Source organism: Eretmochelys imbricata, chromosome 25 (assembly GCF_965152235.1).
Source record: "Eretmochelys imbricata isolate rEreImb1 chromosome 25, rEreImb1.hap1, whole genome shotgun sequence".
Lineage (NCBI taxonomy): Eukaryota > Metazoa > Chordata > Testudines > Cheloniidae > Eretmochelys > Eretmochelys imbricata.
In genome coordinates, this window is record NC_135596.1 from 13,477,401 (window position 1) to 13,590,909 (window position 113,509).

The following is a 113,509-nucleotide window of genomic DNA, read 5'->3' on the forward strand; positions in this document are numbered from 1 at the left end:
TAGCGCAGCACAGTCCGAGCCGTGACTGGGGCTCCTGGCTGCTACCACAGGATAAATAATTAATCATAATAAATTATGACTGAAAGAAACATTCGCTCAGCTCTTGGTTTGACTGGCACATTGGACAGCAACACCTTGCCGTAGTCGGTCCCCGATCGAAGAGAGAGTGAGTGTGTGTGTCGATGTGTGTGTGTGTTGTATTTTAGGGTTCCATTTTTGTTCCGTTCAGTTCGGGGGTACCAGAGCAGCTCCCGGCTGCTCACATCTGTGATTCTGGTTCCAATCTAGGCTGTGCGAGAACCATCTGGGGGCTCATTGGTGGCACCGGGGTGAATGAGTCCTGATCTCGGTTGAGTTTCCAACGGATACGTCACAAAGACCCAGTAGTGCCATTATCAATAAGGGCCAGATTTCCCTCAGTGCGGGAGGGGGATGCCCATTGTTCTCAGTGCGGGAGGGGAGAGATGGCCCATTGTTCTCAGTGTGGGAGGGAGGGATGCCCTTATTCTCAGTGAGGGAAGGGAATGCCCTATTGTTCTCAGTGGGGGAGGGGGGATACCGCATTGGTCTCAGGAGGGGAGGGAGGGATGCCCCATTGTTCTTGGTGGGGGAGGGGAGAGATTCCCTATTGTTCTCAGTGGGGGAGAGGGGTACCCCATTGTTCTCAGTGGGAGCTGCTAACTGCTGAGCTCTTTTGAAAACCTGGCCCTAAGGGTCCCCTTTGGTGGCCCCCTCAGCAGAGCGCCAAAGGGCTGAATGGGGCAGCAGGAACCCAAACTTCCCCTTGGGCCCTGTCGGGGCCCCCTGGGGTTAGGATTGAGGCCCATTGGACTGAAGTGGGGGTAGCTCACCTGCAACTCCTCCCCGCTGAGGGCTCCAGCCTTCCCCCGGGGCACCCCGTGCGGTGCCGAACCCCAGGCAGAGGGAGGGGGTTGCACCCTCAAAGGCAGCAGCAAAAAGTATCCTGTGAGAGAATTTTAACCCATGCTCCAGTTGGGGAGGGAGGGGGGCTGCTTTCCTAGCCCCCGGGCAGCGTGTGAAGGAATGAGCACGCACAGCGCTCGCACGTGGTAAACAAAGCCCAGCCGCCGACTCCGGTCAGATTGTGGCGATGCCGGGGCGGGCGGGGGGGGGCTGCTAGGAAATTAGCTGAACACGGAAGCCACCCCCGGTGAACGAATGTCGATGCGGCACCTGGGATGGGGCCGAACATGCAGCGTTCACCAGGACATCGGACGCCCCCCAGCCTGCCAGGCAGGCCCTCGGGGTAACGAGTGGAAAGAGGGGCCGTCCAGGACGCCCTGGCCTGGAACACGGAGCCAGCGGGCCAGGAGAAGGAGGTGGGGGCAGCCCTGAGAGCTGGAGGTTAGAGGGGAGGGGGGGAAGCTGGGGGGTGGGATATGGGGTGAGCAGAGGAGGGAGGGTGCAGGGGACTGCAGGAAGCTGGGACTGGATGACGGGGGGATAATTGCCCTATTCTGGTCATTCCCTCCGAAGCACCTGGCCCCGGCCGCTGTCGGAAGACTGGAGACTGGGTCAGCCGGACCATTGGTCTGCTCCAGTACGGCCTGCAGTGAGGGGGGTCTCTGGTGAGACAGAGGGGGCTCAGCAAGATGGGCTGGGGGAAAAGGATCCTTTGTTGTTCCCTTCCAAAGAAAAAGAAAGAGAAAGGAATGAGAGGGACAGAGACCCAGGAGAAGACAGACGGACAAAGGGGAAGGCTAGTGGAGGAGAGATAGCACCTCTGGGGGGCTTGTGCAGGGTGATCAAGGGTGAAGGAAGGAGGGGGATGGGGGACGCTTAGGAGTCAGCAGGGCCAGGGGTTGTAAGGGCCTGTCACTTGGAGGGCAGGTGGCTGGGCCTGGCTGATGAATTGCCAGCTCGGATTTAACCCTTTGAGTTCCCCTGGGTGTGCCGTTCTCTCTCTGGCTGGGGTCGGCTGTTCTTTGTGAACCTGGTCGGGGCATCTCACAGAAAATCAGGGTTGGAAGGGACCTCAGGAGTTCATCTAGTCCAACCCCCTGCTCAAAGCAGGACCAGGACCAATCCCCAAGTTTTACCCCAGATCCCTAAATGGCCCCCTCAAGGATTGAACTCACAACCCTGGGTTTAGCAGGCCAATGCTCAAACCACTGAGCTATCCCTCCCCCGCCCCCAATCTGGGCGGGGCGATCTGGGGGTGTCTTTTTGCTGTGTGTAGCAACTGGGGTGTGGGGGAGAGGAAATAAACACCAGGGTGTGGTTCAGAAATGGCCCCAAGGCTACAGGCTGAACCCGCTGCAGGGTTGGACTGTTACTCCTGGGTACTCCAGGGTTTTTCCTGAGCCTTCCCCTGCCAGATGGCAACTGTGTTGGCTGCGGGGTTGGGCTGGTGCCGCTGCCATGTCTAAAGGCCCCTTTACCCTCACGGAGCAGCCCTGCGGTGCTGTGCAAACCACCCCCCAAAGAGGCGATGCCAGGAGATGCCCAGCCCCTGCTTTGGGCATCACGAAGCCAGTGCGAGCGCCTGGCTAATGCATCATACAGCAAGTGATTGGCACTGGTGCCCCTCCCCGGTTTCCCAGCTTGGGGTCACGCTGCCAGCTCCTCCCCCTTGGGTGCCACGTGCCAGGCTTTGCCAGCGCAGCACTGCCTGGGAACAGGACGATTGCCTGGCACATTGCAGGGCCAGCTGACTCCTGCAAACCTGCGTCTCCTTGCATTAGCTTTTTGAGTGTGCTCAGCTCAGCTAATAGCAAATCCCCTCCCTAATAAGGGAAACTGGCTGGGCTAATGCTGCCTTGCAAATGCTTCTTTATGGCGCTAATGTTGTAATCCAGGGTGGGATTAGCTCCCCCACGCTGGCGCGGTTTTGGGAGCTCCTTTATCTGGGGTGAGAGCCACGCCGGCTGCCCCACCAGCCCCGACAGGCCCGGGAATGTCTGCCAGGGCAGCGGCAGGTTGGTGATGTGGGACGGGGGCCTCTGCTGCCGAGCTCTGAGCTGCCACATCCCGTGCCGGGAGACGGGGAGGGAAGAGCGAGAGGGGCCCTGCAGAGCAGAGAGGGCGCATGGGAATAACAGCACAGGCTAGGCCTGCGAAGCCAGCTGCTGTGAGAGCTGTTTCCATACCCCTCTGTCCTCGCCCCTGCGGCCTGTCTGCCAGCCCCCTGCTATCCCGGCCCTGGGCTCCCCTCCCCAACCACTGCTGGCACCCCTCAGTCCTGACCCACAGCCCCCTCTATCCCAGCCCTGGGCTCCCCTCCCCAACCACTGCTGGCACCCCTCAGTCCTGACCCACAGCCCTCTGCTATCCCAGCCCTGGGCTCTCCACAGCTCTGTCAATGTCCCTCAGTCCAACCTGACCCACAGCCTCTCTACTATCTCAGCCCTGGGCTTTGCCCCCTCATCCCCCACAATGCTACTGACCCTCAATCCCAACGTGAGCACCGCCTGGAGGGCCGAGTCCTACAAGCACCTCCCCATGCAGAGCTCTCCCTGACTTCAAAGGGAGCCGCGCTGCGGGATCAGAGGTGTGAAGCACCCTGAGGAAATAGAATCGAATTGGGTGTGTGGGTTTACACCCAACCGGCCCTTTCCAGCTGCAGTGTCCAAGTCCCGTACCCCTTAACCCTCCTTGCAGCTGCAAACTCTTGGATTTGATCATCTATATGCGGCCAGGAGATTCTAGGAGCCCCTCTGGGGCCTGTGCTGTTTTTCAGTCAGCCACTAGGAGGTGCTGGAAAGTTTTCATCCCATCAAAGGGAAGCCCTTGGGATCCAGCCGCCCTGCTCCCACCCAACCACACCGAGTGTCCCCCGTTGGAGCCTCCAGCCAGGGCGGGTGTTTCTGGTTGAGCGGGTGGGTGTGGGGTGCGGGGAGTGGGTGCTGGTCACTGCAGCAGGTGCACTGTCCGAGGCCAAGGGGAATCCCAGGAGCCGAGCGCGTCCTTCCAGGGGGAAAGGCAGGAGAGACCCAAAGGAGCCATGACCTGATCTGAGGATCCCCTTGGCTGGGGCCTGCTGCTCTCTGACCCCCGGCAGCTCCCTCACCCCCCGGCAGGATCCTTGCCCAGGAGCTTCGTCCAGCAAATGCTGCGGAGAACAAAGTGGACGGGCGGGCAGGCTGCGGGCGCATGGACAGAGATACTGGTGGGGGAGATGGGCAGAGAGCTGCAGCAGATGGGGAGAAGGTCGGCTGGTGAGATAGGAGTGAGAGAAGAGATGGTCCCTAGAAGGATGCAGGGTAACGTGAGCTCACTGCGCAGGTCCTAAGGGCAGCGTGGCTCAGTGGGTCGGGTGCTGCCGTTTCCAGCTCTGCTCCTGGCTGGCAGGGTGACCCTGGGCAAATCACCCCCCACCCCTGTTCCCCTCCGCCTGTGGCACTGAGCACACCGGCCTGGGCTGCAGGTCTGGGGCCAGTTCTCAGCCCTGCGGCCGACTCCCTGGGTGACCTCGGACAAGTCGCTGACTCTCTTTGGGCCTGAGATCCCCAATTGACAGGTAGCACTAATAACCCTGCCTTGGTCTGTCTTAGACCGGGTTAGGGACTGGCTCTCCGGACAGCACCCTGGGGCCCCCATTTCTTGCTATGGTACTTCTCTGGCCCCCCCCTTACCTAGGATCCCTGCCCATCTGCAATGGATTTCTCCCGTTAGCCAGCACTGAATCAGGACCTGCAAACCCCCCACCCCCCGTGCACAAGCCTCCGGTGCTTCCGCTGAACGGGGATCAAGCTGGATACTGCTAGAACACACCTGCTAACAGGGCACTCCAGGGCGCAGGGGGTCCCTGCCGGGGACGGCGCACCCACGTCTCTCTCTTTCCCCAGGCGCTGGAGGAGCTGAAGATGTCGGGCTCCATAGCATCCTATGACCAGCTGGTGCGGCAGGTGGAGGCCTTGAAGAAGGAGAACACCCATCTGCGCAGGGAGCTGGAGGACAACTCCAGCCACCTCTCCAAGCTAGAGAATGAGACCTCGGACATGAAGGTGAAGGCGCTGCCGGCCCCAGGGCCCAGCCCTCTCTCCCGGCCCTTGCTGAGCAAATCACCCAACGCCCTGCAGCAGGGTGGGGTGGCGAGTTTTCATCTGGGTTTCCTGGAGAGGGAGGGAGGCCTAGTGGGCGGAGCGCAAGGCAGGAAGCTGGGAGGTCCAGTGTTCTGACCCTCTGCTCTGCTTTTGGTCACGTTCTGCTCGGATTTACACCCTGGCTAGGCAGTGAATTTGTCCTTTCCATGCCTCAGTTTCCCCACCTGGAGCTACTACTCTTTTTCCCTTCTCCCCCCTCCCCCCAAAAGGGTTAATCAGGTCCTCTCAGTACTAGAGCTCATTGGGGCATGTATTTAATGGTCTCCCACTCCCCCCCCCCCCCGGCAGCTTGTGCTTCAGTCAGAACATAGGGAGAGCAGTAGGAGCTGAGTGCATTCGCGATCCCCCCCGTTGTGTCCCCCCCCTCCGCTGGCCTGGCTGGAGTGATACCAGCTGAGATGTTGACTTTGCCTCTCGTTCCCCTGCAGCTGGGAAGAGCTGGTGAAAGGGGCTGAGCTAGGAGCCCTGGAAATGGATGTTCTTGGCCCATCCCCTGGGCCCGTACGTGTAACCCACACGCTTGTGGTGGTGTGTTCCTCACTGCTGGTGCCTAGGCCAGGCGTAGCAGCCGGTGGGCCTGTGCCGGCCATGGCTAGTGCAGGCGGGGGTTTGATCCCTGCTGTTGACAATCCCCCCAGGAGCGCAGCCAGCCTGCCCTGCGGGGATCCCCCTTGGGAGTGAGAGGGGAGCCCCGTCTCTGTGGCCCATCTGCATCTTGGCTTCTCTGCAGGGGCCTGGCTGGCTTGACTCATTCACACTGTGTTCCTCTGTTTGTTAGGAAGTCCTGAAGCACCTTCAGGGCAAACTGGAGCAAGAGGCCCGGGTCATGGTGTCCTCCGGGCAGACGGAGGTCCTGGACCAGCTGAAAGGTGAGTGAGCCCAAAGAAGTGACCCGTCCAGTGAGGTGAGGGCAGGTGGGGTTCTTTTCTGCACAAGGGGAGTCCTGCAGAGCTTATGGTGGCCGGTGGGGTGATGCAGCAAGAAGCCCAGAACCTGGGGGCTGGGGGCAACATGGAAAGTAAATTGTCCTTGATCCAAGAAACAAAAAGGCCAGTGTTCTGCATGGCGGGGAGGACTGGGGCCAGGACTCCGGGGTTCTAGTCCCAGCTCAGATGGGGGAGTTGGGCTTAGTGGTTAGAGCAGGGTCCTGGGGGTTATCAGTCCTGGATTCTGTTGCTAGCAGTGGGAGGGGAGTAGGGTCTAGCGGATGGGCTGCTGGGTTGGGACTCGGGAGATCTGGGTTCTTTTCCCAGCTCTTCCACTGACTCCCTGTGTGACCTTGGAGAAGGTCGTGATCCTTACTATGCATCAGGCTCTATTTAACTTTACACACATGGAAGTCGCATGCTGAAAGGGTGGGAGGGAGAAAGGATTTCTAACCCTAGACTGCTCATTTAATAATAGGAATCTAGGGCCAATGATCCATTGACTCCTTCGATGCACCTATCGGCCCTGATCCTGCAAACACCTACCTGTGTGCTTGAAACACATGAGCAGTTTCATTTGCTTCAATGGAGCTACCCTGCTTTGCACTATCTGAGGAACTGCCCCCAGGACTGGCCCTAGACCAAATGGCGAACCCCGCCTTCGGCGGACCCCATTTGAATACCTTCTTTCTTATTGCATTTGAAGCCCATTTCGCAACTTTGATGCACGATTTACATGCATGATTCATCCCTGTCTTATAAGACGATAAATTTGTCTGATAGCATGAATAATTACAGATTTACAGATCCTAACAACAAAAACAGCACCCCCCGAGTCCGGCACCCCCCAAGCCTGGCACCTCAGCTGCCCTTTAATCCAGCCCTGTTCCTCCCCCATCCCCGGTGCCAAGGGAGTCCCTGGCAGAGCCAGCCAGAATCCTGTTCAGACACAGCTGTGCGGTTCCCCTCCCAGCGTGAGCAGAGCATGAGGAGGTGCTGACCCACTTAACTCCCCTTAACTCTGCCCACTTCCATCTGATCCATGAGCAGCCTTCACTTTGCTGGGAAATGCATGTGGCGTATCGGGGCAGCATATTATAATAAGCTAGCGCTCCCCACTCCCACCATGCTGAGTTTGCTGGTGTGGCCGGGACCAGACTGTGCGATAAGCTGGGTATGGAACCATGTAACAACCAGAGGCTTGATTCACTGCCCCACCTATGACCCGGTGTGTGGGATTCACCCCAGGGGGAAAGGAGGGGCAGAGACTGTGTGAGCTGTCACCAGGCCCTGGGGCTTCTGATGGAGCTGAGGATGCAGCTTGAAGTGGCTGCTGGCTGGGACAGCGTAGCCTGGGTTCACCACCCTCTCCTGAGGCTGGCCTGGCCGGCTGCTGGATGCTGGCAGAGGTTGTTTTGAGGGTGCCTTGCAATGCTACAACCGTCCTCTTGGGGAGCAGCGATCCAGGGCCGGGTCAAGACCTGGGGGCCTCTGGCAAGGCTCAGTCCCGCTGTTCCTCTGACCACCGTCCACACGAGGTTCTTGCTGCCTCCCCAGCTCTGCAGATGGACATCACCAGCCTCTACAACCTGAAGTTCCAGCCTCCCGCCCTGGTGCCTGAGCTCGCCTGCCCCGAGGGCAGCCCCCTGCACTCAGCTGCTCCCCAGAAGAAGGACAGCATGGGGGAGCTGAGTCGGGCCACCATCAGGCTGCTGGAGGAGCTGGACAGAGAGAGGTAAACTTACACACCCGCCTGCCTGTCTCCGTATGCCCATATACCTCTGTCTGCCTGCCTCTTCCCCTGCACACCTGTCTGCCTGCCTGGCCTCTTACACACTCATCTGTCTGTCCCCCTACACATCCCTCTGTCTGTCTGCCTGCCTGCCTCTCCCCCTGTGCGCCCATCTGTCTGTCTGTCCCCATACACATCCCTCTGTCTGTCTCCGTATACCCATATACCTCCGTCTGTCTGCCTCTCCCCTGGCACACCTGTCTGCCTGCCTGGCCTCTTACACATCCATCTGTCTGTCCCCCTACACATCCCTCTGTCTGTCTGTCTGCCTTTCCCCCTGTGCACCCACCTGTCTGTCTGTCCCCCTGCGCACCCCTGTGTCTGTCTGTCTGTCTCTCTCCATCTTGCCCCCATCCCCACAGTGTCTGAGCCCTAGCTCACCAGGTGGCTAAGGGACCCCTTTGCTGCTCCCATTACCCAGCGTTCTGCCCATCACCTTGCTGTGTGCCCCGGCCTGGGACGCTCCCAGGGCCCTTAGCCAGCCCTTGAGTTTGGCTCAGTGTGGGGAGAGCCTGGTGAAGAGGCTCCTAGAGGATTTATCCCTCTCCTGTCGCTCTTCCCCCTCCTCACGAGGGTTTTGGCTGGGCCTGGGGTTGGGTTGGTGTCAGCACTGGGGGTGGGGTCCATGGAGTGGGGCGTCCATGACTGCCCGCCCTCTACCCCGTCCCCTTCTCCAGGTGTTTCCTGCTGAGCGAGATTGAGAAGGAGGAGAAGGAGAAGCTCTGGTACTACACACAGCTGCAGAGCCTCTCCACGCGCCTGGACGAGCTACCGCACGTGGAGACGGTGAGTTCCTGGTCCCAGGGACCAGCCCGAGACCTGAGCCGACCGGGATCCCTCCTCTGCCAGGCGTACCTGGGTGCTGGGAGGTCCCAGGGGCTCAAGGGGTGTTGAGGACTCAGCCCAAGACCTGAGCGAATCCCCTGTCCCGAAGGATGCGCTTTGCCCTGTGGGATGCGCCTCCCGTAGAGAATATCCTGTGCTGGGGGGGAGCGGGGCCAGGCGGGCTGCTGGGATCCCGCCCCTCACGCCCTGCCTTTCCTCCTGGCTCCCAGTTCTCTATGCAGATGGATCTGATCCGACAGCAGCTAGAGTTCGAGGCCCAGCACATCCGCTCGCTCATGGAGGAGCGCTTCGGGACGACCGACGAGATGGTGCAGAGGGCTCAGGTCAGGGCAGGGGAGCTGCTCCCTTCCTGCGGGTTATTTCCCTTCAGCCTCCCCCTCTTCCCCCAGTAATGCAGCCCCCCCCTTTGCAAAACCAAGTAATGGGAGGGATCAGACTGCAAAGCCCTCCCCCCAAAGCTGGGCAGTGTGTGTCTTGGGGGGCAGGGGGAGAGTAGTGGATCAGGAAGCAACAACCCTCCCAAAAATATGGGCAATGGGAGGCATTGGGGGAGATCAGGCTGTCCCCCATCACCCCAGAAATATGGGTAGTTAGTGCAACCTCCCTACCCACACAGCCGGACAATAGGGGGTGGGTAGGAATCAGGATCATGTTCTACCATGGGGGGAGAGGGGGAGTAGCTCATCTGGGAAAAGGCTGCCCGCCCTTCCCTTTGTCCCCCTTTCCCACCTAGTGGCCGAGCCTGCCTCTCTTTTAGGCCCCGTGCTGCCTGATCCCGTCCCCTCACGGGACACGGCTGAGAGGCATTGGGTCGGGGGGGCTGGTGCTTGCTGATTCTGTGGTTAAATCCCCGCAGATCCGAGCGTCCCGCCTGGAGCAGATCGACAAGGAGCTGATGGAGGCTCAGGACCAGGTGCAGATGTCGGAGCCGCAGGTAACGGGGCAGGAGTCCGCTGGGCCTCGGGCTGCAGCCCCCGCGGGAGGGGGGCATGGTGCTAACCTCGCAAGGTCGGGGGGGATGGTGCAGTTAGGGCCGCCTGTTCCACAGACAGCTGCAGAGTCCCTGTCCTGTGTGTGCAACGCCACTGTGCACCCCCCCACGGTGTCACACCCAGCCGTCTACACCGCGAGTGTCGCTCATTCGCCGGCATGCACAGCATCACCCACAGGCGTGCACACCTGCACCTTCACCCCTGCGCTCCAGACTCATGTGCACACTTACGTGTGGGCTCGCACACTTGCATCTGCCATTTGTAGTCACCCACAAACTCCCCTCCACTGACCCATTGCACGTGCACCCAATGGGGGCGTGTGCTTGCAAACACAGGCATGCACTCCCCCGCCCCACAATTGTCCCGTTCTCCGCCTGCACACCCCCCTCATTGCACCAAGGCGGGGGAGACCTCCCCTTGCACACACACCCCAGGCCCAGGTCGCTCTCTCTCTCAGGGTGGGAATGCTGGAGGAGGCTGCTTGGCATGGGGGTGAGAATGGCGCTAGAGGTAGGCGGGTTGCCGAGGCCTCCCCGCCCCACTGAGCGGGAGGCCTTTGTGTGTCTCGGGCACCATGAAATGGGCAGTTGCCATGGCGACGAGAAGTAGGCCATGAGGGGAGATGCTGGATTCTGCAGAGCTGTCGCAGGGTCATCTGCTCCGAGTGGCTGAGCCTGCCCCCATGCTGGGAGTCAGGAGCGGGTGGGGGCGGGGCAGATGCGTCCCAGGCCCCGGCATTAGTCCCACTGCTCCCCAGGCTGGATGTGTGTCACTGACCCCACGGATCTAACGCAGTCCTCAGCAAAGGCCACTGACTGCGAATATCCTGCCCGAACTGCACAAAACTACCACGGCATTCTGTGAAAAAACCCTGTCTCTGAACACTCCAGTCATACGAAAGTACAAGAGTATTATTTAAAACCCACATTAATGTTCAAATCATAATGGTTCACTATTATGGAAGTAGTAACGGTGCTAACACCGTATTTTAAAAGCTGCTGTAAGATTAAAATGCTGCAGTGTTGTTTCTAAAATCCTGCAGCAGAACTGAAATGCGGCAGCATTATTCTCCCAAAGATACTAAACAATACTGAATTAAAAATGCGACAGCATGATAAGGAAAATACCGTGATTGTAGGAATAAAATTAACTACATACATTTTTAAATGTACAGTATTATCAAAAATACTATCCTGTTAAAAAGGGGAAAACATTTCAGTTTTTATGAAAAATACTAAATGATAAGAAAAATACTTCAAAATTGTTCAAGAAAAATACTTGCAGCATTTAAAAAAATACTACAGTATTATCAAAAACACTATCCTATTAAAAGGGGGAAAACATTTCAGGTTTTATGAAAAATACTAAACGATAAGAAAAATACCCGCAGCATTTAAAAAAATACTACAGTATTATCAAAAACACTATCCTATTAAAAGGGGGAAAACATTTCAGGTTTTATGAAAAATACTAAACGACAAGAAAAATACCTGCAGCATTTTAAAAAATACTACAGTATTATCAAAAATACTATCCTATTAAAAGGGGGAAAACATTTCAGGTTTTATTAGAAATATTAAACAATAAGAAAAATACTAAATGATAAGAAAAATACTGCAGCATTTAAACAAAATACTACAGTATTATTAAATAGTACAGCCCTTTAAAAATACTTCAGCATTATAAGGGGAAATGCCATGGTTTTATTAACTATATTACGTAATAAGAAAAATACTCTATCATTGGTAAAGAAAAAATACCTGCCGCTGTACAATAAAAGCTTTGGCTTTTGTATTAAAAATACTAGAGGGTTATAAAGAAAAATACTGTCGTGATAGGAAATAATACTACCATATTGTTTCAAAGATACTGCAGTATTATTTAACACCCCACACAGGTTTATAATAAAAATAGTATTTTTAAACAAAAATACTACAAGATAAGAACCCTACAATGTTATTAAAAATACTGAGGTATTCTACAGTGAGACTCCTGAATCCTAAATCCTTCAGTAATACGGCAGGAAGCTGTAGTGTTTTGGGTAATTACTGCATAATACTGTAGCATTTTTCTAAGGGTTAAGTGCCCAGGGTTTAAACCCAGAGGCCATATATGAAATCCGGGCCCTATTAAAATGAATAGGAGTTTTGCCATTGACTTCAGGGGGATCAGAATTCCGCCCTAGGGTTTCATTAACATCTGAACTGGGTTTAAAAAGCCAGAGGTCATGGGATTCCTACTCTGGGCTCCCAACAGGCACTGGTGAGCTCTCTTCTGCCTTCTGGGATGGAGATTAAATAAGTACAGAGACAAATTATTTTGCCCCGAGCCTTTCTCTGCCCCAAGAAATCGATAGCAGAACTGGCTGTGAATTTTTCCCTTAACCCCATGCAAAGCCGAAGCGCAGCAGGGCTTGGAACTAAGCCCTGGGAAGATGGAGAGGTTTAGAGTCAGTAAGACAATTATCGTACTGTTGGCTAAAAAGGGGATTTGTCCTGGAAAGAGAAATAAGCCAAAGCGCTCAGTCCTGAGGCCTTGAATCCCTGGGCAATACATATTTTATTACATATATCTGCAATAAGGCCGGTCGGTAGTGAGGAAGGATAGTCCCGTGCTTAGGCTGTTTGCCCTACGACTCAGGAAAGCTGGGTTTAATTCCTGCCTCTGCTACAGACTGTGTGTGTGACCTTGGGCAAGACACTTAGCATCTTTCTGCCTCAGTTTCCCATCTGTGCAATGGAGATAGTATTGCTGCCCTGTCTCACAGGGTGGCTTTGAGGTGCTCAGATACTATGGGATTGGGGCTGTCTAAGTACTTTGAGAGAGAGGGTTTAAAATAATTTAATATGGGCTGATTGGGGACCAAGGACGGAGTGGGAGATGTGTCACTCAGGATGGTGGTAGAAAGATGAACTGGCCCTTCTACATGTAGTCAGAGGCCATTTCCTCCACTATGCAAAGAGGGTTGCCGGCCCTCCAGGACTGCCCTGGAGTCTCCAGGCATTAAAGAGTAATCTTTCATTTAAGAGGTCATGTGATGAAACCTCCAGGAATATGTCCAACCAAAACTGGCCACCCTAATTGCAAGGCCTAGCAAAACACTGTGCGGCGAAGATGCTGGAGCTTGCATTGGCCTCATAGGAAAATCCATGTGGCATATTAACACAGTCACCTGGCATCCCTGCAACCCGGCACCCCGTTCACTGACACCTTCAGTTCAGTATCCCTCCTTTTAGCACCGGCTCTGGAGGCTGGAAGTCTCTGTTCCACCCCGGGACTGAGCTGGAGGGGCGCAATCCTGCTCCCATTGAAGTCAACGGGACTTCTGCCCTTGCTGAGTGCTGCCCCAGGGCTAGAACAGGGGCTGCAGGCCCCAGTTCAGAAAGCACCAAGTCCCATGAAAGCCAAAGGGATTTTAAGTGAGTGCTTAAGTGTTTTGCTGAATCGAGGTCTCAGTGAGCACAGCCTGCTCCCAAACGTCTCTCCATTGCTGAGCCCAGTTATGTGACGCTGAGGGGGTCCCATGTACGCCTCCTCCCATCCCAGCCTCTGCTGCTTTGGGGCCTATCTGTGGCCCCTCTGCCCCCTGGAAGGCGACTGGAACTTTGCTGGGTGTCTTTCTGGAGCACCCTTGGAGCTGAGAGCAGGTCTGGACAGAGCCAGCGTCTGGTAGCAATTCCCAGAGAGTCTGCTTGCCTGGAATGAGCCGCTGATGGGGCGGTATTATTGAGGCGGGTAGATTGGCCTCCTCAGAAGAAATGGGTTTTGCTGCCAGCCTCACACGGAGCAGAACTGGGTCTCATGTGTATCTAAGGGTGTGAAAACTGGTGTGACACATGCCTCCAGCGTACAAGTCCCTGTCACGCCCTATGCTGACCTTTAAGGTGTGGAACCCACTGATCGGTGTGTCCCGGGTCCCCCTCCATGTCCGATCCACAGGGGATGTGAGTCTGTCACTGCCCCAGCTACAGACACTGGGTCTTCAGTTCCAGCTGCAGAGACTCCTGTAGTTAGCTCTGGTTGTCATCCACCTTACGCTCCCTCTGCGTCTGGCCCACTGAGTAGAGTTAACTGGGGTGTAATTTACACTCTGAGAGGGCAAATTGCACCAAGACTCGCCCCTGATTTGGGCTCTGTGTGTGCCTGATGCAGGAGACAGACAGAGAGACAGGGACAAGCAGACCGGGAGAGGAGGATAAAATCACACCACCCTGCAGGGGCTAGTCAGAGCCAGCCAGCTCAACACTGCAGCTGCAGGGGTGTGCTCTGTACAGGTCACAAGTTCTTAGACGTCCCCCTGCTCTGTTCTTGTAGCTGTGTGGGAAGCTGACTGGCATGGAAGGGGATGGGAGCCTGGACATCCCGACACATCCCGAGGAGGGAGGGAGCCACCTCAGCAACAATAAGGTAACGAGAATCCCCATCCCTTGGGCATTTGACGGAGGAAACACAGACGCTCGCTGGAGATGAGCAAATCGAGTTCTTCCCCGGGTCCGAATGGCGCCAGTCAGTGTTGTGTAGCAGATAGGGCATTGGGCCCGGAGCTTCTGTTGCCAGCTCTGCTGCTTACCTGCTGGGTGACCATGGACGAGTCACTGCCCCGCTCCGTGCCTCAGTTTCCCCTCCTGCCCTTGGTCTATTGTTGCATCTTTGGCTATTTACACAAGAAATGTGAAATGAAGGAACCCCACAGGCGCAACGGGGTCCAGATAACCACAGGCGCTGACTAGGTACAACTTGCCAGACTTAGCTGCATTCACAGCTCACTGCTCTGACAGGGTTCTGGTGGCTTCAGGAACACAGAAGACAGTGAGTGCCAGCAGCAGGCATGCGACCTATTTAAAGGGATGCTACCCAGTTCCTACACACGTCTATTCAGATCATGCATTCTGACCCCAGTATTTGATTCGACATTTCCCCCAGCACCGTTCGGGGGGGGGAGGGGGTCTCATGTTGCTTCTTGGTTTAATTGCACTAGGAAAGGGCTTGAGATTTAGATCCCCAAGCAAGCAGGGAGCCTGATTCTGTTCCTGCGTTACTTGTACACCAGTGTAAACCCACCGACTTCAGTGGGGTCAAGCGTGATTTCCACCGAGGTGAGTTAGAGGAGAATCAGGCCCAAGGTGCTGAGAAGGTTAGAGGACATTCGTTGTGTGATCTGGGGCGAGTCAGGTAGCCTCCCCTCTCTGTGCCCCAGTTCCTCACACCTAAAGGATTAACCCCTGCCCTAGGCTTGTCCCCAGGCGACCAGAGGTGGCTGGCAGCTGCTGAGTAAAATTGAACTGTCTCTTGTCTGTTTCACTTTGCCCACCATTGAATGGACCCCAGTGGTCCCCAAACTTTTTACCTTGTGCCCCACCCTTACCACTGTCCGCACACCCCCTCCCTGGAGCTGAGTAAGGGGGCTGGGGGCGGGGGCAGGGCCAGGAGCGGAGCTGGGTGGTGCTCCCTCCTCGCCCCCTGAACATTCCTCCATGCCCGCCTAGGGGGGCACACCCCACAGTTTGGGGACCTCTGCACTTGAGGGAACGGTGCAGCAGGATTTGTGCCGGGGGGGGGCTGGCCAGGGTGGGGTGCAGTGTAACCCACTGAGTGCTTGTGCTCTGCAGGTGGAAGTGGTCTTCTGGCTCCTGTCCATGCTGGCCACCCGGGACAAGGACGACATGTCCCGCACCCTGCTGGCCATGTCCAGCTCGCAGGAGAGCTGCCTGGCCATGCGCAAGTCCGGCTGCCTCCCACTCCTCATCCAGATCCTGCACGACGCGGACAGGGCGCCGGGAGGCCCCCAGAGCCCCGGCAGCGGCAAGGACTCCCGCATGCGGGCCAACGCCGCCCTGCACAACATCGTCTTCTCGCAGCCCGACGAGGGCCAGGCCAAGAAGGAGATGCGGGCTCTGCATGTGCTGGAGCAGATCCGCTCCTACTCGGAGACCTGCTGGGACTGGCTGCAGATGCAGAGCAAAGACGGGGGCCAGGGCGCCGAGGGCAGCGCCGGTAGGGAAGGGTGACGCTGTCTCCAGCCGGGGCGCCAGGGCCTGCTGCTCCCAGCGGAGTGACGGGGGGGACACAGGGAGCAGGGTCACCTGACCTTGATGCTTCTGCCTGGAGAGAGCATGTGTATGCGGGGGTGGGGAGGGGGCGGGTTGCAAGCATGTCTGTGCACGCACAGATGGGTGCATGTGTGACTGCCTGCTGGTGTGCCGCTGAGTGTGTGTCTGTGTGTGCACGTGCGGTGTGTCTCGGGGTGTAGGTGTGTGTCGGTGTGCCGCTGAGTGTGTGTCTGTGTGTGTGCACGCGCGGTGTGTCTCGGGGTGTAGGTGTGTGTCGGTGTGCAACTGAGTGTGTGCGTGCACATGGTGTGTGTTGGGGCGTGTGTGTCGGTGTGGGCACTTGGGGTGTGTCAGGGTGTGTGTGCACAGGTGTGTTGGGGGGTGTGTGTATGAACACGGTGTGAATGTGTGTGTGTGTGCACGGTGTGCGTCAGGGTGTGTGTGTGTGTGCACACAGTGTGTGTTGGGTGTGTGTGTCGGTGTGCAGCTGAGTGTGTGGGTGGATGTGTGCACGGTGTGTGTGCGTCGGGGTGTGTGTGCACATGGTGTGTGTTGGGTGTCTGTGTGTGTTGGTGTGCAGCTGAGTGTGTGTACACATGGTGTGTGTCGCTGTGCAGCTGAGTGTGTGGGTGGATGTGTGCACGGTGTGTGTCAGGGTGTGTGTGTCGGTGTGCGTCGGGGGGTGTGTGTGCACATGGTGTGTGTTGGGTGTCTGTGTGTGTTGGTGTGCAGCTGAGTGTGTGTACACATGGTGTGTGTCGCTGTGCAGCTGAGTGTGTGGGTGGATGTGTGCACGGTGTGTGTCAGGGTGTGTGTGTCGGTGTGCGTCGGGGGGTGTGTGTGCACATGGTGTGTGTTGGGTGTCTGTGTGTGTTGGTGTGCAGCTGAGTGTGTGTACACATGGTGTGTGTTGCTGTGCAGCTCAGTGTGCGGGGGTGGGTGTGTGCACAGTGTGCAGCTGAGTGTGTGTGTGTGCGTGCATGGTGTGTGTTGGGGTGCATGTGTGTGTCTGCACGTGGTGTGCATCGGGGGTGTCGGTGTGCAGCTGAGTGTGTGCACCTACAGGTGTGTGCGTGCGGGGGTCAGTGCACGTGTGTGATTGTGAGTGAAGGCGTGTGTGCAGGCGTGGCTACACACAGGTGTGTGAGGTGCACACGCATGGTGGAGGGGTGCCGGGAGCACGCGCAGGGCCTGGTTAAGCACAGGTGTCTCTCCCCTGGTTCTGATCCCCGGGCGGACTGGCCATACGGAGTCTGTTGGTCCAGTTAGCAAAACAGATCCTCTCTGATGGGAAAACAGCCCCGTCCCCTCCTGCCTGGCTGGGATTTGGGGATCCCGACGGCTAATGGATCCGGGCATCTCTGATCCATGGCTGGGCTGGGATCTTGCGTGGCCCGTTGCTCACCTCCGCTCTCCTTGCAGTGCCAGTGCCCATCGAGCCCCAGATCTGCCAGGCCACCTGTGCCATCATGAAGCTCTCCTTCGACGAGGAGTACAGGCGGGCCATGAACGAGCTGGGTAAGCCCCGCGCGGCCCCGGGAGGGGGGAAAGCTTGCAAGAGGGATCTGGGCTCTGCTCCCCCATCCCCAGGTGGACGGGGAGTGCAGAGGACACTACTCAATGGGTTAGGGTCCCTGGGGGCTGCTGTGCCCCATGCCATGGGCAGAGCAAGCCCCTCCTGCATGGCACGGCCTGGCAGTGGGGTGGGTGCCTGAGGGGAACACATGGGAGGGGGCTGGGAATACAGCACCCTGGCTCCTTTTCAGTGGGACCCCCCAGCTCCACCCCCTTGCTGACAAACTAGCGGAGTCCAGGCATGAGGTACTGGCACAAAGAGGAGCGTGGGGCGGGGGGGGGGGGGGGGGCGTTGTCCCCCCGCAGTGCCTGGCTGGGCCCGTCCATCTCTGTAACCCCCCCACCCACACCCGGATTGTCCCCCAGGTGGTCTCCAGGCCGTGGCTGAGCTGCTGCAGGTGGATTATGAGATGCACAAAATGACCAGCGACCCCCTCAACCTGGTGCTGAGGAGATACGCGGGCATGGCGCTGACCAACCTCACCTTCGGGGACGTGGTGAACAAGGTGCGGGGGGTGGGGGGAATGGAGGCCCAGGAGCTGGGGGACTTGGGAAGGTGATGGGAGGAGGGAGGGAGGTCAGGGGAAGATGGGGCAGGGACCCCAGGGTTGGGGTGTGGGGGGAGGGGATATAAAGGCTCAGGGGAGCAGAGGGAGGGGAGTGAGGACCCAGGGGCAGGGACTGGGAAGCAGAGACCTGGGGGTGAGGGCGGGACAGGGGGGTTAGGGGAATGCAGCCAGAGCAGGGGTCCTGGTACGGATGCGACTGATGAAGGGGCCTGGAGAGTAGAGGGAGAAGTCAGGGAAGGGGATCAGATGGGGTGGGGTTTCGGAAGGGGCCTGGGAGCAGTGATCTCAGCTGGCTCTAAGCTGCAGGGAGTTGGGTGACCCAGCTGTGGTCCCTTCCAGCGCTGGCAGGGGCTCTGGGGCCCCCGTGGGCTGCACTGGAGGGTGAGAGTGTGCAGGATCTGACCCCCCCACATCTCTTCCCCTTGGCAGGCGACTCTGTCCTCCCGCCGGGGCTGCATGCAGGCCATTGTGGCCCAGCTGGCCTCCGAGAGCGAGGAGCTGCACCAGGTAGGCGGACACTGGCTCCCGCAGGGCTGTTGCAGACGCCTGAGGGGTCGTGCCCATGTGCACTGAGCCATGGCATACACCTGGGCTGGCTACTGACTGCTGCACAGGGCCTGGGTTATTCCAGGCCCCCACGTGCCTTGGGGGCACTCACACACAGTGGGGTGCCTGGCTAGGGGAGATAACTCTGGATACCCCATGCTTGGCACCCAGCGATGCATGGTGAGGCTGCCTGGTATTGCAGGGCAAAGCCCGGCCCGGTCCCTGACTTGGTGCCTTTCACCAGGACCAGCGTGTGCTGTTGGGTGCAGGATTCGCTGGCTCCTGTTCCTGCTGGAGCAGGCTGGCTGAGTCCTTGCTGCTCATCCCGCCTGGCTGCTCCACGGCAGGCCCTGGGATCATCCGAAGGGGCCCAGGAGCTGCCCTTAAATCCCCTCTGCTGAGGGCAGCCAAGCGAGGAGCTGGTGCTGGAACAGGACGGGGGGCTGGGAGACTTTGGGGGTGGCAGGGTGGATGGGGTGAAAGAGGGTCATGACGCTGCCCTCTGCTGGGCTGTGACCAAACTGCTCCAGTCCTGTATTGACAGCTCTGCCTGGAGCAGGTGGGCTGATCACGGGACGCTGGCCATGTCCCGCCCTGTGTGTGAACATCCTCATCTCTTCCCCCCAGGTGGTCTCCAGCATCCTGCGGAACCTCTCCTGGAGGGCCGACATCAACAGCAAGAAGATCTTGCGCGAGGTGGGCAGCGTGACCGGCCTGATGCAGTGCGCCCTGCGGGCCACCAAGGTAAGAGGCGTGAGCCCTGCTCTCTGGGCTGCGTGTGCACACACAAAACGGGGGGCAGTTTACGTGCTCACAATGAGCTGCATGTGCAAACGCTGCCCTTGCACGCACAGAACAGGTGATGGCTTGCACGCTCGCTATAAGCGTGTACGTAGGAGATGGCATGTGTACAGTGAGCTGGATCTGCAAACGTGGCCATGGCATGCACGGAGTGAGCATGCTTACGGTGAGTGTGCAAACGGCGGCAGGGTGTGTGTACAAAGCAGATGCACTCACAGATATGCTGCCGGTGCAGTTAAAGAGGCCCTGCACTAGAGGGACGCTGATGGTGATTTTATCCTGGCTAGGAATCCACCCTGAAGAGTGTCCTCAGCGCCCTCTGGAACCTGTCCGCTCACAGCACCGAGAACAAAGTCGCCATCTGCTTGGTGCAGGGCGCCCTGGGCTTCCTGGTGAGCACCCTCACCTACAAGTGCCAGAGCAACTCGCTGGCCATCATCGAGAGCGGAGGAGGCATCCTGAGAAACGTGTCCAGCCTGATCGCCACCCGGGAGGATTACAGGTCAGCCTCGCCCTGAGGGCAGCTGCCACCCCTGGCTCTGATCCTAGGGTGACCAGACAGCAAGTGTGAAAAATCGTACAGGGGGTGGGGGATAATAGGAGCCTATACAAGAAAAAGACCCAAAAATCAAGACTGTCCCTATAAAATCGGGACATCTGGTCACCCTATCCGATCCTCTCGCTGCTCCCAAGTTCCCCCAACCCCAAAGTGCTGTTCTGATCGGTGGGCGGGATCTGGAGGGGCTGTGGGTCATTCCCAGCTGCCTTGGATCCATTCTGGCCCCTGAGTATAAGGGCAGCAAGATGTGCTGTCACTGTTGGCTGTCCCTGATGAGATGCCAATATTATTCACGGTAGCTCAGAGTACCCCCTTCAGGGTGCGTGCCTCCCCCATAGAACAGACTCACGGTGCCTCAGGGAACCTTACCGTCCCGGGAGCGTTACATTGATTATTCGGGTTTTGTAAATACTGTGCGCTCTTCATCAGGTCTTTCGCCAGAAGATCCCGAAGCACTTTGCAAAGCTCATTGTGCCCATTTTACGATGGGGAAACAGAGGCACAAAGTGGGGAAGTGACTGGGAGTCAGGACTCCTGGGTTCTGTTCTCAGCTCTGAGCGGGGAGTGGGGTCCAGTGGGTTTGGGCAAGGGGGAAGCTGGGAGTCAGGACTCCTGGGTTCTATTCCCAGCTCTGGGAGGGGAACGGGGTCCAGTGGGTTGTGGGGGGAGCTAGGAGTCAGGACTTCTGGGTTGCTCTGCTGGTGACTCATTATGTGACCTCGGGCAAGTCATTTCCCCTCTTTATGCCTCAGCTGCCCTCCCTATAGAATCGGGCTGCTGTGGGGATGGATCAATTGGAGGATTTTGAGGCGCTTTGAGATCCTCTGACGGGGGGCAGCCGAGAAGGGCCAAGTGTTGTTGTTTGTTAACTCTCTGATGGTTGAAGCGGGGTGATTCCAATGCAGGGTCCATCCATGTCTTGCAGGCAAGTGCTCCGGGACCACAACTGCCTGCAGACCCTGCTGCAGCACCTCAAATCCCACAGCCTCACCATCGTCAGCAACGCCTGCGGGACCCTCTGGAACCTCTCCGCCCGGAGCCCCAGAGACCAGGAGCTGCTGTGGGATCTGGGGGCGGTAAGCATGCTGCGCAACCTCATCCACTCCAAGCACAAGATGATCGCCATGGGCAGCGCCGCTGCGCTCCGGAACCTGCTCACCAACCGACCCCTCAAGTACAAGGACGCCACCGTCATCTCCCCAGGCTCCTGCATGCCCTCGCTCTACGTGAGGAAGCAGAAGGCGCTGGAGGCCGAGCTGGATGCCAAGCACCTGGCGGAGGCCTTCGACACCATGGAGAAGCAGAGTCTGAAGAGCCAGAGCCTCAAGAAGCCCCCGAGGCACATGGACAGCCTGGCGAAGGACTACACTTCCGACTCCGGCTGCTTCGACGACGATGAGGTGCCCAACGTCTCGGCGGGGGCGGAGACCGGGAACGCCTCCATCCTCTCCATGTTCCTCAACTCCTCCTTCCTCCAGGGCCAGGCCTTGCCCAGGGCCATCACCCAGAGGAGGGGCCCGGAGCCTGAGAAGGACGAGAGCAGCAAGCCGGCCGAGCCCAAGAAGCTGCCGGCGCCCGAGGATGAGGTGTCGCTGGCAGCCGAGAAGCTGGCCAACAAGATCTCCACCACGGTGGCCAAGATTGACAAGCTGGTGGAGGACATCGCCACCCTCCACACCTCCTCGGACGACAGCTTCAGCCTGAGCTCGGAGGACCACTGCCTTGACTGGCAGTACGGCTCCGATGAGGTCCACGAGGCCCGGGCCCAGTCCTGCTCCCCGTGCCGCCTCTCGGATGCCAGCAGCTTCGTGAAGCGGGAGAACCTGAGCCGGGCCCACACCCTCCTGAGGCTGAAGAAGGCTTACACCAGCTTGTCCAACGACAGCCTGAACAGCGGCAGCACTAGTGATGGCTACTGCACCAAGGAGCACATGAAGCCCTGCACCAGGGCCTCCTTCCTAGATTACAAGGAGGAGCTGCAGAGGTACCAGAAGCGGCCCAGCAGGCTGGATCTGAAGAACATCCTTGCCCACAGGCCTGAGAGGATGGAGCAGCCGGGGGTCAAGGCCAAAGAATCCGGCGAGCCGGAGAAACTGGAGCCGAGAGACATGCACGACAGAGTCAAGAAAGCAGTGACGTTCCCCAGCCCCAACGCCCCTGAGAAGGAGCCTGAGTGGAAGAAGGAGCCAGGCAATGAGCTTTCTCCTGACCCTCAGGTCCACACCATCAAACTCTCCCCTTCTTACCAGCATGTCCCCCTGCTGGAGAATCTGGCCAAGAGCAGCCCGGCCCCTGGCGCTGTGGGGCTCTCGGGTGCTAGTTACCACCCAACTCTCCCAGGCCGGAAGCAAGCCTGGCTCCCCACGGGGCTTCTCCAGACGGCCGAGAACTTGAGCAGGATCCCAGAGAAGCTGGCTGCCCACACGCCAGCCCCAGTGGAGCAGGAGTCAGTCCAGAAGTACGCGGTGGAGGACACCCCCATTTGTTTCTCCCGGTGCAGCTCCCTCTCTTCCCTCTCCTCTGCTGACAATGTGCTGGATGGGCAGAGCCACAGCGAGAATGAGGTGGACAGCGACTCCTCCCTGGAGATCATCGAGGTGGAGGAGAGCGCCGAGACTGAAGGTGACGTGGAGCAGGCTGAGGCCTGCGATAGGAGACAGGAGAAGGTGAAGGCGGCGGATCTGGGCCCAGCCACTCCAGGAGGGATCTCCCAACCCATCGCCATCCCCTTCCAGAAGCGCGACAAGATCTTCCTGAGGGAATCCTCCCCGTCCCGGCACGAGGACCTGACCCCGTCCAGCTCCTCCGAGAACTACATTCAGGAGACCCCTCTGGTGATGAGTCGGTGTAGCTCGGTCAGCTCCCTGGGCAGCTTTGAAAGCCCATCCATTGCCAGCTCCATCCAGAGCGACCCCTGTAGTGAGATGATCAGTGGCACCATCAGCCCGAGCGAGCTGCCGGACAGCCCCGGTCAGACCATGCCCCCAAGCCGCAGCAAGACGCCCCTGTTTGAACTGGGATCCCAGCCGGAGAAGGAGACCAGCCAGTTCAACATCCAGTGGGAAAACAACGTCAAGAAGTTCATGGAGATTACGGATTTCAAGGAGCGTTTCCAGCTGCCCCAAGATCTGGATTCCATGATCTACTTCACTGTGGAGAAACCCAACGAGAACTTCTCCTGCGCCTCCAGCCTGAGTGCCCTGCCCCTTCACGAGCACTACATCCAGAAGGACGTGGAGCTAAAGCTTATGCCGCCTTTCCCCGAGAGGAACAGCCTGAATTTTGTGGCACATGAGAAGCAGGAGGACAGGCGGGAAGAGAGATTCGGGGAGGGCAAGAGGAGGCTGGAGCGTCCAGAGCTCAATTCAGACGATGATATTGAGATCCTGAAGGAATGCATCAACTCGGCCATGCCTTCCCGCTTCAGGAAGGTCAAGACCTCCCTTGTCTCTGGCCTGCCCAGCCAGGTCTTGAATCCTCAGACCAAAAAGGCTCTTCACATGCCGGTCTACATGCTGGTGCCCACTCATTCGCACCGGGCCGTCCCCAAACACCTGCGACCTGCCGCCCGGGACCTCTTCAAGGATGACGACTCCTTCACCGACTCCGCAGAAGGCACCCCCATCAACTTCTCCAGCGCCGCTTCCCTGAGTGACGAGACCCTCCAGTACCCCCTGAAGGAGGAGGCTGACCACAAGCGCGGCCCTGGGAAGATGCTGGAGAGGAAGGAAGTGTCGGGGTCCCCGGTGGGGCGCAATTTGGAAGCACCCCATGAGCAAGGGAGCTTGAGTCCTGCGCCAGGCAGGAAAGCAGCTTCCAACTCCTCAACGCCCACCAAGATGAGTGCAGCCTACCAGCAGAAGAGTGGGTCGAGACATGGCAGCCCTGTCCAGACAGGCAGGGGCCAAGCGGCTGAGGTGAAGAGAGGGCTACCTCCCCTGAAGAATGGACCCAACCTGGAGCTGGACTTTGGCAGGGCAGGGGCCCACCCGGAAGGCGTGCCCCCGAGGAAGGGTGCTCCCTGTGAGGACAGTGCCCCCGGGGGCATGGCCTTTCAGTCCCTGTGCCACACCACGCCGACCGAGGAGGCCGTCTACTGCTTCTATGAGAATGACTCCGACGACCTGCTGGAGGTGCGGAGAGACTCGCCTAAGAGGAAGGCCAGCCCTGCCCGGGCTCAGAAGAAGGAACGCTGGAGCAGCACCGCCCCTAAGAAGGAGCCGGAGAAAAGCTCCAGGCAGCTGCTACAGGCCAAAACCAAGATGGCTGCCAAACTCCACAACAATCTCATCGTGGACGAGACGCCGCCCTGCTATTCCCTCAGCTCCTCCATGAGCTCCCTGAGCGACATTGACCTCTGTGACCACGAGGAGCGGACAACTCTGTACAAGGCCAACAGGCAGCTGACCCTTGGCCGGATGCAAGAAAGCGCGGCCTCCAGGGCCTTAGCCAAAGAGAGGGACAGCTCCCCCAGCTCCCTGAGCTTCACCTCGGACGACGACCTGCTGCAGAAGTGCATCGGCTCTGCCTTGCCCAGGAGGAGGCGGCACCCTGCTCGGCGCAGGAACGCCGAGCACAAGCAGAAGCTGAAAGGTGCCAACCCCAAGAGCACCACGGGCAAGGAGAGGAAGCCGGAGCCAAGGCACAATCCAGCGGATGAGATGGTGTCGGACAAAGGCTCGGACCTGGACAGCGTCGAGTGGAAGGCCATCCAGGAAGGCGCCAACTCCATCGTCACGTGGCTGCATCAAGCCGCAGCTTCCCTCTCCAGGGAGCCTTCCTCGGAGTCTGACTCCATCCTCTCCTTCGTGTCAGGGCTGTCTGTCGGCCCCACCCTGCAGCTGTCCCTGGACAGGAAGGATAAGAAGCGGGCTAGGAGTGGGGTAGGCCGCGAGGTGGAGAAGAGAGACCATGTGATGGCCTTTCAGGAGAGCAAGAAAGTGATGGACGTTGGGGGCAGAAACGCCAGGGCCGGGAAAAACGTAAGCCAGCAGAAGCCAGTGTCAAACTTGCCAGTGGTCTTCCGAGGCAGGACAGTGATCTACATGCCCAGCGCGGTGAAGGACTCCCCAAGCCCCAGGTCCACCCCACAGAAAACAGCCACAACTAAGCCCGAAGCCACCATCCAAAACCTCACCCTGAGCCAGCAGAGGTCACGGAGTCTTCACAGGCTGGGGAAGGCCTCGGAGATGGCCGACCTCACCTTGCCCAAGAGGAGCGCCACCCCTCCTGCCAGGATCACCAAGCCCCCCTCCTCGGGCTCCTCCAGGACCTCCACCCCCTCCCAGCCCACCCAGAAGAAGTTAACGTCGCCCTCCCAGCTCAACAAGCAGCTGCCATCTCAGGGGGTGAAAGTGGGCAGGAGCTCCCCAACAGGCTCCACCCCCAAAGCGCCCCCCCAGAAACCCCCAGCCACCAAGCAGCACAAGACCCAGAAATCCCCCGTCCGCATCCCCTTCATGCAGAAGCCGAACAAGAAGATGCTGCCGGCCAGGAGCTCCATGCCGGTGCTGGAGGAGCACGTGGGCAGCCCTAAGCTGAAAGGCAATGGGAAGGGCATCCTGCCGACCGCCCGGCTCAATCTGGTGCGGATGTCCTCGGCCAGGTCCAGCGGCAGTGAGTCGGACCGGTCCGGCTTCCTGAGGCAGCTCACCTTCATCAAGGAATCCTCCAGTCTCATCATGAGGCACCGCTCCGAGCTCTCCTCCTGCGAATCCGTGTCCTCGCTGTCTCAGAGCGCTTCCCCCAAGAGGAGCAGGCCAGGCCTCCCAGCTGTGTTCCTGTGCTCCTCCAGGTGCGAAGAGCTCAAGGTGGCCAAGCCGGTGGTGACCAGCCAGAGGCCAGTCATCTCAAGGACCCCGGCCAACAACAAAACTTCTCCCAGTGAGAGGCCTCCTCGGAGGACCAGCTCTGAGAGCCCTTCCCGGCTGCCTGTGAAGACCAACACCCCCTCGCCTGAGCCATTCAAGAGGTATTCCTCCTCCCCCAACATCAGCATCATCAAGAGGACCAGCAGCCCCTCCTCCGTCCTGTCCTCTTGCTCCGAGTCATCAGCCAGGAGAAGGAAGAGCCAAGAGGCCTCCAAGCTGACCCCGAATCCTGCAGTGGGGAATCCGGGGCAGCAGGACAAGCAGCAGATGGCGATGATGAAGGGTACTTGGAGAAGGATCCGAGACGAAGACATCCCACACATCCTCAAAAGCACCCTGCCTTCCTCAGCCCTGCCTCTGGTCAGCACCCTGGAGGAGGAGACCCCCAATGCCCAGATCCCCATCCAGAGGAAAACCAGTGATGCTGTGGTGCAGACTGAGGACTACCCCACCACCAAGACCAACTCCAGCACCTCTCCAACGCTGGAGACCCGGGAGATGCCCAAGAGCGAGACAGAGTGCCTGACTTCGATCAAGGGCACCGTGCCCATCTCCTTCAGCCATGAAGGGCCAACTGGTTCTGTTGGGAGCTTCCCCTCCAGCAGGCACAGCTCCCCCAGTAGATCCGCCCGGGTGACTCCCTTCAACTACGTTCCCAGCCCCATGGTAGCACCAATGATCAACAACAAATCGCTTGAAAAAATGCCAGCTTAAGCCGCTATTGCAAATGTAAAGAACACCTCAACTGTGGTGATAGTGTATTAAAAAACGAACAAAGCCCCAGGCACTCTCATTACTGCACCTCCGTGAGGACAAAACTCTCGTTCATGAAGAGACAGAAGCTGCAGCGTTTTTGTTTTCTCGAGCTTAACAAACCAATGAGGAACTTTTGCGTTGATGTAACTGTTGGCCAGGAGGGTTGGGACAGTTTTGATTGAGACACACATGAAACACCTGGAGAAAAGCAAGTATTTGTTCCATTATTCTCTCCGCCTTTTCTTTTTTGTTTAATGGAGCTTTGGAACCTTTACCGTCGGGCGCTGGGAAAGAACCAGGTAATCGCCCACCCCTATTCCCCTGACATCTGTGTTCTGTTGATGGCTGTGCCAATGTCTTTACTGCAATGTCTGATCACCATACACTCTAGTTTAAGGAGAGGGATTTTCATCCTTGGAGCCTAGATGGCCACAGGTGTCCTGCGTGAAGGGATGAACTTTAGCAGTGAGCCTGTGGGACGTCTTGAGGGCCTCACAGTTCACAGTTTTTGAAGAACTTTGAAGCAGCAATTAGCCAACTTCCCCCCATGACCTGCTGTCTCCTAGACAGTCCAATGCCAGGAGGGGCTGTAGGCCCATTGTCTCCACGCTTTCATTGAAGCACAGTTGGGATTTTCGATCCGAGGACAACCAACAGGGGTCATTGATTCACTGGGGTCCCTCTAAATTCTCCCAGGAGGTTGAAATTTCAAAGGGAACTGGGACTGCTGCTCTTTCTATTTAAAAAAACAAACAAACCCAACCACCAAGAATGCTTCAAGCAAAAGCCTTAATCTTAGGTCTCAGCTGCATGCTTTGTCTCACATGTCGGCACTAATATCCACATATCTAAATAATCTCAGCTGATTTATAGAAACACCTTCGGAAACCCACCCATGGACCAAAGGCAGAGAGGCAGAGGGGTGGGGTGAGGGGATCTGGGGAGGATTCTATAATGGGGAACAGAAGAAGGGCAGAACCTCTCCATTACGGAACCAGCCATTTGCGCAGCGCGAGGCCTGTAATTATGGTGACTGGTTAATCTGCTAATGACTAACTTGCCAGGATTGTGTTTGCGTTGGGTGTCACCCAGTGTCTGGGGGGAGCAGAGCAGCACCTTATTATCGCCAAGGGAGGAGGGTTGTTATGGAAACGCTTCTTGTAGCGCATGGGGCAACGCCAAGGAGCCGGGGAAAGGAAAGGCCATTTTTGTTTTTTCGGCGCGCCAGGGGGACAGGTCTGGGTAGGGGAGGCTGATTTATGCCATTCATCCTCTTTGTAAACTCAGCCCCACTATGCAGGCTTTGCGCTAATGGTGGGGCCCGAGGCGACTCCTCATGAGCTTCGGGGCCCCCCTTCAGTAGTTAGTCCAGTTCGCTCTCCAGTGCCGCCCAGGCAAAGGGTGAGAGGGAGTCACAGGCTGCGGCGGGATGTGAGGAAGGGAGCGAGGTCTGCACCAGTGCCCCTTGAGCCTGGCCTCTGAGGGAGAGTCGCTCATCGGGTGGCTAATTCCCATGGAGCGGGAGGCATGGAGTGAAAATCGCCTCTTAAAAATATGGTCCTGATTCTCGTTGTTTGACACCATTGTCGCACCATTGAGGTCAGTGGCATGGGAGTGACTTCCTGATTTGCAAGCGGGAAACAGGAGACAGAGAGAAAGAGGCGTGTCTCTCTCTCCATCCCCATTCCTGCCCCCAAAGATACTGTGCTTTATAGGTACACTGGGACTTGGGACTCCTTCTTTGTTTCAGGGCCTTGCCCGATCACAAGCAGGGAGCAGAGGGGGTTGCCTACCACACGTTTGGGCTTTGTTGTTACAGGTTCTGTCCAGCATGGTCAGATTTGGCTTTGATTAACAGTACAAAGCTCGGAGGGAAGCTGCTGACGTGACTTCCTATGATCAGGAAGGCAGATTTTAGGGGTGAAGTGGTATTTTTTAAAAAAAGGAGGCATTCAGAAGGTGTCAATTTGGCCAGAACCTGCTCTCTTTCAAGAGTGTTATAAATTAATCAGAATGCCAGATTTTTTTTAAAATCTGCTGACTTATAATTGTATGGTAGGTTCCAAAGGACTAGACGTTTGCAGGCCTCCCAGATCCCTTTGCATTAGCGATGACTAAGTGCAGGGTCTTTATGACGGAGGCAGGTGTTCTTACCAGGTCATGATGGCTCGATTCCAAGGTGGGCTATTCCATTCCACCTCCCTCGAATTATCCGGGCTTTCCAGCTGGATGCAGGGCACAGCTTGATTTCCACAGCTGGCAGCATTGCTGTGTGCGCTGTTGAAAGGAGCCACCCCGTTCAGCCCCAGAGGTGGCTTTATTTCAGTGGCCAATGAAGATACTTGCATATAAAGGTGCCATTGAACAGGGTAAAATGCTGGTCTCATTGAAGCCTATGTAAGTTTTGTCACTGACTTCCCAGGGGCCACTATTCAGTCTGTGCTGTGCAAAATGCTTTGGGACTCTTTTGAATGAAAGATAAGGATGGCTATTTCGTACCTGTAATACAGTAGCAGCCCCAGTCCCTGCCCCGCCCCACTGGGCCGGGTGCTGAACAAACCTAGCTGGGGAAACATGCCCCCCTACCCCAAGATACGCTGTAGAAACAGGAGATGATGGGCAGGAAGGGGATAGTGGGGTAGGCTGGTGCAGGTCGGAACAAGGACAGAGCAGAGCTATCAGGGCTGTTGCAGCCTTAGGGGGAAAGGCCAGCAGAGTGGCTCTAGCTTAGGACTCTGGACAGCTGGCATCAAGGATTGTTTTGCCACAAACTCCCTGGGTGACCTTGGCCCTCATTGTGCCTCACTTCTCCTCCTGTAAAATATGGACATAGCCCTGCCTCCCAGGGAGGTTATGAGGATTGAAGGTGGCAAGGTGCCCGGGTGATATGGTAATGGGGGGTCAGATACGTACCAGCTCCAGTGGAGAGTCCGAGTCTCACAAGATCCTCACTGAAAGTACTAAACCCTTGGCGGGGTGGGGAACATTTTCGAAAGTGTCTAAGTGGCTAGGCGCATAAGGGCTTGTCTACACCTGGAGCATCTCAGGAAGAGCTATTCAGGAAGGCCGCCACGGGTGGACGCTCGTACTCACTTTGGCAGTGCGGCAAGTTCAACAGCGCCACCATATTTCTAGTCCGGAATAAGAGGCTGGCGTTCACAAAGGGGACTTGTGCATCCAACTGCCCCATTTTGGAGCTGCATGGAAGGCCCTTGGCGCCGACATTTTAAGTCCTCAAGGTGCCAAAATTGTCAGTTTTTCAACAGAAACCCCCTCCCACAACAAAATTCCAGTTTTGGATTAAAACCACCTCTCAGAACAGAAAAACGTGATGGAAACCTGACAATGCATCACCAATAAGGGCTGCAAAATATTGTTTCTTTAGAATTTTTTCATGGGAAAAACCCTTCCCAAGCCGCTCTACTAAGCCCCTGACTTTGCTTTCGGGAGCTAGGCACGCCGTTCAGATGCGTCATATTTTTGAGTGACTCGAAGCCTGGTGAAAGGACAGCCCTGCAGGTGAAAGGCTCCAGTCGATCACAGAGCAGGGCAGTGGTTGGGCATCGACCGCCCCATGTGCCTGGAGTGGACAGGCAGCCTGGCAGATGGGCCCCATTCTGCCCTGGTGGGGGTGGTGCCATTCAGTGCCACGGATGGTTTTTATGAGGTGGAGATGGGTCCACTAAGAACTGGACGAAACCCACCAAGTCACAGGCCCTCCCCCAACAGCCCTTGGATGGGCTGTGTGAGGTAAGGAGGGTTCAGGAGGGCCAGCCTGGACTCCTTCTCCCCCAGCAGCTGCTTAATGCATCCTGCAGCAGGAAGTTCCCTCACAAGGTTTTTTCCTCCTTTATCTGGGCATTTTGAAGCAGTGCTAAAAGCAGAGGCCTGGCCTGGTGCTGTGCTCTTCATGGTGTCTGCATTCAGTGTGCGAGCAGGGGAAGTGTAGGGGTTGGGGTCCTGGCCCCCTATAGCCAGCGTCCCCAGCTTGGGTCCTGCCTGCTAGCCTTGTCAGCCAGGCCCTGCTCGGCAAAGCTGCACAGCGAAAACCACCTCACTCAGGTTTGGGGTTGGCTGGCTCTGGGGCTGCTGTGGTGATTTGCACCCATGCACACTGGGTGTGAAATGCCACAAAGTTGGAACTGCAGCGGTTTCCCCCTGGGCTTTACAGTTTTGAGTGATGACCCAGGGTGCCAAAAAGAGCCAACTGGGGCCTGCCTCTTGCCCTGAACGAGGCCACTTGCTTTGCCCCTGCCTGCCTCACTATCTGTACACGGGCTAATGCTCCTGCTTCCCTCTCCCTGGGGAGCAGTGAGTTAATTTGCATTGGAAGAGGCTTGAGTCACGTGTTACAATTATTGTTACAAAAATGAAGCAGGGGCAGAATGGGGCTGCTGGGGGGGAACCTTACCCTTGTGGGGCCTGGCATGCAGCTGACAGGGGAAACCCCGAGGGGCCGTCATAGGCGCAGGCTGGAGAGGGCCCTACTGGTTGCAGCTAGAAGAGTTTCTGGTTGGAGCAGCGAGGCACTGTGCTGTCATCCACCCTAGGGACCAATTGCTGCACTGCCTAGAGGTGGGATTTTAGCTTGTGATGGGTCTTTTTCAGGTCTCTGATGGCCCCAGGGGCTTGTGATCTCAAGGGAAGGGTGCTGGGGCAGGTGGGTGTTCCAGCCTCAGCACCCGGGTCATGGCTTGAACTTTCCTACCCTTCATCCACCCGCCTCGTGCTGGCCTAAGGCCTCAAACAGCAGCTGCTGGACCCAGCCAGCCGCCGAGATGCTGCATCCGTAGGACCCAACGTGCCCACACCAACCCCAGCTGTGGCAGTCAACAGCCTTGATCCCCTTGCAGAGAGGCTGGCTCCCCATCAATTCCAGCACTTCTCTCCTCCCACCAGGGATGATTGCTGCATGGCCTCGCACAGCCCCTACATCATGCCAGAAAGGGTTGGGCTGTAACATGGGGGCAAACCAGCCCCTCTGAGCCCCCGCTCCCATCCCATCCTGCTGTGTGGGATACACACCATCTCGCTCTCTGGGACATCGCCACTGACACAAACCCGGCAGGGGATGAGGAAGCAGGGGGCAAACTCAGTGCTGTGGGAGTCAGCTCCACACGAAGATTCAGCCTTGGCGCGGTGGCAAATTCCCAGCCAGCTCAGGGGCTGCAGTGCTGCAGTTAAACAAGCAAAGGTCTCGTCTCTCCTCCCCCAGGAAAAGAAAGAGTCTGAAAGCTCCCCCCTCAGGAGCAACACACACCATCCAGTCTGAATGCTGTAATTAATTCAGGGTACAACCCACCTGTAGTAACAGGGGAAGCCTGCATTACCTCACCATTTTTGCAGTAATCATTTGTTTAACTTTAAAACACAACCCCCCCCCCCCCAGCTGTGCTTTCTGTTCGCCTAGCATCCCCTCACTGTAACCCTCGGCTTCCATGCTCGGCGGTCGAGCAGTGCGCTGGGTGTTGAGCCGTCTTGTTTTCTGCTACTGGTTTCTTCCCCCACCCCCTACCTGCTGTATGTACGTATTAAGGATGTTATTTTACTGGGGCACTGGACAGTATTAAAATTAAAGCTGTGTAAATAGGAAGCAGGTCTCTTTATTTTTCCACCCTGCTAAAAAGGACTGCGTGGCCAGTTGGAAGTGGTGGCCAGGGGTGGAGGGGGGAGGAGAGAGCCAGCAGAGGATAGGGAGGGGTTTTCATTTAATATACAGAGCTGGTTGGTTCCCCAGCTGGCTTGAGTTGGCGGCGATTCACAGGCACAGCGTCCTGCTCACCCGGGAAAGGGTGGACTTAGAGTTAAGGCACAGGCTTGAAGATCTGGGTTTAATTTCCAACTTTAACACAGACCTGCCCCCGCTTTCCATGCCTCAGTTTCCCCAGCCATAAAACAGGGATAATACTAACCTCTCACACCATGGCTGTGGTCAGGCACTCGGATACTCTGGCCAGAGAGACCAGGCACGGAGCTGGGAAAACCTCAGCTTTGAACCCAGCTCTAGTCCCACATACAGTACACCGGGGTGGTGCAGCACCTCTCGAGGGCTAGCTGGGCTTCCCAGGGAGCGCAGATGCTCCCCCCCAGCGGGGAGGTGATGTGGGGAATGTTTAGAGGCTCCTTCCTCTCTGTAATCACTACAGGAGACAGCAAGTGCCGCTCAGGGCAGGGAAGCTGCTCACCACCCAGCTGTCCCTTACCCCAGTTCCAATTTCCAAGAGCGAGTTGGTCTGGCCAAGGCTTTAGCTTAGTTACAAGACACGGTTGTGGTATCAGCTGGAGCCAGTGCACCCACAGCGTGATGCCCCCAAGGCGTGCGCACACAAACACCGGACCGGACCGGACGAGGTTTCACTTTTATTTGAAATCAGCAGCAGGAAGCGTGATGTAGGGACGCAGGCAGACAGTTTGCATGCCAGGCCCGAGAGGGAGAAGGACAGAGCTGAAGCCTCTATAAGAGAACAAGGATGCGGGGGGGGGCTTGCGGGGGTTTGAACCAGCAGTGCCCAGACGGATGGCTGAGGCACATGCGGCTGGGTGAGTGAGCTGATCTCTAACCTGGGCAGCCACTAGTGGTCAATACAGGGAAGGGGAGATGGACAGGCAAGCTTACAGATGATGCAGTCACAGGGCTTGGCCCTAACGTAGATATTTTTTGATCCACCTCTTGTATTTAAAGACCGCTGTTGCGACGGGCGGTTTGAACACGTCGATACAGCTTTTGCCCGCGAAGGAGAGCACGCCGGCCACCTCTGCTTTCTTGCCACACACCACAGGGCCCCCGGAATCACCCTGCAACAGCACAGAGTACACGGCGTCCGTTAGCCTGGGAGGGCCCCTCGCAGCACTGGGAGTGAGGGGCAGGAGCATGGAAGGGCCCAGGGGTGGGCACAGAGGCGGTGGCACCAATCAACAGAGAGGATAGAGGCAGCGGGGCACATTGCACCGGGCAAGCACGAGGGTTATTCTAGGACTGGAGCAAACCAACAACTTGCTGTGCTGGTAAAAGGGGCTTGACTGACAGCCCCAGAGACCGGAGTCCTCTCTCCACAGAGCGGGTGCAAAGTAGGGTGAGCGTCCCACACACATGCCCCAGCGGAGCTTGGCCCTGACCTAGGGGCAAATCTCCATGGCCCATTCAGTCTTTGGCCTCTCTGCCAAGCCTGCTACCAAGGGCTTCAAAGACCTGGGGAGACCCTGGCCAGCAGCTCCCTGCACCTCACTTATCCTCACCTGCCAAAAAGGATCAAAGCCTCCGGGATGGAAAATTGGACAGGATTCCCAGGGAGAACACGTGGCCAGACCCCCGAGCATCCCTGTCAGCAAAGGGCTGGAGCACCCACGGAAAAGATCGGGGTGCTGAGCACCCCTAGGTGGGCCCTGCCCATCAGCTCCTCTCCCTCCCCACCCAGAGCCTCCTGCCCACCGCTGATCAGCCGTTCAGCAGCAGGCAGGAGGCATTGGGGGGGAGGGGGGAGCAGGAAGAGGCGGAGCGAGGGCAGGCATACTCAGGGGAGGGGCAGGGCAGGTTCTTTAGTATCTTAGCTCTGTCTGGAGCCCCCTCATCAGGCACTGCCATCTCCACACATGCTCGAGAACAGGCAGCTAAGCACGCAGGCCTGGCAACGAGGCCATCCCCCTTGCACACAGCCAGCTGGGGACTCTTCCCCATCAGCCCCTTCTAGGCCAGCATTGCTGTTAAGCCATCACCTTGCAGGGGGCAGAGCCCTTCTCGACCCCTTCGATGCACATCATGTCACCAGTGACCTCGCCATGCCAGTACCGGCTGTTGTTGCACATCTTGCTGTCCATCACCTTCACATTGAGTTCGCGCAGGACGGGGGAATACTCGCTGTTTTGTCTGAAAATCCCCCAGCCAGCCACGCTGCACAGCGTCCCCAGGGCCGGCTTCTTCTTGGACAGTGGGAGAAGGCTCGTCTCCTTGTTCCAAGCCACCTTCCTGTCCAGCTGCAGGCAGGAGCAAAAGCCAAGGTCAGACCTTGGGGACAGACTCCGCCAGCCTGCAGAAAGGTTCCCAGCCCTAGCACCACTGCGGTCCCCAAGCTGCTTCCATCTCAGTGGAGATGCCTCCAGCTTCTCCTGCAGGCTGCGGCCCAGTCCCGGGCTCGCTGGGGGTCGGGGGGGAGGAGGCGGTGACTTTGTGCCATTGATACAAAGAGCCCAAATGTGACTCTTTTCATCACCAAGTTCTATAGTGACCTAGGTAGGGGGGATGGGGAGATGGTCTGTCTTAAGCAGGGGAGTCCACAACCCCAAGGAGGTCTGAGAAACACACGGAGACTGACCCCCACTGTCCAAGCCTGGCCAGTCTCAAACAGCCAGGGGCCTGGCTCCAGCCCTCTCCTAATGCCCCTTTGTGCCACAGGGCTCCTGGGAGAATTCCCCCAAACAGGGGCAGCGTGCACCGCCCCCCTTGGCAGACGCTGGTGTGGGGAGTGCAGAGCAGCCCCTAGGCGGCCAGATGCCTCGGTGACTGCTCTAACTCCCACGAAAGGCTGCACCAGCCCCACCTCGAGCAGCCCAGAATCTAGGACTCACCGAAGTCCATGTCCGCCCCCCACCACCCAGGCTGCAACTTCTAGGCTGAGAGGCCAAGCCCCCAATCCAGCCCTAGAGGAAACTGTGCAGGCCAAGAAGCTGAGGGATAGTGGGAAGGGGGAGGAGGAATGAGAATTCCTAGCTGTTGGGAAGCAGCTGAGGGACAGAAGGAAGCATCCTTAGCTCTGTTAGAGGCCAGACTCTGGGAAAAACTTTACCCCTCAGCAAAAGCAAGGCCAGGCTGCACACCTACCAGCACCTCAGAGGCAAGGGTGTGAGCTGAGAATGACTCAAGACTGGCTAGAGAGCCCTGCTAGCATTAAAGATTTCCTGTACGGGTTAGGCAGTTTGTCACTTCTGAATCTCACCTTTCTAGCCACAGCAGAAGAGGGCTCCAAAGAGACCCCTCCCATCCCCCCTTCACCCCACTCAACCTTCCACCTACCGTGAGATGGAGGAACAAAGGAAGGAGTAAATCGCATGCAGTGCTGAATGCCCCAGCTTGCCCCTGAAGGTCCTAACACAGCGCTTTCCATCCGCAAAAGAAATACTGATATCATTAGCAGCATGGCCTAGTGGCTAGAGCACAGGCTGGGACTCAGGACACCTGCGCTCTTGTCTTGCCTCTGCCACTGACCTGCTGGGTGACCTTGGGCAAGTCCACTTTTAACCTCTGTGTGCCTCAGTTTCCCCATCTGTAAAAGGAGCTTGACAACTCTGCTCTCCTTTGTAAAGTGCTTTGAGATCCACTGATGATAAGAGCTAGGGACTATTACTACCTCCATTTTACAGATGGGGGAAACTGAGGCAGGCAGAGGCAACATGATCTGTCCAAGATCACACAACAGGAAGAGCCAGGATTTGAACCCACTCCACTGCCCTAGCCTCATGGTCAGATGCTGCCGCCTCATAGGACTGGCCCCCTGCAGCAGAAGCTAGAATAACTGGAGCCCATGGCTCTCTAGCAAATCCACGTACCTTGAGCAGCATGATATCATGTACCATGGTCTTGCTGTTGTAGGAAGGATGCGGGACAAACTTCACGACAGTGAAGACCTGCACTTGGGCATTTCTCACAGTCTGCCGATGGAGACCCACCACCACCCTGATGGGACCCTTACACCTGAGACACAAAAAGAAAGCCTCTCTAGCTTTAGCACCCTGACTGCGGACACCCGGCTATGCCAATGGAAACACCCCATCGGGGAGGCACAAAGCTAAGCCTGCAGTCAGAGGAGCACGTCGTCTTTTTGGTGGAGCACGTTCCCCCAGCTCTTGACTCATGACCCCAGTGATGCCAGCCCAACCATTGATCCTCCTGTCATGCCCCTGGTGTGCTGAGGGCAGACGGGCTCTGCATGCAGATGCCTCCTATGAGCTAAGCAAGTATCATCTGGGAATGCAGAAGCAGGCACGTTGGCCCAGATTCTTCAAAAGTATTTAGGTGTCTAATTTGCATTAGAAGTTAGGTGCCCAAATACCTTTGAGGGTCAGGGCCATTCAGGCCACTTTGGGTGCTTTGGTTTTGGGGTGCCCACCCCGCGATGCACCCTTGGGCCAGATTCTTCTGAGAGAGGCTGAGCGCCCACAACTCCACTGGGTGTCGGGGGAGCTGGAGGCTCTCAACCGCCTCTGAAAATCAGGCCCCACAGACCCCAAATCAGAGGTCCCCTTTGAAAAATGTGGCCTGTCTGGTTCACCCAAGACCACGGAGGAGCTGGAGAAAGAACTCGAGTCCTGGCTCCCTGTCCTGCCCTTGATCCACAAGACCTTCCCTTCCTCTCTAGGGCCCCAGTCTGCCTCCTGCAGAAGGCAATGGAAAGATTTCAGTTGCATTCAGTCCCCCCATTTACGCCTCACGACCCTGACCCTTTGCGCCTGCCACGCTGAATGACCTTCAGGGTTCTTAGTTTGCTGCTCTGCTGGTTTGGTGAGATTCCGACAGGCGTTCGGCAAGTAATGGCCCTTTTCCTCCCGGGCTGGCACCAAGGCTTTTCCTCTGGCATTTCTTAAACCCGGGTTTCACTATTTGTCCCTGCAGGAGCAGAGCAACCCCTGCAGAAGGCTGAGCTCACCTAGCAAATCACCAGAACAGCCTGCTCCCCCGTCCGAGCCAGGAGCCTGCTCCTCCGGCCCTAATCTGCGGGAACCCACCAGCCTGGGGTGGGTTCTGTACTCACGGGTCGACGTAGCAGTGCGCAGCCGTCAGCACCCAGCGCGCGTGGACTAGGGTTCCCCCGCAGGAGGGAATGCCTTTCAGCTGGATAGACACCATGTAGGGCCTGGAGTGAGGCAATGCGACACGTCCCCCAATGATCAAAGACTGGAGCTGGCCTGCTGCAAAGAGAGAAGCAAGACGTGCCCCAGTGCACGGGAACCGGGGAGCAAGGCAGATGCAGGGGACAATTTTCACCCCAAACCCTGGAAAGGGAGGTGTTTTCGAATCCCAGCACTACCATGTTGGAACCGATCCATGTCCCAGCTGCTCCAACTATGCCCTTGGGTATATAAGCCCTGAAGCCGAGAGGTAGCTAGCTCCAGTCCAATGGGCAGGGCATCGGAGTATGAATCAGGAGCCCCGGATTCCCCCCCAGCCATGTTAAACCATCAGTCTATTGACCCATCATGTCCAGAGGCCTGGCTCCAGCAGCTGCTGATACTGGATGTTTCAGAGAAAGGCAAACTCCTTCACCAATGGGGGAATTGAGGCAGAGAGAGAGAGAGAGAAATGGCTCAGCTGAGCCCACTCAAATTAGGGGCAGTCAGGAATAGAATCCAGCCCTCCGGATTCCCAGCCCGGTGCTCCTATCCACTGGGCCACCCTGCCACTCCCTGGCACCACGTGACCACCCACTCACCAGCCTTCCCAATGGGGAGGAACAGCAGCACCAGGAAGAGCAATTTCCGATCTGCCTTCATGCTGCTGCCACGCTGAGTCGTCTGCAGACGTCGTCGCCCCACTGCTTCTGTCAGGGGGCATTTCCGCTCTTACTTATATACCCCGCTCCTTCCCTGAGCGCATTCGCGTCTCCTCTGCGGCAGTGGGAGAAAGTGCTCTCGGGGGGCGAGTGGTGCAGAGGTGTGAGGTTTGCAGAGCAAAGGACGTGCAGCCAACGTTGTTGCTGTCACACCCACAGCAAGTCTTTCTTCACCGCTTGTGAAAACTTGACGGCGCTGAAAGCAAAGTGTTTCTGCGCCGGGGCTGGGAGATGTTTCAGAGGGAGGAAGACGCTGAGTGCCAACAGCTGAAACATGCCAAGGCTACCGGCAGGGAGAGGAGACGGGCTCACCTTGCTACTGCCACGAAAACAGGAACTCAGTGGTCTAAAGTGAGAGGGTAAAAAGCAAGTCGAATACATTACATGCTTCCTGAACACTCTGGGGCCAGATTCCAATCTTTGTTTGCTCTGTGACATTCTACCCCTCAACACCCCCCCGGCCCCGCACCACATGGCCGAATCCCCCAGCCCACGTGCCCTGACAGAAGAGATGTAAACTGCTCCCTTGCAGTTTCCAGCCACTTTTAACTCCCTTTCTATTGCACTCCTCGATCAGGATCACATCTTTAGGCACAAACAGCTGCTGAAACAGGTCCTGGGGCTGGACTAGATTACAAATCTGGAACCATTCCCCTGATCCAGCTAGGGTTGTAGCGTAGCATCCGATTGCCCAACCCCTGTCCCCTTGTCACACCCATGCACCAACTCTCAGCCACTGCACAGCTCTGGACCTTGTCAAGACCAAGAGATACGCCACTACTTTCATTTTCGCAACACTTACCTGATCGACTGCAACATGCACCTTTGACCTCCTCCCCGGCACCCAGCCCGGGCAAGAAGCTGTGTCAGTGATCGTAGCATGTGATAAGACAGGGTCTCTCTCCGAGACGTAAACCAAGGTCGTAACCATCCAATGCTCACTGAGGAGTCTAACTGCAGGGAGCACGACACCCCAATGATCACACTGGGATGGAGCCAACGCCCAGGTGCGAGCAGAGATCTGAAGGAAAGTGCTCAGGCTTTTCAGGTCCACGGTACTTTGCAATTCTGCCACACTCTGCACCATTAGCTAGTGGACAGAACAAGGGGCTGGGTCTCCAGAGACCTAAATTCTATTCCCAGCTCTTCCACTAGCATGCTAGTTGTGTCCTCGGGCAAGTCACTCCCCCTCCCTGTGCCTCAGTTTCCCCATCTACAAGATGGGGATAATGAGACTGGCCTCCTTTGTAAAGTGCTTTGAGATCTGGTGCTGAAAAGCACTAAATAAGGGCTAGGGGTTATTACGACTTCCAATGAAATCACAAACAACTCTTTCCCGCCCCTTCAAAACAGGCAAGCATTGTTGCACCCATTTCACAGACGGAAAGAAATTGAGGCACAGGCCTACTTTACACCAGCATTTTAGGGACATCGCCATCTGTTGCTATCCGCACCAGGAACGGCTAGTGCAGACAGGGCTCCAAGGGGCCTGGTGTGAGCTGCATCAGCGTAGCAAAGCATTGGGAGAGGACCAGTTAGTTACCAGGGCAGATACAGACAACGAAAAGCTTGGTGGGGTTGGGGGTGCCAGAGTCAGAGCTGAGAATAAAGCTCATTATTGGCTCCCAGCAGGACCTTATCTTATCCCTACCCAGCCCCTCTCCATTAAAGAGCTTGTAACAAAGACTCAGCCGTTCAGTTTTCTGAGGAATGAATTTTAATAAGAGCTTATTAAATAATGAGATTTAGGAAACCTGGAGCCGTGGCTCACATTCCATATCGACTCCCACTGCATTTTAATAGCAAACTCCCACTAGCAACCATTTTATTTTCTAAGTATTCTCACGGGGGGTCGAGTCTAGGCGCAAAGCCAAGCAGATTAGTTCACCGCCAGCACCGCACCGGGGCCCACAGAAAACCCCGGATGCCAAATGGACAGGGCAAGACACAGCGCCTCACTCCTGGCAGGAATCAACCAAAGCCAAGTCCACCGGGCTCAGTTTCTCCCAGTTGCTATCGGCTGACTCTGCTTTTGGTGCTGGCCGCTTTGGAGGGGCGCACAGCCCTCGCTCGGCCAGCTGCAGGCCTGATACTCTTCAAGCTCTCCAGCAGCCTCCGCTCGAAGAATTTGTTTCTGTAGTCGAGTTCGTTAAGATGCCTTAAAACCAGAGGCACCTGCTCTTTCTCCACGTCCACGTAAACTGGGATCATCTTCGTCCCCTCCCGCTCCATCACATGATGCAGGTTCCACTCCACGACGCGCTGACACCAGGGGTCGTCCAGCGAGCTGGCCGACAAGATGACGATAGCGACCCTGCTGGCCTGGATGACCTCAGTGGCCGTCATAAGAATGGACGTCCCTGCCACCTGGTCCTGGTGCTCGGCATAGCCCTGGAGGCCTTGCTTTTTCAGCATCATGGAGATGCAGGAAGCAATATTGTCGTCATGGAGGCAATACCAGATGGAGAAGTCGTAGGTAAACCTGGAGGGCGAGGGGGACGTCATGCCAAGTCACCATGGGCACCTGAGACGGTGACACGCAGCTTACGAAAAGTCAACGGCTGCCTGGAGCCCACGCTTACCCCAGCCAGATCAGGTTCAAGCTTGCCATTTGGAAACTGGTATCAGGTTCTCCTAATGGCTCAACAAGACGCCTGGTCCAAGAGTCCCTTCCGAACATGAGCAACAAGATCACGGCCGCCCACTGGGAAAAGGCTACGGAGGCAGATCCTGTAGCATTTTTAGCTTTAAAGATGAAACCCACCCTCACATACCCCCTAGCGTTTCCAGTGAGCACGAGGGGCAACTCTTGTGAAGCTGCATTCATGAGGCTTGGCTGGTTCTTGGCGATTCCAGGCAACATGCAGCAGTGACAGATCTTCCATTAAATCAAAGCACACACCGGGGTTATCTGGCTGGGTGGCTTTCTGGCCCTATGATTTGGATACAGAAACAAGAAGCCACACTGGGGATGTCTGTGAAAGTCTAACACACACTGAGAAGTTTGTCAGGACTAGGAGGCGGGGCTTTTTTACAGTCGAGAGCAGACCCTCCTGGGCCAGCTTTTTGTCTCTGCTCCCAATCTCTCGGCATTCCAGAGAGGCCAGACAACCTCACAAGGCCTTTTCCTTAATTTCCACGACATTCTGTTCCAAAGTCGCACCCGCCTGCTTCAGCTCTATGCACTTCTCCTTCAGCACACTGCAGGCCTTCTGCAGCCGCTGGTTCATCTCTACATAAGAATGACTCTGCTGGTACAGTCGCTCAGTCTTCACTTCAGAATCCTCCTTCTTCCTAGGGGCTGGCAAGTCTGGGGAGGGGAAATGTGGGAGGAAAAGACAGAGAATAACATGCATTCAAAAGGGGTAGTCGCTTCATGTAAAGCTAAGTTACATTTCAGATCAGATACACCTTCAGGTCTCGATAGAAAACTAGGCATCCCCTATCTATCAAGTGGAATGGAGGAAGCACCACTCTGCATATTTGTTACCTACAACAAGAGCGATACTTGTTCCAGTGCTCCGAGCAGAGGATTAGAAGCCAGGACTCCCTGGATCTATACCCAGCTCTTGCCACTAACACCACGTGAATGCAGACAAGTTGCTTCACCCTCTCGAAGGGGGATATAATACTCATCCTAGATCAATGCAGCCATAAAGCTTCCCCCTTTTACAGTCTCTTCCCTGTGGCCCATAATCTCCCACTGATGGTCCACCCCAAACCCCAGTAAGCAGAACCCACCTCCCAGTGCTACTGCCCCAGCAACAATTTCCCAAAGGAAGAGAGTTTGCTGATAAGGTACAATAATGAAAACGGAATTAAGATCGTTCATTTTGAAGCTTGGGTTTAGTTTTCTGGGCTCCTCTGATCAAAACTATTGTGATTTGTGTTGCCTTGTTCCACTACACGCTCATTCACATTAGGTCTCCTTAAACATGTCTCACACAAGCCTTTTACACTTCTGCACCTGGAATACATCAGTTTTCTCTGAGTGTGTTTAGTTCTGATGAAACTAACAGTCATACAGGCCAAAGACCTATTTATAGCCTCTAAACTGCACAGGTAGCGCCAGGGGATGTTTCCCTGCCGTGCTCTGACCAACGCGCCTTACTTACAAACAGGGGAGGACACCTGTAAAGGTGAAAGGGAACGTCAGTCTCCAGGCCCCATGAAGTCTGTGGCTTCCCTGAAGAAATTGTCAACAAGAGCACCAATCACAGCTGTGGATTTTGGGCTATAAAGAGGTGTCCTCCAAGAACAGGACTGAGACCAGCAACTCATATCACCCAAGCCAACAAACTGGCAAGATGGCAGCAACTTTCAGGGCCAATCTGTGCAATGCTCGCTGATGAAGATTTTATAATTGATAGGTAGGATTGGAGTGAACAGAGACAGGCTCCCATCGTTTGGAAGATTTCATACAGAATGGATCATGGAGATTCCCGGGGCAAAGAGCTGGGATGCATTCTCCTACCTTTATTGGACTCTGCTATAAGGACAAACATGGGATCGGATGGCTGGGAGTTCCTGACGTCCTCGAGGATCTGTTCCACGGTGGGTGGTTCAGGCCGAGTCGGCAGAACCACCCGCTTCTTGCCTTTCGAGCTCATAACTCTCCCGCCTCATAAACGGGCATCCTGGAATGGGCATGAAGAGACTAAGGAGTCAGTGACTTTCCTGCCTGCTGAGATAATGCTGCTGCTGCCCCCCCCGACTGGATATACACCCTTTATCCCTTCCCCCCAACTCACACTGTATATCCCATACCCCTATTCCTATATCCCCGCGCGTACCACATACCCCTCTCCCCCACGCCCACCCCCATACCATATATCCCCCTCCCCATGTCCATCCCCCCATTCCGTATGCCCCCCCATTCCATATACCCCCTCCCCACACCCACCCCCCCATACCGTATACACCCCCTCTCCATACCCCACCGTTCCCCATGCCCACCCCCCATTCCATATACCCCCTCCCCACACCGCCCCGCTCCCCACGCCCACCCCATTCTATATACCTCCCTCCCCATGTCCATCCCCCCATACTGTATACCCCCCATTCCATATACCCCCTCCCCACACCCACCCCCCCATACCGTATACACCCCCTCTCCATACCGCACCTCTCCCCACACCCACCCCATTCTGTATACCTCTCTCCCCACCCCCACCCCCCCATACCGTATACCCCCCCATTCCGTATACCTCTCTCCCCACCCCCACCCCCCCATACCGTATACCCCCCCATTCCGTATACCTCTCTCCCCACCCCCCCATACCGTATACCCCCCCATTCCGTATACCTCTCTCCCCACCCCCACCCCCCATACCGTATACCCCCCCATTCCGTATACCCCCTCCCCACCCCCACCCCCCCATACCGTATACCCCCCCATTCCATATACCCCCTCCCCACCCCCACCCCCCCATACCGTATACCCCCCATTCCATATACCCCCTCCCCACCCCCACCCCCCCATACCGTATACCCCCATTCCATATACCCCCTCCCCACACCCACCCCCCCATACCGTATACACCCCCTCTCCCCACCCCCACCCCCCCATACCGTATACCCCCCCATTCCGTATACCCCTCTCCCCACCCCCACCCCCCCATACCGTATACCCCCCCATTCCGTATACCCCTCTCCCCACCCCCACCCCCCCATACCGTATACCCCCCCATTCCGTATACCCCCTCCCCACCCCCACCCCCCCATACCGTATACCCCCCCATTCCGTATACCCCCTCCCCACCCCCACCCCCCCATACCGTATACCCCCCCATTCCGTATACCCCCTCCCCACCCCCACCCCCCCATACCGTATACCCCCCCATTCCGTATACCCCCTCCCCACCCCCACCCCCCCATACCGTATACCCCCATTCCATATACCCCCTCCCCACCCCCCCATACCGTATACACCCCCTCTCCATACCCCACCGCTCCCCACGCCCACCCCCCATTCCATATACCCCCCTCCCCCCGAACTGACGCACCCACCCAGACGTTCACCTGATCGCGGCTCCCGGACTCCGTCCCCACCGTAACGCCCAGCCCCACTCAGCGGCAGGCCCCACTTCCGGTTCCGCCCCCGCCACGTCATTGGCGTCCCGCGCTGCGTGCTCCGCCCCGCCCCGCCCCTCCCTTAAGGGGGCCGCGCGCGCGCCTGTTGCTGACGCCCGGGGCAACCGTGACCGTGACCCCGGGGCTGCGGGGGGGGGGGGGGGGGGGGAGAAGATCCGAGGGGGGCGGGGCGAAGCGTGACTCAGCCCCAGCCCCTGAGACCCCGCCCCCCCTCCACATCTGGAGCGGGAGGCCACCCCACCCTGAGATCCCCACATCCCCGGGGCCGCGCCCCACATCCCCGGGGCCTCTCCCTCGGCCCCAGGGCGAGCAGTGCCCAGGCGGAGATGAGCACAGCTGCCCTTGGCGGCGCGGGGCCACAGGGGTGTGAGATTTGGGACCCCAGCCGGAGCGGGTCGAACAAGGCGAGGGGCCGGCGGGGCTGGGCCCAGCCGCCGTGGGCCGGCCTTGGGGCACCGTGTTTACCCTGGGGGGGCCCAGAGGACTAAGGGGGGGGGGGATAGGTGCCGTCCCGAACTCCTGAGGGGGTCAGCTCCTGTGAAAGGCATCCAGTGCAGGGGTAGGGAGGACGGGGGGCCACTGACGGCCCCTGGCCTGCAGGCGAGGTAGCTTTCAGCCTCGGGCGACCAGGTGTCCGCTTTTGACCCACCGTTTAGGGCAGCTGGCGGAGAGGCGCGGCAAGCGGAGAGGGCCAGAGCAGAGGCCCACAGGGGCACGGCCAGCGGGGCAGTGAGCGAGTACCCAGCAGTGCGTGTAAGGTGCCTCCTTAGCCTCCCACCCACACCCACACCCACGGAGGTGAACGCTGTCGCTTAACCTCTGAACTCTGGGGCTGCACTGGCCAAGGACAGCAACTGTGAGGGGGGTGCAGAGAAGGGTCGGGCACGTTAAAGGGACTTCTGGGTTGCTGGACTTAAGACCCAGAGGGGGAAAAGGACACTGCCCAACTTACTTGGGGGTGGGTCTTTGGCTCACCGTTTGTGTTTATGAACCCTAGTCGTGGTGTTTTCCCAAATTAATGCTGGGTTACTTCCCTCCTTTTATTAAAAGCTTTTGCTACACTCAGAGGCACCCAGAGGGTGGTGTGTAATTAGCCCTGGGGGTGGGCTTGAACTGGTTTTATGTTGTATTGTTGAAAAGGAGCCACTAGATACTGAACCCGGCCCTTGGTGCTGCTGGCTCCACCTGGCAGAAGGGTTACGTTTTTTGCAAGCAATCCCATCATGCCGAGCACCTAGGCGGGGGGGGGGGGAGAGGTGTCTATGCAAACGAGATCAGCTTCTGACGTCTTTTTCCACAGCTCACCACTAGATATCAGGGGGAGAGCTCATTCAGCCCCTGCTTGCACAAATAGGCCTGTAGCTCATTCAATATCACCCCCTGAGGGTTGGGGTAGGGATACCCACTTGCAGATTTCCTATAGGGGCTCTCGGTTTATGGGGCCACCTTTACTGTGCAGCGAAAAGGTTGTTTATCTCAAGTGCTTGAGATTCAGTCACTCATGAAATCCTCTCACCTGTCCCAACCTCAGCATATACAGCACAGCAAAATCTCTAGTAGCACCTGCAGCGGCCCTATGAACTGGGTGACTGCTGGGCAGGTGGGTAAGACTGGTAGCTCGTTGATACAAGAAGTGGCATGTCCTGTTATGTCGAAACGGCAAGTCCTCAGCTGGCACCCAGGAAGCAGCAGCAGCAAGAGCTGCCAAGGTTGAAGTAGCAGTAACTCCCATATGGGGTCACTTATGCCTCTGGTTGAATCAGCAGTAACTCACTGACTTTAAGGGGAGTTACATCCACATTGATCTGAATTTGCTCCATTCCTAAATTGTTACCCTCAAATTACTTTTGCTGCCCAGGTGAAGCAAGCAGATGGCACTCCAGGGACGGAATACCAGTGTCCAATCTCCCTTCTCTGTCTCATACAGGAGGACCCCCAGGGTAGGATTGAGGTGCAGTGGCAGAATGGGGCATCAGTGGTGCTCTGTAGCTCTTCCTCTAAATTGGGGAGAGGGGGACTTTCATTGGTCCTCTGCTTCCCTTCCCCAGGATTCAGAGAGTCTGCGTCAGGAATAAAGCCAAGCATGAAGAGAACAAGCAATGCAAATAAAACCCGTGAACAGAACCGAGTTTGAGTCACATTTATTCGGTTTCAAACAAAATAAATGAATACAAATGGGGGCGGGGGAGAGAATCCCGTTATGAGCAATTTTTTTTTTTTAAATAAAAAAGCAGCCAGTACATGAACTGCTGTACCTTGATGGAGTTACCACTGAGAACAAACGGAAGCCTGTTGCTCCCTACAGAATTCACAGCTTGTTGAGATTGCCCCCTGCCAGGATCTGATGAAGTAAATTAGAGACATTAACATTTTATTTTCTAAAGAGGAGGGAGATGGTGAATTGCAAGCAGAACGCAGACATGCTAGAGTTCAGGGTCTGAAGTGTGGAGGGAGCAAGGGGCAGCCTAAAATCAGGGTTTTCCAAGCTCAAACAGGATTAAGATTTGGTCCAAGTTAAGTTACAGCTTGTTGGCTTAGTGAAAGATGTCAAAGCTAGCAAAAGCCGGATGCCAAAGCACTGGAAAGCAAACATGCCCTGAAAGCATCTTGCCCACAGCACGCACCCTACTGGAAGACCCTGCCTTGTCCAGTTCTGGAAGTGAACTGCAGAGCCAACACCTAACCAGACTGCCAGGACACGTATGATTGCCAAAGCAGCCTGCTAGGATGGAAGCACAGCTGCAGGCCTACAGGCTATGGAGTGCGTGCTGCTCACAGGTTGGTGCTAACTTCCCCCTCCCCGCAAAGGCCACCTGTCCCCTATTGCACTGCTGTTGCCTGGGTGAGACCAAAAAACTCCCTAGGGACCCCTTCCTGGAGCTGCACTCAGTGCTGGGATTCGGGCAGAGGCAGACTCTGAACTGGTATGGACGTTCGGTCAGCTGCGTAACCGCTAGCAGGGAAGTGCCAGCAGAGGGTTAAAAAAACGTGAGTCAGCATTTCCAAAGTCACACAGTAGTGCTGCCTTTTTCCTCCTTCAAAAGGATTAAAGATCTGAACGTTTCTGTGGATCGCAGGATCTCCCTGGAGGTAACAGCTTCATATGCATGTTAATTCCCCACCTCCGCTGCCCCCGTACAGCTCCCTGCAGCCCCCACAGGACACACCGCTGTGGTTCGTTTTATGATCACAAAGCAGAGCAGCAACTTCTGTGGTGTTGCTATTGCTAGCGATTGCAGAAGAGTGAATAGTCTGGAACTCCCTCCCCTTGAAGCCAGGCATGAACATCCTTCTGTGTCAGCCAGCATTGTTCGCAAACCCGCCCCTCTCCCAGCTTTGTTGTTTACCAGAAGCTTGGCCCGTCTTCAGAGAGGGGCAGCACAAGGCCGGGGTGTGCGACGGGAAGAGAAGAGCTGCCTGCTCTAGGGCTGGACCCGAGCCTGCTGAAGTGAAAACTGAACAAGCCAGAGACAGAAAAACAACCTGTGGGATTGACAGCTGAAGAGCCAGTGGCTACAGAACCCACTTCCTTCTCCCTTTTGTGCTGTGGTTTATTGCAAAGTATCCTGCGTTAGGATGACTGTGTAGCCTGGGGGTGGGGGAAACAGGATGGGGGCTTGAAGGCTTTATAGCCGGGAGTTATACTGCATCATGATTCTACACCTAAGCTCAGGCCACAAAAATACTAGAAGGGCGGGTCTCAGGCTAGCTCCAGGGGCCTGCCTCCCCCTCCAATCTGTGCTCTACCTCATAAAACACGATTGGGGAAAATGCACCAGCAGCCCCTGTGATCTAGTGCAGAGCTGACAGCCTTCCTGCAGAATAAAGGCTGCCTGCAAAACAGGAACTATCAAATTGTGTCTCTATTTGAGATCAGAAGGTCCCACAGTGCCTAGGTGCTGACTCCCAGCAAGTGCCTGGCCGTAATTTTAGATCTGCTGGAGCTCTTTAGGTTTGGGGAGATCTGGAAGGTGTACTTCTTAGACAGCTTAGAGCCAGTTGCTTGCTGTTGCTACTGGCCAGTGTGGTTTCAGAGTGGGAAGGGGAATCACTGGTTTATTGACGGGTGCCCGTGGGTTACTTCAAGCCTTTGGTTTAGGGAGTTGCAGTGGGAAACTCAGAACAGCCGGCGCCTTGGAGCTCCGTCCTCACTTGGTCTTGTCAGATTCTAGACCAAGGTGCACTGCTGCTTTGGATGCTACAAGGAGGAAAATAAAGGCAATTAGCACATTGGTCACCTGTCACTGGACCTCTGAGTGATCGAATGATCCCTATAACCTCTGCCCCCACCCTCCTAGAGTAAGGGAAGTATTGAATCCATTTTACAGACCGGTCAGTGGAGGCACAGAGAAGTGACTTGCCCACGGTCATGGAGGACATCCATGGCAGAGCCAGCAATAGAGAGAGTCGAGGAGCGCTGCCTCCGGCTTGTGCTCGAATCACCAGACAACATTCCTTCCCTGAGCCAGGAATAAAACCCAGCTTGTTGAGCATTGCTCTAACCACTGGACTCCCCTTTATCCTACACCCTATTCCCTGGGTATTAGACCCCCCAAAACCTCTGCTATTCCAGTGAAGCAAAGAGAAGAGAAGACATTGCCAATGTCCTGTCTCTGGTTAAGAAGTCTGCTGCTATCACGCTTAGGCAAAACACTCGGCCTGAACAGGAGGCAGACAAAAGCCTTGCCCGGGCACAGAGGTACCCTTGTGTGCAAGCTTGTGAACTTCTTGGCAGAGCTCCTACCTAATCCACTTTAGGAGCAGCTAGAGCCCTAGTAATCCAGCTATAACACCACAAACCACTGCATCAGCTTTCCAGGGTGTTAAAGCTAGGTACTCCAGACCAGACAGCCCATAGCCAGATTCTCCTCTTTCGGAGCACTTAAGACCCTGAGGGGGAAAAAGGACACTGCCCAGCTTACTTGGGCGGGGGGGGGGGGGGCCGCGGGAGGCTTGGCATGCAGCCAGGGGCCCAGGGGCTGGTTAGGCAGAGGTACAGTAGAACCTCAGAGTTACAAACACCTCGGGAACGGAGGTTTGTAACTGAGCAAAACGTTACGGTTGTTCTTTCAAAAATTTACAACTGAACATTGATTTACTACAGCTTTGACACTTTACACTGCAGAAGAAAAATACAGCCCCGCCCCGCCCCCGCCCCTTTTCCCCAGTAGCTTACATTTAAACACAGTAGGGAATCATAGAATATCAGAGTTGGAAGGGACCTCAGGAGATCATCTAGTCCAACCCCCTGCTCAAAGCAGGCACAATCCCCAATTTTTTTTTTTTTTTTTTGCCCCAGATCCCTAAATGGCCCCCTCAGGGATTGAACTCACAACTGTGGGTTTAGCAGGCCAATGCTCAAACCACTGAGCTAAAAAATAAATACTGTATTTGCTTTTTTGTGTGTCTTTGCTGCTGCCTGATTGTGTACTTCCGGTTCCAAACGAGGTGTGGGGTTAACTGGTCAGTTCATAACTCTGGTGTTTGTAACTCTGAGGTTCTACTGTACCTGCAGCAGGGGCCTGGAAACCTGAGCTGTGAAGAATTTGTACCCCACCCCGGCCAACAGCTGCAGGGGTGGAGCCGTGCCCCTCCCAAAGGGAACTGGAGTGGCAATCTAAAGCACCAGCTAGGTCCCATTGTCACCTGAGGCTTTACACACTCCATTCCTCCTGCTTTCAAAGTTAACCCTCTGTCTGTCCCTGGGTAGGTTCCTATCCAGGCATCCATACCTACCACACACACTATAGTAACTGGGCACCTCTCAGGGGTGTCTACACTGCAGTTAAAGACCAGCACCTGGCCTGTGTCAGCTGACTCGGGCTATGGGGCTGTTTAAATGCAAAGTAGACATTCAGGCTAGAGCCTGGGCTCTGGTAGCCTGCAAAGGGGGAAGGTCCCAGAGACCGGGCTCCAGCCCAAGCCAGCTGACACAGCCCAGCCGCAGTTGTTTAACTGCAGTGTAACGAACCCCAAGTGATTTTCCCCTGTGGTCTCTGAAGGGGACCAAGGGGGCTTCCCAGCCAGGAACTGCACCCTTCAGCTGGAAGGTGAAACAGGGGCTGGGACTGATGCCCCCTGAGAACGCTCACACTAGGGAGTGCTACGTTAGCAGAGCTATTTGCGTCGCTGGAACGGAGTATGCCATGTAATCCACTTCTGGCTAATGCGATTGATGGGTTTAATGTGTCAAGAGGGGCAGCTGGGAACTCCCGGCCCTGTAATTCCACACACAGGCAGCTGGGGTCAGTTCAAGGGATGAGGGGTAGGGGATGCTCCCTCTTGGGCGAGTTTCTGTGGCTCAGCCGTCCAAGGGGTGGTTTTTCCTTTGCCCCATCCTCAGGTCAGATAGGAAATTGCAGAGCCTCCACTCTCCCTCCCCCACAGGGTCACCCCATGATGCAGCCACTGTCTTGGACTTCAGTACCCATCATATGATGCCTGTTGGGAGTTGGGAGTGGGGAAGCCCCTGTTCCCCATAAGCAGCAGGGCACTGCAGACACAGCGCCCCAAGTGCTGGCGGGCTCAGGGAGAAACAGCCAGACCTTTCTGAGCAACCCACTCCCACCAGGGGAGAAACCACGTCAGCACTGTTCCCTCCAGCTGGCCTGCTGCGGTCATCCCTACCCCAGGCCATTGGATTTCACCTCCCACACCGACAAGTCTCTTGTGGGGCCCTGGAATGTAACCCCACCCCCAAAATGGGGGTCTCCTACTTGGCACTGCTCCGCCAGCCAAGACACCGGACTGGGTCTGAGCTGTATTGAAATAGCACTCTGAGGAGTTAACCAAATTACCCTGGGATCTGGGGCAGGTGCTACCCAGGAGAAAAAGAGACACCAAACCCCACCCACAAGTATCTACCACCAAGGCATGTATGTATCGAACACCACAGTAATAAGCAAAGGGAAGACAGACTACAGTGCACCTTCTAGACGGGGGAGAGTTGGGGGGTGGGGGGGTTAAGCTACTGGAGGCCAGGGGGTGCTGGCATTTAGAGGACAGAGACTGTTCTCCACAAGGGAAGGAAGAGAAAGGAGAGTTTAGCATGACCCCCCAGTGAGGAGATTTTTCCTCCAGCATCACCAGCTTCCTCAAGAAACCACAGGGGTTTTCCATCCAAGTAGGTTTATAAAGGACCAGCAGGACAGCCCCATCACTGACTCCTGTTGGAAAAATAAGATCTCCACGGTCATGCAAATCTGCATAAGTTACCCATAATGCTCTGGGCTGCAATTGCATGTCACAAGGTTGCTGCTTTCTGGAGCGAAGCATACTCAAGTTACGTTTTTAGGGTTAGCAACACCTGCGGTGTTTGTATAGCGGCAACCTGTCAATCCACGTGCTTTCTAATTACAGGACCTTTAAGAGCGGCCAGTGAGAAGAGAGCACAAGTTTGACCCAGCACCTTCCTCCAGATGTTTTGCACAAACTCAGCACCGCCTTGACAGCTGCAAAGACTGTTGCCACCTCCACTGGCCCCCAGAGCAGATGGAGCCCTGGCAGAACTTGGCTTCCTGACCCTGCTACCACCAGTGTACCTCAACCCCGCTCCTGAGCGACCCTAGTTTGGGGTCAAAAGGGGAGGTTCCTTTCCCAGTGCTCATTTAATCCTTGGCATGTCTGCCAAGGCTGCCAGCCGGAGGGCCAATACAGTGGGCGGTGTTTGTAATGAGCACAATGCAGGAATCACTGGGTGACACTCTAGGGCCTGTGTTATGCTGGGGATCAGATTAGTTTGGCAACAGCCCCTCTGACTTTAAAAATCTAGGTGGGGGCAGGGGGAGGGAAATCCACTGGCAACTAGATAGCGGCCACCAAAATAAAAAGGCCCCTGAAGACACATGTTTTGGTCCTTGCTAATCTTCGGCTGGATTTGAACCAGCCATTGGAGGGGCTCGAGAGCCAACTAACAAGTCCCTGAACCATCACTGCCACTGCACCCCTCCCCGACCCCCAAATTCTAGCAGCCATTGGGACAGGAGATAAAGCAGCATCTTCAACCAAGAACATGCTCAGGGGCTTTGCTCCAAACAGCACCAAGATTTGAACTGGCTGCCTTTAAAACCCAAGAGCAAGTGTCCTGGTCCAGCCCATACTGACGTGTGGGGGGAAGTCGTGCTAAACTGGCCTTTGCCCTACGGATGACCGACATGAGTTATTACATACAGACAAGCTGAGCTGTGGCCCCCTCGGACACCAGACGGGCTCTGCTGTTGGCCAGCGCATGGAGGACTGTGCAGAGAGGCACAAGGGAAGAGAGAGAAAACAGAGAAGAGGCAAGAGATTACGAGCCGATTCGTATCGCTGCGGAGAGGAGACAGGGCTCTGTGTGGACACAAAGTTACGGAACGAGAGAAGGGTGGAGAGAGAGCACATGTTCCTGCAGCGATGCCGACGGGATGGTCTAGTCTTGAACGAGGGCCTGTGCTGCTCTAGCAGGGGGCAAACAGCCCTCTGAAAATACTCCCAGCTCAGGGGGTCTCCCTGGCCGGGGTAAGGGCCCCGCTCCCAGTCCAGGGGCAGATTAGAGGTATGGCTAGAGTACCTTGTATGACAGCTAATCTCTGCTTCCCAGGACACACACGAGGCCATGGGAAGCAATGCCAAAATTAGAGCAGCCCTGAGACAGCTCTAACTTACACCCCGACCTGGGAGGGCCCTGCCCTGGACTACAAGGAGAACAAAAGGTGGTTTAACGCCCCTCCCCGCATTGCTGCCCCAAGCACAGGAACGGGGTAACTGAGAACATAGGCCAGAACAGAGAGAGGGAACAGGACACGGTACCTTCTCTGGTGACTGTCGAAGCAGTGTCGAGCGCCTTGCCACTCAGGTCACTGAGCACGTGGTCTACTGTCTGGTGGTGCTTCAGGAAGCAGGGCCGGATGACATTTTGGTACAACACCTGGGAGCCATTCCAGGAGATGGGTGCCATGCACCAGACCAGGAACAGGCACTGCAGGGAAGGAGACACCTCACTCCAGGTTTGGAAGAGACCCAGAGGTCAGATGGCAAGACACAAACCATCCCAATGCATCAGCTATAAAGGACAGAATTGGCCACGGGTGACGTCAGCAGGACAAACCCTCAGTGAGGAGCATTCAGCTGGACGAGGAGGGGAAAGCAGCCAAGAGGCTCCAGGTAGACCTGAACAAACTATTTGGTCTGTTTTGGTTCACACATGCGTCAGTTCAAGTTTTAGGCAGGCTCAGGCCCAATTAGGTGAAGAATCACCTCCAAGAGGAGCCAGCGAGTTTTATCCGAGCCTGGCTCTGCTCAGCGACAACTGGTACCATGGTGGGCTTCCACGGCTATTGTCTAAAACCCATTGAACTTGATGGGAGTCTCTGCCAACTTCAATGAGCTTTGGGCTGGACTCTCTGCCTAGAAACAGCAACCCTCTAGACACCCACGACGGATAGAAATGCCAGGCTAGAGTCATCCCTGGTATTGACTTCCAGTTACACCAAAGAGAGATTGGCCCCAAGCCTGTAGTGCTACTAATTGGTCAACTTCACATTAACCCAAGGTTTTTATCTCCAGAAGATGGCTCATGGAGGGAGAAATAGGACAGAGCCGACCTCTGTCATCCCCCCAGTCCCGTCCCCCCCGGTTACCTTTCCAGCATAGTAAAACGGGAACCAGTAGAGGAAGGTGTCTGAAAAAAACTCTGCCACACTGAAGACTCCATATACCACCCAGTACGTGAGCCACATGGTGTCATCGTCCTTGTTGGTGCTTTCAATGGCTTTGATGCTACGGGCAGAAAGGGGACAGGTCAGTTCTACCTTCTACACTGCTTAGGTGCGTTAAAGACGGGCATGTTAAGGCTGAGATTTTCAGAGCTTACTAAACGAGTCGGGAGGGTCAGTTTTGGGTGCCTCCCAGAGGCTTTGCTGAGCATCCACTGTCTGAAGAACATACCCCTTTAAGGGAGCCTCAAGTTGAGCACACCCCAAAAAAAACCACAGTAATTTTTTTTTTTATCATCTTGGTCAAAAAACCCAATGGAGACTAAACTTGGGACTCAAAGAACATCGTGGGACGTTCTCCCTGGTCGAGGAGTATTTAGCATTTCATACGCAACGGGCAGATACTGATCGTTTTAGCATTTTTGTGGGGCCCAGCTGCAGCTTAATACTAATTCCTATAGCCACTCAGAGGGCTCCGCACGGCGACGTTGGAGATGAACGCAACATGGTGCGTTCTACCGGGTGCCTCCCCCCAGAGAGAAGTTCTCAGGGGTGAAACGAACACCCCTGCCCTCCACCCCCATGTAAAGCCAGGGAAGTGCAGTGCTAAGCAGAGTGCAGACTGCTGGCACTTACGAGACGTAGGCTGGGTAGACAAAGCCAATGAGGTTACACAGCAGCGAGGCGCCATATCCAAACAGGAGGTACAGCCCCAGGAACGCGATGGTACCTGGCCAGGAAAGGAGACAGGAAAAGAGTCACATTCCCCAGGGCTGAGATTCGTGCTAGCGTGCGACTGCCATTAGCCAGCTATGTCCCAAACAAAGTTGTAATTGGAGAAACTCCCTCAGCATGGTGGTGTCAGATCTATTTTGTTGGTAGTCAGATGGCCAGTCTGGGTGTGTGGCCACCGGACAAGCTCACTCCTAGGTTGGGTTAACTCCCGTCTGCCGATACCATCTTCCTTATTTCCTTTAACCTGTCGTTTGCACAGGGCCAGCCCGGAGGCTCCCCTTTGATTCAATCCTGCCTCCAATGGCAGAAATCAGGCAGGGTCACTTGCTTGAAGGCATTTAACAGGCGTTTTGCCACGTAGGACTCTGGGAGCTCGTGATGCCAAGGGTCAGAGGGCACAGGGGGTAAACAGAGTTTTACAGGAATGCCCGGGGCAATTCTAGGCATATCAAGTCACTGAAGGAGCGGATGTGAGGTCTCAGAGGCAAGCCAGTAGCACACTGGTCAGCATAACCATGCCACGTTGTAGGCGAGGATATTTATGAAGTTTTGTACCCAGACTGGAAATTATATTCTTAAGGTCAGAGTTAAAGACGGCCGCCAGGAGGTGACGAACATGGCCCTATCAGACAGGCAGAAAACCCATATCTACTCGTCTGGTTATATGCAAAGGATTATATACTTCACCACAGACCCTTGTGTGTGCGCTGAGCCCCCAGCAAAAGTGAACAAGAGCCTGCAAAATCTCCAGCAAGGAATACACAGCAGGAGGGTGACTAAAGACCAAAGGACTCTTGATATACCTGTGGGCTATAAAGGGACTCTTCTGTTCACTTCATGAACAGAAGAGCACCGCCAGGCTTGGCTGTGCTGCACAGAGAATTTGGGGCAAGCTTTGGCTCTCATGACACCATAGTGGCCTGTTAAGTTGACGCTCTAGGACCTGGGTTATGATTTTATTTGATGTGTACCTTCTCTTTCCAGGTTTCACAGTAGCAGCCGTGTTAGTCTGTATTCGCAAAAAGAAAAGGAGGACTTGTGGTACCTTAGAGACTAACCAATTTATTTGAGCATAAGCTTTTGTGAGCTACAGCTCACTTCATCGGATGCATTCAGTGGAAAATACAACGGGGAGATTTATATACATAGAGAACATGAAACAATGGGTGTTACCATGCAGACTGTAACGAGAGTGATCACTTAAGGGGAACTATTACCAGCAGGATGTGGGAAACCTTTTGTAGTGATAATCAAAGAGGGCCATTTCCAGCAGTTGACAAGAACGTCTGAGGAACGGTGGGGGGGGAAATAAACATGGGGAAATAGTTTACTTTGTGTAATGACCCATCCACTCCCAGTCTCTATTCAAGCCTAAGTTAATTGTATCCAGTTTGCAAATTAATTCCAATTCAACGGTCTCTCCTCGGAGTCTGTTTCTGAAGTTTTTTTTGGTTGAAGAATTGCAACTTTTAGGTCTGTAATCGAGTGACCAAAGAGATTGAAGTGTTCTCCAACTGGTTTTTGGATGTTACAATTCTTGACGTCTGATTCGTGTCCATTTATTCTTTTAATGTAGAGACTGTCCAGTTTGACCAATGTACATGGCAGAGGGGCATTGCTGGCACATGAGGCATAGATCACATTGGTGGATGTGCAGGTGAACGAGCCTCTGATAGTGTGGCTGATGTGATTAGGTCCTATGATGGTGTCCCCTGAATAGATATGTGGGCACAGTTGGCAACGGGCTTTGTTGCAAGGATAGGTTCCTGGGTTAGTGGTTCTGTTGTGTGGTTGCCAGTGAGTATTTGCTTCAGGTTGGGGGGCTGTCTGTAGGCACCATTGGAATCTCTGTGCTTTGTAGAAGAAACACACTCGCTTGCTCCATAAACAAATCTAAGTGCTGTGTGTTAAGCGGCGCTGTGCTGGTAAGCTGGGGCGGGGTACTGCTCCTTTGGGAGCAGAGGATCTGGAAATGCCAGTGGATCAGTGGCCGGTTGCTCCAGGGAGATGCTCGGAGGTTGGAACATGCCTATTTTGAAGCTGTACAGAGAGAGCAGGGCCGGCAGAAGCCTGTATGGCAGTGCTTGTATTCCCAGAGGTGATGGGGAGCCAACCCATGGTGGGCACCGATGGGGTAGGTGGTAGCAAGGAGCCTCACAACCCTGGGGAAGCGTCACACCATGGCAGAAACATTGAGGATACATCTGTGCTGGAGCAGGAAGGTAGCTTCCAGCTGGGGTAGATGTACCCCTGCTAGCTCTGATCAAGCCAGGGAACCAAAAAGAGCAGCGTAGCCATGGCAACGCAAGTAGCAGGATGGGGGTAGCCGCCCCAGATATGACCCATCAGAAACCAGAGGGATGTACTCGGGCAGCCACCCTGTCCTGCTGCCGCGGCTACACTGCTATTTTTAGATGTGGGGGGGATGTCTGGAAGTTACCCTCAAAGTCTCACTCATTTAAACAGTCACGGCCTAAGACGACTCCCTGCCAACAAGGGGTGGGGGAGGTACAGACTCTGCATGTGACCTTAGGCCAGTCACTTTATGCCTCAGTTTCCCCATATGTAAAAAAAAATGTGGGGAGGTTTGATACCGACCCACTCCATAGAGCAGTCATAAGGCATCAATAGTCAAGGTGCTTTAAGATCCTTTGATGGAAGACACTAGCAAGTGACACAGTGTTATTTACTCCAGCTTGGCTTATTGTGGTTCTCCCAGGAAAGTAAAGCACATCTGTGCAGGAGTCGGAGCTCTCTCAGAGACCACAGAACAAACTCCTCCAGGAACAAGGGGCCATCACAGACCTCTTGATCTTCTGCTCCAAGTGCAAGGCACATTTCTCCATCCTGCCTTCGCCAATACAAGCGAAGCAGCATGAGCATTGGAAAGAGACACTAAACCTTAACACTGCACACCACACACAATTCTCCCCCAGCCAAGAGAACAAGCCACACGTGATGGATGCCAGCTCTATCGCTTAACGCACAAATGGAAGACGCTCAGATACCATGGTGATGAAGGCAAGATACGAACCATCGTATAACAAAGATTTGGTCAGCCCAGCGAGAGAACGTCCAAAGGTTCCTTTAACGATCCTCAGGAGCTGTGGTACGTTGCCATTTTCCTTCGCTGAAATTCCTGTTGCGCAAGATACTATTGGCATTTGGAAATAAAACCTTCACAGACCTGGCAAGAACCTTTGATCCCATGGGAGCCTCACGTTCCCGCCTTTCCCCTGGGCTTTGCAAATATTGCTGCAACCTTTGAGCGACAAGCAGGAGTACAGCTGAAACTGGGCAGTGGGGTGTGGGTGGTAGTTCTTCCCATTCCTCAGCAAGGCTCCTGAGGACTCATGGGAGCCAGGGTGGCTTTAAAAAAAAGTTTTGGATAAAATGCTTTGAGGAAAAAAACCACACCTATCTAAAGATCGTTTTAATTCAGATATATTCGAGCTATAATGTATCTCATCATGGAATAGAGATTATAAATTCTAGTTCTACAGTATGAGACAAAATATTCATTTAATGTTTAAGAAAAGTTTTGTAAAGGAGTTCCAATAATTCATGGATTAGGGACCCAATCTTATGGGGTTCCAGGGGCTTCTGTATAGACTTAGATTAATCTATCTACCCAGTGGGGACTCGGTATCTTCCAGACTGAGCACTATCAGAAATGCTTAGTTTTGCAGTTCTCAAACTGTGGATTTGTGTCTCCAGAGATAACATGCTTGTTAACAGCAAAAAAATGGTTGGTTGGTTGTAAATAAATATCTACCTATAGGTGAGAAATAACAGACCTCAACTCTATTGTCCCTCTGCACATTTGTGTACACAGAGTCAATCCCTTACCTCTCTCTCTCTCTCAAAGTGCAAAGTTTCAAAAAGTTCAGTGAACAGAAGATTGTTGGGGGTGGAATAAATCTGGACAAGGAGAAGAAGCCTGGAGATAAATGTGAGAAGGGAGGGACAGGCAGTAGAAACAAAAGAGAAATCGTTTGAGCAGCATATTCCAGAAGTCCTGAGGTCTTTCCGAGCGTAGCCTTCATTGCTTTGAGATCAACCCGACCATTCTCTCACTAGAAGGGAAAGCCTAGAATGGCAGCAGGCTGTAAAAGAGACCCAGTTTAGGAATAAGAACCATTCAAGAAATATATGTTTGCTAATGTTTTAAAGAAAGTCACACCAGTGACCTGGAGGAAGTCACTTAAACACTTGGATTCAGAGACTGTTGAAGTGATAATCTCACTTTTAACAGCAGTAGCTTCTGCCGGTGTAGAAAGAATATTTTCTTCCTTTGGACTAATTCATTCCAAACTGAGAAATCGTTTGGGACCTGAAGAAGCAGGCAAGCTTGGTTTTCTTTTCCAGATTATGAACAAACAGGAAAATGAAAGTGAAGACGACTGAGTTAGCTGCAGACACCAATATTTTAAGTTTCTCATGTTGACTGGGCTGACAGTTGATTTAAATTTTTGTTTTTTAAATATTTCATTTAACTATTTTAGTTAAACAGTTTTAACAAAAACAAACCTGATTTTAAAAAACTTGAATATTTAAAATAAAAAATTCATATGCTTGTTTTGTTAAAATATTATGTGTTTGCTGTTGAAGAAAAAATCCAGAACACATAACATTGTTGTTTTAGTTAAATAAAACAAATATAAATGTCCGGTGATGTTCTCCTCCTAATACAGCATGGCAAGAAAATCCTCCAAATATTAATGATTAATCTGTTGAATTGGAGATATTTATGAAGTCATTGGGAGGTGAACTATCTGCTTCAATTACCTTTGGTAAATGAAATAACCAAACAATCATTCATTTTCTGATACAGCTGTAACACTAATCTGAAAAGTTTTCCAAATAAGTCACTGTTTAAAAATGAAACCTACATCTCTCCTCTGAGTTGTGAAGAATATGTATTAAGGTTATAACAACAAGAATGCACTTTTATTTAGAAATCCATGATTAAACCGAGTCTTCCTGACTAGTGATTTAAATCAAATCCACCCTGATGGGAGCAGTGGAGAAGTCCAACATCAAGCAAAGCAGAGTCCCAGAAGGGCAAGAGAGGCATCTCCCGACACCACTAAGAGCTAGTCCCCTCCATTCCATCAGCTGGTTCTTTGCAGCTAGTGGAAAAATCTCTCATTAGCTCTTTCTTCGGCCTTTACCACGAGAAGTGACCCACAGCAAAGTGAGCAGCCATAGGCACAAGTGGTCTGCACGGCACCCAGCTGTGAGTTAGCAACTCAGGGGCCAGCCCAGTCTCCCACCTTCACGGCAAGACCAAAAGGGAAGGAGAGCATAAGAACAGCCACACAGGATCAGACCAATGGTCCACCTTGCCCAGCTTCCTGTTAATGCAGCCAGTTAGCAGGGGCTGTGCTGGTCTTTTTATTTTTATATATATTAGATGAGGACTGGACTGAAGCCAACACATTTCACTTCAGCAGCAGCCTTCGCCCCCCAACAGATGGGGTCAGTAGCACCTGCCAGGGCTGGATTTGAACCGACTACTTCAAGGTGGAGGGCCCCATAGGCCACGCCCACTCCTCTGAGCTCCTCCCCCTCCTCATTTCTATTGCTTCCTTAACTTTGGGGAACTATTTGCCAGGGTTAGGAACAACCTGTTATCCGCAGAGCACATCAGATTCTGTGCAAGGGCTGGTCTTCCCATCGGTTCCGAGAGTTGAGACAGGAGCCCCGTCGGGAGAATGGGGCTGTTCGGGAACACGCTGCATTCCCTGTCGTGGTGGTGAAGCAAAAATTGCTACTAAGTGGCAAGATGTTTGCAAGGAGACATTAATAAGCTCTGGAAGAAAGGAAAACAGAGTGGAGAGGCATCCATCATTGCTAATGGATCTGAAAGCTTACAAGTCATTTTAATGGAAGGAGGGTCTCTTGCTGGCCTTCAGGCTAATGCTAGGGGGTGTCTGTACTGTTTTTAAAACCAGGTGCATGTAAGAGAGCAGCAGCACTGAGGAAAACAGGATGTGATAGGCAGAGAGCAATTCAGAGACCCCTGGATTCTTGCTCCTCAGTCAGGTCCTTCTGGGGCAAACAAAGGAGACAACCAGCTCAGATGACTGGAGATGCAGTGTAGTCTAGTGGTTAAGGGCGTGGGATTCAAAAGACCTGCATTCAATTCCCAGCTCTGCCCTTGACCTGCTGTGTGACCACAGGCATGTCCCCTCTACGTGCCTCTTTCCCCTCCCATGCTTTGTCTCGCCTATTTAGCTTGAGAGCTCCTGGGGGTAGAATGTCAGTTAGATATATGTACAGCGCCTGGCACAATGGGGTCCAAATCTTAGCTGGGACTTCTAGGTGCTATTGCAATACAGATATGCGCAACAGAAGAACTGCCCCCCAAACTCTTCCTCCACAAGTTTTGGGGGATAAGTCCTCTTCTTCTGCACGCTGATCAGGGCGTCAGCCAGGATCAGCAGCATCCACAGCGACCTTGCAGCACGTCTGATCCAGCTTGACCCAAAAACTACCGGAGGTCACATGAGCAAGCCAGCAGGGAGGCGGTAGGATGTGTTTGCTATGCTTGACACAAAGACTATGATGGGTATGGATGTTACTAGAGGACAAAACAACCCCATTTGCTCCCCTACATCAGCTTTAGATTCGATGGGGGGCCCACAGCTGGTGGACAGGGAGGAGCACGGGGACAGCTCATCAGGTGCATAGTGGGATAGGAGGAGCAGGAGAATTATGGTGGGGAGCAGCCAAAATGTAGCCTCTCTGCTCCAGGATCTGAGCTCTCCTGCAGTGCGAGTGGTTCACCTGGGCATTCAGTGGCATGGGGCTGTGTTTCTTCTCCCCACTCTTGCCTGAGCATCGGCAGTAGAGCTGGGGAGCTTGATACTCCGCATCCTCCCTGGGCGACAGAGGTCCCATGAGCTCAGGGAACCTGTCTGGGAGTTTCCCAGTTGCTGGGACCCGCTACGTACACACCTTTGCTGCTGTCTTTGAGTGTTCTTAATAAACTACAAATATTTAGTACAAGTTTGTGCAGAGACTTAAACCCTCCCAGTCCCAGTAGTTAAAACCTATCTTGGTTTTGATTTAATCGATTGAGAGGGGAATGCTGCCTAGCCTAGAAGAGGAGAAAGTCCCTAAGTTCCGCACTGCGTGTTCCTGAAGGATGCACATTTGGAGAGAGTTCAGTAGATCAGCCTAGCAGCTGTGTGTTATCCAGGGACGGCACAAAGGTTGAGACACAAAGTTCAGGAAGAACACTCACTGCCGACAAGCACAAGCAAAGCAGTAAGTGCAGCACCCCACATGCCCCCCGGCATTGCAATTAACAGGCCAGGCCTATCTCCCAATCGAGGAGGGGTGGCAGCTAATTACCCTATTCCACACACCCATCCTCTAGCAATGCCAGTCTTACAGACGTGGCACTTCACCAGCACAGACAGATTACTGGGGACTGCAGGGACGCTCACCGATACACGTCCGAAGGGATCTGGATTGGTTCACGCTGATTTGCAAACAGTTACTAAATTCTGCAAGAGCACCAGAACACAGGCCTCTAGAGGAGAAACTCTATTAACTAGTAGTGGCAATAGGCTCTTACATTCAGTGGATAAGTTACCAAAGAGGGACATGACACTCTGCTCATGTTACGTATGCTATAACATGACCCTCCTGCCCTGCAGAGCACAGATGGGCCCCAAAAGGGGCATAAAAAGCCTCAAGCTTTAAGCCACTTTCTAATTATTAGGGGTGAGGAGGAGGCCTTCACAGGGGGCAGATTATCCCGCGCTTGCCTGCTTTCTTGCGCCTTCCTCTGAAGAATCAGATGTTGGCCAGCCGGAGGCAGGATACTGACCAGCTTGACTCTGGGTCTGGTTTAGGGCAGCAAGTCCGGTGTAAAAGCCCCTGGGTCAGACTGGCAGGAGTAATTTCAGCCCTGCACAGGGTTTGCAGCGTGGCATTTGCCATCCTTCCCTTTAAAATAAAGCAACATCACACCACGGTGGGCCCAGATGAGAGTGCCTTAAAATTGGTTTTATGGGCGGCATGAAGTCTACCCACAGGAACTTTTTGAAATACCAGCGTGCTTAAGCCCTACAACAGGACACATATCAAAAGATAGCATGGGGGGGGGAGGGGAGAAAGACAACAACCACATTCATTCGGTGGGATTAAGGCCTTTGCTTATGTGTTTGGATTTCTCTTTTCCTTACAGATCATAAAAGGACTATCTACGACTGGCTGTGGAAGCTGGCCACACAGCTCTGCCAGTGCAGATCGGTTCTGACATGCAGCACTCCCTGTTCTCCCTCACAGACAGCTTGGCCAATGCCCCTTTGTGACAGTGGGAATTTTCTAGAATAGTTTTATGCGGCCGATGTGTGCCTCAGTTTCCCCCCTGTCCTTTCATTGCTACCCAGTGGTTGCAAAAGGGTTAAATCTGCTCTGGAGGCAGAGCAGAAGACATAAGGTGTTGGCTCACATACCTGTCTGGGGTGGTACGAATGGGTTCCGAATGGGTCGTAAAATGGGTTGGCTGACATCCACCCATATCAGTGGAGGATCCAGAAAGACAATGGGACTGAACAATCGACACCCAAAGACCTTGGGCAGGCAGAGCGTGTGACCACCTGGCCATGTCTCTGCAGGACAATGGGCCGAGAGTCAGGTGGCTCAGCAGGAGCTCTCACCTGGGACTGACAAAGATACAGAAGGAGAGCCAAAAATGGATCCAACAGCAGTTTGGCTGTGCGGAGCACAGGCTTGGCCAGGATAGACCATGTCCTAAGCCTTGCTTCCCTATGGTAATCTAAGGACACTCCAATGCCGTGTTACAGTCGACTAATAAATCCTACGCCGCTTGGGGTCACTGCAAATACTCTCTAAAGCGCATTGTCCCTGAAGAGCATAATGGCTCTGCCCAAAAGCGAGCATCTCAGCTGGACTCGCTGGGCAGAGCTCCTGGGGTGAAACCGAGTGCTGGAGCCCTAGGACTCTGCCTCTGTGGCACGGAGGGTGCATGATGTACAATTAAGGAAGAGAGTGACCCACTGCGGGACTGGGTTTCTCCAAGGGACCGTTTAAAAACTGGGGCAGAGCGCAGCTCTTGTGGCTCCATGACAACCTTCAACCTGACCTTCTGCGCTAGCTGCTATTCCACGCAGCCCTGCCCAGTGCAGAACGCTGCCAGTGCGCCCCAGTCCTCATCAGTGAGGCCCCTGCTAATCTAGTCCGTTACAGAGACAGGGTGTATTGCATGGATCTCCCCAATACCTGACACCGCCAAAGCATTTTGCAAACGTTAATTAAAAAGTGCAACCCCCCCCCCAAAGTAGGCAGTGGGTATAATGCATGCAGATCTTGCATGACAACCATACTCCTTTCAAATCATGTTCTAGAACAGGAGTAGATCCCTGGTCTTCGGAGGCCAAAGACTAATGGCTACATTTAACATCCCACGGGGGGGGGGGGGCGGGTGTGAGAGAATCAATTTTAAAGAGCTCTAAAAGGGAACAAGAACAATGATGTTTAAAAGGCAAAGTAAGTTTTGCAGGGGCGTCCCCTTTCAATGCATACAGAAGCTAGGAATGGTAGGCCAGCAACAGAAGCAGACGGCAGGCTTACACTTCCGATCAGCTACAAGGGAGCTGCTTTTTTAATATTCCTTTGTTCTCAAGCTGTCCACTACCCAGCTTAACCCATCACGTGGCTGAACTGCAGGCAGGCACTGACAAAGACAGCTTGTCAAGGACTCCATGCCAGCATCTCTCCATAGTACAGGAACCCAGATTGCAATTCAAATAAAATCAGAGTAAAATACAGTTGGACTAAAACAAAAGTTTGCATTAAAGCTTGGCAGAGTGGGGTGGGGGAGGGGGAGAGGGAGAGAAGCCCTGCTGCCTGGGAGACAGACTCTCCTTTCACAGGAGTTAATCATTAGGCCACAGAGAGTAGCTATCTTGGCGTAGACTGGTTTCTAGCTGAAGTCTGATTAATAACAATTCACACGTCCCTCTACTAAGGAAAGCGTATTAAATCCTAAATATCCCAGTGCCACACAGACTCCCTTGGATCTTCGGCAGCAAGGATGTCAGCGGGCTAAGTACTGTTTGCAAATATTGCCTGCTTGAAAAAACACATGACAACACATCTCTTTATGCAGATGTTTCCAGCATTTAAAGCCAGGAAAGTCCCAGGTAAAGGTGAAATGAGGAAAGTGTACTCCAGCGCGCAGGCGCCTGTGTGATGCACCATCACAGCAGCACCCAAAGGTTGCAATCAGGAACAGGGCCCCCTGTTATAAAATAACCCCGTCTCCGCCCCAAAGAGTCTAAGCCCAATCTTGCTAGTTGTCCCATGAGCTAAACACAGGGGTCCGGACACACAGAGCACAATCCTGCAGGTTGGTCCAAGAAGAACCAAGACAGGTGAGAATATGCCATAGAGGAATGAAACAAAATAGGATTTCCAATGAGCAATTTCCTATTTATTCCTTTAGGATCAGACTTTGACTTTGAAGTTGGCAGAGGATGCTTACAGTTATAAATGAATGAGTAGCTTCATGCCAGTCCCAGCCTACAGCAGTCAGCTACCTCAAACCTACTGTTGCACTTGCTGCAGAAGAAAGGAAAAAACAGGAGGACTTGTGGCACCTTACAGACGAACCAATTTATTTGAGCATCCGCTTTCATGAGCTACAGCTCACTTCATCCGGTGCATGCAGTGGAATGCATCCGATGAAGTGAGCTGTAGCTCACGAAAGCGGATGCTCAAATAAATGGGTTCGTCTGTAAGGTGCCACAAGTCCTCCTGTTCTTTCTGTGGATACAGACTAACACAGCAGCTACTCTGAAAGAACAACGAACAAACGCCCGGAGTCAGCCAAGCAAAGATTGGATGTGACCTCGGGGAGCACAAAGAAGAGGGTTTTTGAGAAAGGGGGAAGAAGATCTTCATTTGGCCCATTAATGCCAAAGGTCAAAGTGCTCGTGAGCTGGGAATTTTGATTCCTACCACCAGCTTGCAGCAAATGTTTAAGAATGGTCTCATGTAAAACCAATGCAGATATGGAGTCCTGCGGCACCTTATAGACTAACAGACATATTTGATTATGAGCTTTTGTCGGTGAATACCCACGAAAGCTCATGCTCCAATACGTCTGTTAGTCTATAAGGTGCCACAGGACTCTTTGCCGCTTTTACAGATCCAGACTAACACGGCTACCCCTCTGAAGCTTGACACAATGCAGATAGAGAGGTTTGGCTAGAGGGGAATGGGGGACTCCAGCTTCTGTTCCTGGCTCTACCACAAGCTTCCTGTTGGGCCAATTATTTGACCTCTCTGTGGTTCCCTCTGCTACACAAAGATACTTCCTTCCTCCCGAGCAGTGCTGGGGTGAGTTTATGACCGTCACTGAACTTTCCAAATAGTCGCTAAAGTACTGTATAGCTGGGCATTTAGCTTGGAAGCACCGACTGGCCATTCAGCCAAAACAGTCAGCTACACTAACAATGCGTCTTGTGCCATTACTGGATGCAAACACAGGATCTATAGGAATTGCTGGACTGGATCAGACCCAAGGACCATCTAACCCAATACCTACCAGTTGCTCAGAGGAAGCTGCAAGAAATCCCACAGGAGGCAGATGATCTCCCCCCATCCCAAGCAGAGTTTGGTTTAAACCCTGCAGCATGATACACTTTGACTTCTTCTATTAGCCCCTTAAATAGCTGGTCTGAAAAAGTATCGCATCCTCCAGCCAGGTGTTTCTCAAGAGCAGGTCTACCAGGCGGTGCCAGTTCGCAGTGCTCACCCCCCCGCCCAGTCACACCCAGCAGCAAGGAGATCCAGAAACAACTGGGCTTTGGGCAGTGGAGGAGAGAGCTCCTAGAGACCTGTACATTGCAAGCCAAACAGGCCACATGTGGTCAGAGACCAGGAGAGGCTCTCAGAGTTCAGCCACAGGCAAGAGGCAAAAAGAAAAGGAGTACTTATGGCACCTTAGAGACTAACCAATTCATTTGAGCATGAGCTTTCGTGAGCTACTGCTCACTTCATCGGATGCATACTGTGGAAACTGCAGAAGACATTAATGTATGTCTTCTGCAGTATGCATCCGATGAAGTGAGCTGTAGCTCACGAAAGCTCATGCTCAAATAAATTGGTTAGTCTCTAAGGTGCCACAAGTACTCCTTTTCTTTTTGCGAATACAGACTAACACGGCTGTTACTCTGAAACCAGGCAAGAGGCAGAGTTTCAAAGAGCTCAGGCTCTTTCTTCTTGTGAAGGTCTCCCCCCCTTTCCCTTCCCCCTCCCTTGAAACTGACTCAGTCAAGCAAAGCCCTTTAATGGGACGGGCCTGCAGCACATTTGCAAGACTCTCCCTTTCCAGGCAAAGATCAACAGGCAACTGCACCTCCAGTCCTGGGGGAAGGGGGCACCAAGGGAGGGGGCATTGGGAAAGGAGATCCCAGGGGGAAAGGGGGTCTCTTGATGGGAGGAATGTGGCAGGGATATATTGAGAAAGGGTGTCCCTGGGAAGAGAGCTGTAGTGAGGTCCCCTTAGAAAGGGGGGTGCCCCAAGGGGTTCCCCAAGAGTGGGAGGACACGCAGAGCAAAGGGGGGCCCCTGCCAGATAAAGTGTCCCTCCCCGGGGAAGGTGTGGGCAAGGAAATAGCACTCCTGGTTTGCAGGAGCGGGAGGACCCCTTGGAAGGGGTGTCCTTGGGGAGCAAGGGGAATCTCTGTGGCGAGGTCCCGTTAGGAAGGGGGGTGCCCCGAGGGGTTCCCCGAGAGTGGGAGGACGCGCAGGGCAAAGGGGGGCCCCTGCCAGATAAAGTGTCCCTCCCCGGGGAAGGTGGAGGGGAGGAAATCGCACGCCTGGCTCCGCAGGAAGGGGGGGTTCGCTGGAGCGGGAGGTCCCCTAGGACGGGGTGTCCTTGGGGAGCGCCCCGGCTCCGAGGGCGGTTCCCGGGCTCCCACCTGTGGCCAGATAGTAGCGCTTGACGCCGGTCTTGGCCTCCAGCCGGCCCAGCAGGTCGGTGAGCAGGCTGGGCTGGTGGAGGAAGCTCTCGAAGCGCTGCTGCAGGGAGCCCATAGCTGCTGCGACGGGGCGAGCCGCGCTCCGGCTCCCACGGCGGCTGCTCGCTCTCTGTCCGCGTCGGGGTCGGGCCGGGCCGGGCCAGGCCCGCCTCCCCGCGCCGGGCCAATGCGGGAGCGGGGCGGGGCGCAGCCAGGTGGGAGCCGGGGCAGGGGACGTCACAGGGGACAGGTGCGGGCGCACGTGGGACGCAACAGGAGCGGAGAAGGGAGGGCGCAGGGGAGGAGATGGGGCAGGGGAGCAGGGGGGCAGAGAGGGCAGGGGCCGGGTCCTCTTTGGGGGGCAGAGTTGGGGTCCTCTTGGGGGGCAGGCCACACGTGGAATGCCAGGAGGGCTCAGGAGAGCAGCGGGGAGGCCCCAGACGAATATACAGAACTAGAGGAGGGTGAGACCAAGCCTGAGCAGCGGCAGCGCCCTGCAAATAAGGATCATCCCTAGCAAACCAGCTCCCCGGCTGCTCCCCTTGCACGGGAAGCAAGCCTGGGGCATCCTCTGGACAGGGGCTGCCTGCCTGTGAGATCAGGGCAGGTGGGAACCAAGGTAACAGGCGGAGGGAAAAGCCTGATAAAGCGGATGGGGTGCACACAGTGATTGAAATGGTAAGCTCCTGGGGGCAGGGACTGTCTATGCATCCGGTGAAGCGGGCTGTAGCCCACGAAAGCTTATGCTCTAATAAATGTGTTCGTTTCTGAGGTGCCACAAGTCTACCTGTTCTTTTTCTGGATACAGACTAAGACGGCTGCTGCTCTGAAACCTGTCGTTTAGTTCTGTATTTATACAGCGCCTAGCACAGGGCGGTCCTGGATCATGACCCCAGCTCCCTAGGCGCTATCTTGAGGCAAATAAATGATACTAATAAAGTATATTTACAACAATATTTATGACAAAAAGAAAGCCCCCGCCCGCCACAACTCTTTGTCATCTTTCAATCAAAGACGAGGCTCCAGCCCGGCAAACATCATTACGGGAAGGAAAAAACACACCCTCGCCCAATGCTTTAAGAAAACTACAACCCCCATAAGGCTTCGCAGCCAATGAACCACCGCCTCTCCTCGCAAAGCCCACTGGGAGTTGTAGTTTGTTGGGAGGCGAGGTTGTCGAGCCCTGCTGCCTTGGCTTGCGGTTGCTATGGCGACCCCGGCCGGGCCGGGGTGTGAACACGTGGGGTGGGGAAGCCCGAGCAACCCTTCCCCGGCCCGGGAGAGAGGCAAAATCGAGGCCCCGGCTCCAGGCGTAGCGCTAGGCCGCAGATCCCGGGCAGGGCGGGTATTTAAGGGCCCCTTGGCAGGGGTGGCCCCGCGTTCCCCCCCCGGGCAGGGGAGACCCGGTCCGCGCTCTGGGCGGAGCCATGTCGGCGGCGGCTGCCTGGCTCCGGCTCTTGTTGCTGCTGCTGCTGCTGCTGCTGCTGGCCGGCGCCTCCTGCTGCTTGGGCGGGCTCCGCATCTACCTGAGCAGCTGGGCCGTGAGGGTGCCCGCGGGGGCCCGGGAGGCCGAGCGCCTGGCCCGCAAGCACGGGCTGCTCTGTCTGGGGCAGGTGAGGGGCAGGCCGCGGGGGGAGGGGTAAATAGGGGAGTGGGGCAGGGAGGCGGAAGAGGGGCAGTCTGCCAATGCTACCCCTAGCCCCAGCAACCTGGTCCTGGAGCAGCTGGTGGAACTTTCTCTCTGCTGCCCCACACCCTGCTTTTCCTGCCCCACACCCTGTTCCTTCCCCCCAGACCACCTGCTTCCCAAGAGGGGCTGCTCCCAAGCTCTTCCAGTCCTTCCCCACGAATTCAGTCCATTTCCTGTTCCAAACCCCCTTTCCAAGAAATGGGGGGGTGGGAAGAGATGTGTTTATGAGAGGGGGGCTGGGGGCAGCAAAGCATACCCTCCTCCCTCTAACAACACCCCAACATTTGTTCCCCAGATGGAAAAGCTCCTGTTGAGAGCCAGGGGGCCAGGTCACTCCTCCACCTGACTGTCTGCAGGGGGAGCTGATGAAAGGCTGACCTGCTGCAGAAGTTCACACTTCTGCCCTCACATGGCCTGCCATTACAGATGACTCTTCCAGAAGTTACACTGCACCTAGGACTAAGTAGGCGGCTTCCGGCCAGCCCTGCATAGGTGCCATTTGATGTTGCAATCTTTTTCTCCTGCAAACATTGCCTCTTGTTTATCTATTTTCCTCCCCTTACTCTCCCTCTTCTCTGTCATATCTGTGTCTGAGATGCTTTTATCAGGCTCTATTTCTATTTTTAGATGATGACACTCTAGCATCATTACCAAGTCCTCCTCATGCGGCAGCTTAAGCTAAAAGCATACACGATGCATATGGCATTGACAACAGATGCAAATGAATCTTTAAAGAGAGGACCTATTATACAGCAAGGTTGTATAGAATACCACTGGTGTTCAGCCTGTTATCTGGCAATTTAAGGGGAAAAAAGTTTAGTGCAGAGCAGGGTCTCTTTCATTCTAGTTGGCCCATAATTAAGTTTTGGTAAAAAAAAGACGCTTTTACCAAAAAATCCCAGATTAATTAAAACATTTCCATGAACTTTTTAATAATGTAATGGTAATACTAGAAGGGAATGCTTGCTTTTCCAAATGCTGCAGCCCATAACTCTGTTCAGCATTCCCTAGTCTCTCTGGATGCATTCTCTGCACCTTTTTATTTATATTTATTTAGAGTGTTTTAGAACCTAGAGGCCCCAGTTGAGATTTGGGGCCCTGTTTCTGCTAGGTTCTGTACAAACGTTTTGTAAAAGACAGCTACTGTCCTGAAAAGCTTACAGTCTAAATAGACCAGACTGATAAAGGGTGAGAGGGAGGCAGAGGAAGTGACTTGCCCAAAGTTATGCACCAGGTTAATGGCCGAGCTGGGAATAGAACCCAGGTGTCCGGAGTCCCAGGCTGGTGCTCTATTCACTAGATCATGCTGCCTCGCTAGCTTACAGTACCTTACCTAACACAAAGCCAGCCCGCCAGTTGACACTCTTATCTGAAAGAGAGCTTTATCTCCTTTTAGTTCTAAAAGGCTGGCAGCCATCATCCTGCCATGTATCCCCGTAAATCAATAAGAGATCAAATTCACCTTCTCTTCTCTTCTCTTCTACAATTCTCCTATACAACCAGTTTTAGGCCTCAAGAACTCCACTGGAGCAGCTGTTTGGTTACAAACAACGTCTTCTCCCCAGCTTTTAATCTGATCTTCTGTTATACCAAAAACAAGCCACCAACTGACTTTCCACCTTGATTTTTCAGATATTGACCTACCCATCTTCCGTGGTGCTTTCTTTGATCATACAATGGCTTGCCCTCTTCATAAAATCCTGGCAGGAGGAATGCTGGTGCTTCATGCAGCCAGGTGTCCCACTAATTCAATGTCCCCTCATTCAGACCTCGTTCCAAAATCCATTATCTTCTTAGTCCTTTTTCTTTGATTCCTCTCCCAGTCACTCTCTGAATTTACTCTAGGATTCCTACTTATCCTTTATTCTGGGTGCTCAACATTGCACTATTTCAGAAGTCTCAGCAACCATTCCCCACCTTCCATTCAGCGTGAGTCTGGGTGTTTTGAACATCTGTTTGCTCCTTTTCCACCCTCCGTTGTTTCCTTGGCAGTATGTTTCCTACAAGGTAACGTTTCAATTTCCGAACCAACCTTTATCCGAGTGGTGCTTTGCTAAGTAACAACTACTTATCTTTACCATTGTATAGGCCTGTTTTCAGGGTAACTCAGCCACATGAATAACCTGAGCCAAAACTTGCCACAGAATGTTTTTATCTCTTAAGCAGAGGATCTGTGCTTGCAATTGGATATTACAAGGATTTCCTCTTTATCAGCTCCACCTCTGTGTCCTTCCCTAGCTTTCTGCTGTAGCATCCAAATGGCCTCATAGAATATTTAAAAGGCTGTGCAGATCTTTGTCATGTTTTTCCCCTGTCTTTTGCTTTAAAAGACGTCTTTTGCTAACCGATTGTGGAACTAGCTCTCTACACTTGGTGTGTTCATGGCTGGGGATCTTCAGTGGATGCCTGTCCTTTGGGGAAAACAAAATTCCATTCAAACTGCCATGTACTGTGGTTTTATCTAGTGCCCCATGACTGAGTAAAATGGAAACGTGGAGAGACCCACCCCAGTTAGCCAGCAGTTGGGAGGCTGATCAGAAACATTAACTCTCCATTACTCTGAAGGGAATTCTAAAATGACAAAGGCAAACGCAGAAGGGAAATTCCTAATGCAACAGGCCAGTTAAAAAAAAAAAAATCCACCCCACACAACTCTCTCCTGTTTTTAATATATTAGAATATGGCCAGGGAAAGTGCTTATAAGGGGGAAGAGATCTAGCTTGTATACTCAGAATGCCAGATGTTGCATTTTATTAGACATACATGGTTAATGTTTCTGGTGGCTTCTGGTTGTCACCTGTGTCCTAGCCTTATACATAACTCTTCTTTCTGCAGATAATTGAAGGGGAACACTATTACCATTTCAAACACCGAGGCATGGTGCAGGAATCCCTGAACAGACACTGGGGCTGGCATGTGCATCTGAAAAGAGAGCCCAAGGTGAATAGAGTGTAATTTCCGGTAGAAGCTCAAAAGAACTTCAGCTTGCTAGAAAATGTTTGTGAATTTTAAGGCTAGACGGGACCATTGTGAGCATCTAGTTTGGCCTCCTGCATAGCACAGGGCAGAGAATATCACCGAGTTACTCCTGCATGGAGCACCTAACTTCTGGTTGAAACATAGCATGGCCTCTTTCCTCCTGTCAGAGCTAAGGTGGAAAGGGATCGGCCAAGGCATTGGCTTCCATGGTTGTCTATAAATACTGCAGATCAGGCAACGATTGAATGGAGTTGCTGTGCTATCAAACCAGCATGTGTAGCCTTGAATGCAGGGTCCCACCTACTTTGATAGCCCGTCCCTGACAGTGACCAGTTCTTCAGAGGATGGCAGAAGAACTAATAGTATGTTACTATCCACGGTTTGTTTGGTGGAGGGACTTTCTTCTTGAGTCCCAGCTTGTGATCAGATCCAAAGCATAAGGACCTTTTATCTTATCATGAGCGACTGCCAATGTTGTTTTTCCTAGACGTAGTCTGCTAGAGGCAAACCTTGAATGCATTTGCCAAAGATCTCCTCGTTCATTTGATGCCCTGTCAGTTAAAATGTCTGTAACAGACTTTGGAACTGATTTGGTTAGGAATTGATAGAGGGTCTTTTCTGTTAGTGCTTTACAACCACAGACGAAAGCTTCAGGGAATGAGATCTACTTCGGTGGCTATGGCAAATCTCCAGGTGTCTGGTTAAAATGGCCACTCCACCAAGCCAGTAGAGCATGGAGGTGTAAATGGTATGGGAAATGTACGAGAGGTGACATCTGTCACTGGGAGTAGACCGGCAAAGAGGAACTTGCCGCTTTCCCTGGCATTAAGAAGGGTGACTCCCCTCCATCTAGGTTCACTGGTTCGAGCAGCAAACGCTGAAGAGGCGTACGAAAAGAACCATTGCTGTCGTGCCAACAGATCCTTGGTTCCATAAACAGTGGTACATGGTAAGAGTTTATATTCTGTTACCTCCTCCTGTCTGATCCTCCTCTAACTCTGCTACTGTATCCTCGTGGTTTAGTGGTCCATGCGTTCTAGCATTTAGAGCAGCCAACTGGGTGCCAGGACTCCTGGCTTTTATTCTTCAGTTCTGACTTGCTTGAGGAAGTCACCATTGCATGTCTCATTTTCCTTAGCTGTAAAGTAGGAATAATACTGGTAATAAATCAGAACAATCTCTGTCATTGGAGGTTTTCAAGAGCAGGTTAGACAGTTACCTGTCAGGGATAGTCTAGATAATACTTAGTCCTGCCTTGAGTGCAGGAGACTGGACTAGAAGACCTCTCAAGGTCCCTTCCAGTCCTACGATTCTATGATTCGTAAAGGAGATTCATAGATCACAGGCCAGAATGGATCTTTGTGCTCAAACCTGGTCTGGCTTTTGTTTCAGAACAATGACATCCACCCAGACCTGAATATCCTCACGGCTTGGAGCAAGGGGTACTCCGGCTTAGGCGTGGTGCTGTCCATCCTGGATGACGGACTGGAGAGAGACCACCCCGATCTGTCTGCTAACTACGTAAGATCAATCTGAAACTATCCAGGTGTCCCAAGGTTGTGACCTCCACAGCTGAGTCGTTTGGGATCGATCAGCTACAACCAGTTGCTTCTTTACAGCATATTCCCTGCAAGGAAGAGGAGAAGCTGTGAAAGAACCTTTGTCCTGGTGTGGTGGGGCTCAGCCCTGGGGAGCCCAGCCTCTGGACGGCTGGATCAAGAGGCTTAGGGAAACTTCAGAAGTTTGAAATGGCTTCTATAAAAGAAATATCAAAGACCAAAGAAACATGACAAGATGTAATTAGAGGAAGCTGCGTCCGAGCACATGTTTAGAAAACAAATGGAGAAATCTCCTTAAGTGATCACTTATAGTGCATCTCATAAGTCCTCTAAATAGCGCAGAAGTTGGGTTGACTCCTCCCTCCCAGCCATATCCTCCCAGAGTGACAGCATGCAACAGCTCTCAACCTTTCCAGATGACTGTCCCCCTTTCAGGAGTCTGATTTGTCTTGCGTACCCCCAAGTTTCACCTCACTTAAAAACTACTTGCTTATAAAATCGGACATAAAAATACTGTACAAAAGTGTCACCGCCACGCTAATACTGACAAATTGCTTCCTTTCTCATTTTGATCATATCATTATAAAATAAATCAATTGCAATATAAATAGTGTCTTGACATTTCAGCGTATAGTACATAGAGCAGCATAACCAAGTCATTGTCTGTATGAAATTTTTAGTTTGTACTGACTTTGCTAGTGCTTTTTCTGTAGCCTATTGTAAAACTAGGCAAATATCTAGATGAGTTGATGTACCCCTCTGGAAGACCTCTGTGTACCCCCAGGGGTACGTGTACCCCTTGAGAAGCACTTGGCTAATGGACAAAGCACTGGGATGGGATTCAGGAGACTTGGCTTCTATTCCTGGCTTTGCCACAGACCTGCTGGGTTATTTTAGCAAGTGACTTTTTAGCTCCTTGTGCCTCCATTTCCCCATTTAAAATGGGGATAAATGCTTTGTAAAGTGTTAGGTTTCCTAATGCTCTTGTCAAAACGCAGAGTAGCACCAGTTTAACCAAAGGTGTGATTATAAGTAGACCTTGTCAAACCAGTGAAAGTTGTGTGTAGGACCCTATATTGATTTAAACCTGTTTTCTATTAGTTTAATTTGCATCTAAGTTAAAACTGGTGTAACTGGGTTTAAACCAGAAGAGTGATCTACAAAGTTGCGCTGGTTTAATTAAATCCTGTTTATTAAATAACTTTAAAATTAATCCCAGTGCTCTTTGTGTGTGTAGATAAAATCTTCTTTCTTGATGGCTGGACTGTAAGAGACAAGTGGTTGCTGTGTTTGAATATAATTGAGACAGTAACCCAGTGGACTGAGCATAGGGCTAGGAGCCAGGAAGTCCTGTTCTAATTCTGGCTCTGCTACTGAATTGCTTTAGGTAATCTCTGTTTTCCTATTGTTAAATTATTAGGCCAGAAGCAACCACTCTGATCATCTAGTTTGCCCTCCTGTGTAACACAGGCCATAGGATTTCCCTGGATTAACCCCTGGGATATTATCAATACCCCATAGGAGCACATGGTAACACTTGTGAAGAACACTCACAATGTGGAGTGCTACATAGATGCTGATTTACCTGGTTGTTGGCTTTGTTTCAGGGGTTAAAGAGAATGTATAATGTCATTGTAACAAAGATATGCTTTCTAAAGCAGGGTCTTCTCACCTTTGTGTTTCCTTTTGCTTTAGGATCCCCTTGCGAGTTATGACTTCAACAGTAATGATCCCGACCCACAGCCTCGTTACAATGTCTGGGATGAGAATCGGTGAGTTTCTGCAGCAAACGGGGGTGCTGCTGCTTGGGGTGTCCAGATCTAAATCCCCTGCCTTGGGGATTTTGTCTCTCTGGTAGTAGAGCTAATCTCCTGGGTCGTCGTCCTGGTGCATCATGAGATTCACTATTACAATGCATTGAGGTGAAGAAGGTGGAAGCTAATTCTGTCCCTGTACAATGAAGGACTGGGGTTACAAAGCATGCATGTTCCTGTGGGGGGACATTCGGGCACTTGGATTGGAGTCAGAGGGATTTGCCTCAGGATTTCCCCTACCTAAGCAATGACACTAAGCTGCGTCTCAGCTGTAGTGAATGTTACCAAGCGCTCTTGATCTGGCAGGCTCACCAGTGCATGTGTGCAGGGTGCAATGTACCCCAGAGTGTCCAGTACCTTGAATTCCCAGCTGACTCAAACAGGAGGATCCTAACCTTGCATCTGGCCCCTCCTTCTCTTACGGTGACCAAATGTAATGCTATCTGGGCCATCAGGCAGGCTGGGTATTTTCAGTTGTTCTCTCTCTCATCCCACCTGCCAGCACTTATTGCACCACTTACCACAACTTGCACTGACTGAGTTGTGCCCAAATGGAAAGCGACCCCCAAGGTGATTTAAGGAGGGACCATCCTAATGGAATATTCCAGGGAGAGGAACAGCATGCGCTGTCCATCGTGGCAAGGCAGAGTATATGGGGGAATCTGGCTGTTTGGCTGGCAGATATGGCTGTGGTGACTTTTGCTTCCTGCCTCTGTCCCTCAGGCACGGGACACGCTGCGCAGGAGAGGTGGCAGCTACAGCCAACAACAGACTCTGTGGAGTCGGCGTCGCCTACAATGCAAAAATTGGAGGTAAGCGACCTGCTTTCCTGGAGTGATACCTTCCAGATCTCCTGGGAAGGGAAGGCCCGAGCTTGCCCACACCTCTGAGGGAGTGCTTGGCCCCAGAACAGGGACTAGGCTGTACAGCATAAGGGCAGTTCTGCAGGCATCTCAAACCAAACTCTTGGTTAAAACTGGCTGCGACTATCCAAAGAGGCAGCACGGTCTAGTGGATTCAGCACAGGGCATGAGGGCAGGAGCTCCCGAGCTCTGCCTATTACATACTGCACGGTTTTGGACAGTCCGTGAGGACCCGACGGATTGGGTTTTTATTTTGCAGCAGGAGCAAGTAGCTACAAATCCATTTGAAGCCAATGGGAATTACAGATGCTCAGCACCTCTGTACATCTGGTCCCTTAACCTCTGTGTGTCCATCTGTAGAACAGCAAAAACCTCATCCCTGCCTCACCACGCTCTGTGGCTACGGAGATTGACTGGTTAATGCCTGGGCGTTGTGCTGAACATATACAAAGTGCTCAAGGTTAGGCTGACCTGGCTGAAGCTGGAGCCTTGCGTGATACTAGAGGGAGCTCTTGCCTAGCTGCTGCAAATACATTAGAAGAGCTGTTGGCTAATTTATGATTCAGGCCCTACCAAATTCACAGGCTATTTTGGTCAATATCAGTCATAGGATTTTAAAAATTGTACATTTCATGATTTCGGCTAATTAAATCTGAAATTTCACAGTGTTGTGATTGTAGGGGTCCTGACCCAAAAAGGAGTTGGGGGGGGGGGAGGGGTCCACAACATTATTGTAGGGGGGGTTGCGGTTCTGCTACCCTTCCTTCTGCGCTGCTGCTGACCGCGGCGCTGCCTTCGGAGCTGGGCAGCTGGAGAGCAGCGGCTGCTGGCCGGGAGCCCAGCTCTGAAGGCAGCAGCACAGAAGCAAGGGTGACAACTCAGCAACCCCCCCTAAAATAACCTTGTGAACCCCCTGCAACTCGTTTGTGTCAGGCCCCCTAATTTGAGAAATGCTGGTCTCCCCTGTGAAATCTGTATAGTATGGGGTAAAAGCACCCAAAAGACCAGATTTCACTGGGTGGGGACCAGATTTCATGGTCTGTGATGCGTTTTTCGTGGCTGTGAATTTAGTAGGGCCCTAGGTATGAGGCTACCGTGGAGGCTTGCATGCTCATGTCAGCAACTGGAGACGCCTGCTTGACCTGGAGTGGGAGAGGGCTCACTGGCCCATCGAGGGCAGCGCTGGCTCAGAGACCTCTGACCTAGCTGCCCTCTCTTCCCTGGCCCCACAGGTGTGAGGATGCTCGACGGTCCCATCACGGACCTCGTGGAGGCTCAATCCTTGAGTTTCCACCCCCAGCACATCCACGTCTACAGCGCTAGCTGGGGCCCGGAGGATGATGGTAAAACTGTGGAGGGGCCTGGAATGCTGGCCCTGGAAGCTTTCTACAAGGGGACAGCAAGTGTAAGCACCGGCTCTGGGCATGGCTCCTCTGCCAGCTTGTTACCTCTGAAAAGAGCCTTGGCCTCTGGTCGTCAAGGGGGTTTGTGGCTTCTGAAGGGGAGGGATAACATAGGCTAGCCCCCCAGCAGGCCAGCTCTGGGCCAGGCACCTGGGGCCAGTTCAGGGAGGAATTCTGCTCCCCCCTGCACGACACAGCCCTGGGTGCTGGGTGTTTTTTTGCCCTCCACTGAACTGTCCGAGCCAGCCTGCTGCGAAAGGCTTGGCTAGCTAGAGCCTTGGTTTAATCCACTACGAACAATTGTTGGGTATAATTTTACATGGAACTAGCCCCGCCCTTCCTGTTTATTCCCATCTCCCTCCGAAATAGCACCCTGTACGCATGCTGCGGCAGGTGGGGATTGGTCAGCTTAACTACAGCGTATTGTTTCCATGGAAACTAGGTCAGCTGTACCCAGGACCCTGGAATATCAGTGTCTGAGGGTCCGCACTGCGAACTGACCAGGGAGCCGGGAGGAGCCCTGTGTCACATTAGCAGCATATTAACGCCACTGCAACAGCACGGGACTCCGTCCCGACACCTCCCCCTCCCCCCCGCCCCACGCAGTGTAACACTAGTCCCAGCTTGCTCCCCTCCCCACAGGGGCGCGGCGGCCTGGGATCTCTCTTCGTCTGGGCCTCTGGCAACGGCGGCATCCACTCCGACAACTGTAACTGCGACGGGTACACCAACAGCATCTACACCCTGTCGGTGGGCAGCGCGACGGAGAGCGGCCGGGTGCCCTGGTACAGCGAGGCCTGCGCCTCCACCCTCACCACCACCTACAGCAGCGGCACCAAGAGCGAGAAGCAGATCGTGAGTCCCCCCCGCCCATTCCTCTCTCCCCTAGGTTAAGGCTGCACTCGAGGGCCCACCGCAGCGGGGCCCCAGCCAAGAGGCGGCTCAGTGGTGACCCCTTCTGGCCGACTGGGGAGCCGACTGATGGCTCGAGAGTTCTGCCCTTCATTTCACTCCTTTACCCGCACAGGCCAGCTCAAACCCAGCAGAGGATTCGGCCCAGAACGTATCTTGGCATCTCTCTGAGAAGCCAATCCCACGGCTTCCTTACCTACCCTCTCTCCCCAGGTGACCACTGATCTGCGGCATCGCTGCACCGACAAGCACACGGGCACCTCCGCCTCTGCCCCCCTGGCTGCAGGGATGATCGCACTCGCTCTGGAGGCCAAGTAGGTAGAACGTGCGTTCACGCTGCACTCCTACCCGCTAAGGCTGTTCCTGCCTTGGCAACGCAGCCACTACCCCCAGGGAATCTGCTAGGGCCTCTTTCCAGCGTCACTTAGAATGTCTGTAGGGATTATGGTCAAAATATCTCCCCATCGCTCCGACAAAAGCAAACACAGTATCTAGTCATGTGGAGTCAAAATCGCTCATGACCAGGGTCGCGCAGTCTCCTCTCCAGGGATACAGTTCGGGAAACCAAAGCTAGCGCCCCCTCCCAGCTGTTCAGCTTCCTGCAGGAAACCCAGTTGGTGGGTCTCCATCCAGTCCAAGTGGCTGGGTGTCCACCCCACTGTCTGCCCTAATTGGCAGAGAAGCCAAGGATGGAATGAGCCAAAGATGCTCATCTATTAACCCTGTAACGCAGCCTCTCCAAAGCACTGGAGACCAAGCTGGGACTGCCTGGAGAAAGCTTGCCCGTGCTCTATCTGCTGTGTGGATGAGCAGAAGCCACCTGCCCTCTCACCAGCCCCAGAGTCACCTCAACCTTTTGATACAGGAGACCTTTCCCAAAGTCCTCCTTGTCTCTAGCCCAGCACTGACCTGGCGCGACATGCAGCATCTCGTGGTGAGAGCCTCCAAACCAGCCCATCTGCAGGCAGAAGACTGGGCCCTGAACGGAGTTGGACGCAAAGGTGAGGCTGCTCGTTAAATCTTTACTCAGTGCAGATTGCTACCGGGACCCAGGGATCCTAGTTACATCCGCCATGGTATTTAAAAGAACAAGAGGCTTGCAGCCCTTAACAGTCTTTGTTGGCTGTTGATGGTCTCCACTAATGCTGCAGCATCTAGACCAAGTGCACCTTCCATGCTTGCTGTGAAAGAAAATGCTGGTTCTTTGGGTATCTAAGAGCTGATTTTTCTCCAGCAAATCTGGAAGCAATAAGCTACCACGAGTCACGTCTTAGCAGTCCGTTGTTGAGGCTCGCTGATACTTCCCTGGGCTGGGTGTCTCTGTTTTTCAGTGAGCCACCATTACGGCTATGGACTCCTGGATGCTGGTGACCTGGTGGACCTGGCCAAGAAGTGGACTACAACCAGGCCCCAGAGGAAGTGTTCAGTCAAGGTTGTCTATGCACCCCTGTAAGAGAAGAAATTCTGTTGGAATCTGACCCCTTGTGTTGCGCGGGGAATCCTGGCAGAAAAGCCTTTCTGTGCACAAAGCAGGAGCTTCCCGTAGACACTTTCTCAGGGAAATGAGACCTTGGGATGGGGATCAGATTTTCAAGTATGGGTTGGATACATACAAACACCACAGCACTTCAGGAGGTCCTGCTGTTGCAGTTCTGTGTGGGTGTTAAAGGGGGTGGCAGCAAAGATTAGTGACTGCCTGTCCCTCATATTCATGGAGGCAAGAGCTGGGTCACTGGGGGCCCTCCCCCAGAAAAAGAATAACCCTGCCTGCAAAGCATGATCCCCATCCTCTGCTTGGACCCTATGAACTTACACCCCAAAGCTCTGCTCTGCTTTAGCTCTGGTTTGCTGGATGCACCAAACCTGATGCTGTTCCTTTGTGGTTTCATTAAAAAATGTGTGCTGAAGCAAGAGGCTTTAGTAGCAGGCTCTCCTGTACCTGATCTCATTGGGTTTCTGGGCCCCAAGCCGAGGGAGAGGGGCAGACGCCTTCACCTCCTCTTCTTGTCTCCTTGCAGGGAGATAGGCTCAAAACTCACAGTCAGCAAAAAAGTCTCCACCTGCATCGGGAGGACCAGGTATATCCGCTCCCTGGAGCATGTCCAGGTCCGCATCTCTCTAAGCTACAGCAGGAGAGGGGATCTGGCCATCTCTCTGACCAGCCCAATGGGAACCAAGTCCACCCTGGTGGCCATCAGGTAAGGTACCAGTAGGAAGTGTTTAGCTCACACTTCCATGGGAGAAGGTGCAGCCTCCAATGATCAAATGGGAATTTCATGGATATAGAGATTTAAAACCCAAGTCTTAGGGAATATGATTGCTCTAAAACAAGTTGTGGCACTAGGATAGGAGTTCTCAACTTGCGGGTCACGACCCTCCAGAGAGTCACAAACAGGTGTCAGGGTTACAGCCGCCCTGCCCTTCCCATATTGCTAAAGGTGAGTGTGCAGGGGGCAGGGGGGTCCTAGCTAGATGAGAGGTAGGTCATTTCTCTATATGGATCCATTGCACTGGGGACATCAGAACTGCTGCACTGGAATGGATCCATGGATTGTCTGGTGTGGTATCCAGTCTCCAACAGTGGCCAGTGCTGACTTCTTGAGGGGAAGCCACCAGCCTCCACAATGTACTAGATTACAGGGGCACAGGTTCCTTCCTGACCCAAGCTGGGGAGCAGCATATGCCCAGAAGAGTTACCCCAGCAGGGCTGTGAGGTGACGGCTGCTTCGAGAAGTCTTCCTGCTAGAAAGGCAAATGGTTGAGGCAGCCAGTTCTCCTGGCTCTGGTACGTTTGAAGCTGCCATTGTAAGAACCTGGACACTTGTCTGAAGCTCACCTCTGGGTTTCTGAAGTGCATCCTCTGATCTTCTCGTGTCCAAATTCTGAAGGGTTTGAGCATTTCCCTTTCCTCACCCCCGCTAGGCCATACGACACCAGCAACCAGGGCTACAGGGATTGGTCCTTCATGTCCACGCACTTCTGGGACGAGGACCCACAAGGCACCTGGACGCTCTTCCTAGAGAACAAGGGAGATGCCTACAACACAGGTGAGCGTCCCCGCCATGCAGGAGACATATGCAAGAGCCCATTTGCTATCGCTACAGCTGCTTTTCCTCTGGTTAGCTGAGGCTGAGCAGAGTTCAGGACAGGCTGCTGAATGGCTCAGCAAGTGGGGATGTGCCTAAAGAACTGGAGCGATGATCCCCTGTAGGCCAGCGAGGAGTTCTAGGCAGCAAGGTCTCTTCCTGGGTTAGTTGTTACTTACGTTGCCATCTCCCAGTGGGAGTGAACTGTTCCCAAAGACACTGGTGTCTCCCAGATGGCCGTTCACAACTCTTCCCCTGAATGCTTGTGCAAGGGGAAGCTGAGCCAGAGTTAATCCCTATGCACCAGGAACCAGGTGGTGCCCCTGAGCCCTGTTACATTTCCTCCCCTGTGCACCCCTCCTTTGCTGTCCTCTTTATCCCATCCTCCTGCACCCCTCAGTGTACACAGGGCCTGGACTAAATTCCCTCTTCTGATAGGGATTTTGGAGCTAGTGAGGTTGCACCGCTTGGGATCCTTTAAAGCTCCCTTGCTAGGGGCACTCTCATGTATCACGGCCTTTAGCACTGGGATGGGGTGGAGTGGGCTCCGGCTGTGAATGGCCATGGCGTTCGTTTACTAACCTGTCCAACACCCGGTGTCCCAGTGCTCATCCATAGCACCTGGGGTTAACCCTTTGGGCCCAGAGCTCCATGAAGCACCCGTGCAGGTGTCTTGTAGGGAACTCGTGGCATTTGGGATCATGGGCTCCCCAGCATCGAGTCTGAAGCCCCTCCTCTCTTGAACTCCCTGCCCCCCAGGGTTCCTCACCAGCTTCGTCCTGCAGCTCTACGGAACGGACGAGGACATGATGGCCAGGCAGGTAGCAGCCTCCGTTGTGAGCGAGTGCGTTAGGCGGGACTCCAAGGGAACGTGCGAGGGTGAGTCGTCCTTGTTCTTCGTTACCCCCCTGGCACCAATAGACTCACTAGCACAGGGCCCCAATGGGGCTCTGTTGTAATCCTCAGGCAAAGTCAAGAGTTATCCACAGCCACGTGGCCTGACCCCCACCCACCCCCAGAGCAGGCAGGGCTCTGCCAGCACAGCCGGCCACCTCGGCTCACCTCGGAGGAGACCATTTGCCTGGTGAGCTGCGGGGGAGGTATGTCTGTGCAGCAGCCTGAGGATGCTTCCATGTTCCCTTTAGACTCTTCTGGCTGGGTCTCCCGAGTAGCCAGTCAGTGGCCCTCCTCAGCGGGGTAGGGGGTCACTGAGTGACAGACCCCCCTCCTTGCAGCGGTGCTGCGCGCCGGGCCCTGGCCATACTGGCATCTCCTGCTGGCCCCAGGAATGAGTTGGGGAAGCCTGCTGGTGTCCTTCCCCCTCCTTCAATCAGGCATTACAGTGGGGTGTGGTTGGCTTGGCCAGAGGGGCTGCTAAGCCATTCGGCTTGAGCTCAGCAAACCGGGCCGGCCTGGGGCTGAACCAGTCTCAGCCTTTCAGTCCCGCAGGCAGAAACGCTCTGCTTCTTATCAGCATGCCTGTCCCTCCTTAAGCCTGAGGGGATATCAGTGCTCTCTGCAGCAGGTTGGAACTAGAAATCACCTAGATTCCTGGGAGTCACAGGTTTGAATCCAGGCAGGGTCAATTTAACCCTTTGTCCTGCAGAGAGCAGTAAGTGGCATTCCACACCTGCAGGGCTTCCTTGGAGGAGACCTTAAACACCAAGGCCCAGATCCTCCAAGGTATCTAGGCTCCTAACAGCCACTGAAATAGCTTTGTGAATCTGGGTCCAGGCTCCCCTCTGCTGCGTGTGGGCACTGGCCATGCCTGGGCACCTCAGTAAGATGGGCTGTAAGCCCCTTCGTGCCCCACAGCTGTGCAGCTGGCTCTGCTGGCTGTTGCCCATCCACCCTGCAGAATGCAGCAGAGGTGGCTGCATTTCAGCCCGGGGCTCATGCTAACTCTTGCCCCTCTCCCTGCAGAATGCAGCAGCCCCTTCTATGCGTTCCAGCACCTCTGCCTGTCCTACTGCCCTCCCCACTCTTACAACCGATCCAGGAGGTCTTCCCGCCTGAATGGGAGCCCACACCCTGTCCAGGTCTGTGCCACCTGCCACCCGTCCTGCTACACGTGCCGGGGGGACACCGCCAACAACTGCACCGCCTGCCCCCCCTTCTGCACCTTCCATGAGCTCTCACACTCCTGCTCCCCGCCAGCGTATCCCTTCCTCTTTCCCAGCAAGCCTGCAGAGGGGCAGCATGTCGTCCTCCTCGTCCTGGTGATCCTGCTGGGCGGGGGCCCTCTCCTCGTGGGCATCCTCTGCATCACCTGCCATGGGGTGTCCCTCGCCGCCTCCTGGAGGCAGCGGAAGGGGCTCTGCGCTCTGCCCACAGCCACTGGCTTGGCAGGGGGAAGTGAGACTGGGACCAGTGCTAACACGAGAGGGGCTGGGTGCTTAAATGAGCCAGGGCAGCTGCAGGCTCCTCGGCCACCAGTGGAGGGCAGTGCTGGCCATGTAGCCCAGACACTGCCTGCAGGCCATGCTGCTTCCAGACTTAGAACCTGAGACCACCCCCCTCCCTGTGAAATAAATCCCCTATTGTCAGTCAGAGCTGGCGCCTCCTCTCTTGGTGCATGCAGGTTGGACTGGAGTAGCAGAACCAACCCTAGGGGCTGCCATGACCCCTGCATTGGCTATCACTACCCTGCCCCCGCATCCCTGAGCCTCAGGGGCTGGAGAGTCAGGTGGGGGGGCTCCGTGCTCCTCTGCGCCTGTCCCTGGCTGGAGCTCAGCCAACGTGGCTCTTGGGGGCTACTGCACTGGCCAAAGGGTTGGCCCAGGGCTGCAGCATTGCGACAGCAGCCCAGCAGGTGTTCAGGGTATCGCCTTCCCCGCCCCGAAAGGAGGGAGGGAGAGTGAAAACTGATGAGTCGAGAGAGGATTTTCCTGTCCCTCTTCTTGCTGGAGGAGGGCGTTTGATACCTCAAATGCCTGTTTAGCTGTGAGCCGATGCAGCTTTGCAGGTGGGAGGGGGGGAATGTTAAGCTGCTAGCTGTACGGCTTGGCCCACAGAGCCCTGGGGCTCTTGCTAGGTAATGAAGGACCAAGCCTTGATCTCTTCAGCCCAGAGCATCAGAGGCCTTTAGGAACCTAATGCCCATTGAAAGCAATCGCAGCTTGGTGCCAAAGGCTGTTCTGTGAGGCTCTGGGCCTGCCCTCCTGCAACCAGCTCCCGCCATGGCTGTGTGCTGCCGAAATCCCTCAGTTGCACTGATCCCCCTTTCAGTAACAGAACAGCAGGGCCTGAAGAGGTAGAAACAATATTTTATTTTGTTCAGAGGTTTTTGCCCAGGGAGTTTCTACAAGGACCCAGCTGAGCAGAGTGGTGGCCGCTATCGCTACATGTAAGGGCCTTTTTGTGCCGGAAGGAGCCAGCCAGACCCTCCGCTTGGATTTCAAGGGAGTTCTAGCAGCTGTGGAGCTGGGCCCAGGCCTGCACAATGATTGTATAAGTGGAGGAGGGAGGCAGGTTTCTGTTCCACGAACAGAACTGAGGGGCTTGGCCTTGGGGGCAGCTTAGACTCAAGTTTCCCTTCTCAGAATTCACCGTTCAGGTGCTGTCACCTCTGGGCAGAGCGGAAGTGGGGAGTTACCTCTACTCAGCCAGGGAAGGGAATACTCCATCCTGGCACTAATCCTTGGCAGGGAGCAGGGGGGCGGCAAAGGGAGGAAGCCTAGAGCCTGGGTGGGTGTTTTTCTGCCTCGGGCAGTGGTGGAGTTAGAATCCTTTGGGGTGATCAGACCGAGGGGTGAGGTGAGATCTTTTAGTGGCCTGACTTCTGGGATGAGGGACTATAAAAGATATGTCCCCACCAGTCTTGTCTCTGTAAGGTCCTGGGCCCAGCACTGCATATTGACACAATACCACTCCATGTCCCCACCCAACAGCACTAACAGCCGTCTCCTGTCACACTACAACCAACCAGCTCCCCTTCCACCCGCTGCTTTACCAGCCACACGGGCTTGCTCCTGCCCCCTGCATCCCACACAGCTCACCAGACAGCATCCACACTCCTCCTGCAGCCAGCCCAATTTCCCATTCCTCTGTACCAGTCGTCACTCTGCTGCTCTGGGAGCAGGGGCCACCCCCCGTGCGGAGCAGGGCAATGCTGGATCAAGTCCACTGGCTACTGCTCTGCTCCAGCTCGTCACTGAATGGGATGAAATCCTCTCTCCCAGCAAGCCACTGCTGCCCCTCTTAAATCAGAAAGTCACTTTGATCAAGAGTATTTGGGATCATAAATGCACAGAGAAGGGCTTAATCCCCCCCAGCCACTCACAGAACTGAGTACCTGGCTTGTGCCTGCAGTCGGTGTTATGTAACTTGCCGGTACGTGTGGGGGTTGGGTGGCAGAGACAGGAAAGGACAGCTCCTCTGGGCACTGCTGCAGCTGCCAGACCCATGTTTGTGGGGTGCCCTGGCCCCGTAGAGGAAATAGCAATAAAAACAACAGAGCTGTAGCTGAGAATTTCAGAGCCTTCTCCTGGGAGTTCTGGCTAATTTTCAAGGGCAACCAAGCCAGGCTTTTGACCCAGGTCTGGCCTTGCCAATCTGCCAGGATTAGCATGTCCTTAGGATGCAGTTGCTCATCTCTCTGCCCTGGCTGCAGCAGCATGCCAGAGGGAGGTAGGAACAGGCCACATCAAAGGGAGAGGCTAAAGCCCCTCTCCTCTGGGCTCAGATTAACCTTGGTCATGCTGCAGAGACAGCTGCGCCCCTGGTACACAGCACGGGAGGGAGGGAGAGACCAGGCTTGGAGGGGATCTCCCTGGGCAAGAATCTCTATCTGTTACAGTATCTCCTAGGAGCTGGTGCTGTTTTGCATGCTGCAGGTGTTCGGATGGGAAGAGCCCTTCCCACACTGTGCTGTGTGCTGGGCCCTGCTGCTCTGTGCTGTCTTAGTGACCGTAGGGTGGAGGTTGCTAAGAAGTTGCCTTCAGCTGTGGGGCTCTTCCATCACTCAGCCTTGCCCAGCTGTGGGGGGCAAGGGGAGGGGGACACACAGCTGGGGAGGGGCCAAAGCAGGGATGCAAACAGGGTAGCACGGCAGCTTTATGCTGCCTTGTGCACTGACTGTTGTGACCGGCTGGCTGAGAGGTAACAGGACGTCCCTCCAGGGTCCAGAGTTGGAGGCTGCTGGAGCTCATGACTCTCCCTGTCCTGGGCCATCTCCTCCTTCAAGTGCTTTGGGTCGCTGGCTCCCACGTGGGGGCAGGCGTGGCCCCACCGCCGGCCCCACCCGCTGGAGAGGGCGCGAAGAGGAAGGCGAAGCCCAGGTCGTACAGACAGAACAGGTTGTAGCCAGTCATCGCCAGGGCCGGGAAGAAAGCGAGGCCGAAGCCAAAGCCACGGTAAGCGCTGCCGACATGGAGGCTGATCCAGTAACAGCATCTGCAGCACAAAGGACAGAGAGTTCGCTACCCATCCCCGGCGCACCAGAGGGCTGAGGGCAGCTCGCCAGGTGACTAGCACATGTAGTGCCCAGCAGTGGTGCGTGATAAGGATGGACTCCCTGCCCTGGGGAGCTTACGCAATTCATGGAGAACAGGAGTGGAGACCAGGGTGGGAGAGAACATGAGGATCATGCAGTTACTTGGGAGGTTAAAGGTCCAAGTGGCTGAGATCATCTCTATCCAGTACCCATCATAGCCTCCCTCGGCCGTTCATTTGACACCAAGTCATTCCTTGCCCAGGCTGCAGACTCTTGTTGAAAGCTCCCCCAGCCCTCCCCCGTCTAAGAAATCAGCCAGCCAAGGAGATGCAATCAGGGTTAAACACCTGCCAAAGAGATCCGGCTCAGAACATGGCTGGAAATAAACAAGAGGCTCTGAGAAGCTCTCCTGTCTGTTACATCACGGTAGCGCCTACTGACTTCTACAGCCTGACCGCTCTGTGGATGCTGCTCCGGGCCAGCACGCAGCCATGCCGATGGGGGAAGGAGGTTTCTGGAAGGCAGTGCAGTCCGAGCAATGGGCTGGGAATCCCTCGCAACAGTCCTGAGGCAAGCAACAGGCCGGGAGGGGCCACCAGCTCAGTGGGGAGATGCAGTTAGAGGGGATGCGAGGGGAACTACACCCAAAACAGCTCAGTGCTTCAGTTCCCACTGAAGAGCCAGATCCTCAGCTGGTGTGAACTGGCTTCAGTGGAGCGACGATGGGCAAGAGTGGCGCGTCAGGCCCCCGAGTTGTGTCTCTACTAAGGAGGAGCCGGACAAGAAGCATTTAACTGAATCTCTGTGAGGTGCAGGAAGGGGTGTGTGGGGGAGGGGATTAACTGGGTGCATTGTCCATGCTGCCCACTGGCCATCTCTGGTCCCAGCGTCTCACCTGCCAATGGAGAAGAGCCCGGCCAGGATGGGGATGAGGCGCAGGTGCTCCTGGGCCAGGAACGTGGCCAGCACCACCATGTTGAGGCCGAAGATGACAAACTGCTCCATGGAGCTGGTGACGTACAACCGGTGGAGCAGGACAGGCGGGGAGCGCGTGTCCAGCGGGTCAATGGCCACCGAGCAGAGCTTGGCGAGAGCCCCGAACATAACACCTAGGGGCAGAGCGGGATGAGGGGAGAAGGGGAGAGGTTTGCATCAGACACCACAGCCAAACTCAGGCTCCTTCATGCTTCTGAGCGCCGATTCCAGGCCCTGCTGTGCTCTTGCTGAGACAGAGCCACTCTCGGCCAACAGCACCAGCAAATACAGCGCCACCCCCATGTTCCCTGTCCCCAGACAAAAGAGCTTGTGGGCTTGGCAGAGCCCGGGGGTAAATGTGGCTCACCCAGTCCCTGGGTACAACTCCTCCCTATTTTATCAGTAGCCGTTCAGTGACCACCACGTGCTCGGAGCTGTACCAGACCAAGAGTTTATAGGGCCCAGAGTACTGGGCATTTAGGGAAGACCACTGCAGAGATTAGGGTGGCACTCAAGTGACCCAGATTCAATTCCCTGCTCTGCTAGACTTCTTACATGGCCTTGGGCAGGTCTTAGCCGCTCTGCACCTCAGAGCCCCAGCCCTGCCCTGCCTCACGGGGAGTTAAGGAGGATGAAGATTGCGAGATGCTCAGGCACTACGACAATAGGAGCCATAAATACCCTAGATAGATGGCAGCCAGGACTTCTGGGTTCTATCTGTGGTTCTGCCACTGTGTGTAACCTCAGGTGAGTCATTCAGCAGCTGCATGCCTCAGTTTCCCCATCTGTACCATGGTGATAATAAGCATCAATCTCAATGCAAAGCCCTAGGCGCCACTGTACCAGTGGATGGAGATACCTCACAGAGGGCCGAGTCCATTGGCTGGCGAGGCACAAGGCAGGACACAGTGGGCCTCAGGAGAAGTATGAGACACGCACCTGATCCTACACTTAAAGCCTTGAATGTGTGGCTGCACTCCATCCTGTGTGTCCTGCTACCTGTCTCCTGCTGAGCCGAGAGGCCGGCAATCTGCATGTCACTCGGGCTAAACCTTACCCACCATGCAAGAAGGGGAAGCCTCAGTTTGTAAGTCTCAGAGGGCAACCAGGACTTCCCTGTACAGGCTGTAGCAATCAATGTCACTCAAAAGGTCAGCCCTGCTACCCTTCCTCCTCCCCAGCTGATACCCCCGCTGCCCCTCATCAGAAAGCCTCCTGGTCACAGTGAGATTTTCTCCCCTGAATTAATTCCCTGGCAGACAGGAATCAAAAGCCATGATCAAACATTCAAGGGCAGGTGGAGCTGACTGCCCTGATCTGGCAAGTGCCAGCAGAGGCTCAGAACTGGGTCACTAGGTGGGGAAGGTCGGGGGGGGGGGGTCCCTTTTGATCCCTCCCCACACAGCCTCCTACCAGATGCAGATGAGAGTTATTAGTGCATGGAACACAGAGAGGGCAAATTTCCTACGAGTGCAGCTTTTTTGGGGTGGGGTCTGGAACCTAGATCATGGAGCAGGGCCGTGTTTGTGCAGATCACGGGTCCCGTGCCGTGCCAGGGGGGCTTCCAGACATGACCATGCTACAAATAATCAATCATTATAAGGGACTGTCTCAGGGACTGGATGTTCAGGAGGTGCACAGCAAATTCACATGAGCAGTGAGTCCAGGCCTCCACCCCACCCAGCACCCAGTGAAAGGAGAGGATAAGCCAGCTGGTCATGCAAAGCCCAGTGCATTCAGCCCACTGCACGCCTCCAGACTAGACATCCAAGGCCCATCTAAGTCCCTAGATAGGTGCCTTTGGTTTAGCGTCTGATCAGACTCTCCCTAAGCTCAGGGGCTGGCTAGGCAGCTGCTGCAGCAGCTCCCACTCCTCTCTCATTAAGGCAGGAATGCTAGGCTCAGGGATCCTTCCAAAATCCAATTCCAGGCCAACAGGCCTGTGTTTGCTCCCTGTCCCGCTTGCTGTTTACAGAGATAACAAAGAGGAATGTTCTCTGTAATTAAACTGTCTCCCCGCGTGCCTTCCACGGGAGATGGACGGGGGCTGGGGCCCGGCAACGTTCATCCCCTGTGCTGACAGCACCGAGACAGCGGGAGATGCATACAAGTGGCAGAAGTGCCCAGGCCAGGGAGCAGCTGGGCGTGGGAGACGGAGCTCGGGTGGCTGGAGATGGGAGTCAGGCCCAGAGGACATTCCTGGCTTGGCTGGTGGTGGAAAGGTCTCTGCCAGCACTAGGGGCCCTTGGGGGGCTTAACTGGAAATCAAAGCAGTGACCGTGCGTTGGGGCGACTTCTTTTTCCCTGTAGACTCCAGCTCTGCCACTGCCCCTGCTCGTGGAATAACCAGCTGTTCTCAGCCATCAGGGAGGGGACTGGGGATCTGGCAGGTCTTCTCCACGGCCCATAAGCGAGGTCTCTGCAGGCATCTGCAGCCCCACACACGCTGCTCCGACCCATGGTGGGAGTGGGAGTATTGTGCTCCTGCCACGGAGGTGCTGAGACTCCACAGTGAACTATAGGACAGTAGGCTCCAGGGGCCATGTCTGCCCTGCAAGGGCGACCTCGCAGCACTCACTAGAAGCCTGAGCCAAACCGATCCAGTGGAACCTAGGGAGGGGGTGGAATCTCCATCCTTACAGGTTTTTACGGCCCGGCTTGACAAAGCCCTGACTGGGATGATTTAGTTGGGGTTGGTCCTGCGTTGAGCAGGGGGTTGGACTAGATACCTCCTGAGGTCCCATCCAATCCCGATATTCTATGATCCTATGAAACACTCCAATGGCCTTTGGATCAGGCCCTGAGCAGCCATAGTCCTGCCCCAGCAGGCGCTGGGCTCAGTGCAAAACCCGGGACAGATTATAACAGGGCTGGTGCCACAGTCCCGGTTTTGAATGAGGAGTGGGATCTCCCCAGGACATCAGAGGGTGATGGGTCATGATTGGTGGCTGTTGTGGGAGTTGTCCACTCCTGGGCTCACTTATAGGGAGATTTCCATTGCCAAGTCAATGCACATTGCAGAGACCCCACTGCTGGGTAACGAGGATGAATTGGTGACGGGGGCTGGCAAGCCCCAGCCACATGGCACCCCATGGAACACAATCAGCACACAAAGAAATTAACTGGGGTGGGGACCACATCTTCCCTCTACTGCATTCAGCACCATGGCCAGAGCAGGGAGGGAAGTGGGAAATGAGAAGGTAGAGGGGAACCCCAGCTGAGGGCAGCCATCCAGCCGGGTGTGCCTGCAATAGACAGATGCACCCGCACTTGCTGGGGGTCCGGGGAGCAGCTTAGCTGGTGACGCCATCCCATATGGCACCAGGCCCAGTAGGAAGTGGCTTTTCTGTCACCAACAGGGCAGAGTGAATGTCTTGGTATCTCGTGTTGCAGAGCATGGAAAGTCTGCTGCCCTTGGGACTCCAGACTCTTTCACAAGAGCCCAAGTGAGGAATCTAAAATGAATGGAGGAAGGTCTCCGGAGAGGGGAGCCCCTCACAAATACCCATGTGCCCAAGGGGGCTAAGGCCAAGACACGGGAGTCAATAGAAAGATCCTGAGACCCTTGTGTGAGGGTCTCAAGAAAGGCAGATGGGCCAGAATTCTGCTCTCTTCATCCGGGTTCCTAAGCAGATGTTGCAATGACCCAGGTCTGAGAAATGCCAGTTGCCACCCTCCTCCCCCGACAGTATCATTATCCCCATTTTACAGCAGGGTAAACTGAGGCACGGGGAAGGGCGTGGCAGAGCCAGGAATAGCAGCCCCCGGCCCCCTGCTTTCACTGCTCAATAACTCTCCCTCCGAAAGTCAGGACTAGAGCCCTGGTGGCCAAACTAGCATCCGGACCAGCCCCTCATCACCCTGCCCCCTCGTGCAGTCGCACTGTTCACCGATGCAAGGGGGGGTGCAAAACACCACCATCCCGATGTGCACTGGGGTAAACTGCACCAGGGACAGAGCCACGATGGGTTGGGGGGTGGGCAGGCAGGGTGACAGCTTGGGTCCCCCAGAAGCTTGCCAGGAGGAGAGGAGATTCCCTCCTGACCCCTGCCCGGGCCCTGAAGCCCGACGACCCCTGGCCTTACCAAGCATGCTGGGCACCACGGCGATGAGCAGGCAGCGCAGGGCGAAGGCCGCGCGGCTGGCCAGATCCGGGCAAAGCGGCGGCTCGAAGGGCAGGAGGTAATAGAGTCCGTAGAGGACCCAGGGCGCCAGGAGCAGCGAGACAAAGACCGAGGACACGGCCTTCAGGTGGGAGCTGGTGCAGCAGCCACAGCACTTCCCCGGCGGGCGAGGGGTGGGCTCCTCGGGGCCACGGGAAACCGGCTCCACACCTGAGCCGAGGAAGGGCTGCTCCTCCCTGGGGAGAGGCCGACCGGCCGCGGGGCGTGCCGGCCCCTCGCTGTGGGGCTGCGCCCTGCTTGGCTCTCTGCCAGCGGGCAGATGCTCCGTGTGCTGCACCATGGGGGTCTCTGCCCCCACCCTGTCCAGGAAGCAGGTCTCCTTGGGCACTGCCATCGCCACACTGTCTGCAGGCCCCGCCCAGCCGGCCTCCCGTGGGTCGCAGCCCCATGGAAGGATGAGGTCTTTGGGGTCCATTGCCATGGGAAGCCTGGGGTCCCCCTGCACTGTGGAAGGCCGGGGGTCCTCCCCCAGGAGAGGCCCAGCCCCCTGGCTATGTATCCCCTCCACCGGCTCAGCCTCTGGGCCTGGAGAGTCGCTTGTAGCCAGGCTGAGGGAGGCCTCCTCCTCAGAGGTGGAGTGCAGCTCCTCGACGGAGGACTCGGGGCTGTCGGAGACAGGCGCCAGGGAGATCTGGGTGTCCAGGTCCAGGAAGGGCGAGAAGGAGAGGCGGCTCGGGTCTATGTCCTGCAGCTGGTCGATGAGGTCGGCAATGGACTCCTTGACACTGTCAAACTCCCGCAGCTGGTGGCAGCTGGCTGGGGCCTTGGGGGCTGTCATGGCTGGAGGGGTGGGGCTGCAAGGCAGAGACTCGTCAGAGCCCGGGGGAGAGAACAGGGTGTCCGACCCCCCTCCTGTGCCTGGCGATCCCCAGGCCTCATCCGCTCTCCTGGCAGGTGGGTCTCACTATCATGGAGGGGGAATCTGAGAGACAGAGAGGGGACGGGTCTTGCTTAAGGCAACTCCACAAATCAGTACCAGAGCCAGGGAAAGGACCTGGTAGTCCTGACTCCTGGGCTCCCTTGATCTAACTACTAGACCCTGTTCCCCTCAGAGGTGGGAAGTCCAGATTCTCACCTCTGAGCTAACCGGTGGGACTCCTGACTCCCAGCCCCCTGCTCTAACCACTAGGCCCCACTCCCTGTCATTGCTCCTGGGAAAATGCAATATGCCAATCTCTTCCAGCAAGGTTTCTCATGGGGGTGGGGGGGAGGTAGTGACCGACAGGGACATTTTATTGAATTTGATTTGATGCCTGAAAAGCAGCTGTCACCGCAGATCTTTCGGGGGGGGGGGGGGGGAAAGAGGGAGCTCCATGTTATGTGGGGCAGGATTTCTCTTGGAGGGACAGGTGCTGTGATCCCCTCTCTCCTGCTGGCCCCGAGGATCAGGGCTAGGGGCTCAGTGCTCTTAGCGGAGACAGGCCTCTGCTTCCCTGGTGAGCAGGCTCCTCCTGTAGCCTGAAGATGCGGCTGAGACCCTGGAGCTAGATGGAGGGTGCCACCCCTGGGAAAGTGCTATGCAGACCCAGGGCTCCCATCAGGGCAGAGCCCTGCTGCCCCACAGCTTGTGAAGGGAGCTGGGATGGGGCTGGAGGCCGGCTCCAGCCAGCCAGTGTGCAGTCTGGATTTCAGACCCCATAGGGTCCAGGTGTGACAGGAGCCAGAGGGTTCAGGGGGAGTGGGGAAAGCTTTGTCTCCATGCAGGCTGCAGGAGGGATGAATGGGCCACTGAGCAGAAATTTCACCAGTCTAAGACAGAACTCGTCCCTCCCCCAACGCAGGAGAGAGGGGCCCTGTGGGGCACAGCCCATGGGCTGGATGAGCCCTCAGGAATAGCCCCCGAATGTGCCATGGGGAAGCTGTGTCCTTATAACAGGGGCCTCATCACTGCAGTGGGACAGAGGACAAGTGACCCACACCCACGGGTGCCATGTTGCTGGGATACGGGAATCGCCTTGGTGCACAGATCAATGGGGCGGCTCCTTGGGAATCCCATCTCTGCTACCAGCCAAATCTGGGAGGAGAACTGCCCCACAATGCACCTGGATGGGGAATATATCCCACAGGGAGGTGGTCCCCCCGCCCCAGCCAGCCATCGGCTCCAGCCCTAGAGCTGGAAGCGAAGTTGCTGGACCCAGTCCTATGTACTGTGATCTGGGAGATACCTGGGTGGGGCTGGGGGGGTTAAAGGCACGCAGGGCTCCTAAGCAAACAGGTCTCTTTGGCGTATGTGTCCCTCCCTCTGCCTCCCCCCTTTCTGGGACAGCAGCATCCTCAGCACAGCTGGGAAATTACACCAACCTCCGCCCCCCCCCCCCCCAGCACATATCAAAGCATTTCACCGTTGCTCCCAGGCTAGGAAAATGGGGTAACTTGTGTCCCTCCAAGATCTCCACTGCCCCCCTCCTCCCATGCTGATGGAAAGCAGAGAAGAGACATCTCAGTGAAACTCCACCTCCCCACCCCACCGTGTCTCCGTCCGGGGGCCCCAGCCAAAGCCGGCCCCTCAGAGCGACCCTAAGTTAGACAAGGAGAGGACTCTCCCCCCCAACTCTAGTGGGATGGGAGGGCGATGGGGGGGGTCCCTGCTCTGTTAGGAAAAGGTCACTTCGAACAAAGTCGAGAGCTCAGAATACAAATGGATTTGAAACCTTCAGCCCCCCCAGCCCTTTCCCCTCCATGCCCCCCCTCGATCCCTGCCCCCTATTGCCCCAACTGTCCCCCACATCCAGCCCTGCCCCCTCCATGCCCCCCACATCCACCCCTGCCCCCATTGCCCAACTGCCCCCAACATCCAACCCTTCCCCCTCCATGCCCCCCCACATCCACCCCGTCCCTACCCCCTCTGTATCGCCCCCAACAACCACCATCCACCTCCCCCGTCAACCCGGTCCCCTACATCCAACCCCCGAGCCTGCCCCCAATTCCAAATCACCCCCCTCCGACCTGCCCCCCATCTCCAGGCCCCGTCCCTCCTGCGCCCCGGCCGGCTCACCGCGTCCCCCGGGACTCTCCGCGCAGCGCCCGGGCTCGGCTCCGTCTCGGCAGCGAGTTTGAATGAAAACGCGAGTTAAGTTTCTTGCCTGGCCAAGGCGGCTCCCCCCCGCCCCGGCCCGGCCCATCCCTGCAGCTGGGCGGGGCCGGCCGCGGCCCCTAACCCTGGCCACATGGCTCTGAGCCCGCCAGCGGAGGATCCCAAAGCGCTTTGCAGACTCACCCTGCCGGGGAGGGGGGATTCTGGGGCCCGATTCTGCGCCGCTCACTCCCCGGTGAGTCGGGAGCCATTCAGCAGAGGCAGCCAACGCAGGAGCAGAGACCTTCAGGCCCCCCCACCCCCCCGCCGCCCCAGTCCCCTCTAAGGCCCAGCACTGTCCTTGTCCCTTCTCCTGCTGCAGTGGCAGCATGGGCCAGTGAGTAAGGGCATGGAGTGGGGCATTCCCAGGTGGGGGAATAGGCCCGTGCCTCACTTTCCCCCTCTTGCCCCTTGCCTGTTTAGGCTGTAAAATCTTCCATGCCCTGCTTAGCACAATGGGAGTTAGTGTTCCTGTAATACAAATACGATATGGGGAAACCGAGGCACTGAGGGAAGGGGACTTTCAAAAATATTACCCAGCAAGTCCCAATGGCAGGGATTGGGACCCAGGCAGCCTGACCTCTGCTCGGCTGCTCTTACGCAAAGGGCTTCTCTGTTAGTGGTATCAACCCTTGAGAGCTCATGCTCAAATAAATTGGTTAGTCTCTAAGGTGCCACAAGTACTCCTTTTCTTTTTGCGAATACAAACTAACACGGCTGTTACTCTGAAACCCTTGAGAGGAGACTTGATCCCCAGCCACGTACCTGCATGAGGAAGAGGCCACTCGCAGCAGAGGGATCTTTGATCTAGCAGGCAAAGGCAGAACAAGACACAAGGGCTGGAAGCAGAAATTAGATAAATCCAGCCTAGAAATAAGAGGCACATATTTGACAGGGAGAGGAATTAACCACTGGAGCAAACTTACCTGGGGGCATGGTACGTGCTCTACCCCTTGAAGTCCAGTCCTAGTTAACAGATGCACTAGCTCAGCTACAAGATATGGGCTGCATCCAGGAATCACCAGACAGCCCTCTGCAGATCAGACTAGCTGAGTGTCAGTGTCCCTCTGGGGGGTAGATTTGATGAACTCTCAGTACCCTAAAACCAGCACCAGGGGAACGTAACTGGGTCTCAGGAATGTCACCCCCCAATAGCACTCACATCTCAGAGGCAGGGGCCTGGGGTCCAGCTAAGAGTGCACTGGTTGTATAGGTTGAGGGCTGACCGTCCCTTTGCTGTACGGTGATCGAGTCCTCACCCAGCACTGAAATGGTTAAAGCTGGTTCTCTCTGTGCAGCGCCTTCCGGTCCCAGCCCAGATCTTAACTTGCATGGCGTGTTCCATCCCTAGATCTCAAAGCACCATGGGCCAGGCTTACCGTCTCTGTTTTACAGATGGGAAAACTGAGGCACAGATGGAGTGACTTGCCCAAGTAGACTCCACCACAGAGGCTGTGGCAGGGCCAGAAATCAAGCCCAGGTCTCCTGAATCTTAACCCCTCATGCCCATCTGTCTCACAGGATGGGAGCATGGTTCCTGCAGCCGCCCCTCTGCCTCATTCAGAGCCACCTCGCTCATTGCCACCTTCCTCTAACAGCAGGACTCCAGCGGGGAGCCCACTCAAGCTGGGGAGACCAAAGCACAGAGAGGAAGGGACTTGCTCATGCCCCCCCCAGCCAGTCAGGGGTAGAGAATCCAGGCCCCATCCCTAGCTCTAACCCCTCTTCCCACTGCCGGCCAGGGAACAGAACCCAGCTCCCCAGCCCTGTCCTGGTTGTATGGGAGGTTAAAGCACTCCTGGCTACAAAGTGGGTGTCGCACTGCACTGGGGTGGAGCTGATAGCAGCCTCCTGCAGGAAGCTTGGCCCCTGTGCAGTTGGGATTTCTCTCACTGTGGGGCCCTGTTGGGGGAGAGCAGTACAATTGGTGGTTACTGGTTCTCCCCCCACCCCCAATAATAGCTTTGAGAGCTGGGCTGAAATCCTCCAGGATGGGGTGATCTAAGGGCTTCTCTGACAACAGGGCCCTTTGTTCAGCAGCAGCCATGTGCTCAGTGTTGAGAGCCCAGCAGAAGGCACGGGGCGGGGGTGGGGGTGCTGAGGATAGAGTTACACAAGCTGGTGCGGGGATCTGGCTGGATTCTGCAGGGGGTGGCAGAGGCAGCGTTAGGCACCCAGGCTGCTATTGGCCACAGGGCTAGGCTGGGCAGCTGCTGAACTGGACCCAGGCTTCCCGCCTCTGGCTACTGGGGTTTGCAGCCCCTTGTGCATGTGGAGGAAAGAGGCTGGCTGGTGGGATTTCTGGTGCCACCCCCCCACACACCCTGACCCCACTACTGTGACCCCCCTCAGCTCCTGGAACAGGATGCCCCCCCCCCCCCATTTCCCAGTGGCTAGAGAAAGCAGCTAGGTAACAGTCTAGTCTCCTCCAGAAGGGAAAGGCTGGCTCAGTAAGCCACTCTTCCCAGACCCCCCAGCCTGAGGCAGGGGCATTAGCTGTGGGGACTGAACCTGGGTCTAGCAGCATGACCCCCTGCCTGAGCTCAGAGACCCAGTGTGGCTGGCTCATGAACCTTCATGTAGCCCAGGCAGAGCACCCCACGGGGGGCTGGAGAGGGTCTGCGGTGGGAATAGCTCCAGCCCAAGGCTGCACCTATAGGGGAAACTTGTGCCTATTCAGTGAGCAGCAGCCAGGGAGCTTATGGCTGCACCTGGGCAGCCACCCAAGGGAGACAGGTGGGGCTTCCCTTGTCTGGCCGCCCCTGGCTCAGAAGCAGGGCAGTTTGTCCCTGCTGTACGACTGCCACCCTCTGGGGGCTACCCCAGATCTAGAACCTTACATGGCTGGGGCTGCCTCCAAGCCAGCAGCCCTTTGCCACCAGCAGCGAAGAGAGTTTCCCTCTGGCATGCGTTCTGGTGACTAGGACTGAGTCTGTGTCAGGCCATTTGCAGTAAAGCAGGCAGCTGGGGGAGGGGTAGGAGGAGAGGGGAGCAGCACAGCAGAGATGAGTAGTTGATGGTGGTTTTTTTTATTAAACAAACAAGCTTACAAATAATGAACTTTTCAAAACAAAATTATAAGAGTCCAGCTGGGAATCTCAGCCCACGGCCCTTAAAAACATGGAGAGGACCCAACACAAAACTCTCTCTCTAACTCCACCCCAGGCTTGGCAGAGCCAGGCACAAGGGTTACACACCAGCCTTGCACATGGATGATCATGAGGGAGGTGTCTGGGGGGCAGGGAGGGAAGAATACCAATATTTGGCCTGGAAAGAGCTCCTTGGCCCAGCTGAGTTGGATGGTCAACCGCTGACCCACCCCAGCTCCTTGGCCTTGGGGATGGCCTTGCTGAACACAGCACTAGCTGCTGTTATGGCTTTGAAGTGTCCGTGGCTCCCTGCAGAACCCAGACTGTGTGATCAGAGAGTGCCAAGCTCCCAGGGTTGCCTGTGCCAGCCTGCTAACCCAAGTGGCTCAGTTCCCAGCATGGGGGGGGCATGTTGGCAAGACAGGGGCACACAGATTGAAAACTGAAAGCTAAGGCTGGCTGCAAATTCCTCTCCCATCAGGGCCCACCCACACTCAATCAGCCCCCGGAGTGGCCACAGGGAGAGCCTGGCTTGCTCTCCACTGACCCACCCTGGGAGAAGAGGGAGGCCTTGAGTTGTTTTGAGGCAGGGGGAGGAAGTGCTGAGTTGGAAGAATTCAGGAGGTGAGCTACAAAGACAAGAGGCAGGTGTGAATGCACCACTAGAGAAATCTTAGCAGTGGGCAGAGCTGCACAAGCCAGCGACCATTGCCCTGGGCCCAGCACACACTCAGAGACAGACTGTAGCCACTCTGGAACAACAAGCCTTAAATGCAGTCCTCTGGCTGAACAAATTGTCTCAAAGGTTGTTTTTTTAAAAACTGTTCTAAGGACACCAGTTTCAAAGCCAATACAAACAGCCCAGCTTAATACAAAGATGACAACAGAATTTAAGTGGAGTTTACCTTCAGCCATTTGTATTTCTCTCAGCTCAGAGGCCGGTCAGTTTCAACTTTTGTTTCTAGTCTGTTTCACTCAGGTTCTCAAACATTGGGACCTTGCTGCAATTCTTGGGTTGCAAAGGTCTGCAGGGAAGTTGTTGCTTTGCAGAGGGAAGCTTCCTTTGTCTCCTCCTAGTTTGAAGAGCACTAAGTAAAGGGGAAGTTTTCGAAGAGTCTTTTTTTGGGTTAATATACACACCAGATTTTCTTAATAAACTTATGAGTACAGGTACCCATCTAGGGCACATTTAAGGGGCCTGATTTGTCAGAGGGTGGGTAAAAAACAACCCAGCCCTCTTTAAGAGGTTCTCAAGTTGGACCCCCCCAAAACTGAGATACTCAAAGGGACTAGTAACTTCTGAACTGTAACTCTTGAAAGTTGGGGGTCAGACTTGGATTTCCCCTTTAGAAAGCTGCCCTCTGTGCTCACGTTAGGTTGCCAAGCTCAGTTTTCCCAGCGGGGTGTATGTGGAGAAGGAGAGAGTAGGTAGGAGAAGAGCGAACGTTTGCCTTGCCGCAAGCTTTGTGCCTGGGACCTTTGAGAGCAGCCCATCAGGACAGACTTCTGGGAAGGCTTTTCCCCTCTACACTTAGTCCCTGGGCAGACATCAGTCTACAGCCAGTAGCTTGCAGAGACGGTATTTCCTCCGGATTTCAGTGCGGACATCACCCTATGGGAGAGGGATTTCAAAGGGGACAGCTCAGGTGGGCAGAGCTTCGTTTGGGCCGGGGCTCAGCCCCAGCCCCTCTTTCATCACAAGTGGGGCACAGCAGGTGGGGTGTGCAACACTCACAAGGATCCCCCACATGGCAGGGGAGCCGGAGACTGGGGCCTCCAGCACTGCAACACAGACCTCCCACTACCGCTCAAGTAACTCTGCCAACAGGTTCTTTTCCTTCAGTGGACCAGCCCCTGGTGGGGGGGGGGGGAAGATGTGGTATGTTCTGCCATTGCATTACAGGGGCATTATTTCCTAAACAGATGATCAGCACCACTGACTCCTGAGGGTAAGAGGAGCTGATCCGGCCACTTTATTGACAGATCAATAACCCTAGATTAGCACTGTGGAGTGGCACTAGGAACCATGTCACTGCTCAGCTCGGGGCCTGTCTCCATAGAAACAGGGCACATCTGAGCCCTAAGGAGGGGCAATGCCCATGAAAGGCAAGAACGGGCGAGATCCCATCCAGCCCCTTGGTCAGCCGGGTTAGGGGGATAGTGACCGAGCTGGCTCAGCGTGCTGGTCTCCTTACCACTTGGCTAAGCTTCCCCAGCAGTGGGAGAATGCGTAGCAACTCCTCGTCCTGGCGGTCCCCCAGCCAGCCGGGGATCGGGATCCAGTTGGAAATCTGCAGAAAGGGAAGGAGTGTTGGCTGTGCAAGAACCAGGCAGCCCTGCCAGCCAGCAGTTAGCCAGGGGAATGTGGAGAGGTTAGAAATCCAGGGGCAAGAGTGGGGAGAAAGTGTAGACTCCTAGAGGTGCAGGGCTAGAAGGAACCTCAATCATATATCAGGGTTGGAAGGGACCTCAGGAGGTATCTAGTCCAACCCCCTGCTCAAAGCAGGGCCAATCCCCAATTTTTGCCCCAGATCCCTAAATGGCCCCCTGAAGGATTGAACTCACAATCCTGGGTTTAGCGGGCCAATGCTCAAACCACTGAGCTATCCCCCCCTTCAAGAGGTCAAGTCTAACCCCCCTGCACTGAGGGGGGACAAAGTCAACCTAAACCATCCCCAAGGGGTGTTTGTCTAACCAGTTAAACCTGCACTGATGGGGATTCCACCATTGCCCTTTGAAGCCTTGCAGGACCCATTAGATACACCCTCCCCCTTGGGCAGCGAGTCATTGATAACAACTTGGGTATCAGTTGCACCCCAACCATTAGCAATTTCCTCTCGATTGCATTTCCCGGGTTTGAGAGTTTCAGGTGAGATGGTCAAAAGCCTTTTTTAAAAAGACGTCCCCCCCCATCATCATGTCTATTCCCCCCCGCCATCCACTAGGCCAGTAACAGTAGGTTGGTTTGGCAGGATTTGTTCTGGACAGATCCAGGCTGGCTATTATCCTCCATGTGCTCACAAACGGAGTGGTTAGAATTTGGTTGCGGTATCTTTCTGGGGAGTGAAGCGAGGAGGAGTGGTCTAGAACTTCTTTGGTCCTCTTTGTACACCAGTCCTCCAAGATCTTGCCCATCCTCCAGGAGTCCCCAGAGAGAATTGCTAACACGTCTCAGATTGCTTCAGCTGGTTCTTTAAGGAACCTAGAGTGAATTTTGTCAGGCCCTGCCAACGTGAATGTAGCTACCTATTCTTTAGCCTGCTCTTTCCCCATGTGACTTGTATTCCTTCCCCTTCGTTGCGGGTTTGTTAATTGCATAGCGTTAACCATCTGATCACAACTCACCTTTCTAGCCAAGAAAGGAACAAAACAGGCATTAAACAAACACCTCCAGCTTCTTGAGGTCATCCCTTATTAGCTCTGCCTCCCCACTAAGTGGGCTGTGCTTTCCTTTGTCTTTTATAGAACCGCACATGTCCCTTGCGAGGCATAATGCAGTTTGGGAATTAGCCTTTTGCACTTCATCCCCACATGTGTGATTTGTCTGGACACCTCTTCAACCATCCATCCACTTTCCCACTCTTTGTAGGATTCCTTTTTGGTTCTCAGGTCATTAAAGAGCTTCTGATGGAGCCACACTGGCCTCTTGCTATCGACTTCTCTGGACTCCTCATACTCTGCAGAGCTAGAGTGGGCGGGAACCCCGCTCCAAAATCCTGCTTCCTCTTGTGTTTATCCCCACTGATGGTCAGGCATGGCATATACAGGCAAACACCCCCAGCAGGACTTCAGCAGGGAAGGGTGCAGGGTTAGGATCAAGCATGGGAGACCCTGGTCTTTAGGATGAGACTAAAGGACTAAAGGACCCAACCTCTTGTGGTCTCTAATGCCCCTGGCACTTGGGGTGGCACTTGCTTTCAGGAGACTGCCAGAGAGGCAGAGTGTAGAATCCAGCCAGGATGCTGGGGCAATCATACATGGGGCAAGTCTTACCTTCAGCAGCCTAGCCTTGCTGGGTATTGTTTAGCTGCTGCATCACACCCCAGAAGCAGCTGCATTCCAGCAGCAGGGGAGTGCGACTGTTTGCAAAGCACCATAGGAACCTTGGGGATGAAAGGGGCTCAAATGACCCTCTTATGCTTTTGACGGGAAGCATGTCTCACCTATGCCCCGTAACACATGACTCCCCTCAGGAGGTGGGGAGCTGGGGAAAGAGACCTCTGACCCGCTGCATGGCACCAGATGGGGGTGAGCAGGCAGAGGGTCACACTGCCTTCGGAGAGCTCACCCCCAGCCTGTGCAGGCAGAGCCATGCTAGCTGCATCCAACACCCCCCAGTTACCTGGTAAGGGAACCCTTGGAGGGAATCATCCAGGGCCACTGTCCTGGCCAGGTCTCTCTCCAGGATGGAAAGGTCCTTCACGTAGTAACCCTGCAGGCAGAGACAGTCCTGCTGATAGAGGCGGTGCCTGGGGGGGGAGAGGCCAGGGCAGGATAAGAGTCTGAGCGGGGGCAGGGAGGAGACCTGCACCTCTTGCCTGGGACAGTCACCTGATCAGCTTCTTCTGAGGGTCCAGGACATCCAGGATCTTCTCTGTGTAGTCCTGCTTTGCAGTAGTGAAGATAAAGATCTGGGGGAAGAGCATGCAAGCAGGGCTTGGGAGCGGCTCCCCCATGGTCGTGTCTGAGCAGCTCCCAGACACAAATGGCGTTAGCCCCACTCACCCCCCCACCCCCATATCCACAACCCTCCTCTCCCAGGAGCATCACCGGCTGTTACCAATGCGGAGCCGGAGGAACAGGGAGATGAACGGATGTGGTCACACAGGGAGTCAGTGGCAGAGAGGGGGTTGACCCTGGGACCTAGTGATTCCAGAGATCTCTTCAGTCTAGAGATGAGCCCCCAGCTGGCCTCCCCTCACCACCCACCCAGACAAGCCCACGGACCTCCGAATTCAAGCCTGGCTTTGGATCTGGATTCTGCAGCTGGGTCCTCTCCCTATCGCAGATGTCCCAGCACATCCCTTCCTCCCACACAGCGAGCATCGTTACTCCCTTACACCTCCTGGCGTGGTGCAGTGTCCCCACCCCCAGCACATCCGTGCAGTGCCCTGGCTGTGGGAGAGGGAGGCCAGGGGCCCAGCAGGTACCTCATAGGCTTTGGAGAGAGTTTCCAGGAACTCCTGCACGTGGGGGCGCAGCTTCATGTAAACCTCAAGGAAACCAGGGGGCAGGAAGCAGGGATCTGTATTAATGGGTCCAGCCTCCATCCCCTGCACCGCAACCCCCGCCCCACCCAAACAAAACAAAAAACCCCTCCAGCAAGGGAATCTCATTCAGCACCAGAGACAGAGGGGGCAGCAAGTCAGCTCAAAGGCCCATCGAGCTGCGGATCTGGTCCCCAGGAGCCGCTGGCTCCTGGGGATGGCCCAGTCCCTTGGCGTGCAGGGTAAGCCCACTCCTTCCTGACCCCCATGCAGGCTTGGCTTGCGCCCTGAGGCAGGAGGATCAGTGGTGCTTGCGGTTTGGATTTTAGCTACTGCAACTGCAGACGGGAAGGGACTGCTCTGCCCGCACTGCCCACCGGCCGGGGAGGGCCCCGGAGCCCGACTGGCACAGGAGGGCTGCGGGAAAGGACCGAGGCAGGGAGGCCAGGTGAACACAGCTCTCGAGCCCCATCTAGTGGGCGGATCGGGGCGGGGCCGATCTCCCCACTTCTTTCCTCGCTGCCACCTCCAAGGGCGAGGAGCCCCCTCCAGCTCCCCCCCACACCTTGCCCCAGTCACACCCCAGGCTGCTCAGCAGCCCCTGCCAGGCACTAACCCGATAAGCATCCCCCTGGAAGTCTGTGAGGAAGGTGCAGTCGGCGTCCCGGCTGGAGGTCAGGGAGCAGCAGACCAGGGTCCCCTCCTACAAGCAGGGAGTGCGGAGCTGCTTTTAGCACCCTCCCCACACGCGAGGCCCCCACCCCAGCAGCACCTCAAGCTGGCACAGCAGCCATGATGCACTGTACGGTGGCGCCAGGCCCACGGTGGGGATTTGGCTCCTTTAGGATGGGCCTGATCCCTGCACAGACACCCCCCAGCTCACCAGCTCCAGGACCAGCGTGCTCTCAGGGGTGCTGCGGGTCTTGATGGGAGTTTCTTTCCTGGGGGGCTTCTGGCTGGACCTGGGGGGCAGGGCCTTGTGGATGAAGCTGGATGGGTGGGGAAGCAGAGAAAGGGGATTGGAGCTTCAGGGGTACAGCCACCCCACCCCCCCCATCCCAGGGAGCGCCGTACTCACGGGCTCAAGATACTGGTTTCCTCTGGCTCATCCGATGGGAGGTTCCCGAAGTACACAACGCCGCCCGTAGGCTGAGCCCCGGGCTTCCCTCTCTGCCCCCGAGGGCTCTCTGGCTCTGTAGGGACAAAAGCCTGGCTTCAAGATGGCCCTAAGTTTCAATGGGGACAAACTAGGACTTTGGGGCAACCAATGGGGCAGCACCCAGAGCCTGCAGGCTGGGGCTGAGGGGACCCAGTCCAGTTGATGTCCATGCAGCACAAACACAATCCCCAGAGTCGCCGACAGTGGCCCCCCAGACCGAACCCTGGACCTCCCCACACTCAGCTGCTGCCTGAGGGCTCCTGGAGGGCAGGCAGTGCCCAAGCACCCTCGCTGGGGCAGCCGGCCTCACACCCAGCCCCGAGGCAGGGCACGGAAGCGCCTGGTCATCAGGGGCCCAGCAATTCAGCCAGCCCCACTTACCCTCCGTGCCCAGGGGAGAGAAGCAGACGACGCCCAGGGGTGGGCCCTGGAGGGAAGCCGCCTTGCTTGCTGGGCTGGATGGGCACGGTTCGAAATGCACCTTCAGGGCCCTTCCCGTCAGCGGGGACACGGGCTCTGCGGGAGGCAAAGGGGGCAGGCGGTTACAGTCCGTAGGAGGTGGAATGGGGAGGGGGGACCCACAGAAGAGTCAGCACAAGGCATCAGCTCTGCAAGGTGCTGGGCACGCAATGCCAATGGGGGACGGGGAGGGGGGGGGAGCGCTCTGGGACACCACCCTCCCCAGCCTGAGCCCCCTCACCTGTAGGGCCATCCTCTCGCCAGCCTCTCCCCTGGCTCTTCCCCCCTCTGGGGGCACTCGCCTTCCGAACTGGGGGTCCCAGATCCTCCACATCGCTACTGGTCTCTCTGGGGCTGAAGGGCTTCTTCACCCGGGGCGTGATCTTACCCGAGCGCAGCATCATGGTGCGGACGGGCAGCTGGGGATGGTGGAGGAGACAGAACCACCCAGACCCTTCAAACAACCCACCCTGCGTGGTTAGCAGTCAGCAGTAAGAGACTCAAGAAGGCTCAGCCCCTTCTCCAGTGTCAGCGCCCTAGGGATCTCAAAGCGCATCGCAAACAGCGACTGACCCTCAGCGTTGGAGCTGCCAGACCGGATCAGACCTGGGACCCATCTCCGACAGCGGCCAGAACCAGATGCTTCAGAGGAAAGTGCAACCCCCAGCACACGCAGTGAATTGTTAAACTGGCTCCAGGGATGTCGGGGGGTGGGAATTCCCCCCCTACGTTAAGCTAACGCTTTTGGGGGAAACACCCCTCTATTCCCCTCCATAGAAAGACCCTCACGAGCGACTCGCCCGAGGGATCAAGGCCTTAGCTGCGCCCAGGGCCGGCAGCAGAGCTTGGGGTGGGTGGGAGAGTGAGTCACCCCAGAGACAGAGGCGCTTGGAGAGGAGCAGGCCCAGCCAGCGGGGCACCTAGCAAGTGCCTTTGGAGCCATTTAGGGGGAGAAAGGGGCCAGGACCCCCGGAGGAAGTGGAATCGGTCCCTCCCCCACTCTACAACAGCCCCAACCCAGGCCAGGCAGGAGAGAGCCGCCAACCAGGCAGCGCAGACACGGCTATAGCCAGGGCCCTGGCTAGGAGCCGCAGCCGAGAGGCCACTGAATGAACGCAGCCCAAATCGCCTTCTGGCCAGGGGCAGGCTCGCTCCCAGGCAGGGGGGCCCACGGCTCCGGTGATAGCGAGGCAGAGGCGTCATGGCTGCCTTGTCACTGCCGGGCCTGCCCCAGACAGAAGGGGTCACACGGCCCTAGCGCCAGCTGAGATGAACGGTACAGTCACTTTAGTACCTGGCCCTCCCTAGCAGCCACATCTGCTCCAGCATCCCCCATGGGCGTGACCAGGGCTTTGGCTTGCCATCCACCTGCCCCAGGTGCAGGGATCACCGCAAGTTCAAAGCGGCCGCTTGGCCCAGGCGTGAACCCCCTGCACAGGGGGCAGGGAGCCAGGCCTCAGGAGCCGGGCCAGGGGGACATCATGGTGCAACACAGGAGGGATCCCCATCAAGCCACCTCCTCTCCCTAGCTCGGTTCATCCCCAGGGCGTAAGCATAGCCCAGAGACTGGGGGGAGCCTTGTCTGCTCAAATAAAGAGACCAACACCTCTTCCCTCTTTCTGTAACTGGCACCAGGCAATACAGCAATGGGTGCTTCAGAAAACCAGCTGCCCGTTACAACAAACTGGGGGTCCTGGTTCCAGGAGAACCGGGATTTTGTTCAAGTCTCTCTGAGGCCTGAAAAGGCCCAGCCCAGAGCTGGTAACACTCACCTAGCCTAGAGACCACAGCACATCAGGAAGAGGGGTCATAGACTAAAAGCCCCCAGGGCACTGTTTTATTGGCAGGGCTGGTTAGTAACACAGCCCAGCTGGGTTTGCAGGTAATCTGGGTGCATTTAAAGGGACGGGAGCTTTAAAAAAAAAAAAAAAAAATCATTCTAACACACAGAGCCGGAGACTCAACCATTCAAGCCCGAAATGAATAACGTACCCCAGCTTTCTAACGGGTGCATGCTAAGGCTCCGGAACGTGAGGGGTTAATAGCACTGGCGGGGGCACTAGGTTGGCAGGTGCTTACAAACTTCACCCACACAGGTCTCAGGAGGTCTCTCGTTCCTGGCCCGCGGCTTCCAGCGCTATTCCAGTTCCCTCGCCCTGCCAACGCCCCTCGGCCCTGACCCGCAGGCCCTGCAGCTATTCCAGCCTTGGGTCACCCCCCACCGCCCTGCCAACGCCCCTCGGCCCTGACCCGCAGGCCCTGCAGCTAGTCCAGCCTTGGGTCACCCCCCACAGCCCTGCCAACGCCCCTCGGCCCTGACCCGCAGGCCCTGCAGCTATTCCAGCCTTGGGTCACCCCCCACCGCCCTGCCAACGCCCCTCGGCCCTGACCCGCAGGCCCTGCAGCTAGTCCAGCCTTGGGTCACCCCCCACAGCCCTGCCAACGCCCCTCGACCCTGACCCGCAGGCCCTGCAGCTAGTCCAGCCTTGGGTCACCCCCCACAGCCCTGCCAACGCCCCTCGACCCTGACCCGCAGGCCCTGCAGCTAGTCCAGCCTTGGGTCACCCCCCACAGCCCTGCCAACGCCCCTCGACCCTGACCCGCAGGCCCTGCAGCTATTCCAGCCTTGGGTCACCCCCCACAGCCCTGCCAACGCCCCTCGATCCTGACCCGCAGGCCCTGCAGCTATTCCAGGCTTGGGTCACCCCCCACAGCCCTGCCAACGCCCCTCGATCCTGACCCGCAGGCCCTGCAGCTAGTCCAGCCTTGGGTCACCCCCCACCGCCCTGCCAACGCCCCTCGACCCTGACCCGCAGGCCCTGCAGCTAGTCCAGCCTTGGGTCACCCCCCACAGCCCTGCCAACGCCCCTCGATCCTGACCCGCAGGCCCTGCAGCTATTCCAGGCTTGGGTCACCCCCCACAGCCCTGCCAACGCCCCTCGATCCTGACCCGCAGGCCCTGCAGCTATTCCAGGCTTGGGTCACCCCCCACAGCCCTGCCAACGCCCCTCGATCCTGACCCGCAGGCCCTGCAGCTATTCCAGGCTTGGGTCACCCCCCACAGCCCTGCCAACGCCCCTCGATCCTGACCCCCGGGGACCTATTCCAGTGTGGAGCCCCTCCCTGCAGTTCTGCCGCTGCCCCTCAGTCCCACCCCCACCCCCCAGTCCAGTCCTGGGGTTCGTCAGCAGCAGCTGCTGGCCATGCCAATTGCTGGGGTGTTTCCCCTGCTACGATCAAATGTCCATGCTGGGCTGGGTAACGACCCGACAAAGTCATTTTACTTCTGACCTAAACCAGAAATTAAGACATAAGGGGCTAGCAGTTGGCGACGGTGAGTCAGGACTCTGAGTTCTGTCCCCAGCTCTGTCACGGACTCACTGTATTGCTGTGGCCAAGTCACTTCCCCACTCTGTGCCTCAGTTTCCCCATGTGGAAAGCAGGGTCAGTCTACCCCCCCAGAGGGACTGTGGGGCTGCGTTAATGGCTGAGCTCCTGGGATGGCACATGCTCGCTGCAAATATTGTCACAAGTGGATTTGCTCCTTACACCATCTGTGAGTCCTGGGGAGACTGGACAACGCCGTCTCGTTTCCTCTTTGATTCTGCTGGTGGTGGAGGGTTCACATGGGAGAAGGACGGAAAGATGAAACCCCCGTGCCTGGAGTCTGTCAGACACACATTGCTCCAGCCCCGGAGCCCCCCAGACCGAGCCCAACTCTGTGGTCCTTGTGGTGCCGGTCAGATTCCAAACAGCCGGCAGGGGGCACCCCACTCCAGCTGTGAGGTGTCCTCGGGCCGGCTGGGTGTTTTCCATGGGGATGCGAGGCCCCCAGAAATGCTGGTGGATGTTCCATGGAGGCCTCAAAATACACAGCCCGGCATAAAATCTTCTGCTTCACTCACAGGTTCGTGGCCAGGCGACCTGCCATCAGGAGCCTGCGCTCAGCCCTGGGTGCCATCTCTGGGATCTGGAGTGGGAATTATTTCAAGCTGCAGCCAGAGCCCGAGAAAGAAGGGGTGGGAGGGGGCGATACCTGTGCGCACACGTGTATATGTGTGTGCATACATGCTCATCTGTGTGTGGGGGCGTGCACAGGCGTGTTTGTATATGCACTCATGAGCCTTCACGTGTGTACCTGTGAGCAGGTGGGCGTGGCTGTGCATTATCACACATCCCCAGGCTTTATCACTCCCTCCCCCCATCTCAGATTAGTTTAAAGATCACAAGATTTTTTTTTTAATTCACAACATGGGGCTGGGTTTCTTTGCCTCCTGGCTGTTGAGTCTCTGGGTGTCACCTTTTCAAGCTTTCTGGGCAGCCTGGCAGGCGAGAAACGTGCAAGGGATTTAAATGCAAGCTCAGAGTCTGATGAAATCACCTGACTCCAAGAACTGGGGCTTCAAGGAAAGCACCTGGTATTGTGAGACTCAGGTTAAGATCACGAGAGCTGGCCACGTTGTTTCAAGGGCTTTCCCTGCCAGACACTCACAACCCCAGTGCCCCAGGCTGCTTTGCAATGGGAAGCCTAACAGATCCCAGCTATCACATCCTCCTGCCCTGGACAGGATGGTTCCCTTTGCAGTGTATTCCCCAGGGCCATGGGCCAGCCCATCCCTTCCGAGGCTATTCCACACCTTGCTAGATCTCACCCTCAGGACCCATTTCCTGCTAGTGCCCAGCACCGTGCTCTGAATCCGCTCTCAACAGCATCCCAGAAGCAGCCGCATTTCAGCAGCCTGGTTAGCCATCTCTGGAGTGGCTGGAGCTATGAAATGTCAACACGTATTGCTTCCTGCACCCTGCAGCCTCAAGTAGCCAAGCGCAGTGTTCAGCAGCCTTTGAGTCCCAGACTTCAGACACACATCCCGCTCTCTCTCATGGCGACTTGACGTTAGTTCTTTCTTGATGCGTTCTCACACTCGTTGGGGTTGGAACCCTCCAGCTGTCCCGGGTGGAAGGCAAACAATAGACGCTGTTGGTAGCACAAAGCCTCTAGGCCTGTCAAGGCCACAGCACATGCCTCAAAAAATCCACCGGGGACGACCAGGCCCCACCTCTGCGATGCAGACCCCGCTTAGCCGTGATTTCACAGCCTGTTCCCGTGTTGGTTTGTCGTCCTGGGACGGAGCTGCCCTTTGGCAAGCGCTTTGGGTCTAGGGGTGAGAGTTGAGTGTGCTGGCGGGGAAGGAGCGAGTCCTTCCACCACTGTTAATTGTGACAGGGGCTTTCCAGCTCCTTTCCTGGAGATAAAGCCGCCTGTTTCGGGAAACAGCTCCAGATAAGGGAGCGGGGCCAGAGCGCTGGCTTCTGCCGAGCTCTACCCAGACCAGTGCTTCCCTTTCTGCCTCTCCCGCTCCTTCGCTCCTTCCAGAGCGGGTCGGGCTGGGAGCCTGTTGGAATGCTGCTTTGCAAACAGAGAGCCATCAGTGTCATGAGTCAGGAGGCCTCAGCCCCTGGTTCCGGTGATAGCTGGGCGGGGCTTGCCTACTTCCTTGCCACCCTGCTGCTGTGACTCAGTGGGTGACACGCCCTGGAGCCCTGAGATGAGGCTGGCACGGAATCACTGGGGTGCAGGGCCCCACCTGAGCCAGGGGCTCCTGCAGAGTGATGGTGAGGCAGGAGCCCTGAGTGGCAGGGAGATGCTAGCTGGGGTCGGGGGGGGGAGGCACATACAGCACCGATGCATGAGGCTTTAAGGTCTTTGCCCACTTTGCGTGGAGGGCCTTAAAGCTCCCCAGGGAGCATCTGTAAACGCAGGAGCTGGCCAGGGCGTTCCTGGGTAAGGCCCCAGTGCTGTGTGGAAAGGTGCTTCCCCGGGTATCTGAGAGCAGAGAACGCATTGGTCCATGGGAAGGGATGTGGGGTTGGGGGTGCAGGAGCAAGGTCCCTACCCCCCTGGGATCATTGCAGATGTAAAGGCCGGAGCTGGTGCTTGCCCTGGCTGGATGCTGGCTCATTACTGACATTCTGGGCTCCAGTGGATGCAGAATTCTTCCTTTCCCTGCAGAGCAGCAGTTAAACAGCCCAGAGGTGGCTGGCAGAGAGCTGGGGCCCTGGACATGCCAGGCATGGTCCAGGCTCAGGCACTTGGCCAAACTGGGGGAGAAAGGCTTAAATTAAAAACACAGCGACATATTTTATTTTGCAAAAATAAATTACCCCAAAAACACAACACAGAGAAGGGATGGGGTGCAGCAGGGGAGCCCCGCATTGGCCTGACTCTCCCCGGGCGAGAGGCTGGGCAGTGCCCTGATGGAAGCAGGCAGGGGGGCTGCAGAGGGGTCTGGGAGGGAGCGCCACCGAGGGGCAGCTAGGGGCAAGTCTGGACTACGTGTTGGGTTAGCAGTGCATTCAGGAGGCATTAGGGAGGGCCCGCCTCCCGCTGTGCCCATCTCTGACCCCTTCACCTTCTGCCCCCAGTCCCAGGAGCCTCCACCCCTGCGAGGCCCATCTCAGCACACGCCCTGCCCATTCCTGCACAGCCCACCTGCTGGCATGTTCTGGTGTGTCTGTCTGCCCCCTCCTCCGACTGCCCTGGCCCTAGGAGCACCCTCACGGGCGGGGGCCACCCCTCTCTGGCTGTACCACTCCCCCTCAGGTGCCCATCTCATGGTGTGCCCATGCCCACCGTGCCAGCTCTTGGGAGCCCACCCCTAGGCTGAAGGGAGTGTGTGGCTCCCAGCAGAAGCAGAGAGTGGGGCAGGCCGGGTGAGGGTGGAACAAGGACCCAGCCCAGCTGGGAAGCTCGCCTGGCATGCGCTGGTGGGCCCAGGCAACGGGGCTGGCTGGGCAGATGGAGTCCAGGGCACCTCCCGTGGGCTTGAGGGTGGGATTCCAGGGACTCAAGCGTTATCACTGCTGGGCAGAGCCCGGAGAGGAGCACACGGCAGGCGTCAGTGGGGGGTGGGGGGGGGGCGCAGCACAGCAGTGTCTGATCCCAGAGACTCACTCAGAGCAGTGGCCAGGCGAGAAAAGCCGCCCAGCCCTGCACCAGGGAGAGGGGGCAGGGAGAGGGGTTAGTTACAGACAGACACAGACGCTTTGCCTCGGGCGCTCCAGACAAGTTCAGGTGTGTGAGGGGCGGGACTTGGGTGGGTGCTGGTATGCACGGCGGGGATGCGGGGGCTGCAGAGTGAGCTTGTGTGTGTGTGTTTGCATGTGTAGGTTTGCACGATGGGCCAGCGTGTGCGTGTGTTTGCACGATGGGCCAGCGTGTGCGTGTGTGTTTGCACGATGGGCCAGCGTGTGCGTGTGTGTTTGCACGATGGGCCAGCGTGTGTGTGTGTGTTTGCACGATGGGCCAGCGTGCGTGTGTGTTTGCACGATGGGCTAGCGTGTGCGTGTGTGTTTGCACGATGGGCCAGCGTGCGTGTGTGTTTGCACGATGGGCTACCGTGTGCGTGTGTGTTTGCATGATGGGCCAGCGTGTGTGTGTGTTTGCACGATGGGCTAGTGTGTGCGTGTGTGTTTGCACGATGGGCTAGTGTGTGTCTGTGTGTTTGCACGATGGGCTAGCGTGTGCATGTGTGTTTGCACAATGGGCTAGTGTGTGCGTGTGTTTGCACAATGGGCTAGTGTGTGCGTGTGTGTTTGCACGATGGGCTAGTGTGTGTCTGTGTGTTTGCATGATGGGCTAGCGTGTGCATGTGTGTTTGCACAATGGGCTAGTGTGTGCGTGTGTTTGCACAATGGGCTAGTGTGTGCGTGTGTGTTTGCACGATGGGCTAGCGTGTGCGTGTGTTTGCACGATGGGCTAGCGTGTGCATGGCATGCTAGCAGATGTGGATGTGATGGCTGGGTTCTCACGCCGTTTGCACCCTGCCTGGCAGGGATTTCGCAGTGCCAGGGCTGCAGGGAGGTGGCTGAGCAGGGTGGCTAGTGTCTAGTAACTGGCTTGCTGCGAGGCTCACAGCCTGGATTTGCCCCTGTAGGGAGACACTGTTTTAAAGCCCTGTGTCCCCTCGACCACCAGGCGTGGACTCGAACATCCTGCCCTGTTGTGAAGCCACACTCCCATTTTACCCCTTGGACAGCATGGCTGGATCGGGGAGAGGCTGGAGACTGAAATCCCCCCGTTCCCATTGCCCTCTGCCTTCCTCCGTCACTGCCGCCCCAAGCTGATCTCAGCAGCCGCTCTCCCATCAGCTCCCAGCTCTCACCCCCATGGCTGGCACTCGAGGTGAGGGTCTGGCTGCACTGGGAGCA

The 113,509-nt window shown here is 55.4% G+C and overlaps 6 protein-coding genes across 9 annotated transcripts; 2 read left to right on the plus strand and 4 right to left on the minus strand.

The window, feature by feature from the left end:
• Positions 1-4,826: 4,826 nt before the first annotated feature.
• APC2 (APC regulator of Wnt signaling pathway 2) lies at positions 4,827-26,306 on the plus strand. Its single transcript, XM_077842013.1, has 15 exons — positions 4,827-4,967; positions 5,845-5,935; positions 7,550-7,727; positions 8,462-8,570; positions 8,840-8,953; positions 9,487-9,564; positions 13,937-14,029; positions 15,232-15,616; positions 17,095-17,190; positions 17,614-17,753; positions 18,246-18,323; positions 18,990-19,106; positions 19,451-19,665; positions 20,648-23,461; positions 23,507-26,306. The coding sequence occupies exons 1-15, from the start codon at positions 4,827-4,829 to the stop codon at positions 26,304-26,306; spliced, it is 7,449 nt and encodes a 2,482-aa protein (XP_077698139.1).
• Positions 26,307-32,695: 6,389 nt separating this feature from the next.
• LOC144280087 (granzyme M-like) lies at positions 32,696-39,450 on the minus strand. 2 transcript variants are annotated; one of them, XM_077841818.1, is made up of 6 exons: positions 38,691-39,450; positions 37,769-38,234; positions 37,091-37,247; positions 35,889-36,033; positions 34,062-34,319; positions 32,696-33,143 (listed from the first exon to the last, which is right to left on the minus strand). In XM_077841818.1, exons 2-6 carry the CDS (start codon positions 37,827-37,829, stop codon positions 32,991-32,993), a joined length of 774 nt encoding a protein of 257 aa, XP_077697944.1. In that variant the 5' UTR covers positions 37,830-38,234; positions 38,691-39,450; the 3' UTR covers positions 32,696-32,990. The 2 variants fall into 2 exon arrangements, with proteins under 2 accessions (XP_077697944.1, XP_077697945.1); XM_077841819.1 differs by lacking the exon at positions 38,691-39,450 and having other exon boundaries at positions 37,091-37,244; positions 37,769-38,311.
• Positions 39,451-39,582: 132 nt separating this feature from the next.
• C25H19orf25 (chromosome 25 C19orf25 homolog) lies at positions 39,583-43,972 on the minus strand. Of its 2 annotated transcripts, none has more exons than XM_077841820.1 (3): positions 43,910-43,972; positions 42,363-42,525; positions 39,583-41,198 (listed from the first exon to the last, which is right to left on the minus strand). In XM_077841820.1, the coding sequence occupies exons 2-3, from the start codon at positions 42,496-42,498 to the stop codon at positions 41,002-41,004; spliced, it is 333 nt and encodes a 110-aa protein (XP_077697946.1). In that variant the 5' UTR covers positions 42,499-42,525; positions 43,910-43,972; the 3' UTR covers positions 39,583-41,001. The 2 variants fall into 2 exon arrangements, with proteins under 2 accessions (XP_077697946.1, XP_077697947.1); XM_077841821.1 differs by having other exon boundaries at positions 43,898-43,971.
• Positions 43,973-46,107: 2,135 nt separating this feature from the next.
• REEP6 (receptor accessory protein 6) lies at positions 46,108-67,533 on the minus strand. Of its 2 annotated transcripts, none has more exons than XM_077841823.1 (5): positions 67,377-67,533; positions 54,310-54,403; positions 53,599-53,737; positions 52,769-52,937; positions 46,108-48,179 (listed from the first exon to the last, which is right to left on the minus strand). In XM_077841823.1, exons 1-5 carry the CDS (start codon positions 67,489-67,491, stop codon positions 48,130-48,132), a joined length of 567 nt encoding a protein of 188 aa, XP_077697949.1. In that variant the 5' UTR covers positions 67,492-67,533; the 3' UTR covers positions 46,108-48,129. The 2 variants fall into 2 exon arrangements, with proteins under 2 accessions (XP_077697949.1, XP_077697950.1); XM_077841824.1 differs by lacking the exon at positions 46,108-48,179 and adding an exon at positions 51,670-52,364.
• Positions 67,534-68,842: 1,309 nt separating this feature from the next.
• On the plus strand, positions 68,843-84,228 carry PCSK4 (proprotein convertase subtilisin/kexin type 4). The gene is made up of 15 exons (XM_077841981.1): positions 68,843-69,028; positions 71,941-72,045; positions 72,938-73,033; positions 73,477-73,605; positions 75,339-75,415; positions 76,181-76,269; positions 77,553-77,725; positions 78,366-78,578; positions 78,849-78,949; positions 79,533-79,636; positions 79,967-80,084; positions 80,654-80,833; positions 81,558-81,682; positions 82,481-82,600; positions 83,645-84,228. The coding sequence occupies exons 1-15, from the start codon at positions 68,843-68,845 to the stop codon at positions 84,226-84,228; spliced, it is 2,400 nt and encodes a 799-aa protein (XP_077698107.1).
• A 2,673-nt stretch (positions 84,229-86,901) lies between these two features.
• On the minus strand, positions 86,902-93,092 carry LOC144280300 (uncharacterized). Its single transcript, XM_077842213.1, has 3 exons — positions 92,216-93,092; positions 88,051-88,264; positions 86,902-87,115 (listed from the first exon to the last, which is right to left on the minus strand). The coding sequence occupies exons 1-3, from the start codon at positions 93,090-93,092 to the stop codon at positions 86,902-86,904; spliced, it is 1,305 nt and encodes a 434-aa protein (XP_077698339.1).
• Between the last annotated feature and the right edge of the window lie 20,417 nt (positions 93,093-113,509).

Coding starts and splice junctions, on each gene's coding strand:
- APC2 (XM_077842013.1), top strand. CDS start 4,827: ATGTCGGGCTCCATAGCATCCTATGACCAGCTGGTGCGGCAGGTGGAG. Junction 7,728..8,461: donor GAGGAGCTGGACAGAGAGAG/GTAAACTTACAC, acceptor CCCCTTCTCCAG/GTGTTTCCTGCTGAGCGAGA. Junction 19,107..19,450: donor GCGCCCTGCGGGCCACCAAG/GTAAGAGGCGTG, acceptor TATCCTGGCTAG/GAATCCACCCTGAAGAGTGT.
- LOC144280087 (XM_077841818.1), bottom strand. CDS start 37,829: ATGAAGGCAGATCGGAAATTGCTCTTCCTGGTGCTGCTGTTCCTCCCC. Junction 36,034..37,090: donor GCGCACTGCTACGTCGACCC/GTGAGTACAGAA, acceptor TTTGTGTCTCAG/GTGTAAGGGTCCCATCAGGG. Junction 34,320..35,888: donor ATGATATCATGCTGCTCAAG/GTACGTGGATTT, acceptor TCCTGCCTGCAG/CTGGACAGGAAGGTGGCTTG.
- C25H19orf25 (XM_077841820.1), bottom strand. CDS start 42,498: ATGAGCTCGAAAGGCAAGAAGCGGGTGGTTCTGCCGACTCGGCCTGAA. Junction 41,199..42,362: donor TATAGCAGAGTCCAATAAAG/GTAGGAGAATGC, acceptor TCCCCTCCCCAG/ACTTGCCAGCCCCTAGGAAG.
- REEP6 (XM_077841824.1), bottom strand. CDS start 67,491: ATGGGCTCCCTGCAGCAGCGCTTCGAGAGCTTCCTCCACCAGCCCAGC. Junction 54,404..67,376: donor GCGCTACTATCTGGCCACAG/GTGGGAGCCCGG, acceptor TTTCCTGGCCAG/GTACCATCGCGTTCCTGGGG. Junction 53,738..54,309: donor GTCTACCCAGCCTACGTCTC/GTAAGTGCCAGC, acceptor TTCTGCCCGTAG/CATCAAAGCCATTGAAAGCA.
- PCSK4 (XM_077841981.1), top strand. CDS start 68,843: ATGTCGGCGGCGGCTGCCTGGCTCCGGCTCTTGTTGCTGCTGCTGCTG. Junction 73,034..73,476: donor TCCATAAACAGTGGTACATG/GTAAGAGTTTAT, acceptor CTTTTGTTTCAG/AACAATGACATCCACCCAGA. Junction 76,270..77,552: donor CTACAATGCAAAAATTGGAG/GTAAGCGACCTG, acceptor CTGGCCCCACAG/GTGTGAGGATGCTCGACGGT.
- LOC144280300 (XM_077842213.1), bottom strand. CDS start 93,092: ATGACAGCCCCCAAGGCCCCAGCCAGCTGCCACCAGCTGCGGGAGTTT. Junction 88,265..92,215: donor CGTGGTGCCCAGCATGCTTG/GTAAGGCCAGGG, acceptor CTCTGCCCCTAG/GTGTTATGTTCGGGGCTCTC. Junction 87,116..88,050: donor GGGCTCTTCTCCATTGGCAG/GTGAGACGCTGG, acceptor TTTGTGCTGCAG/ATGCTGTTACTGGATCAGCC.